This window comes from Bos mutus, chromosome 4 (genome assembly GCF_027580195.1).
Source record: "Bos mutus isolate GX-2022 chromosome 4, NWIPB_WYAK_1.1, whole genome shotgun sequence".
In the NCBI taxonomy this organism is placed as follows: domain Eukaryota; kingdom Metazoa; phylum Chordata; class Mammalia; order Artiodactyla; family Bovidae; genus Bos; species Bos mutus.
Window position 1 is genome coordinate 78,058,190 of NC_091620.1, and position 127,232 is coordinate 78,185,421.

The 127,232-nt window shown below is 39.4% G+C and overlaps 1 protein-coding gene across 1 annotated transcript; it reads left to right on the forward strand.

Annotated features, from left to right (window-relative positions):
• The first annotated feature begins 15,813 nt into the window (after window positions 1-15,813).
• Window positions 15,814-121,047, forward strand: GNAI1 (G protein subunit alpha i1). Its single transcript, XM_005900849.3, has 8 exons — window positions 15,814-16,258; window positions 86,409-86,451; window positions 86,548-86,689; window positions 97,217-97,374; window positions 100,752-100,880; window positions 108,415-108,544; window positions 109,584-109,737; window positions 118,933-121,047. Exons 1-8 carry the CDS (start codon window positions 16,141-16,143, stop codon window positions 119,121-119,123), a joined length of 1,065 nt encoding a protein of 354 aa, XP_005900911.1. The 5' UTR covers window positions 15,814-16,140; the 3' UTR covers window positions 119,124-121,047.
• Window positions 121,048-127,232: the final 6,185 nt, after the last annotated feature.

The following is a 127,232-nucleotide window of genomic DNA, read 5'->3' on the forward strand; positions in this document are numbered from 1 at the left end:
ATTTCACTATGTGGAATATTAGATATATTTTTTTATTACTAAACATTTAGATGATTTCTAAATTTTCACTCTTATATACAATGCTGCTGCTGCTAAGTCACTTCAGTCGTGTCCGACTCTGTGCGACCCCAGAGACGGCAGCCCACCAGGCTCCCCCATCCCTGGGATTCTCCAGGCAAGAACACTGGAGTGGGCTGCCATTTCCTTCTTCAATGCTAGGGGCATAATTTAAGCAATGTTTATACATGAGACATGGTTATAAAGACCAAATACCTTCAATGCTAAATTTTAAAGCAATTAAAGAAGGCAAGGAGAAATTTTTAGAAAAATCATTGAAGTAATGAAAATAACAGAAAGCAAAAGTAATAGTGGATTATTATACCTAAGGGTGAAAGAATGGATTGAGAATCAGTCACAAGGGGTTCCAGGAGGAACACAAGTAGTGACAAGAAGTGTTTTCAGGACAATGAGAACAGGAACAAAGACAAGACAGAAGCGACTAGAAGCTGGGCCATCAGGGCTGTCTGAAGACATCTGGTCCAAATGACCTTACCCAACTCCTCCACATATTGTTCTAATAGAAGATGCTCCTAAGAATAATAAAAGAGAGTTTAAGTTTCATACCTTCTGTTTATTAAGGCAGAAAGTAAATAACATATTGTGAAGATTGATATCAATAATAAATTATGTTTTAAAATTCTATTTAAGATGGTTCTAATTTTCTCGGAAAATATGTTATATGATGATTTCGTGTCTCTGAGAACACTTTAAAAATAATTTTAGATAAATGAAGCACTGTCTTTTTATTTTTTTGAGTAATGATAATTATTTTTCTAGTTTTTTAAAAAATTTATTTTGGCTACACTGGGTCTTAGTTGTAGCATGTGGGGTCTTTTTAGTTGCATGCCAAATCTTTAGTTGTGGCATGTGGGATCCAGTTCCCTGACCAAGGATTGAACCTGGGCCCCCTGCATTGGAAGTTTGGAGTCTTTAACTGGAGAACCCCCAGGAAAGCCCCTTCTATTTTTAAAAATAGAATACAAGTTCATGGATTTAAGAGGCTAAAAGCTGTGGCCTACATATGTTATTTTTGCCTCACTCTAGAAGATGCTATGAGCACGTAAGAAGACAAAGAGCCTGCATGGACAGGTATACTGAACCAGCCCTCTGGAGAAAGTGTGTGTTATCTCTTTTCTGATAACACATCAGAATTTACCCACCTAGGGCAGCCTCAGGGGTTTGCCCAGGGAAGGATGTGGAATGGAATGGTTCTCAGACCAGTTCAAGGAGGTCTTTATCCTTTGTGTTCCAACTTGTTAGATCTGCTCCAGGTGTCCAGAATCAGTAACAACATTGTCTCCAGAGAACTTCTAATACACTTCACATTAGAGAAGATAAATGGAGTAGGACTGTCTTGTTTTCCAAGAGCTTTGAGTCCACTCAACCCATATATATGTTCAGTGATTCAGTATTGTATGAATTACAAATTCCAGAGTTCTTAGGCCACTGACAGGTTCCTAGACAACAAAAGATTAAAACCTAATATAGAGAAAATTATAGACTTTTATGGTATTATATGGGAATAAATTATAATACCATATTTAGCATTGCTAGAAAAAGTCTTTTAAAATTTGAATCCATTATGCTACTTACTCCATAAATAAAAACATAAGACTATTAGTAAAGAGCAGTACAGTTACATTTTTTCAATCAGCTTATTTCAGGAAGGGTTTTGTGTCCTGTGTCCCACATTGGAATTTTATTGCAATCTCATTTGACTTAAATAGATAATAAGTGGTATCTAGGCATTGTTAGGGGCTTTCCAGGTGGCTCAGTGGGTAAAGAATCCGCCTGCAATGCAGGAGACAAGAAGACACAGGAGACGTGGGTTCAATCCCTGAGTCAGGAAGATGCCCTGGAGGAGAGCATGGCATCCCACTCCAGTATTCTTGCCGGGAGAATCCCATGGACAGAGCAGCCTAGCGGGCTACAGGGTCGCAAAGAGTTGGAAACTACTGAAGTGTCTGAGCACAGCTCAGGCATTGTTAAATTTCCAACAGTTACAACTTTTATATAAACACACTGTAATTCAATTAGAAGCCCCTCCTCTCTGTATCATTTCTACAGTGTCACAGAAGCACCAGGAGGTCTGTCATCTCTTTCTGGCTCTGTCAGTTACTGATTATTTTACAAGGGTATGTAAGTTAAACTCTGAAAGTTAATTTCCTCGTATGTGATATGAGGACAGTAAATCTTGTGCTACCTGCTTCATAGGGTTATCATAGGAATCAAATGAGGCAAAACATACAAATAACATTTTGAAAACAAAACGAGAGATGATTCCTGGAAGCTTAGAAAAATTTCAATAGTAACAAGTCCTCATTTTGTAAATATTTCTTTTCTTAGGAATCTTTTGATTGCAAGCAATAAAAATCAACTCAAAGAAGCTTAAGTAGGGGGCAAAACATGGAGAAAGGGTTATAAGGATGCAAAATCATCTCTTGGTATATGAAACCAGGAGCATATCAAGATCTTAGGAGAAAAACAGAAGCCAGTTAACTTCTCTCTTCTCTGTTTGCCTGAAGCTTTTTTTTTTTTTTTAATTTTAATCTAAAGATAGATTTCTTCTGCTTTCCCATGAATGAAAATGTTAACTACCCACAGATCCAGAGTATATATTTTACAGATTGAGCCACCTGAAGACACTGGTCTCTCTTTCATATCCAACTACAAATTCACAGGGAATCTGGTTATGCTTGAATGACGTGCCCACCCATGCCTATATTTCCATGAATGATGAAGAACAAGATAGACAAAATGGCTATTGGGTGAATCGTTCTCACTAGACTGGAAAGAGAAACCCTTTTTCCTTCCCAAGGAAAGGGATCCTCAGACAGATCCCTTGGTAGCCACTAATCCCCTTAACTTTTCAAAGCATTTTCACGTGTGAGCGAGGTGAAAAAATGTATTAAGATAATATACAACAGACAGAATTTCTCTGAGGGATGAAACTGTTTTTGTTGAGGAGAAAAAATTCTTTGGAGAACTATTTGAAAGAGATGTGAGATCTTGAGGGCATGGATGCCTCCTGAGTCCCAAGAACAAAGGAGTGCTTGAGGGAACTCTGTTCCAGAAAATGAAAGGTGTCAGATTTGGCTCCTAAGAGACTAGGGCAGAGAAAGAAGAGAGGAGACAGGGAGGCCAAGAGACCAAGACATGCTGTGCATCAAAGCTGCATGGAGTAAAGAACTTGTAAAAATCTCCTGGGTGGTAGGATAAGCCTCAGCCTCCATCTAACCCAAAAAAGTCCTTTAAGAAAAAAAAAATAACCTAATGTGGTTTTTAATTGACTCTGTGTAATTTGGTTTCTATGTCTGTTCTGTAGACATTATGTAAATGATGTAAGAGTGTGTGTATGTGTGTGTGTGTCGGGGGGGGGTGGTGTAAATTAAATATGTCTGGATGGAATCAGTAAGAAACAGAAGAAATGTATGCAGAAGCAGAGGCAGAGCACACACTGCCTCGGATCTCCAGAGCAGGGAGGCAGCAGCTGAGTCAGGGTTATAAGTGTGTTATTTCCTGTGACCTGCCCAACAACTTGTTGAGTAATTAAAACATATCATTACTGTAACTGATGAGGAAGCTAAAAATCATTTATCCAGTGTCTTATAGCAAATTAGTCTCAAGGCAGGATTGAAGCCTGTATGTTTCTTCACTCCTAGGCTCATATTACTGCATTGAACTTAACTGTTATGACACCAACAGAACAGGGGTGAGTATACTTTAGTGGCAAGAATCAAGAAGACACTGCTTTTCATGTTTTTTAATGCTTTTAATGAAATCACCAAGATTACTTCTTATTCATTTGTCTACTCGTTTATATATACTGGTTGAATTCCTAATCTGTGACCAGCACTACAGTAGGTGATAGGATGGCCCTTTGCCTATAAGTAAGAATAGTTTGACAAAGCGAATCTTAAAATCATGACAGGAAAAGACTAAATAGTAATGGAAGACCATGCAGTTCACAATGTTCTCAATTTCTACCCCCCCCTTTTTTTTAAGTTCTCTTTGAAATTGCAGTGTCACACAAAGCCTGATTTGGTGTCAGCAGCAGAACTGGATAGTTAAAATTTCAAAACTAACCACATCAACCGTCACGCACTGCTGGCAGGAATATAATGGTACAAGCCCTCTGGAAAACAGCTTGGCAGGTGCTCAACAAGTTAAACATAGAATTATCATATGAAGTGTTAGCTGCTCAGTCATATCTGACTCTTTGCAACCCCATGGACTGTAGCCCATCAGGCTCCTCTATCCATGGAATTCTCTAGGCAAGAATACTGGAGTGGGTAGCCATTCCCTTCTCCAGGGATCTTCCTGACCCAGGGATCAGACCCTGGTCTCCTGCATTGCAGACAGATTCTTTACTGTCTGAGCCACCAGGGAAGTCCAGAGTTATCATATGACCCAGCAGTTCCACTCCTAGGTGAAGTGGAATGCTGAAGATAGATGAAAACATGTATTCAAACAAATACTTATGAACAAATATTCATAGCAACAATATTCACAATAACCCCAAAGTGGAAACAACCCAAATGTCTACCAACTGATGAATGGAAACATGATAAATGATGAAAACTGATGAATGGAAACATGACATACCCATACAATGGAATAATATTATCAACAAAAAAGGAAATGAAGATTAATACAGGCTATACCATGGGTGAAACTTAAAAACATTATACTAAATTAAAAAACCAGCCACAAAGGATCATATGTTTATGATTCCATTTTTATGAAATGTCTAAAATAGGCAAATACAGAGTCAGAAATTAGATTAGTAGTTGCCAAGAGCTGGGGTTTCCCTGGTGGCTCAGTGGTAAAGAATCCACTTTCCAATGGAGGAGACACAGGAGATAAGGGTTTGATCCCTGGCAACACCCTCCAGTATTCTTACCTGGAAAATCCCATGGACAGAGGAGCCTGGTGGACTAGAGTCCATGGAGTGGCAAAAGAGTCAGACACAACTTAACAACTAAATAACAACAACAAGGGCTGGGGTGGGTAGGGAATTGGGAATGACTACTAACGGGTGTGAGGACTCTTTTTTTTGGCATCATAAAAGTGTATTGAAATTAGTGGTAATGGGTGTACAATTTTATAAATTAAAAACTATTGAATGGTACACTTTAAAATGCTGATTTTTATATGTAGATTATATCCCAACCACATCACATTTCTAGTTGTGTGTAATAAATCATGTGATAATAAAATCACTCTCAAAATGAACACTAACCGCTGCAGTCACTGCTTCCATTGCTACATTGTCCTTCTCGGTGTTTTCCTATGCTCTCCAAAATTTCCTGTCAGCTACTTTATGTTAAGTAAAAGGATTCTTAATAATCTGATGAACTTCTGAAAAAAAAATTTTTTTAAGATTTATTATATTTTTTTACTTTTTTAAATTAATTTAATTAATTTATTTTACTTTACAATATTGTATTGGTTTTGCTATACATTGACTTGAATCCACCATGAGTGTACATGTGTTCCCCATCCTGAACCCCCCTTCCACTTCCCTCCCCATCCCATCCCTCTGGGTCATCCCAATGCACCAGCCCCGAGCACCCTGTCATGCATCAAACCTGGACTGGCGATTCATTTCACATGTGATATTATACATGTTTCAATGCCATTCTCACATATCATCGTGCCCTTGCCCTCTCCCACAGAGTCCAAAAGATGTTCAATACGTCTGTGTCTCTTTTGCTGTCTCGCATACAGGGTTACCGTTACCTTCTTTCTAAATTCCATATATATGCGTTAGTATACTGTACTGGTGTTTTTCTTTCTGGCTTACTTCACTCTGTATAACAGGCTCCAGTTTCATCCACCTCATTAGAACTGATTCAAATGTATTCTTTTTAATGGCTGAGTAATACTCCATTGTGTATATGTACCACAGCTTTCTTATCCATTCGTCTGCTGATGGACATCTAGGTTGCTTCCATGTCCTGGCTATTATAAACAGTGCTGCAATGAACATTGGGGTACATGTGTCTCTTTCAATTCTTGTTTCCTCAGTGTGTATGCCCAGCAGTGGGATTGCCGGGTCATATGGCAGTTCTATTTTCAGTTTTTTAAGGAATCTCCACACTGTTCTCCATAGTGGCTGTATTAGTTTGCATTCCCACCAACAGTGTAAGAGGGCTCCCTTTTCTCCACACCCTCTCCAGCATTTATTGCTTGTAGACTTTTGGATTGCAGCCATTCTGACTGGCGTGAGATGGTACCTCATTGTGGTTTTGATTTGCATTTCTCTGATAATGAGTGATGTTGAGCATCTTTTCATGTGTTTGTTAGCCATCTGTATGTCTTCTTTGGAGAATTGTCTATTTAGTTCTTTGGCCCATTTTTTGATTGGGTCTTTTATTTTTCTGGAATTGAGCTGCAGGAGTTGCTTGTATATTTTTGAGATTAATTCTTTGTCCATTGCTTCGTTTGCTATTATTTTCTCCCATTCTGAAGGCTGTCATTTCACCTTGCTTATAGTTTCCTCTGTTGTGCAGAAGCTTTTGGTTTAGTGGTCTTCGTTGCTTCACGCAGGCTTTTTCCAGTTGCAGTGGGTGGGAGCTACTCTGTTGCTATGTGCAGGCTTCTCATTGTGGTGGCTTCTCTGGCTGCAGTTGCAGCTCATGGGCTCTAGAGCACAGGCTTCATAGTTGTGGTGCACGGACTTAGCTGCTCTGCAGCATGTGAGATCCTCCCAGACCAGGGATCCAAGCGGTGTCCCCTGCATTTATTGCAAGGCAGAATCTTAACCACTGGACCACCAGGAAAGCCCTGAAAAAGAAGTTTTGAATTTTACTTTCAAGGACTAAGAAATGCTTTGAAGGTGTTCCACCAACATAAACACTCTTCCTCAGCCAGGTGTCCAGAAGGAGCTGTTTAGGAAAAGAACACAAGCATTTTGTGAATCAAAGCGCCACTCTGCAAGCAGCTGTGTAGCCCTGGGTGACCCAAGGAGAGCTTTGGTTAAAGGATGAGGGTGAACTTGTGGTGGAAGCCTGAGAACTAAGCAGCACTTCTCCGTCAACAGATATTAAATATTTGTGGGCCAACACACTTAGCTTGCTTGGGCAAAACGGTGTACCCCAGGCAGACCTTGAGCCCACGTACCCACCCAGAGTGCATCAAAGGACAGAGAAAAGCTTTGCTGAGGCCAGGACTGCATCTGCCCACCCCACGAGGATTAGAAACAGGTCATGCAAGGGGAGCATGAGTCCCTAGGAGGAAACCAGTGTACCAGCCCTCATGCTGTGTTCCTGAGTGATTGAATTTTTCTTCCTGGATGTTAGGGTTATAGCAACAGTGAGCTGGGAATAAAGGGGGTAAGGATAGGCCAGGCGCAGGAAACAGTGACCAGAGATTTTCTGCCAATACATATATTTTATACCAGTCACTATTCAGACAGGAGACAAAGTCTGATCTTTAGCACTAACTAATTGACTCTGTTTTACTGTGGTTGTATGTATGGAAAACCTTGAAAATTTCATGCCTTAAAGTTCTTCATACATGTTTTTTTTCCTGCCCCCTCCCCCATTCAGTGACCCTGAACTCTTACAAAGAACTCATTTCTTAATATGTTAATATAAATCATATTTTGTCCTTTTTAGCCCCTAATCCATATATAGCCTAATAACATGTTGGTATATTCAACAAATGTTTGCTAACCTCTTTATTACCATGATTTGAAATAATATTGCTGTTACCAGTAATTGGGACAGAAAAGCACTCAGTGCTTCCCTGAATCCCCTTGGCCTGGCTCCTAATTCCAGTCCTGATCAACCCTTCTGTTGCAGTTCCTGCTGAGCTGAATAAGACACACACATGCGGGTTTCACAGTTTAAAGAGAGAGCTACCGGGAAGAAAAACAGCTGAGCAAGCAGGAAGCAAATGCTGCAGGGGAGGTATCAAAACAACTGTTTTTTTAATGTAATGTAGTAAATAAACACGTAGACTTTAATAAAGCCAGGTAGCTTTCTTTAAGAAGAAGCTCGCTTATGCTTCAAGCTTGGCCCAAGGTTTGCTCGATCCTTTTTTAGAATAGCATGTTGAAATTTTGGTCAGGTCAAACAAATAAATGTGAGGGGAAAAAACAAAAAAAGACATGACCTCATTCTTAGGCTTATTCTCACGAACAGAAGCATGCAATTTAAGAAGCAGGAGAAGACAAGGCAAATAGGAAGCACAAAAACCAAATCATTTAGCATTGTCCACCAAAATACAAATAGACACTGTATCATGAATTTTACTATTCTGTAATTTCTTCTCTCTAGATCTTACTCAAACCCTCATCTTGGCCCTCAGCATCCTCAATTGTTCTCTCCACCTAATCTTTTGTTTCATATAAGAGTGAAATACTTAAACTCTTGGGTCTGACAAAGCAGAAAGAAAAAGTACAATAATTAGGAGCATATGATGTGCCAGGAACTGTGTTATCCTTGATGTTATTTAATCATCAAGACACATCTGCTGATATATCCAGTTTAGCAGAGGCTCACAAATTCCAATTTAGAATAAAGTTAGAGTAAATTCTAACCACCTAAGCATGGTCTGCCCCACTCTGCAGGATCTGACCCCATCTCCCTCTCAGCCCCCATCTCTCTCACCCCTGCCCCCCGCCTTCACTCTTATGGTTCAATCAAACCAGTCTTTGGGTTCCTTGATTAGGCCAACCTCAGTTCTATCCTGGGGACTTAGTACTGGCACTTTACAATGAGACTGGAATCCTCTTCCCCCAAATCGGGTTCCCTCTTCGCCTCCAGTTCTCTGTTCAAAAGGGTCACCTCCTCAGATTGATATCCCTGAACCCTCAGTTGAAAGTAATTCCCGAACCCTTGGTTGGAGGAACAATTACTTTCTGGTTGCTAGTTACAATAGTCAGAGTAACTCCCTATTATGGCCGTGAGAGCATTACACTTGGATCCCACTTTAGGGGAGTGTAGTTGGCTGGCCACCTCCAACTGCCCCATCTTTAGGTCCACTGCAGTATTCCCATCTGAGGCTGCCCAAAGTCCATGACAGAGCAAGGTGGGGGTCCTAGACCTGGCTGTTTCTGCCCAAGGCAGGATTTGTCTAATGAGCAGTATTTACTGGGGAGTAGGGAAAGGGAGCCCCGTAGGCCTGGTTAAGACTTTCTCAGAGTCACACCATAGTCTGAGACTCTTCCTACACAATTCTCTCTCCTTCCCCAGGTGTCAGAGTTGCATCCCCTTTGAAAGTTCACCCCATCTCTTCCTGTTCCCATCTCACCTTTATCCTTCACAGGCATTTCCCCCAATAAATCTCTTGTGCCTAACCCTGTTTTGGAGTTTGCTTCTCAGAAGACCTGAACTGGTGTATTCTCTTGTAAAACACTTTGTTTCTTTATCTTCAGAGCACTTACAACTATTTTTAATTGTATCATGTTTAATTGCTCCGCTTACCTACTTATTTAACATCTCTCTTCTACCACTGCCCCTAACCCAACATAGTAAATCTTGTTTACCACTTCACTCCCAGTGCTAAGAGCATTATCTGGTTCATGACAGGTCTTTAATAGTTGAGTGAAAGAATCAGTGGTTCAGAAGGTTAGATTTATACTCTAAATCCAGCTCTTCCTCTTTATTTGTTTACTATGGGCATTTATGTGCTAGTGATTGGAGATAAAACAGTAAACTAAAGAGATAAATTCTCTGCTCTTTTGAATTTATGTGCTAGTGAGAGAAGGCAGGGAGTAAACAAGTCACAAAAATATGCGTGTGATGTGATAAGTTATAAAGAAATGGCAGTGCATAGTCAAGGAATGAAGAGTGACAGGTGGGTGGGTAAGCAATATATCTCCCTTTTAAGATGCCACTTAACTGAGACTGGACTGATGTATGAGCCAAGCAGATATCTAGAGGAAGAGTGTTCCAGGCAGGGTGAACAGAAGTACAAAAGTCCCATGACAAGTGTGTTTGGCAAGTTCAAAGAGTAGCCTGCATGTTAGTGAGGCTGAATCACTGAAGGCAAGGAGAATGGTAGGAAGTAATATTGAGTGTAAAAAAGTGAGCCTGATAAACCAGCAAATCTTTGTCGTCATAAGAACTTGAGGTGGGAGTTTTCTCTAAGTAAGGTGGAAAGTGAATGGATGGCTAGTTCCATGTAAAGAATGATCATTCTGAAAGGATGACTGTTTGCTGGGTAGAGAATAGGCGGGGATAAGGGGCAGAGACAGAGGGACAAGAAAGCAGGCTATTGTGAAATTGTATCGATCTCTCAAACTGGGATATATCAGTGGATGGTGATATTTGGCCAAATTCTGAATGTATATGAAGGCAGAGTATACAGGATTTCCTCAGGGGGCTGAGAGGAAGGGAGGAATCAAAGATGGTACCAGCTTTGTGGCCTGAGTAAATGGAAAGGCAGAATTGCTGATCACTCTGTTTTCCTCCAGTCAAGCTGCTGTGCAGGTACAGACACAGATAAGCTAGGAGTTGATTTAACGAAATTTGAGGTTTTTCTGTTGAATTCAATGGTGTGGTTTTCTGGGAGGTATCTGCAAAGCAATGATTATCCTGGTACAAGTTGCATAAGTTGCTTAAGGAGAGGAATGATCACACGACAAGACATAAGGGACAGGGATAAGGCATATGGGCAATGGATGGAAGGTGGGTGGATTGAAGAATTGATGGTGATGACATTTCAGAGAGCATAAGATGGAAAAATCAGAGGTAGAGATCAGAAAGTGGGACAGCCACGTTCCTTCCTTGCGGTGGTAACAATTTCCTTTTCTATCCCTGCCTAATATTTGGGAAGAAGAGTCATGGCTTAAAGGAAACAATAGCATATCCCAAACCTACCTCTCCGTCTACTATCCCATGTGTCTACCATTCTTCGTGGTTAAACATTCTGGAAAATGTCCTCATTAATCTCTGCATTCTCAGTATTTTCCTCCTTGTTGATTTTACATGGTATGGCTTACTCACTGCAGTACATCAAAGTGCTTTAGTTCATTTGCCAACCATCTCCTGTTGAAATGATAGGCTCATAGGAACCCAGGATTATTGGGATCTTGCTGATGATCAGATTCAACATACTCACTTTTATAGGTAGGGATATTTTAAAGCATATTAGTTAAGGGACTTTCAAAGACAGATACCCAGTTGATAATAGAGCTTTGAATTGCTCCAAGGTTATTTGATTACCTGCTTAGAGAGTCTTCTAGCATAATACTATTTCCAATTCTCTTTTCTTTATTCTTGTCCCTGGGAGTATTTTCGATGCATTTGAAATACTCTATTACCTCTGTCTTTTTTTTTCTTAAACATCTTCCACCTTTACTTATGTACTGTTATATTCCTCAATGCCCTTGGCCTCATGGACAATGACTCAAGATGTACCCTCTTCAGTAAGAAATTAAGTGTCCTAATTGGCATCATGTTCACATGTGCTCACAAATGAGTCTGTTGGTTGAAGTCACTGCCTCTTTTCTCTCATGTTTTCCCTCTTCTTTTCCCGTTCCTTTCTGTCATGGCCACTGTCTGTGAAGCTAAGCGGGGGAGCCTGAGTGTTGCCAGTAGCGCAGTGCCCATTGGCAGCATGTGAACATCCATACCCAAGTGCTGTCTCTATAAGCTTTCAGTTCATCAGCGCGCTGGTGCCTGAGCAGCGGTATGTTCTACGCAGACGACGGCCTTATCATTTTCTCTGCCCCACGGTGCTGTAAGTTGCAAACCAAAGGGTGCTGCTTGTCTTTTAGAGTCTTTCAGTAATTATTCCATGAGCTCTTCATATTTCAATATTTGCCCAGATTCTCACATCTCTAATAAAAATGGTTTTGTTTTGGGGTTTTTCTATCTCTAACTATAGACAGGTATGGATGCCATGCTAACCCCTCTATTCTGTGTGTATAACCTGTCCCCAAACCAGACTCTTCTTAGCAGAACTCTCAATGTAAACAATGGAAATGTGTCCACATGTCACATCTGCTTCCAACTTAGTTAGACAAAGATACACACTGCCTTTTCTATTGTCTCTTTTTGTCTCCTCTTACCCTGGTGCCGTGTGTGTGTGTGTGTGTGTGTGTGTGTGTGTGTGTGTGTGTATACACATCAGATTGTCCTGACTCTCTCCTTCTTTGGTTCCTCCATATCCTCACACTAATCCATCCACACACTAAGCCAACATGTCTCACACAAACTCTCCTTTCCCACTTTTGCTTGTGTATTGATGGCAGGATGAGTAAGAAAGGAAGTTGGAGGCCAGAAGGAGTTTCTGAATTTTAATATCAGTTCTCACACTAATTCAACTTCTGAATGATATGGAATCACAAGGCTGTAAGGGATTTCAAAGGCATCACTCTCTAGATCTTCTAGATCACCCAGTCTAGATTTTTACATTTTGCTGCTGCTGCTGCTAAGTCGCTTCAGTCGTGTCTGACTCTGTGCGACCCCATAGATGGCAGCCCACCTGGCTCCCCCGTCCCTGGGATTCTCCAGGCAAGAACACTGGAGTGGGTTGCCATTTCCTTCTCCAATGCAGGAAAGTGAAAAGTGAAAGTGAAGTCGCTTTTACATCTTAGTTGAATATAAATGAATTTCTGAGGTTCCTTATTTCCTTTTGGGGAAATTATCCACTTTTTTTTTTTTTTCACTTCAAGGTACAATTTATTGGCTTTCTTCCAATAGTTCTTAAATCTACCACCTTGAATCCAGACAGAAAATGTCTGTTGCCTCTGGTTTATGACATTTCTTCAGTCATTCATAAAGAACTATCATGCCATTTTGTATCTTCTCATTGCTGCATTAAATATCCCCAGTTTCTTTGATTATTCCTTATGACACAGTTTGGAGTTACTTTAAGACCTAGATGCTCTCAGCTGAATGTATCCCATTTCGTCTTTTAACATTGTCTCTAATTCTCTTAACATGTGATCATAAGTTGTTATTCAGCAGTAAAAAAAAGTATGAAGTATGAAACATGCTACAACATGGATGATCCTTGAAAATTTTATACTAAGTGAAAGAAGGCAGTGACAAAAGACCATGTATATGATTCCTTTTATATAAAATGTCCTGAATGGGTAATCTATAGGGACAGAAAGTAGATTATTGATTGCCTAGGACTGGGGGTAGGAGGGACAGTGGAAAGATTGGGGGAATAATGGCTTTAGGGCATGGGGTTTCTTTTGGGGGTTATGAAAATGTTCTATTAGAATTGATTGTTGTGATGGCCACACAACTCTGCAAGAATACTAGAGCCATTGAATTATATACTTTTAGCGGATAAAATAAATGCAGTGTGAATTATATCTTAGTATAGTTGTTTAAAACATGATGGCCAGAAGGTAAAACAGTACTCTGAAGTAGATTGCTTTAACCTCTGTATTTCAGTTTCACTCTCTATAAAATAAATGAGTTGATACTATCTGTCCCACCTGCTTGATGAGGTTGTTGAATCATGTTTTTCAATGTCATAATTATGTAAATTATTAATTTGAATGATTTTTATCACCTTATATCTGGACTACTAACAAAATCCTCTTGCTGGTAACACGGTTTGTTAGGTGAAATGAAGTGAAGTAGCTCAGTCGTGTCCAACTCTTTGCCACCCCATGGACTGTAGCCCACCAAGCTCCTCTGTCCATAGAATTCTCCAGGCAAGAGTACTGGAGTGGGCTGCCATTTCTTCCTCCAGGGGATATTCCCACCCCAGGGATTGAACCCGGGTCTCCCGCATTGCAGTCAGACACTTTACCCTCTGAGCTACCAGGGAAGCCCATTTGTTTTGTTAAGTAAAATCCTTTATTTCCATCATATACTTTGCACTTAACTCTTTTAGCTGGTTATTCCTCTTAAACAAAACATACCCTGTTATGAAGTGAAAGTTTGTGTCCCTGCCCCTGCCATTCACATGTTGAAGCCCTCACTCCAGTATGACAGAATTTGGAGGCGGGGCCTTTGGCAGGTTATGGGTGAGGGGGTCCCATGATGGGATTAATGTCCTTATAAGAAGAGTTAGAGAGATTAGAGCTCTTACTCTCTACAGGTGAGAGCACAGCAAGAAGGTAGCCATCTGAAATCTAGAAGCAGAGTCCTCAACAGGAAACTAAATTGGCTGGTACTTTGATCCTGGACTTCCCAGCCTCCAGAGCTGTGAGAAATAAATTCCTATTGTTAGCACACACTGATGTGTGCTAAGATGCTTCAATCGAAAGACTCACAGATAATACAAAATGGAAATATGCAAACACTATGTTGAAAACTCACTCTGTCAACTTTAATTCCAGAGTTTCTGATGAACATCAACATTTAGACTGCCAAGAAATACAAAGAGGGTAAAGATGATTCATTATAATTCAAAGCTTGCTCCTTTTTGCTGATATCTTACAAAAGACCATAGGAAAAGTTGAGGCAGTTCTTGAAATGGCAGTTCTTGAGCCTGGCATGTTTGACTACTGCAGAACAGGAAAGGGCATGTCCAATTAGGAGGAAACTGGCAATCTCTCCCAGGCCCCAGGCCCCAGGCCCCAGGCCTTCCTTAGGAGACCCACTCTAAGGCTATCCTTCCTGTAGCATCAGCTCAGCCTTACCTTCTTGGAAAATTCAAGCCCAGTTTTTTTAACAAACTTTTTATTTTTAGAAAACAAGACTTATAGATGGTTGCTCTTTGGTTTCTGTTAGAGCAATTTCCTAATATAACACATCAAAGAAGACGTTTTTCTTTGCTACCAACCCAATCTTATAATCAACCAACATTTCCTGTGATATCTGTAAGGAAAAGTGTAGTAGTGCAAGTGACAGAGACCAGATCTTAAACCTATGCTCATTGATGACATGGAATTCATCAATGGGTGAGATGCCTCCAATGGCCACAGATTCCCCCAGACCAGGTAAAGCTGGAAGGATGGAGGATAGTGTGGATCAATTCCATCTCATTTTATGGGTGAGGAAGCCAAAGCCTGCAATAAGGAATGACATGCCCACTGGCTTCTGATTTACTAACATGGTCATGAATATTGGTGCAGAACTTGGCTTGGAAGCTTCTATGTAGTCCCAGAGGAGGTCAGTTACGGTGAGGAGCAGGTTTGTGTGGGTGTGTTGGTTCTTATTTTTAAAATATACTCTTTGATTCTTTGTCTCACATTTTCTCAGGTTTGAGGAAATCCTTCAAAATGTTTTCTGCTTGTGGAAAGGAACGTGAAAATGGATGGTAGGAGGGAGGAGAGAAGAAAAAAAAAAGGAAGAAAGTTGACCTCTTGTCCTCCCCGGACTTTTCTGTTCCGCACTTGACCTGTTCTGCTTTCTCCATGGCTCCATTCCCGAACCAGCTCGCTCTATCTCCCACCGCCATGAAGGCCAGCTGACACGGGTTTGCATTTTGAAAACCCTCGCGCGCCCGCCCGAGCTGGGCATGCTCAAACGCCCAGGACTGGTTTTTTTTCGGTTTCCAACTTTGGCAGCTCTCCCACCCGCACCCCAAGGGGCAGGTCCGCACACATCCCTGGGTGTGAGTAAACGGGAAGAAATTATCACACTCTCGAGTAGAAAGCCAGGTAGGGGAATTTCCCGAGAGGTTTGGGGCTCCGGGGGCGCTTCCCAGGGGCGCGCGCGCGGGTGGCCGGCCCTCGCGGGCTGTGCGGCGCCGGGGTCCGCGGCAGCGCGGGCGCGCGCGCTCATCCGAGGGCGAGGTCCGAGGGCTCGTGCGCGGGCGCGCGCTCTGGGAGTGGTCGCGGGGCGGCGGGCGGGGCGGGCAGGGGCGGGGACGCGGCGGCGCGCGGACGCCTCGCCGAGCTGGGCTTCTTAGAGGCTGCAGCGCGGCCACCAGTAGGAGGCCGCTGGTAGCTGTTCCCAGAGCCTAGGAACCTGGTCTTAGGGGGCGCCTAGGGAGGCGAGGAGTAGAGCCTGACTGTAGAAAAGAGCTGCGCGCTGCTGCTCGCCCTTCGGCAGAGAGCGCTGCCCTCGCTCAGTTTCGGAAGGAGGTAGGGGTGGCGTGGCCGGCGTCAGGAGGAATTCGAACGCCTGCATCCAGAAAGAAAGAATTCACCTGTGTTTCGAGGCAGCGCGCCGGACTTCGAGGGAGCGGCAGCCAGCTTTCGCTCCTGGCACAATGGGCTGTACGCTGAGCGCCGAGGACAAGGCGGCGGTGGAGCGGAGTAAGATGATCGACCGGAACCTCCGCGAGGATGGCGAGAAGGCGGCGCGCGAGGTCAAGCTGCTGCTGCTCGGTAAGAGCGGCCGGGCCCGGTTGGGAGCCTGGTGGGCCTGGAACCCGGGGGTCGGGCGGCAGAGCCGTGCGCGGCTGTGCTGGGCTCTTTGGGGTTGGGAAACCCGGAGGGGAAGTGCCAAAGCGGCGGAGGGCGCATCGTGTAGCGTCCGAGGATGGTTTCGGAGCGCGAGCTTGTGCGGCGCAGAGCTGAGGCGGGGGCCCCTCTCCTCCCTTTCTCTTTGCTCCCTTGGCCGCGGAGAACTCGCCGGTGGCGCGGCAAGACTTCACTCGCGTGCCTGGTGTGAAATTTCACCAGGAGCCCAGGAGCGGTTCGCAGGGAAGCCCCCTTCTTTTAAGTTAGCTCAGCTTTATGAAAATGAAAGGGCATTCACGAAAAATAAAGAAAAGCACCCCCCCGCGCTAAAACCCTGCGTACAAGGCATCGTATCGCGGTTGTGGTTTCCTCGAGGATGTCAAGAGTGCCACGTTTTGTGAAATCAGTGCACCTTTTGTGGGGCCTCCTTAGGGTTGAATTGTGTCTTTTTGGTGAACTTCCTATGGCGACTCAGTAAGGGTTAAAGAAGCACTGATTACAGGGGAAGTAGGCTATGCTGGATGCTGGATTTTTTTAATACTGTGGGGACATGGGAACCACCAAAGTTGGGTAACATTGGCTTCAGTAAAACCGATGTGAAAGGTGTGAATGGGTCACACGGGACAACAGGATTCTCCTCTGCTGCCAGGGCTTCTGATGAATGAGATTTGCCAGGTCGACGCAAGGCTTTTATTTGTTCTTAGTATTGTTCTGGTGGTGAAACGCTCTGCGGAGGTCTTTTCCAGTTGTTTGAAGGAAGGGAACGTGAAAAGAGTAATCCAGGATTTTGATTGAGGGATACATTTGGAAAATATTCACAGTTTAAGATTTTTGATGTGTGAGTTAGGATTTTCTTTTGTTTGCCCCGCCCCGCAAACACACCACACCACCCTACCTATAGGTAGCGAAGTAGGTGAAAGATTTCTTAGAATCTTTATTTGCACTGCAGCGACTGCTTTTATTTTTGTAACAGTTATAATAAAATAAATACTATTGCACAAGCCTATTTTCAGTAAGCTTCTGTTTCATTGGTTTAATGACTGCAGGAAAAATGGTGGGGTTTTTTCTCCATTACTAGTAGGCTTAGAAGCTGCAAACTTGGCATGACTAAAAGTAATAATGATCCGAGTCATTCTACAAGTAAACTGTGAAATAACTTTGCATTTTAGAGACCTGGTGGTTTTTCCACACCTCCCCCTACCCAAAGTAAATCTTTCTCAGTTCATACTGTTTACCTAAGTTTTTACATTAAAAAGAAATAGTCTTTTGAGGAAGGCAATATATTTTTAGTATCTTGAACACAGAAGGAACATACCTTGGTATGGAAACATATAGGTGCTCCTCTTTCAAATGGAATGTGCTTGAGACAAAAATGGAAAAAGGATTGAAAAGTTCTCTTCCAGCAGTTTGTGCACTCCTGCTCTGATGTATTATTTCAGTGTATTGTGTGACGCTCAGTTTGAGTCAGCCATCCACCATGTTTGTTTAAAGGCTTGAAAAATGAGTCCTCTGGTATGGTAATATGCTTTAAATAGATGTCTATTAGAAATGGACAAGGATAAGGGCCCAAGGAGTTGGTGTTTGCTTATATTCAGAAGAGATCAGTATTTCTCAAACTTAGCACTATTGGCATTTTGGATGGAGTATCTCTTTGTTGTGCAAGCTGTGTTGTGCCTTACAGGAAGCTTAGCAGAATCTTTGGCCTCCAACTAATGTCTCAGGTATCTCCCAGACATGCCCTAGGGACAAGTTTAATCTCAGCTGAGAGTGGCTCTTCTAGACTGAAAAATATATACTGAATTTGTAGGGTAGAACCTGAATTTGGATCTCTACCATGAACTGTAGTGAGAGCTCTGAGGGAGGTGTAGCAGAGTTATGATTTTCAGAAGAAATTAAGGAGTTTTGTTTCTCCATACCAATAACATTAGAAAGCTTTCAGAATGACTTAAAATCTTTAGGTAGCTAAATTTTTTCAGCTCTCTTTTCTAGCTTTAGTCTTGTGCTGTTCCCACACCCTTTCTCTGTAGAAATCCCATCACAGCATCATATTATTGGCCCAACATTCCTCCTTGTCTGTCTTACTCCCATCCTACCCTCTACCCTTTTGCCCAGAATTCCAACATTCTAGTTCCTTTAAACAGAATGTTGGCTTATTCTTGGAATGTTTGAAAAAATATTTCTTTTTCCTAGTTTGACTTTAGCAGTAAAGTGTTGACCTTTGGTTCTTTTGGGGATTTTTTTTTTTTTTTAGTTCTTAGTGTGTAAAGAGCTCAATTAAATCATTCCATGTAAAACGCAGCAACTGAATCATCTAGAAATGTAAAATGGTGTCTAGATAACCTATAACCAATGTCAATTCCATTTACATCAGGCTTTCTTTCTGTTTATTTCTTTTTCTCATCAAATGATTTTTTTTTTTTAAGGCATAAAGCACCTAAGGTACCTTTAAGATGGTGTAGTAAATAGTCCATTATATTTCATTTTTTGTTAAGGCAAGAATTATATTTTAGACATGTGGTTGAGAGATTCAGGTATAAGACACATCAGTAAAAAGTTTTTGGTACTGGATGTCTATGTTATTGGGAACAAATGTATGTATTTTAAACTCAGAGGTATTTCACTGTCCTTACTAGGAGCAGTGAATTAGGCCTTACAAAACGGAGGACCTAGTCTAATTGACCTAAAGAAAATTAGGTCAGGGTTTAAGTGGTTCGACCTTTTAGATTTAGCTTTCAGGCTTTAGTATTAGAGTGGTAATCCTAAAGAAACTTATTTTAATAATGAAAGTTTTCTTTCCATTATATGTGACTGTCTCAAGGGAAAATCTTATTGTTATATCTTTGAGGATGTTATGACTTACCATCATCATTAAACCTGTTTCAGTGAGACTATATTGTACATATGGGTACTTATTACATATTTTATGATAATTTTCAATGATATATGAGGGTAGAAAATATGCCAATAAAATTTGTACAAATTGTTTTAAAATTATTTGATTCTGAAACTTTGAGCTGTTATTCTCACTCCACCCATTATCCTTCCCTCCACCAGAGTCATCCCCACAAACAAACAAATACAAATCCACACCTTTTATCTCCTTTAGCTTCTTAAAATGAGGTGAGGAACTGCATTTCTTCTACTTGGTGAATATTTTTCCATTCCTGCCACCCACGAGCTATTTGAGAAACTATACTGTTCATCGCTTTGCTTTCTTTAAACTTTCCCGTGACTCCTCTAGTTGAGAAATTATGGCATTGCAGGACTTCTGATTTTGCATTGCTTTAGCTATTTCCTTAGAGTTGGCTCAGGATCTCAGATGTCAGAAAGTTCCTTGAGTGAGTGAGTGGATCTGGTATTTCAACAGAGGTTGTTTCTCTCTTCCTCACCTGCTTTATATTAGCAGTTACTGTAATAGAAGCCACAGGTGGTGGTGATGTGTGTTTTGAAAGTGCTGATGTTTCTGTAATCTTCTCTTTTTCATTCTCATTTTTTATAGTTCAGGTTCTGCTCTGCCTCTGGCAGCCCAGTTGCAGTAGACTTTCCTGCCTTTGCTCTTCATTCACCTCTAGCCTACAGTAGGTATCATGCTAACTCCAGAAAACCATTCTTGACGTCTCCTTTGCCTGTAAAATAGAAGCTTTCTTGTAGACCTAGCTTCCCCCTGTCCTTGCGCTCTTTTCCTCAGGGCACCATTCTTCTCCAAAGAGGAATGCTTGGCATATGGTGAAGCATATTTGCACTCTGGCTTCCAGCATGATTTCGCTTTATGCCCTGTCCGCTTCCCAAACTATTGTGAGACTTCAGGAACAGGATCTTTGTAAGTCTTCCTGACAACCCTTTTATTTTGTCAAGTCCATATTTAGTTCTTAATTATGTTAATATCTTGTGTAGGACTAGAATTCACCTGGAATATAAACCTTATACTTTGCCATTTTTAGTATTGATGGGAATGTAAACAGAAAGGAAACAGTAAAAGTAAATGACAACCAAATAAGTGCATGGTATCTAAAAGCAAGTTGATTGGTTTAATAATTTTTTTTTTAATAAGAACTTTTCACAGTCATTATGTTTATTTGACACGTTAGGTAAATTCAAGAAAATGACAATGGATACCTGAGGAGGGTCTTTTATGTTGTTATAGTGTAGTATTATTCCTTAAAGAATTTTCTTTTATTAAACCTAGATCTCATTTTTTTACTCTTTATTTTTGGACTCTTAGCTATAAAGAACATGAAATTAATTTATCAGTGATAGAAAATTAGTTCAGTTCAGTCACTCAGTCGTGTCTGACTCTGCGACCCCATGGACTGCAGCATGCCAGGCCTCCCTGTCCATAACCAACTCCCGGAGCCTCCTCAAACTCGTGTCCATTGAGTTGGCAAAACCATCCAACCGTCTGGTCCTCTGTCATCCCCTTCTCCTCCCGCCCTCAATCTTTCTCAGCATCAGGGTCTTTTCAGAGAGTCAGTTCTTTGCATCAGGTGGCCAAAGTATTGGAGCTTCAGCATCAGTCCTTCCAGTGAATATTCAGGACTGATTTCCTTTAGCATTGACTGGTTGGATCTCCATGCAGTTGGATCTCCATGCAGTCCTTCCAGTGCATATTCAGGACTGATTTCCTTTAGCATTGACTGGTTGGATCTCCAAGGAACTCTCAAGGGTCTTCTCCAACACCACAGTTCAAAAGCATCAATTCTTTGGCACTCAGCTGTCTTCACAGTCCAACTGTCACATCCATACATAACTACTGGAAAAACCATAGCTTTGACTAGACAGACCTTTGTTGGCAAAGTAAAGTCTCTGCTTTTTAATATGCTGTCCAGGTTGGTCATAGCTTTGCTTCCAAGGAGCAAGCTGCTTTTAATTTCATGGCTGCAGTCACCATCTGCAGTGATTTTGGAGCCCCCCAAAATAAAGTCTGTCACTGTTTCCATTGTTTCCCCAATTATTTACCATGAAGTGATGGGAACAGATGCCATGATCTTAATTTTCTGAATGTTCAGTTTTAAGCCAACTATTTCATTCTCCTCTTTCACTTTTCATCATGAGGCCATTTAGTTCCTCTTTGCTTTCTGTCATAAGGGTGGCATCATCTGCATATCTGAGGTTATTGGTATTTCTCCCAGCAATCTTGATTCCAGCTTGTGCTTCATCTACCCTGGCATTTCACATGATGTACTCTGCATATAAGTTGAATAAGCAGGGTGACAATATACAGCCTTGACACACTCCTCTCCCTATTTGGAACCAGTCTGTTCTATGTCCAGTTCCAACTGTTGCTTCCTGACCTGCATACAGATTTCTCAGGAGGCAGGTCTGGTATTCCCATCTCTAGAAGAATTTTTCACAGTTTGTTGTGATCCACACAGTCAAAGGCTTTGGCATAGTCAATAAAGCAGAAGTAGATGTTTTTCTGGACCTCTCTTGCTTTTTCCATGATCCAGCAGATGTTGGCAATTTGATCTCTTGTTCCTCTACCTTTTCTAAATCCAGCTTGAACATCTGGACATTCACAGTTCACATACTGTTGAAGCCTATCTAGAAGAATTGTGAGGATTAGTTTGCTAGTGTGTGAGATGAGTGCAATTGTGTAGTAGTTTGAGCATTCTTTGGCATTGCCTTTCTTTGGAATTGGAATGAAAACTGACTTTTTCCAGTCCTGTGGCCACTGCTGAGTTTTCCAAATTTGCTGGCATATTGAGTGCAGCACTTTCACAGCATCATCTTTCAGGATTTGAAATAGCTCAACTGGAATTCCATCACCTCCACTAGCTTTGTTCATAATGATGCTTCCTAAGGCCCACTTGTCTTCACATTCCAGAATGTCTGGCTCTAGGTGAATGATCACACCATCATGGTTATCTGGGTCATGAAGATCTTTTTTGTATAGTTCTGTGTATTTTTGCCACCTCTTCTTAATATCTTCTGCTTCTGTTAGGTCCATACCATTTCTGTCCTTTATTGAGCCCATGTTTGCATGAAATGTTCCCTTAGTATCTCTCATTTTCTTGAAGAGATCTCTGTAGTATTTCCCATTCTATTATTTTTCTCTATTTCTTTGCACTGATCACTGAAGAAGGCCTTCTTATCTCTCCTTGCTATTCTTTGGAACTCTATATTCAAATATGATACCCAAATTATAGGATGTGGTGGAAGATGTTATTTAAACCTTGAAAAGAGTGCTATGATTTTTAAGACAACAATTGAGTGTCCAACCACAATCTTAATTTGTATTTTGTTATGCACTTCTCTCTGCCTTGGAAAATTCAGTATACCACAAATTTACATGGGAGGACCTGATGTATTTGTCATATTTCTAAGTCATGTATTTTTTGGTCACATGTTCTGGCTTGTAGTGACCCAGTGTCTGACATCCTAGAGTGTGACACTGGTGAAACTGGACCCCAGATGGCATTTGAGTTCAATAAGCTAAAGTCAACAGCACCTGATTTTGTAATGCTTAGGCTGCATTCTGTTATAATTTGTTAAATGCTACTTTAAAACTTTGACAGAAGTGGGGCTAAAAATCCTAACAGAAATGAGACAAAAATAATTTTAAAATGAACGTTCATTACCACAAAATTAGTGGCTTAAAACAATGCACAGTTTGTTACCTTTACATTTCTGTAGGTCAGAGCCTTATACCAAACTCAAGTCAAGATGTTGTTAGGGCTGCTTTTTTTTGGAGGTTGTGGGAGAGAATCCAACCTCTGTCTAGAGACTACCTGCTTTCTTTGGCTCATGGCCTCGTCTTCATCTTCAAAGCCAGCAGTGGCTAGTGGAGGCTTTCTCATGTAGCGTGACTCTCTTGTCTCCCTCCTTCACCTGTAAGGACCTTTGTGATCACTTTGGGCCCACCCCAATAATCCAGGATAACAGACTTATCTGAAGCTGAGTCTTGAATCACATCTGCAAAGTTCCTTGTTTTGCAGGATAACATGCTAATAGATTCCAGGGACTGGGGGCATGGGCATCTTTGGGGACTGTTATTCTGTCTACTGTAATCTGCCCTCTGGCTCCCAAAGATTCATGTCCGTCCCACGTGCAAAAACAGTTGTTGCTATTCAGTTACCAAGTCGTGTCCAACTCTACACCCTCGTGAACCGCAACACGCCAGGCTTTGGTGTCCTCCAGTGTCTCCCGGAGTTTGCTCAAACTCATGTCCATTGAGGTGGTGATGCCATCCAACCATCTTATCCTCTGTTGCCCTCTTCTTCTCTTGCCCTCAATCTTTCCCAGCATGAAGGAAGGTCTTTTCCAATGAGTCAGCTCTTCGCATCAGGTGACCAAAGTATTGGAGCTTCAGCTTCAGCATCAGTCCTTCCAGTGAATATTCAGGTTTGGTTTCCTTAGGAAATCAAATCAGACTGGTTTGATCTCCTTAAAGTCTCAGCGCCTTATGGCATCAACTGAACACCTGAAATCTCATCCAGATCTCAGAATCTACTTCTGGTATGGGTGAGAATCTTCATATAATTTATACTGGAACCAAATTTCTTTTTATCTGTGAAACTATAAAACACATTATCTGCTCCCAGAATATAGTAAGAATGCACAGCTTATAAAACAGGCATCAGTTCAGTTCAGTCACTCAGTCGTGTCTGACTATTTGCAATCCCATCAACTACAACACGGCAGGCTCCCCTGTCCATCACCAACTCCCAGAGCTTTCTCAAACTCATGTGCATCGCGTAGGTGATGCCATCCAACTATCTCATCCTCTGTCGTCCCCTTCTCCTCCTGCCCTCAGTCTTTCCCAGCATCAGGGTCTTTTCCAGTAAGTCAGTTCTTCTTATCAGGTGGCCAAAGTATTGGAGCTTCAGCTTCAACATCAGTCCTTTCAGTGAGTATTCAGGACTGATTTGCTTTAGGATTGACTGGTTTGATCTCTCTGCAGTCCAAGGGCCTCTTAAGAGTCTTCTCCAACACCACAGTTCAGAAATATCAGGATATCAGTAATAGTCATTCTCATTCAAAAAGGGATAAAGTGGAAAGAAAAAGGCCTGCGTATTCGGTCCCATACACTTTGCAAACTACGTTAGGTTTCAAGGCCTACGAACACTCTTGGTGACTATGCTTCACTTTGTGGCCTCTGGACTCCGCCCTTCAATTTTCATCCTTTCTTTTCAAGGAAAGGCAGCACCTTTTTATCAGCCTGTTTCTTGTCTGTATGATGGTGATCTGACAGCATTCTTTCATTTGGTACTTTTTTCCTCTCCCATTTTCCTATAACCAGTAAAAGAAAAACAGGTTGCACCTTCAACAGTTTGCTTGCCAATCTCCTTGTCTAAATATCCAAGTTTATAGTTCACAAGTTCTGCTTTCCACATAACTGCAGGACATAATTCACTTATGCTTTGCCATGAAATAACAAGGGTTCCCTTTCCTCTAGTTTCTAATAATACGTTCCTCCTTTCCATCCAAATCCTCAGCAGCAGCACATGTTAAGTTCACCTGTTTATTGACAGTCTGTTCGTGATGGTATTTAGTTTTCTCTACCATCTTCCTCACTTTCTTCTGAGTCTCACCAGGGGAGCCATTAATATCTGTATTTTAAAAAGCATGTCCAGGCAAATCTTGGCTTTTTTTCCCTGCTTCTCAGAATTCTTTCAGCTTCTACCCATTGCTTAATTCTAAAGCCATTTCCACATTTTTAGTATTTGTTGTAGCAACGCTCTACTTGCAGATACCCTCACTGATATCTCGTGTTTAACTTGGGGAATGCATAATGTTGGTAATTTTATATCCTTTGCTGCTGCTAAGTCACTTCAGTCGTGTCCGACTCTGTGCGACCCATAGACGGCAGCCACCAGGCTCCCCCGTCCCTGGGACTATATCCTTTGGTCCCTTGTAAGTTACTTAACTGTTAGGATAACAGCGAAACCAGCAATTTCTGGTGCTTCATATTGAACTTGCGGTATTTCACTTGAGACGTAGTGTGAATGAATAAGACTTTTCCTTTGTTTGCCGCCTCTTCAGTGAAGTTTTTCCGGACCATTCAGTCTAAATTAGTCTTCTTTCCTCTCCCTTCCAAGGTTACACCACTTTGAAATCATCTTGTCCTTTTGCTTTTGTGTTTGCTGCATCTCTACGTGCGGAGCGGTTTCATCAGAGCCCGAACCCTGTACGACTTATCACCTACTGAGGTGACACATCCTAGTCTTTTCATAAGCATTAATTAAATGAGTAACTAGTTAAATGATTCATTTTGAGTAATAGTCTTTTAAAGGGAAAAAGTCAATATATTATCCTTGTACTTTGGGTAAATTAGTGAATTTTGGCCCATTGTGTGCCTATTTATGTTTAATACCTTGCTGCTGCTGCTGCTGCGTTGCTTCAGTTGTGTCTGACTCTGTGCGACCCCATAGATGGCAGCCCTCTGGGCTCCTCTGTCCCTGGGATTCTCCAGGCAAGAACACTGGAGTGGGTTGCCGTTTCCTTCTCCCATGCATGAAAGTGAAAAGTGAAAGTGAAATTTGCTCAGTTGTGCCTGACTGTCTGCGACCCCATGGACTGCAGCCTACCAGGCTCCTCCGTCCATGGGATTTTCCAGGCAAGAGTACTGGAGTGGGTTGCCATTGCCTTCTCCAATACCTTGCTGCTGCTGCTGCTAAGTCACTTCAGTCGTGTCCGACTCTGTGCGACCCCATAAACGACAGCCCACCAGGCTCCCCCGTTCCTGGGATTCTCCAGGCAAGAACACTGGAGTGGGTTGCCATTTCCTTCTCCAATGCATGAAAGTGAAAAGTGAAAGTGAATTCGTTCAGTTGTGTCTGACTCTTAGCGACCCCATGGACTGCAGCCCACCAGGCTCCTCTGCCCATGGAATTTTCCAGGCAAGAGTACTGGAGTGGGGTGCCATTGCCTTCTCCGAATACATTGCTAGTTAGGAGTAACTAGATAGAACCTACTATGTTATATCTAACAGAGTTCTAAAAAATAACAGAGGACCAAATTCTTGTTACATGATCAGAAGAATATTTTGACTCTTGCTAAGTGGTTGGAGTGAAATGTGATTTTTTATTTGTATATTCTGAATACATTTTTTTAACTGTGTATTTTATATTGAAGTATAACCAATTTACAGTGTTGTGATAGTTTTAGGTGGGCAGCACAGGGACTCAGCCATACATATACATGTATCCATTCTCCCCAAAGTCCCCTCAGGTCCAGGCTGTCACATAACAATGAGCAGAGCTCCCTGTGCTACACAGTAGGTCCTTGTTGTAAACACATTGTTTTTAACAGGATTCTTCACATACTATTTGAATGCTTTCTCAAAATGCATACAGTCATGCAACAAGACATTAAATATACTCTCACAACCATATCTGTCCTACAGGATGATGCGACTCTGGGTAACTCTGGCTTGCAGGAGCCAGCAGGGGTGCTCAGAAGCTCATCAGTGTGTTCTTTATGCCTTGCTGACCTTCGTCTGGTGAGAATTGTTATTGGTGGCATTTGTTAAGTGTGGTTCATATTTTTGGTATTTTTCCTTAGGTTTGCTAAATCCTTGGGAGAATTTACAGTCTACTTAGGGAAAGAAGATGTATATGTAAAGGTAACGCCTCACAATGGAAAATGGGGGAGAAGTGGCAGAAGAGACACCGGGGGCGGGGACTGCTTGTTGATCTTGTGAGATGAGGGTGGATGCGGCATGCATCTCAGAAATCAAGTGGTTACAAGTCTGCCCGTTGCCTTCATGTACTTCTGAGGGACTTGTGGATTCTGTCAGCGGTAAGCTTTGTATTGAACCTAAACCTACAATCTAGAAGAGACTTTGCCATCTGTGGTTTACAGTCCTTTTTCCATGTACAAGGACTTCTGTTCCTCCAAGGCTTTGTTGTTGTTGTTCTTGTTCTGTAGGGAGACTCTCCACTGGGGAAAGGTGGTTGACCCAGAACTTGGGCAGTAAAATGTTTTCTTTAAGACCTTGGGCAAGTTAACCAGTTCTTTAAGCCTCAGTTTTCTATAAATTCCAGACGATAAGTATTGCTATCCTATAGTGCTGGGAGACAAAGTCAGGTAATGTATGTGCAGTACTTAGACCAGTTGTTCATGGCACACACATCTTAATAAGTATTGATATAAACTGTTATTATAAATACTTCAGAGACTCCGTGGAATCAGCCCTCCCTCCCTGCCTCCTTGCAGTTTGATCCATTTATGGTCACAAATATTAAATCTTTTTGTTGACTCTTCTTAGCAAAGGGTGTGTACATAGCTGAAGAAGTATAAAATCAGTTGTAATTACTAGTTTCCAGTGCTACCTCAGCTTTCTTCTGGGACTTGGATTTCTGTTAACAGACTCCCCACTGGGAATAGACCAGCTAAATACCTGTGCTAGGGTAAGAATTCTGTAGAGAGTGAGTTTTGAGTAAATAGAAAATTTTACAAATGATTTAGAGGTAATTTTCTCACCATTTTATTACCCATTCATAGAATAAATGCAGCAGTTTCCTGCAAACTTTCCTTTTATCTTTCTTAAAAATAAAACATACCTGTTAATATAAATTATGAAACATAATTTGAGTTGATTCAAATGAATATGCCATTTATTACAGAAGTTTATGATTATTTCCCACAAATTTTAGAACTTCTGAAACTTCCTGTATTGCTAACTCAAATAGATTCCTAATAAAACTCCAGAATTAAAATGAATTTACTTTTAAGAGAGAAGCAGCATCTCTTGAAAAGTGGTCATAACCTTGACATAAAAACAATGAAGCATTGAATTTGTTACAGTACTTACGCATTTTAATAATTTTTCAAAGAAGTCCCTTAAGACTTAACCTTGAATTACCTGGAATTGTTCTGTTTACCATGCCTATTTAACCTATTTAAGGTTTCTACCAGATTTTTTTTTTAATCCTGTACTTATCTAATCTACAATATATTTTTTCTTGTTTGGGCACATGCCTTTTATTTATTTAAAGCGGAACCTGTAAGTAAACCATACAAGATCAATATAATGTAGTGGGAGAAGAAAACTGCCTTCTGATTAGTAGTGTTGAAGTTAATCTTTTGAAGAATAACAGATTTCTATGAAAAATTTGATCCCCTGAGTTTTTACAAACTGAGCACATCAGTGTCCCTAACAACCAGATCAAGGCATACCTGCCAGAGATGTGTTGTGACAGTACAAAGTGCTGATGCTGGTCAGTGGAGTTGCTGGAAATGATGAGATGGTGCTCCCCAACTCAAGGCCAGTGCTCTGCACGGGCTTCAACTCCTTCATCCTCTCTTGGCATACAGGACGGTCCCATCCTCTCTGATTCTGTCATCTTCACACTTCCTTAAAGTCTCCTGTGTCTTGTTCCATAAATAATCTCTAGTCATGCCTGGCATTAAAAGTAATAAAATCCAGATAAAAATTAAAAGTAATAAAATCATATACTCCTTTATAATGTTTCATTCCATATTTTATCATTAAACTTTTCAAAATACTAGGCTATATTCCCATCATTTCCACTTTTAATTCAGTATTTAAGCTGCTTTATGTTTTAAAATTGTGGACTTTTCTAGTGATACCAAATTATTGAAAACTATACAAATGCTCATGGAATGCACACCAATATCTTTTTTAAAGAGATAATGTCGTGTGACTTTGCTTTGTTCACTGAAGTTTCTTTTATAATTAGTTTGGGCGTCTCATTCTAACTTCCACATCTCTTAACCTCTCTCCTGTTTTTTGGGTTTTTTTTTTTTCATCCTTTGTTGTGTGCTACTTAGATAATCTTCTAGTTTACTTTCTCAATTCAGTAATAAATTAATGTGCCTTGTAACATAAGTGTTATTTTTTTACTTCTAATGGTGACAATTTTATTTCTAGAAACTTTTTAATCTTTTAAAAAATAGTTTATTACTGTATTTTTTGTCTTAAAAAATCACTTTTATTAATACTAACTTCATAGTCTCTTTGCAGCTACTTGTAGTGTCTTGACTGTATCTCATGGTAAGTAGATTGTACTCTCTTGCAGTTTTTTTTGTGTGAGTGTATATTAACCAATACATGGCCTGTGTGAATCCTGGGCACCCTGTATTGCTGCAGTTTTCCTCTCAGTCTTGCGAACTGAGGGCAGAGGACAGGTTTATTTCTCACTTACCTAACATGGTGTTCTAAAACTGGAAGCATCATCGCTCCTCCACTCACTAAACCACTTTCTTCTTCTTCCTGTTTCCTTCTTCTTACTTCCTGTCATCACCAATCCTTCACTTTTTATTTGTTCTCTCACCTAATTAGTCAAAATCACCATTGACTTTATTTTCTAAGTATTTTCCTGCCTTACTTTTTTTTTTTACCATCCAGCAACCTTGAATTTGAATGTTTATGGTTCCTTTCATTCCTGTGCTCTCTTTTTTTTTTCTTTTGCTTCCCTCTACCCTTCACTTACGAGATCTCTGCTTAGGTTGAGAGGTGTGGGTGTGTGTGGGGTATGTGTGTGTGTGTGTTCACGTGCGCCTGTGTGTGTGAGCCCCGTGGGGAGGGTCTTCTGGGGATCCTCATTCACTTCCACTGTGCCCATGAGCCTGGCAGACAGCTGGTTCCCCATCTACTGGCACCCACTGCTGAAGTGGGATATCGGTGCTGGTCCATTGTGTCTCGTTTTATTCACAGCCAGGACCATCTGCCTCACTGCCGTGGCTGTCCTCTGTCTCTACTGGTGCTGTGGGCCTCCTGGTCTCCCCCTTTCCAGACAGCCCTTTCTTGCAGAGCCAGAATGTGGTAGCCAAGCTGTGAGCCCCCTGAGAGCTCTGCCTTGTCTAGTCACCTCAAGCCTGTGGAAGGTTCTGTGTGGCATCGATGCTGTGGTGATGCCAAGGTGCTGGAGGGAGACGAACTTGCGTGTTCTCTCTGCAGAGTCACACCACCAGGCTGCCTGAAGGTATTGCTGCCTTAGGCGACTTTCTTCCCCCAGGATCCCAAATAAGCCCTTCTTTCTTTAGCAGGCTCTTCTCTGACATCCCATTCATGCCTGAAACGTGGGCTCAAAAAGATGAGCCTAGAGATGACTCCGTACCTCCCTTGTCCCCGTGTGCCTTTTGAGGTTGCTCTCAGACCACTGAGTGCCCTGTGGCTGCCAGGGTTGCAGTCTCTGCCGTGTGATACCTGGAAAGTACGCCATGTGTCTTCACCCATTTCTGTCTTGATGACACTGATGAACCCTTTTCTGCCTCTTTCCCATTATTCATGTAAATGTGAAAGAGAAAAAAAACCAAAAAAATTTTAAAAGATTTCTCACATTACATTCTCTATTGTCCTTTACCTTCCTGCTCTGAAGCTGGTTTTTTTCCGCTACTGTCCTAATTGTGAGTTCTTGCTGCTCCATGTGTGCTCACCTTTATTTTCCTAAAGCAGTTCTTCTTAAACACAAAAAGGTAAGTCGTAATCTTTTAAAATGCAGGTTCTCATTCAGTAGGTCTGGGATGGGATCTGAGTTTCTGCATTTCTCACAAGCTCAGAGGGGATCCCTTGGCTGCTGATCCACAGCCCAGGCCATACTTGGAGAAGCAAATTCCTTGAGTAGGTGATCCTCCTGGATTGTTCCCATTTATCCATTTGTACACATTTTGCAAGACTTATCCTGTCTTTGCCACATTCTTGAAGCCTCCCATAACCTTCTCAATAAAGTATTTAAAAGAGTACTTTGTTCAGAGTAAGCACTCATTATGTTTTATGCATTCACATATATGTGCATGCATGTATAATGCTTGTTGTTGTTTTATTGCTAAGTCATGTCTGACTCTTTTGCAGCCCCATGGACTGTAGCCCACTAGGCTTCTCTATCCATGGGATTTCCCAGGCACGAACACTGGACTGGGTTGCCATTTCCTTCTTCAGGGAATCTTTCCGACCCAGGGATTGAACCCATGTCTCTTGTGTCTCCTTCATTGGCAGGTGAATTCTTTATCTATGAGCCACTAAGGGAGTTCTGTATAATTCTTACCACTTACCATTTTGTTGTCAACTTTTAATGTTAATCTGGAGTCTTGTTTTAGTAGTGCATTTTGAAAGAAACTACTTGATACTATCTTGCATGGAAGCATGCACTTCCTGGAAAGTGATCAAAAACTATAATTAGTGATAATGAATCTTCTGTGTGTTTAGCAAGAATTTTTAAGTGGATTTCTTCTTTTGATGATATAATTGTTCAGGTCAGGTTGCATGTGACCTTATAATTTTTTATGAACATTTTCATCTGGTAAAGTTCATGATGAAATTCCTTTGTTAGAAGTAAAGAAAAGATGGTTATAAAGTCTGAGGAAGTTTATAGCCATTGCCACTTTTATAACCTCAGCTTTCCTAATCTATGTGCACATATAACACATTTCCCCTGCCCTTAAAGGGAGTTCTGGTCTTAGAAAACTTATCTGTCACATTAATGTTTACTGACTTGCACTTACAAAATGTGATTAAATATAGCATAAATGTTCAATGACTTGTGTTTTCATTATAGTATCATTAGCTGGCCGGGCTTACTTTAAGTTAGCTATGACATCTGGTTCTTATGAAACATATGTAAATTCATTCAACGAATATTTATAGAATGCCAACCCTATGGCCTGCATTTAGGTATCTGGGAATGGAAAAATCTCTGGGAAGCTGGTATTAATTAAAGTAGAGAAAGCATTCTTTAAGCATTTTACCATTAGATAAGAACAATATGGTTATTTTTGGCATGTTACAAGTTTAAGTATTAAAAACTGGATTCTGGGTTTCTTCCACTCTGACATTTGTCTTACCCTTTGTAGTAGAGATCATTTTAACTTTGCTCTGGATGATTGCACTTTATACGTCAAGTTGAATTTTACTGCTTTTTGCCAAAAGCTGTTCAAAAACTTTCAGAGCAGAAAATATGTAATGAGCTCCACAGTGACTTATACTGTGCACGTGGTATTTCAGAACTAATTTCCAGGAAGGTTGTCAGTCTACAAACATAGCCCATTGTAGTTCTTGCAGTCACATCCAAAGTAACTGAAGCTCTAATCTAAGAAGTAAGCAGTATATAAAGAATGATTCTGAAAAATATGAAACTCTTAACAGATTCTTCATGCTGCTGCTGCTGCTGCTAACTTGCTTCAGTCATGTCCGACTCTGTGCAACCCCATAGATGGCAGCCCATCAGGCTCCATCGTCCCTGAGATTCTCCTGGCAAGAACACTGGAGTGGGTTGCCATTTCCTTCTCCAATGCATGAAAGTGAAAAGTGAAAGTGAGGTCATTCAGTCATGTCTGACTCTTAGCGACCCCATGGACTGCAGCCTTCAAGGCTCCTCCGCCCATGGGATTTTCCAGGCAAGAGTACTGGAGTGGGGTGCCATTGCCTTCTCCAACAGACTCTTCATAGTGGCTAGCTTTTGACAGTCAGTCAGCAGGACTTAAGCTTTGTGTGATTTATAGACTTGTGTAGAGTTTGAATTACGTTTGGGTGTGTGTGGATGTTTTTGTTCATTAGTGGGCAAATGTTATTTTAAAAAACAAAAATGTTAGAAAATTCAAACATCAGAATGAGTCTGTCAGGTACGCAACTTATTTTTTCTGAATAAACATAGCCATGAAGAATTTCTAGAATGAGTTCCTATACATGGGGGAATAAGTTGAGAGTTGAACTTTATTAATTTAAGAATTATATTCTTAAAACATAATTTGTCATAATGATTTTGTCTGGATTCTGAAAGTTAAGATTGTGTGTGTGTGTGATGACTCAGTTGTGTCCAACTCTTTGTGACCCCATTGACTGTAGCCCACCAGGCTCCTCTGTCTGTGGAATTCTCCAGGCAAGAATACTGGAGTGGATTGCCATTTTCTTCTCTAGGGGAATCTTCCCGACCCAGGATTTGAACACAGGTCTCCCGCATTGCAGGCAGACTCTTTACCAGCTGAGCCACCCGGGAAGACATCTTAAATTAAGAAAATCTAAGTTAAGATTAGGTGTTTAGATTTTTTGATATTTCTAACTATTAAATATTATGTGGGTAAGGTTGCAATCAATATAATCAGCTTATTTGCTAGAACATTTCAAGTGCATATATAGGGGAGTAATTGTTTGTCACGTGTTTCCCATATAGATAGTATGATTGAAGAGAAGTTGGTTTTTAATTATGTATAAGTATCATTTACATTTGTTGTCATTTCAAGCTTTAGTTTACTATAATTAACTTTCTAAAACTTGATGTGTGGCCTTAAGGAAGCATTTAGCCAGAGCCTTTGTGTTATTAGTCTTTTGAATGTATTTCTTCTATTAATAATGGATTATATGATATAGATCCATGGTAGTTTCATACTTTAATGCAGTCTGCTGTTACAGCATCAGTAAAGAGACTTTATAAAAGACACATTGTTCAACTTTCTTGGACATAACATATTCACAAAGTTTTTTCTTCCTTTCTAGCTCTCTACTTCTCTTAATTTTATATTTAATGATAGATCTCATTCTCTTAAATGTAAACTGGCATCTGTGCTGATAGATACAGTAAATATCTGACAGGATAAGTGTGTGAAGAACATTTCTGTTGTTAGGTGGGGCTCTTTATTGGCTAGGAAGAGATGCTCCTCAAGCTGGCTCTGACACAGAGGGCGTCATTACAAGAGGCTCAGAGGAAGCCCAAGGCTGAAACTCTTTAAATTGGCAGGTGAGGAATCAGGGCTGGGACCTTTGGTTCTGGCTTGTGTACAGCACTGCCTCCATGATTTCCATCCAGCCGCTGGTTTCCACATTCCATGAACTTAAAGTTCACCTTGCACCACTCACAGCCTCAAACCCTTAATTCAGTTCAGTTCAGTTCAGTTGCTCAGTTGTGTCTGACTCTTTGCAACCCCATGAATCGCAGCAAGCCAGGCCTCCCTGTCCATCACCAACTCCCGGAGTTCACTCAGACTCATGTCCATCAAGTCGGTGATGCCATCCAGCCATCTCATCCTTTGTCGTCCCCATCTCCTCCCGCCCCCAATCCCTCCCAGCATCAGGATCTTTTCCGATGAGTCAACTCTTCGCTTGAGGTGGCCAAAGTATTGGAGTTTCAGCTTCAGAATCAGTCCTTCCAAAGAACACCCAGGCCTGATTTTTAGAATGGACTGTTTGGATCTCCTTGCAGTCGAAGGGACTCTCAAGAGTCTTCTCCAGCACCACAGTTCAAAAGCATCAATTTTTCCAGGCTTAGCGTTCGTCACAGTCCAGCTCTCACATCCATACATGACCACTGGAAAAACCATAGCCTTGACTAGACAAACCTTTGTTGGCAAAGTAATGTCTCTGCTTTTTAATATGCTATCTAGGTTGGTCATAACTTTCCTTCCAAGGAGTAAGCGTCTTTTAATTTCATGGCTGCAGTCACCATCTGCAGTGATTTTGGAGCCCCCCAAAATAAAGTCATCCACTGTTTCCACTGTTTCCTCATCTATTTGCCATGAAGTGATGGGACCAGATGCCATGATCTTCGTTTTCTGAATGTTGAGCTTTAAGCCAACTTCTTCACTCTCCTCTTTCACTTTCATCAAGAGGCTTTTTAGTTCCTCTTCACTTTCTGCCATAAGAGTGGTGTCATCTGCATATCTGAGGTTATTGATATTTTTCCCGGCAATCTTGATTCCAGCTTATGCTTCTTCCAGCCCAGCGTTTCTCATGATGTACTCTGCATATAAGTTAAATAAGCAGGGTGACAATATATAGCTTTGATGTACTCCTTTTTCTATTTGGAACTAGTCTGTTGTTCCATGTCCAGTTCTAACTGTTGCTTCCTGACCTGCATACAGGTTTCTCAAGAGGCAGGTCAGTGGTCTGGTATTCCCATCTCTTTCAGAATTCTCCACAGTTTATTGTGATCCACACAGTCAAAGGCTTTGGCATAGTCAATAAAGCAGAAATAGATGTTTTTCTGGAACTCTCTTGTTTTTTCGATGATCTAGCGGACGTTGGCAATTTGATCTCTGGTTCCTCTGCCTTTTCTAAAACCAGCTTGAACATCTGGAAGTTCACAGTTCACATATTGCTGAAGCCTGGCTTGGAGAATTTTGAGCATTACTTTACTAGCGTGTGAGATGAGTGCAATTGTGGGGTAGTTTGAGCATTCCTCAGCATTGCCTTTCTTTGGGATTGGAATGAAAACTGACCTTTTCCAGTCCTGTGGCCACTGCTGAGTTTTCCAAATTTGCTGGCCTATTGAGTGCAGCAGCACTTTCACAACATCATCTTTCAGGATTTGAAATAGCTCACCTGGAATTCCATCACCTCCACTAACTTTGTTCATAGTGATGCTTTCTAAGGCCCACTTGACTTCACCTTCCAGGATGTCTGGCTCTAGGTGAGTGATCACACCATTGTGATTATCTGGGTCATGAAGATCTTTTTTGTACAGTTCTTCTTTGTATTCTTGCCACCTCTTCTTAGTATCTTCTACTTCTGTTAGGTCCGTACCATTTCTGTCCTTTATCGAGCTCATCTTTGCATGAAATGTTCCCTTGGTATCTCTGATTTTCTTGAAGAGATTTCTAGTCTTCCTTTCTGTTGTTTTCCTCTATTTCTTTGCATTGATCGCTGAGGAAGGCCTTCTTATCTCTCCTTGCTATTCTTTGGAACTCTGCATTCAGATGCTTATGTATTTTCCTTTCTCCTTTGCTTTTTGCTTCTCTTCTTTTCACAGCTATTTGTAAGACCTCCCCAGACAGCCATTTTGCTTTTTTGCATTTCTTTTCCATGGGGATGGTCTTGATCCCTGTCTCCTGTACAGTATCTCGAAACTCGGTCCATAGCTCATCAGGCACTCTATCAGATCTAGCCCCTTAAATCTATTTCTCACTTCCACTGTATAATCATAAGGGATTTGATTTAGGTCATACCTGAATGATCTAGTGGTTTTCCCTACTTTCTTCAATTTAAGTCTGAAGTTGGCAATAAGGAATTCATGATCTGAGCCACAGTCATCTCCCGGTCATGTTTTTGCTGACTGTATAGAGCTTCTTCATCTTTGGCTGCAAAGAATATAATCAATCTGATTTCAGTGTTGACCATCTCGTGATGTCCATGTGTAGAGTCCTCTCTTGTGTTGTTAGAAGAGGGTGTTTGCTATGACCAGTGTGTTCTCTTGGCAAAACTCTATATTAGCCTTTGCCCCGCTTCATTATGTGCCCCAAGGCCCAAATTGCCTGTTACTCCAGGTGTTTCTTGACTTCCTACTTTTGCATTCCAGTCCCCTATAATGAAAAGGACATCTTTTTTGGGTGTTAGTTCTAAAAGGTCTTGTAGGTCTTCATAGAACCATTCATATCAGGTTCTTCAGCATTCCTGGTTGGGGCATAGGCTTGGATTACTATGATATTGAATGGTTTGTGTTGGAAACGAACTGAGATCATTCTGTTGTTTTTGAGATTGCATCCAAGTACTGAATTTCAGACTTTTGTTAACCATGATGGCTACTCCATTTCTTCTAAGGGATTCTTGCCCACAGTAGTAGATATAATGGTCATCTGATTTAAATTAACCCATTCCAGTCCATTTTAGTTCGCTGATTCCTAGAATGTCGACGTTCACTCTTGCCATCTGTTTGACCACTTCCAATTTGCCTTGATTCATGGACCTGACATTCCAAGTTCCTATGCAATATTGCTCTTTACAGCATCGGACCTTGCTTCTATCACCAGTCACATCCACAACTGGGTATTGTTTTTGCTTTAGCTCCATCCCTTCATTCTTTCTGGAGTTATTTCTCTACTGATCTCCAGTAGCATACTGGGCACCTACCGACCTGGGGAATTTCTCTTTCAGTATCCTGTCATTTGCCTTTTCATACTGTTCATGTGGTTCTCAGGGCAAGAATACTGAAGTGGTTTGCCATTCCCTTCTCCAGTGGACCACATTCTGTCAAACTCTTAATTAGTTTTCTAAAATTAGACAGATCTGATCTGCCTATCACAGCTTTTACCCCAAGCTCTGAAGTCACAGGTCTTTGGAAGGTGAAGAATGGGCCTCCTGTTGATCCAGTGCTCACTCTTTTCTGGTCCAGGCAGCTGTGGTGTGAGAGGAGTGCAGGGTCACTGAGCCTGCTTCTCAGTAAAGCCAAGAGAAGGGCTGTCAGACTGTTTAAAAAATATATGGCATTGCTTCTGAATCCTTTATATATATCCAGTATAAGAAAATAATTTATTTGTTGTGTTTCAGACAACAAAATTGCTTTCTGTTAAGCTTTTCTATCAGTCCTATTCATTGTCTCCTATGTTCTGAGCTGTTCAGTCTTGAGGTTGATACAGTTCAGTTCAGTCGCTCAGTCGTGTCCGACTGTTTGCGACCCCCATGAACTGCAGCACGCCAGGCCTCCCTTTCCTGCACCATCTCTCAGAACTTGCTCTTACCTTGTGGCTCAGCTAGTAAAGAATCCTCCTGCAGTCTGGGAGACCTGGCTTTGATCCCTGGGTTGAGAAGATCCCCTGGGGAAGGGAAGGGCTACCCACTCCAGTATTGTGGCCTAGAGAATTCCATGGACTGTATAGTCCATGGTTTCTCAAAGAGCTGGACACGACTGAGCCACTTGCGCTTTCAGCCTTCGTTATGGTTTAGAATCGTTTAAATTGTTAGACCATGTAACTATGACTTGATATTTTTGTATTCACTTAGTTATATGTGCCTTTAGGATACACAACTTAAGAACTTTTAACAGAAGTAGAGAAGACTTTCTTATACAAGAAGAAAAAACATTGCAAATTGTAGTAGGCAAGATTGATTAATTCATTTGTATTAACATTGATGACATATGCACTCTAAACAAAGTGGGGGGGAAATGTAGCATATGTTTCGTGGAAGTGCAAATTAAAACGAGATGCCATTTCACACTTATTAGAATCAGACAACACCAAATACTGATCTGGACAACTTTCGTACACTGTTGGTGGGAGCATCAGGGCAGAACCATTTGGGGTAATGTTTTGTCCATATCTAGTAAAGATGTATATCCTTCAGACCAAGGAATCCTACTCCTAGGTATGGACTCCAGAGAAAGTGTTAACACTTATACCAAGAAAAATATTTCCTGCAATATTGTTAGTAGTAAAAGCAAAATTTGGAAATACTAGAATTATTCATATTCAGGAGTAAATGAGCAGGAATAAATAAGAGTTTATATTAAAAATGGAGTACTATAAACAACTCTATGAATGAAATACTCAAAGAGAAAGTGCATATATGATAAATTTCACTGACAATGTTAAGTTACGTATGCATTTTGTAAATGTAAATGCTCTATGGCACATCAGGGCTCCCCTGGTGGCTCAACTGGTAAAGAATCCACCTGCAATGCGGGAGACCTGGGTTCGATCCCTGGGTTGGGAAGATCCCCTGGAGAATGGAACGGCTACCCACTCTAGTATCCTGGCCTGGAGGGTTCTGTGGACTGTATAGTCCATGGAGTCGCAAAGAGTCGGACACGACTGAGCAACTTTCTAGTCTATGGCACAATCAAGTAAAGTTAAAAAAAAATCTTAAGAACTATACCATATGTTTATAGGTACAAATGTATATAGCAAAAGTATAAAGAAATGCATGGAGAGGATAAACATCAAATTCAAAGTGCAGGTGATTCCTGAGGGGAGAGAGGGGATGAATGAGGGAGGGCTATCCAGGGTGCTAGTGCTTTATGTCTCAAGCAGTGTGCTGGATACACCACACAGGTGTGATTCTCTTATTTTCCAGATATTTCTGTTTGACTGAAATATTACATAAGAACACTGAAGTATTATTACTCTTCACTAATTCTTGTCAGTTTTTGCACCCTCTTTTTGTGTGTGTGTTTCACATCTGTTACTTCCCAAGACTTGTTTGCTAATAATTTCCATTGTCTTGTTCATCATCCTTTTTTTTTGTTTTCATCTTAGGTCGAACTGTAGTAATTTCTTCCTACCAGGACTTCCTACCTACACACTTTCTGCCCTTCATTCTAACTTAATGCTTCTGAGTGACAGCCTTGATCTTAGCAGTAACTACTCAGAAGTATGTAGTAGTTGTGATTACTTACAGAAAATTACCATGTTTATTACTTTTGTAATCAACAACCTCTGTGGTTTGGCATCTGCCCTGCCTTTCTGTGTTTCCCGTGATGATCCCTTGTCTCTCTCTGCACACTGCACATGCTTCCCCCATGGATACCCTTCCTCATGCTGTTCCTCTTTCTAGGAACACCCTTCCATCCTTCCCGATTTCCAGTCCTGCCCATATATGTTCATGAGTACAGAGAGTTTGGAACAGCCTTCGTCCAAATTGAATAATATCTGGATCCTTAATAAAGAGAAAACAATTCTTACAGATTTCTAATACTGTTTTAAATGTATTGCAGTATCACAATTATATACAGTTGTGCAAACATGTAATTAGGTTTAAAAAAGTCATACATTTCTTACTCCTAATCAGCTACAAAGCCAAAAAAAATTACAAACAAAACTACATATACAATTCCCACTAACATTTATTCTGTGCTGGTTGTGGTATGAGTCAGGTATACATTGCCTTTGCTTTTGGCATGCCTATACTATTAGGCAAAATGCCCCAATTCTCTCCCCCCTTTCTCTAATTGAGTTATTCAAACCCCTCACTCCTATGGTCTCACTATCATTGGAATAAATGCCCATTGAGGCATCATCTGTGATAACATGAATCATAAGGCTCAGTACTATACCCACCAAGTAACCTGATTTTGTATATGGGGGAAACAAGGTATATTTGGAGGTAAATGCAGATTCACTAATAAATATTAAATTGACTTCCATAGCAGATGCCAACACATATCAAACATGGGTGTTACTCTCAAGGAGTTTCAATTCAGTTGCTCAGTCATGTCCGACTCTTTGCAGCCCCATGGACTGCAGCATGCCAGACTTCCCTGTCCATCACCAACTCCCAGATCTTGTCCAAACTCATGTCCGTTGAGTCGATGATGCCATCTGGCCATCTCATCCTCTGTTGCCCACTTCTCTTCCTGCCTTCAATCTTTCCCAGCATCAGGGTCTTTTCCAGTGACTCAGTTCTTCACATCAGATGGCTAAAGTATTGGAGCTTCAGCATCATTCCTTCCAATGAATATTCAGGACTGATTTGCTTTAGGATTGACTGGTTGGGTCTCCTTGCAGTCCAAGGGACTCTCAATAGTCTTCTCCAACACCACAGTTCAAAAGCATCAAAATTCAAGGAGTTTAGTGGTAACATAAAGCAAAAGGAAACATTATAGGAGGAGTAAATGCTGGAGGTGGTATTTGAACATATACAGGGAGGCACCAGGATTTCAAATTCGGAGCTGTTCACTATTCAGTCCTTAAGCTATTAAAGGATACAAGCAAAAAAATTCGGTCAATGTGATTCATTTTGAATTGATGTCTCTAGTTTCATATTTATTTTCTTCATTCTATTTCCATTGCTGCTGCTGCTAAGTTGCTTCAGTCGTGTCTGACTCTGTGCGACCCCATAGACGGCAGCCTACCAGGCTCCTCTGTCCCTGGGATTTTCCAAGCAAGAATACTGGAGTGGGTTGCCATTTCCTTCTTCAGTGCATACATGCATGCTAAGTTGCTTCAGTCATGTCCAACTCTGTGCGACCCTATGGACAGCAGTCCTCCAGGCTCCTCTGTCCACAGGTTTTTCCTGGCAAGAATACTGGAGTGGGTTGCCATTTCCTTCTCCCATTGGAAGGTTTAAGAGTATCTAAAATTTAAATATTAAATCTTTCACAGGAACTTTTTTTTTTTTTTACATGAAAGGTACTTCCATTGCCTCTCTTCTTTTTCACAGACTTATTCCCTTCAGTTTTCTAGAACTAAGGAAGGTGATGATAATGTCATGTTACAAAGTAGGAAATGGAGGCTTAGACTTGGATGTAATTTGCCCAAGGATATACAGCTGCTGAGTGGCCAGGCTGGGTCTTTTATGTACATCTCTTGATTAAATTCCAGGTTCTTAACTCTCTTGGTATACTGCCTGATCAGTACTTTCTTAAGCTTAAATCTGAAGTAATCTACTTTTCTGTTGTTTCATGTAGGTTTTTTCTTGCATTTGTGAAATTAAAGGGTGTATTAGGGTGAAAGGGTTTGGTAAAGAATAGACATTTCCTAAATATTGATTGAATAAATTAACAGTTGTGTCTTCTGTTGAAAGAGCAATAATTTAAAATACCAATATTAACTGATATACATAATGAGATGTTTTAGCTAGATGTTTTTTAAAGGGAATACTGAATGATACATGTACATTAAAATAGTTCAATGTTAGGTTTGAGAAATCAACCTCAGAATCAAATCTGAGGTTAGTATAAATTTAATACCATCTCTTCCATCTCCAGATCTAGGGCTGAAGTATTTCAAATGAGACATGAAATTTATTGTTTAAAAAAATAGTAAAATTGAATATCCTGAATCTTTGAAGAAAGAGTTAATTATACTTACTACACTATATTTGGCCCTCAGTGTGGCTCAGATGGTAAAGCGTCTACCCACAATGAGGGACACCTGGGTTCGATTCCTGGGTTGGGAAGATCCCCTGGAGAAGGAAATGGCAACCCCTCCAGTATTCTTGCCTGGAAAATCCCATGGATGAGAAGCCTGGTAGGATACAGTCCATGGGGTCACAAAGAGTCGGACACAATTGAGCGACTTCACTTTACACTATATTTACCATAGGAAAAAATTATGGACTATGTGATTTTAGAACAGCTGCTTTCTATATCAGTGACTTTCCCATTAGCCAAGGTAACTAAAATACTAAATTTTAAAGATAATGCCACAGTGTAAAAATAACCCTCTCAATGACAAACTGATAATGATGGAAACTGAGGACAGATTAAATTAATCAAGCTTGTCAGGTCTAATATACACTTCAAGAAAAATCAAAACATTTTCTTTAACTTTGAATTATTTTTTTCTTTGGCATAGGCATAATAACAGAGTTTTACATTTTTGGTTTAAGGGTTTGGTTATAAAATGTATGTGTTAAAATTGGTAAACATAATTAATGCTTATATTTTTCTAACTTTGTAAATATATTTGAACACTGGTATGTCTAATTATCAAATTGGAATTAAAACATTTCCATTTCTACAGGTTAATAAGGAATATATTGGGGGTGTTTTTGCTCTGATTCACCATAGGAAAAATGTGAGATTAATAAGTCAGAGATTAGAAAGTTATCCTATTAATAAGATAGGGTGCTTATTCCTTCAGGAATGCTAAAATACTATAAATATATAAAGAAGTGTTTCTGGTGAGCTGCTTTGAGGGGTCATTTTAATTGTCTGAAATATGGCCATAGATACTTTACTCAGTTCAGTTCAGTTCAGTCGCTCAGTTGTGTCTGACTCTTTATGACCCCATGAACCGCAGCACACCAGGCCTCCCTGTTCATCACCAACTCCCGGAGTTTACCCAAACTCATGTCCATTGAGTCGATGATGCCATCCAACCATCTCATTCCCTGTTATCCCCTTCACCTGCCCTCAGTCTTTCCCAGCATCAGGGTCTTTTCCAATGAGTCAGCTCTTCGCATCAGGTGGCCAAAGGATTGGAGTTTTAGCTTCAGAATCAGTCTATCCAATGAACACCCAGGACTGATCTCCTTTAGGATGGACTGGTTGGATCTCCTTGCAGTCCAAGGGACTCTCAAGAGTCTTATCCAACACCACAGTTCAAAAGCATCAATTCTTTGGCACTCAGCTTTCTTTATAGTCCAATTCTCACATCCATACATGACCACAGGAAGAACCATAGCCTTGACTAGATGGGCCTTTGTTGGCAAAGTAATGTTTCTGCTTTTTAATATGCTATCTAGATTGGATATAACTTTCCTTCCAAGGAGTAAGCGTCTTTTAATTTCATGGCTGCAATCACCATCTGCAGTGGTTTTGGAGCCCCCCAAAATAAAGTCTGACACTGTTTCCACTGTTTCCCCATCTATTTCCCAAGAAGTGATGGGACCAGATGCCATCATCTTCATTTTCTGAATGTTGAGCTTTAAGCCAACTTTTTCACTCTCCTCTTTCACTTTCATCAAGGGACTTTTTAGTTCCTCTTCACTTTCTGCCATAAGGGTGGTGTTATCTGCATATCTGAGGTTATTGATGTTTTTCCCAGCAATCTTGATTCCAGCTTGTGCTTCTTCCAGCCCAGCATTTCTCATGATGTACTCTGCAGAGAAGTTAAATAAGCAGGGTGACAATATATAGCCTTGATGTACTCCTTTTCCTGTTTGGAACCAGTCTGTTGTTCCATGTCCAGTTCTTACCGTTGCTTCCTGACCTGCATACAGGTTTCTCAAGAGGCAGGTCAGGTGGTCTGGTATTCCCATCTCTTTCAGAATTCTCCACAGTTTATTGTGATCCACTTAGTCAAAGGCTTTGGCATAGTCAGTAAAGCAAAAGTAGATGTTTTTCTGGAACTCACTTGCTTTTTCGATGATCCAGTGGATGTTGGCAATTTGATCTCTGGTTCCTCTGCCTTTTCTAAAACCAGCTTGAACATCTGGAAATTCACAGTTCATGTATTGCTGAAGCCTGGCTTGGAGAATTTTAAGCATTCCTTTACTAGTGTGTGAGATGAATGCAATTGTGCGGTAGTTTGAGCATTCTTTGGCATTGCCTTTCTTTGGGATTGGAATGAAAACTGACCTTTTCCAGTCCTGTGGCCACTGCTGAGTTTTCCAAATTTGCTGGCATATTGAGTGCAGCACTTTCATGGTTGACAACACATTTCAGTTATATAATTTTTAAGGTTATTTTCTTTGTTATAGTAAAGCAAATCGTTGGTACATTTTATATTTAAGATAAAACTGTAAAATATCTCTTGAAAATGGTGTTTTCTGCAAGTTGGAAGAACTTAGAAAGATTTCAGTTATTGTAACTAGAACTTTGGCTTTCAGAATAGCTTTCTAGGCCGTGTTCCAAAATTATACATGGAGTCTAAATGTGAACAACTTGGACTTGTTTATTAGGTTATAGATATAATATTTTTAAAATAGATTATTTTGATAAAGTATTATTTCATCTTTAATTAGATATACTGCTACAGAAGAAATACCTCTTATATATTATGGGGAAAATTAAATAATATGCTGGTTATTCTTTATTTTGTCTTAGCCTGCATTTCAATTCATTTTTAAGTGCATTGTCTATAAATATTGTATTTCTAACTAAGTGTAGAGATTTTTTAAAATTACTGACTCAGTCAGTGGGATTATACAACTTTGGTTTTATTGAGGTTTTCTTAGTACAAGGAAAAGTTTAATGTTTTTAGTAGAATCTCATTAACTTGAATAAGGACAAATGATTCTGAGAGTTGATATTAAACAAATACATGGATTGTTTTGTGTTTTTAATATTAAAATCATAATTGAATTGCTTTCTCCTGCATAAAAAAGGAAATAAAATTTTCTTTGCTAGTATTGTGAATTTCAGATAATTTCTAAGTCTATATTTCTAACAGATAATACATGTATACAGCATAAGAATGATGTTCTTTTGGTATATACCAGATCTATAATAGTTAGACTTCATTGATTTCAGAATGTATTTTTTGGTGTGTTTTTTTTGTTCTGAAACAAAATGATTTTGTCAGGGTTAAACAAAAACTCATATGTGCTTACCTTCCTTAAATATATTTTATGTAGTCTAGTGTTCAAGACTTTGCACTCTTAGTCATTAAGGTGTCAAAGTCAGTGAGTAGGCTGGTGTCTTTATTATTAAAGATCAGTGATTATAATTGAGGTTTTGAAATTTTAAGTAGCAATGGCATTCCAGAAAGAATGATAACAGAGCTATTCAGCTAGATGTTTAAGAGAATGAAATCCAGTGTGTCACTGAGCAGACTATTAGAAAGTGAATGTACAGATGAGCAGGCAAGTTTGCCTGTCTTCCAGATGACATTAAGATCAGCGCTGTTGGAGCAGGCCTGAGTTGTGGAGGGCACCATGCTTCTTTGCATAATTCTTCCGAACACTTTCCCCCTGTCTTAAATATGCTGTAATTACTAAGCACTTACTGTGGGCTTACCATGCATCCTGTTGGATGCATGTTAGAAGAAGTAAAAGAAAATAAGGCAAGAGAAGGCTCATGTTCCCTGGATTTAGTGGTAAGAGATTTAAGACTGGATCTAGAGGTGAGAGATTTAAGATACCCTTTTAGGTGAAACAAGCCCCCGAGTATAAGTATACTTTTTTAAAAGGAGGGCTTTTGAGTACAGAAATGAAATCATTTCTTTCAAATGGCAAAGCTTTTAATGAGGTTCACATGCTGAATAAGCATACTAATACTTAACAGTGTTTCTAGACATTTCATTAAACTTTTCTTTCCCAAAAAGCGACCTTCAGATAAAAAGTCACAGTGCAAAGGGCAAAGCACTGTATTCTCAGGAGGTTCCAAGCTACTCTTGCCAGCCTCAGGATATCCATCCTTTTCAAATTTCTCCAAGTCCACCCTGAGATTTGTGCTGCTGCTGCTGCTAAGTCGCTTCAGTCGTGTCCGACTCTGTGTGACCCCATAGATGGCAGCCCACCAGGCTCCCCCATCCCTGGGATTCTCCAGGCAAGAACACTGGAGTGGGTTGGCATTTCCTGCTCCAATGCATGAAAGTGAAAAGTGAAAGTGAAGTCGCTCAGTCATGTCCAACTCTTCGCGACCCCATGGACTGCAGCCCACCAGGCTCCTCCGTCCATGGGATTTTCCAGGCAAGAGTACTGGAGTGGGGTGCCATTGCTTTCTCTGTGAGATTTGTGAAGGAGACTCAAATCCCTCGTGTCTTTTTTCTTGGCTTCCTCATGAACTCTCTTGTTTTCCAGTGCTCTGGCTACAGCTCACAGTGGTGATGTCTTCTAAGGCTGTTGAGATCAGAGGTATCCTAGCTTTTGCCGTGTCTCATTGCCCATGCAGACACACTGGGACTCTTGGTGCCCCAGCTTGAGCTTGCTGTGTCTGTCTCGTGGTCTCTCCAGGTCTCTTGTGGTGGTTCCCATGCCAGGTTTTGAGCACTGTCCTTGGCCCCAGCTGCTGGCACAGGTTCCGGAGCCTTGTGTTCTCACAGTCCCATGGAGAGTTTTGTGAAACAGTTCTGTTTAGGTTGGACTTGCTTGTTGATTGCAGTGCCCTTGTCCAGGCATAGCCGTCTGACATCATGCTAAGAACCATAGCTCTGAGGCTCCATCCTTCTTTGTTCTTGAGCTAGTGTGTGTGGACTGACTCCTCACCACTCCCAGCCCCCAATTTCTTTCGATATAGTGTCTTCTAGTGTCTAGAAAAGCCTTAAATCCTAAGTGACCGCAGCTCAAGTTCAAGAAATACACAAGGTGGGTGGTTCTTAGCAGACACTTGAGACGTTTCTATTTACTGTCTTCTTTTTCAGCAAACTGTTTTCACGTTTTGAATTACGCTTTGCTTCCCGTTTGGGTGGCGGAGAATCTTTAGCCATAGTTGTCTCCAGGTTGATTTTTTCCACTTCACTTTTCTATGCTGAAAGATCCTAGTTTTCAAGCAGGCAGAATTCAGTTTCCATCTTAACATCAACACTTTAACTGGTGGGGGTGACCATGATGCATTTCTACATTTCTGGGAACCTTCATCTCATCATCTGTGAATTTATAAGAAAATATCTGTCTTACAGGGTTTGTTGTGAAGTTTAGATATATATCAGGGGCTGTGCACATGCTGAATGCTTATTACGTGGTAGGTAATGTTGACCTTCCTGGCTTGGTTGGATCACTCATTAACCATCAGTAAATAAATGAATCTTTCCTGTTACTTTGCTTCATAGATCTGTGCTTAACAGGCAGCTCTACTGCAAATCAGTTCTCTACAGCTTCTCTGGAAAATGACTGCTTCTTTTTAAAATGATCCCACCAGTCACCCCAGAAGTGACTTATACGTTGTTTATTGGTAGCTCACTGCAGACAGTTTTCCTTTAAAATGTGAGGGGAAATATTGGAATTGTTTGCACATGATGTAAGCATGTGACAGTCAGCAGAGTCTAGATTAAAACGCAACAGCTCTCAGAGCCTGGTATTTCTGCAGTTCCCTGGACCACAGTCTGGTTATTTTTACAGATGGGAGGAAGCAACCAGGTGACCTTTGAAGAGCTGCTCCATGTTAAAAAAATCTGTTACTCTCTAAGACAAGATCTGTTATGCTCAACTTTGTATTTTAGGCTAGAGGTTTCCACATAAGTAAGATGTATTCTGATGTTCCTATCCTGGAATAAGTAGATATCCAGGATAAACCTAATACAAGTCAGAGTTTGGAAATAGATCCAATAGCTTCCAGCCCTTTTGGTTGTGGCCTTTGATGATTTTCATTAAGTTTTAAAAATGGTGCTTATGATATCCATTTGCAAATCAGAGACTTAATTTCAAGTTATTTGCCAATATATTATTTGGAGTGATTTTACCAGTTAAAGAATATTACCTTGAATTGTTATAGCATATTATATTCTTGAGAGCAAAAATATAATTTTAACAGTGAAAATCTGTTAAAGAGGATATTTTGATAAAACAACTTGAGTGTTTTCTAAAGAAGGCAGTAATTAATATTTTTTATATTCCTTCCGTTTTGTTGTTGTTTAGTCGCCAAGTCATGTCCAGCTCTTTGCCACCCATGGACTGTAGCACACCAGGCTTCCCTGCCCCTCACCATCTCCTGGAGTTCGCTCAAGTTCATATCTCCTTCCGTTTAGTAATACTGTTTTTCAGGAAAAAAAATTTGATAGCTAACATCATAGTTGATATTGTATGGTTTATTTTGTAACAGTTTTCTGAATTTCCATAAATCAAGTAGAATGGTTTCTTAGTTCTCATTACCTCTAAGAAGTACTGAGTTAAAGTTAAAAGTAGGACACTTCTTAGTCTTTAATATGCTTATGTTCACTGTGTATATCCTTAAAGTAGGGATGGTAAGCACCTTATTATACTGTACAGCTTGGTATTCACAGAACACCTATTGGCATATCTTCATATTAGTGTTCCAAGGATAGTTTGTGAGAAATTCAGTCATATATAATTCTTAGCAGTTTATGAAGTACTGTTACATTATTATCTCCTTTGATTTTCATGACTCTGTTAGGTATTGTTTTACTAGTCAGATGTATGAGTATTGAAGAAACTATGGCTATGTTACAAAGGCACATGTTTACTTAGCTGGAGATTTTATATTGAGAAGGAAATTTGATCTTAACTCAGCAATGGTGTGTTGTTTTAAGAAGTATTTGAGAAGTTAATTCAGTACAGCTTTGGTGATTAAAGGGAAATATACTAGAAGACATTGATTTAGGGAATGAGAGTTTGGGAATGTCAACTATTTACCACTGGGCGTGCGAGTGAAATTTTCCACTCCTTAATTATGTTTGTGTCAATAAGAAAGAATTTCTTTGAATGTTGTATGTTTTTAAAAGTACATTATCCCTGATGCTGGAAAAGATTAAAGGCAAGAGGAGAAGGGGATGGCAGAGGATGAGATGGTTGGATGGCATAACCAATTCAATGGGTGTGAACTTGGGCAAATTCTGAGAGATGGCGAAGGTCAGGAAAGCCTGGTGTGCTGCAGACCATGTGATCGCAAAGCATCAGACATGACTGAGCAACAGAACAGCAGTGGCTCTGTAATATAAACTCCTTGGATTCTTATTAACTTAAAATTTAAAGTACATGTTCATCTGTAATGTTATTGTTCGCTAAGGCAGCCTGTGTTTGTTTCTAAAGTGGGAGCCCCACAATCGAAACCATTGGATCATAGACTGATAGGAAGTTGTGTTGAAAGATTTTCTGTGTCCCTTAATCCATTCTTCTCTTCTAAAAGCTAAAATTATCCCTGCAACATTCCTACTGGATCATGGAATTGTATAGCATGATTGATAATCGCTGGAAAGATGCTTAGTTGTTTTATTTATTAGCAGATGCTTATATATTGCTTAGCATTTTTCAGACAGTGTCCCAAGGGATCTGTAAATATCCGCTTATTTCATTAATTGTTACCGAGTGTCTGCTAATATCCCAGGTAGTTTGCTTGGTTTTTTGAGTTATTTTATTAAATCCTACAGCAGCTGACTGTGAAAATTTGTATTATTATATACATTTTATAGATGAGACAGATACTCTTCTCATGCATCTCAAATTGAGACTACACACCTGAATACCAAGGTTAATACCAAAGACAGGAAAAGAACTCTGCTACCTCTTCTGAAATTGGCTTTTTTGATACCCAAGCAGAATCAGCAGAATTCTCATTAGTTTCATGTTTTCCAGGAGGATTTGCTCTTGGATCTCCCATGTCAGTAGCAACAGCAAATCTCTCCTCTTGAAAAGAAACCCTTCTTGGGTTGAAGGGGTGCTTTGAACAGTTCCTTGAGTTTAGGGGGGAGATGTTTAAGATGCCTGGGAGAAATAATAAATGGTCCTCGTTCAGCCACAGACATTACATGTGGCTGTGCATGATGGCTGGGTTTTGAGAAAGCATGTGAGAGGAGAATGGAAGAGGTCGGGGTGACTTCCAGTGAGGAGAAACAGGGGAAGGAAGAATGGGTGTGTGGGGGCAATATTGTTAGGTTCTGGAATGCATTGTGTGATACAAATTTTATCCCTAGTCTCCCCACAGAATCTTTATTGAAAGGGGTTAAAAATAATGTGTTGACCTGGGTTTGTTTTTTAGTCCAAGTACTAACTGCAGTTTCGTGGGGAGACTCAGAGCTGACTTGCTGAGATGACCCAAGGGAGGCTGACACATCTAAGTTCCATGCTTGTCTGAGGTCCCTGTATATACTTCCCTCTGGCAGTATATGTGTCACTTCTCTTTTATGTAGCATCTGAAAGGGTTTTAGATGATTAAAGGAGAGAATGGCCCCTTCCCTGAAACCTCCCACTCTTTTGTATAAGTTCTGTAATTATTCTGTAAGCATTATTCTCAGACACCTTAGCATCAGTAGCCCTGCTGTAGGTGGGCCCACACCTGTTTGCAAACTCCACATATGTTTATACAATAGCAAGGACTTAGACTCTGCTTGATCTCTGCACGTCCTCTAGTAGTATGCTCTGTTGAGAGTATTCTCCGTCACTCTGTTCGGTGTTTAGCAAACTGCTCTTTACTCTTGGCATGTTAATTATATCCCACTGAAATTCATTACGTAACTGCTTAGCTCAAACCAGTAACATACATTTGAAAAATTGAAATTTTGAATCTGCGTTCTGTTTCCTACATCCATTTTAACATATGTGAAGACAATTTGTCCTTGCCCTTTATTACTGAATTTTGAGATACTAAGAGATGCTGGTATTCCTTCTACTTTTTTCCTCCTACTTCATGATTAAAGAATAAGTTTTATAACTAATTATTCACAAATAGTAATTCATTAATCCCATTATTTAAATAGGTACCAGATGCACACCCACCTAAACTAGAGCTTAGCATTGTTTTCTTGTATTGAGCACAAGGATATTCTGGGATATCTGTTAAAGCCTTTCTGAAACTAAGCTACTTTTGGGCTTGTGTAGTCATGCCTTTTTCTCTGTCTAATAATCTCATCAAAATAGTACTGACCTTTTTTAGTGAACCTGTAGCTACTTCCTCATGCCAGGGATTTCTGTTCTAAATGCTTAGAATTTACTTTTTGTAAGTTGTCTTCAAAGTTGTCCGCAGTTTGTTCTAGGCTTACCTAATTTCTCCACTCCTCTTTGTCTGTTTCTCTTCTCTAGCCTTCACGATGTCTCAACTTTCATTTGATGACTTTACAAAGACACTAGCAATTGGAGAAGCAAGAATGATGGCTTAATAACAGTGGGTTGACGTTTTAGAGCATGAGAAACCACCTACTTCCTCCCTTGGCCTTTTAAGAGGAACGGAGAGAGATCAGAGAGAAGGATTTATAACAGATTAGAAAATAAAGTCTAATGAGAAAAAGCTAAAGATGGCATATTTGTGTCCCCACCCCGGCCCCGCCCCAAAAGAGAAAGCTAAAGACTTTACATGTAGTGTGATGGCCAGCTGTTTTGCACATTCCACGAAGACCATACGAAAGGAAATGGACTTAAGCAGGATTATTCAAGGATTTATATTGAGTATAAATAGAGGTTTGACTCTAAATATTGTTCATCTCTGGGTGACTTTTTAAAGGAAGTAGGATATTTTCCCTCCCTTCTAATGTCTAAAAATAACAGATTTTCGTCTCTCAGTAATGGTGTAGCCTTGTAGTGCTCCCCAAGGCTAACAGAGATACTAGGTGACCTTTACAAATCCTTTCTGGTCCAGTGATTCTGTCTTTTCACAAATCTCACCTCACATCTACAGATCTGATGCCTTAGAGTCACTCCAGTTCTTTCTCTTTCTGTCATTTAAAATGCTGTGAACATTCCTTCATGAAGCTGCTAATGGAAAAGTGACTGGGCAGTTTAGTGTGCTCTTCTGTATAAAAATAAAAGTCAATATGTTTATGTAAAATATAAATGCTTCCTATAATGTTTTGGTAATTTAAATGGCAGGTGATATGCTTAATTGTTTTTAATGATGGTCTTTACTTTTCAGTTCACCCTAAGAGTTTTGGCTGAAGATGTTTTCTGTCTGTTGTGAAACTGAATATTCTAGCATTTATTTTTACTTGATATTTCAGATATTTCATTACTAGGTAGTTCTTTTAGCTAAACTATTTTATAACTGGGGGTGTTTTTCACTGTAGTACTTCTTAGAAACTAGATTACTCTTAAGCTGGTCGTGTTATCTATCTCAGAAGAACAAATGCTGTTTGGGAACATCAGTTCTTAATTTTCTCTGTTTTGGAAATAAAGTTAATTATAGATATAATCAAAATAACAAAGTTCAATCTGTAAGGTATTTCCATAACAGTTACTGCATCCTATTTACAGGAGGTGTCATCCTATTTGACCTTCATTACTTTGTCCTTCACTGAGAATTAAAGGCAGAGAAGGTTGTTGTTCAGTCACTTAGTCATGTCAGAGCCTTTGTGACCCCATGAACTGCAGCATGCTAGGCTTCCCTGTCCTTCACCATCTCCTGGAGCTTGCTCAGGCTCAGTGTCCATTGAGTCGGTGATGCCATCTAACCATCTCATCCTCTGTCGTCCCCTTCTCCTCCCACCTTCAGTCTTTTCCAGCCTCAGGGTCTTTTCCAATGAGTCAGTTCTTTGCATCAGGTGACCCAAGTATTGCACCTTCAACCTCAGCATCAGTCCTTCCAGTGAATATTCAGAGTTGATTTCCTTTAGGATGGACTGGTTTGATCTTGCTGTCCAAGGGACCCTCAAGAGTCTTTTCCAACCAGTTTGAAAGCATCAGTTCTTTAGTGCTCAGCCTTCTTTATGGTCCAACTCTCACCTCCACATGACTACTGGAAAAACCATAGCTTTGACCATATAGACCTTTGTCGGCAGAGTGATGTCCCTGCTTTTTAATATTCTGTCTTGGTTTATCATATCAGAGAAGGTAGATAAACATAGAACCTTTGACTTTTGGATCTCTACTTGCAAGGAGTGTAACCTTGGGCAGTTAGTGTAATCCAGGTTAAGCTTCAGTTTTAGCATTTATAATATAATATAGTTATGACTTAGTAATGGCAGTGCTTATTAGGACTGAGGAAAAATTAATGTGAAATGCTTAGTATAGTGCTTATCACATAGTAACAATTATAAAGGTAGCTATTTTCATACATTAACAGAAACAAATGCAGTTTGCTTACTTCTTTTCATTAGGCATTATGCTGGGTACTGAACAGGTAAGAATGAAAATATTTTTTAAAAGGGTGCTATTTAGATCATTTTCCTGTGTGCAAAATAAGATCAATACATTGCTCTTATAAATAATCATAAAGTTAGTAGTAGTAATACATTTGGCATTTGCTTGACTCTAAGTGATTGCTTGTAGAGCACTGTTGAAGGAAGTGAAGTCTCACAGTTAATTCTATTGTGAATATTTGCATATTGATATTAATTTAGTACTCTGAGTTGTCTTTACGATTACTCTGATTGAGTGCCCATTTTAATATTGTTGCTTTACCTATTATAATTTAGTTTTAGTCTTTTCAAACTATATGGGAGTTTTGAATGATGATATATATATATATATTTATATAATTATTTTCAGTCTCATTTTTCCTCCCCCTATTTTTAATGTCAGTGGTTGGGGATATAAATGGATCTTCTTCTACACATAGTGCTCTGTAAAGTATATACCTGTGGTTTTTAAAAGTGATTTGGTACAGTTGTCATCATTGAGGTCTATCACCTGGGGCATTGTGTTGCCTGTGAAAGCCTTTCTAGGACATTTGGTCCTGTTTAAAACATCCATGAGCATATTTGGCCCATGCCAAGTAGTTTTGGACAGAGCCAAATATCAAGGACGTTTTGGTGTGGGTAAAATGTCTCATGGACCTTTTAGACAGGACCAGATGTCTGCTAGTCCTGAGAGCTTGATGAGGTGGTTGGTTAACATCATTATAAACAACAACCATGAGAATGAGTGGGTTAATGACTTGCTGTTTCCTGGGGTTTGGTAATTTAAACTCACCTTAGAACTATTGATAGTATCATAGACTTTTTGAAGTTAGAAAGAAACTTGGGGCTAACTCTTGTCCAGCCTTCAGCTAATGTAAGAATGACCTGTATCATTCTACATCCCTGACTGATGGGCATCCCTCGTTTGAGCACTGCTCCTGGATGGAGGGAACAAAAGAAGAAGGTCTTTCTTGCAGTGCTTGGTGTTCTGTGGAAAACAGACATTTACAATGTCAATAATGGACAGCAAGACTCATGTGGACTTAGCTTTTCTTTTCTGTACTTCAGAGTGGAGGTTAGTGTTCTGAACTGAAGTGAAAGTGTCTAAGAAAGGAAAAGTGGTCCATATTTTACTTGTTCTAGATCAACACTTCTCATCCGTATGAGGCCCACTGCCCCCTTTTGTAGAAGAAAAATTTTTAATGTGCCCTGTAATATTTCAAAACAAGATTGGTAGATAAAAATAACCTATAATTATAGACATATTAAAAAGCAATCAGTATAACACTTTGGGCTTCCCTTGTGATTCAGCTGGTAAAGAATCCACCTGCAGTGCAGGAGACCTGGGTTCAATCCCTGGTTGGGAAGATCCCCTGGAGAAGGGAAAGGCTACCCACTCCAGTATTCTGGCCTGGAGAATTCCATGGACTATATAGTCCATGATGCCTTGAAGACTCAGACATGACTGAGTGACTTTCACACTGTAACAATTTAACTACAATGTATTATAAGAAATAAAGTAATTTATATTTTTCCATTTATGACTCAGCCACAACTATACTGCTAAGTCACTTCAGTCGTGTCCGACTCTGTGCAACCCCATAGACAGCGGCCCACCAGGCTCCCCCATCCCTGGGATTCTCCAGGCAAGAACACTGGAGTGGGTTGCCATTTCCTTCTCCAATGCATGAAAGTGAAAAGTCAAAGTGAAGTTGCTCAGTCGTGTCCGAGTCCTAGCGACCCAATGGACTGCAGCCTACCAGGCTCCTTCCTGCTACTGCTACTGCTGAGTCGCTCAGTCATGTCTGACTCTTTGCAACCCCATGGACCACAGCCTACCAGGCTCTTCTGTCCACGGGATTTTCCAGGCAAGAGTACTGGAGTGGGGTGCCAGTGCCTTCTCCGGCCATAACTATAGGTCATTATAAAACTCAGATGCTTGTTCTGTGTATGGAATCTATGTAGTTTGCTACACATGCAGACTACAGTATGTGTGCTACTGAGAATATGATTGTCAGAAATGGAGCTCAGCTTTCCTAAAATTTCTAAATGATAAGAACGTATTTTCCCCATTTATGCAGCAGTTGCATTCCTGGAAAAATCCAGCATATACTAAAACTGTGCAAAAAGATCTTTGTGTTTATATGAGAAATGGGGTTAGGTTCTAGACTCAGATCATGAACATTTTTTTTTTTTTTTGAATGATAGGGATGTCCAAAGGATCATTTGAAAATTCTACAGAACACAAGACCAGTGCCTCATTGATAAGATTGTTTTGTATATTGCAGTAAACCACCCAACCACTCCAACAACCAAAAATGATCTCATAAATGTCCTTTACCCTGCCCATGATGCTGTACCATCCCTTTTGAGAATCACTGCCCTGTGCTGATTCCAGTAGAACTTTACCAGCACCTTGAAGCCCAGGGAACTTCCTTAGGTCAAAAAGTTATATAAACCTGTGCATGTGAAATGTCTTATAGAAATCTTTAGTCATATATTTAACCCCTTTTCACTAACTTGCTAGATTTTATTTTTAAATTACTGTGAAATTTATTATAAACAAGCCCCCGCACCCCATGCATACTAAAGCCATACCTAGAACATCATCAGTTCAGTTCAGTTGCTCAGTCATGTCCAAATCGTTGCGACAGCATGGACTGCAGCACGCCAGGCCTCCCTGTCCATCACCAACTCCCGGAGTCCACCCAAACTCATGTCCATTGAGTCAGTGATGCCATCCAACCATCTCATCCTTTGTCATCCCCTCTCCTCCTGCCCTCAATCTTTCCCAGCACCAGGGTCTTTTCAAATGAGTCAGCTCTTCGCATCAGGTGGCCAAAGTATTGGAGTTTCAGCTTCAACATTAGTCCTTCCAGTGAATATTCAGGACTGATTTCCTTTAGGATGGACTGGTTGGATCTCCTTGCTGTCCAAGGGACTCTCAAGAGTCTTCTCCAACACCAGATTTCAAAAGCGTCAATTCTTCAGCTCTTAGCCTTTTCTTTTTTTACATCATCCCAAGCTGACACTCTGTGCTTATTAAACAATAGCTCCACATTCTTAGCCCTTAGCAATAATTGTTCTGCTTTCCATCTCTATGAGTTTTGACTATTCTGTATACCTTGTATAATGGAATCATGGAATAGTTGTATTCTCTTTCTGGCTTATTTCTGGCTTAGCATAATGTCTTCAAGGTCCACCTACTTCGTTGCACGCACAAAATTTCCTTCCTTTTTAAGACTGAATAATATTCCATTGTTTGTATATACTACAGTTTATTCATTCATTAATACACATTTCAACTGTTGATACCTTTGAACTATTATAAATAATACTGCTGTGAACATGGCTGTATAAATATCTCTTTGAGTTGCTACTTATAATTCTTTTGGGTGTATACCCAGAAGTGGAATTGCTGGATCATATGGTAATTATGGTTTTTTTAATTTTCATTTTTTAGAATAAAAATTCTGTTTTTAAAGTTTCAACTACCATACGATTTTCCATAGTGGGTACACCATTTCACATGACCATCGACTGTGTTCAAGGGTTCTGATTTCCCCACATCCTTCCCAAAACTTGTTATTTATAGGTTTTTGTTTTTGTTTTATGACAAGTAGTCTCCTAATGGGTGGTATCTTATAGCTGTTTTGATTTGCCTTTTCCTAAAGATTAGTGAGGTTGAGTGTGTTTTCATGTGCTTTTTGGCCATTTGTATATCTTCTTTGGAGAAAAGTCTATTCAATTCCTTTTTCCATTTTTTAATTGGGTTAATAACAAGATAAATATCTTGTTAAGTCATAGGAGTTTTCTGTATGTATTCTGGATGTTCATCATTTATCGGATATTTAATTTGAAAATATTTTTTCTCCTATTCTGTGAGTTGCCTTTTCATTTTCTTTTTAGTGTCTTTTAATGCACAAATTTTAAAGTTTGATGAAGTCCCATTTAGCTGTTTCTTCTTTTGTTACTTGAACTTTTGGTGTCATATCCAAGAAATCATTGTCAAATTCAATATCATAAAGTTTTCTCCTATGTTTTCTTCTAAGAGCTTTATGGTTTTATCACTTATGTTTAGACCTTTTATCTATTTTGAGTTAATTTTTTTGGTATGGTGCAAGGTAAGGGTCCAACTTCATTCTTTTATGTGCGGATTTCTAATTTACTAGATTTTCAACTTTTTACTTTCAAAATTGTTGTTTATAGTCTTAGCTGTCTTACCATTATACAATCTTTATCTTCTTTCACATAAAACTTTTTTGCATTTTTTAAAACAATCTTTATTTTCCAATTTATGTTATACAGTTATTTTTATTCTTAAATATGAGCATGTTTTGTTTCTTCAGTTATTGAAATTATTTAGCTTTGTCCTCTTTTCAGTCTTTATTATTTTTACTCCTGATATGCCTTAGTCTCTTTTTGCACTTGCCTGCTTAATACATTACTTATATGGTTTAAATGCTATTTTTCCATTTTTATTATAAAGTGATATTTGATTATTAGAAAGTAATTTAGAAAAATATATAAATTATAAAATGAAAAAGCATTTCATTTCATAATCCTAGCCTCAAGGGTTAATAACAATTCCATGTATATTCTTCTAGATACTGATTGTATATGTATATATTCCAACACACATATTTAATCTATTTATACACTCTTATAGCCTGTTTTTTCCCACATAACATATCCTGAACATTTTTCTATGTTGACTCACATAAAGCTATCACATTTTAATGCTTTTATAAAAATACTTTTGTATGTCTATCATGATTTGTTAAATCAACTTCCTATTACTGGACGCTTAGATTGACTATACTCTTCATATTGTTTAAAAATGTACAAATATGCTTAAGACAGATCTCTAAAAAGGATTGTCTGGTTTGGACTAGGGTATTTATTAAGGTTTTTGAAATGTGTTATCTGTTGCCCTCCGAAAGGTGGTAACTGTTCTACTTTCAGGAGTAGTATAAGAGTGTATTCACTTGCACACCATTTCTTATACCATATTGATTTAGCTAAAAATATTTCATTACTTTTCTTTTTAGTGATCAGTGAGGTTGGCTGTCTCTTTATGTTTATAGGGCTTGTATATTTCCTTTGTTGCCAGTTCTTGTGCTTTATTTTTTGTTTATTGTTGCTTACTTTGTATTAGTTTATTGGTTTCATCTTATCTAGTTTAAGTATTTTAAATAGTAGTTTTCTCATTACCCTTTTTCTGTAGTCCTTTTCCTGATTCTTATAGTTTTGACTATTTTGTTGTCTGTCAGAATTTTTAAAATTATGATTTTCCTCTTTTTAAGTATTCCTGGATTTAAAAGGAGGAGCAAGAATAATGACTTAACAATGGTAATTTTAGGACGATTCCACATCCTGCCCTACATCTGGCACTAGGAGTGGCTTTTTCCATCCCCTTGCCCCTGTAGGAGCTCTCTGAAGAGCTCTCCTTAACGAAGTTCTAAAATGACTGTTTGAGTGGCCTAAAAGCTTTTAACTTTTCCAAATCTGGAGACCTAAAGGTTAAATTTTCTTCCTCGGAATATTTTGCTAGTTCTACATTAAGACTAAAGTCGTAGAAATACGTCATTCTCTCATAACAAACACCACTAGTCTGCTAGGTATGAAATCTTTGGACTTCTCCTTTAGGTAAAATCATTAGTCTTTCAGCAAATTGTGTAGTTGGAAAGTCTACATGACAGAAGAGGAGGTATAACAGAGGTGCCATTTAGAAAAAGTTTGGTGTTCTGGGAGCAAAGAAGCAAGTGTTAGTCGAGGTTCAAGACAGTTTCATAGGAAGGAGGTAAATGGAATGTTTGTAATCTACTTTTTAAATAATCTATTTAAAAAATCTTTATTGGACTATAGTTTATTTACAGCATTGTTAGTTACTGCTGTGCAGTAACTAGCACAGTCAGTCATACATATACACACATTCACTGTTTTTTAGATTCTTTCCCATATAGACTATAACAGAGTATTGAGTAGAGTTCCCTGTGCTATACAGTAGGTCCTTATTAGTTATCTATTTTATAGTAGTGTGTATGTCAATCAGTCTTCCAATTTACCTCCTTCTTTGCTTTCCCCTGAGTAGCCATAAGTTGCTACTAAAATATTCTTAAAACTATCTTTTTAATTATAGTCTATCAAATTTTCACTAACTTTTAAAACACCTTTGTTGAGATATAATTCCCCAACCATACAATTTGCCCTTAAAGGGTACAATTCAGTGTTTTTAGTATATTCACATTGTAGTGCAGCCATTACTGTAATGAATTTTAGAACATTTTCATAACCTCCAAAAAAACCCTGTATCCTTGACCAGTTACCTCCTATTTCCTCTAAACCCCATGCCCCCATCCCTGGCCTTAAACAACCACTAATCTACTTCTGTCTCTATAGATTTGACATTTCTGGCCATTTAATATGAGTAGAATCAAACACTGTGTGGTCTTTTTGTTGACCTCTATCACTTCACATGATGTTTGTAGCATCTATCAGTACTTCATTGCTTAAATGGCCAAATAATATTCCATTGTATTCGTATGCCACATTTTGTTGATCTCTTCAGTAGTTGATGGATACTTGGGTTGTTTCCATTTGGGGGCTATTATGAATAATGCAGCTTTGGCCACTGATTACAACTTTTTGCATGGACGTGTTTCATTTCTCTTGGTTAAGTACTTAGGAGTGGAAATATTGAATCAAATGGTAACTTCCATTTAACTTTTTGAACTTCTGAGGATTCCAATTTATTCACACACTTAGCAACACTTGTTACTATCTGACCTTTTGGTTCTAGCCCTCCTGGTATATGTGAAGTAGTATCATCTTATGGTTTTGATTTGCATTTCCCAGATGACTAACTGATGTTGAGTATCTTTACATGTTTATTAACTCCTATTTAACTTTTAAAATTTAAATATACTAAACCCCTAATGGAAACTCTAATCTGGCATTTACTCCATTAGAGAGAATGAATCAAGACATGTATTTCATTAATTGTCCGATACACATATTTTGGAAGATTGCTGGAGAAGGGAGAGGTGACCCACTCCAGTATCCTTGGACTTCCCTTGTGGCTCAGCTGGTAAAGAATCTGCCTGCAATGCGGGAGACCTGGGTTCGATCCCTGGGTTGGGGAGATCCCCTGGAGAAGGGAAAGGCTACCCACTCCAGTATTCTGGCCTGGAGAATTCCATGGACTGTATAGTTCATGGGGTCACAAAGAGTTGGACATGACCGAGCGACTTTCACTTCACACATTTTTCACATTTAACATACTGAAATCAGCACATGCACATCTTACAGTAAATATAATATGGCTTATAGTAAAGGCAACTTGAAAAAGAAAGCCCAGTTGGCATTTAAGAAGTTTACTGTTTCTGGTACCATAGTCCTAGAGCAACCGATTCATCTAAAAATTAAAGGGTTCTCAGATTAGGACTTAGTACTAATAATTCCTTCTCTTACAGATCACCAGACTAAATTTTTAAGTAACTCAGGATGTGAGGTCTCTTTGCCTCCACAGTTCTTTTCTGGTTAGTGTACTGATACTTGCCAACCTATTTTATCATGTCCCTGCCAGTCATGAGGGATTTCATGCATTATTTATCCTCATTTTTAATAGATTGTTTCCCTTATTTCCCTATAAAATTATTGGCTATTTACTGAAGAATTTTTGTTTATTACTTATAAATTTAAGTCTCTGTGTTTCAGTTTGCATGGAGTATAGGAATTTAGTTAAAGCTGTTTCATCACTGGTCAGTTTTAGATTCACTTTGGTTTGGTGAAGAGAGCTGATGAAAAAAAGCAAAGGCTTGTGTTTCATTGATCCCTATAGGACTTTGACCCTGTACAGAAACTGGCTATGGCCAGAATGTATGAATTCAGCAGAGTCTTTTTTTATTATTGTTTGTATGAAACCTACAGTTTAACATGACTGTATAAACCAAGGTAGTACAAGTAGTTTTGATGATTTTGAGTAGTGTTGTCTAGAGTTCTGTACTGCCCCATTCCTTCCACCACCCCTTTTATTGTGGTAAGAGTACCTAAAATGAGATCTGCTGTCTTAACAAAATGTTAAGTGTACAGTATTGTTAACCATGGAAAATCAGAAGGTTGCCTCATTTCTTTTTAATGTATCTTAATGATGTAAAATGACGTCTAACAAAACTATGACTCCTGCTAAAATGAACTCTGTCATAGCTCAGTCAATAAAGAATCTGCCTGCAATGCAGGAGACGCAGGTTGGATCTCTGGGTCAGGAAGATCCCCTGGAGAAGGAAATGGCAACCCACTCTAGTATTCTTGCCTGGAAAATCCCATGAAGAGAGGAGCCTGGAGGGCTACAATCCATGGGGTCCCAAGAGTCAGACACAACTTAGTGACTAAACCATAGCCTAAAGAACTGAGGAGAATAACAATCTTATTGACAGGTTCTGGCATCAGTTTGTTAATAGCTTATTCCTTTTACTGAGGTTTGCTTCTGTGTAATTTCAGTTATTGATCCCAATTCAGCCTTCCTGAGTGTCACACAGTGTAACTTCCCTTCCTATGTAGGGCCTCAAGCCGTTTACCATACACCCTGCTTTCTCCTAGTCTTTTTTCTAAACATTCCTCCATCCCTCAGCCATTCCTCAAATGAAGTAGTTTAGAGTCCTCTAGACCTCCTCTCTGGACATAATTGTGTTTTATCCGTGTTCTTCCTAGAGCTGTGGCTAGAAAGGATATTTTAGACAGTATTGGACCAGTGAAAAGTAGATTAGGGTTGTACTTCTTAGGAATTATATACTTGTACATGTTTTGTTTTATAGTAACTGTAAGTTTCTACTATCGTTTTCTTCCTCTTATTAATTTTGTTCTTCCACTGACGTACTAGGTACATTAGCTTGTTAAGATCCATTAGTAGCAGTTATATTTTAAGTAAACCATCTGCATGTATTTATTAATCAGGCCTCTAAGTAGCCCTTCCTCCCCACACGATCTGAAGTGTTTCCTGCCGCCTGTTCCTCCCCCTCATGAGATGAGGACATACAACTGTTATTCCCAACCATTCTGTTCTCAATACCCAGAGTTGTACCTGCCAGACAGCAACTACTTCATACTTTTGAATGAAAGAAAGTATGCTGAAATTGTTCATTTTCTTGACTGTCTCCTTTGATTCTAGATACAACTTTTATAGAGTCAGGACCTCTGATTTATTCAACTTTGACTTGGTTGTGTAATGTGATCCTTGACACACAGATGCTGGAATTCTGGCTGAATAGATTAGATAGATTATTTTGAAGACTTCCATGGCTAGAGAATGCTTGGAGGTATATGAAGGAAGTGAGGCTGGAATACTTGTGGGTTGAAATTCTAGTATCCTTGGAATGTCATGCTCAGAAGTTTGTGTTAAAGAACTGATACACTTTTAAACATTTTAGAAAAATGGTTGTGGGAGGATTATAAAAATTAGAAGATAAAGGTAATTACGTTCTGAATTTGTTGACACGCAGGGGAAATTTTCCTTTGTAGAAGTTCTCTGTACTGACAGGATCAAAATTTACCGATCTTAAGGGTAAAAAAAAATATTACTTTTGTAAATATAACTTGAATATTCTATTTTAGTTGAAAACATAAGTATAGTTCTGTTTAGCAATCTTTTGGTATACAGTTTTGATCCCTTTTTGGGGGGAGTATGATTCACTGATTATATAGTTTATAGTTGTCTTTTTTGCATAGTTAAAATCAACCCCTTATTTCCAGTTTCTTTTTTTTTCCAACTAAAGATACTTGCAAAGGAATCTGAGTGAAGAATCCTCTTAGATTTTTTTTTTCCTCCTCTCTGTTGAAGAGTTTCTCACATTGATCTAATTCAGTGGCCATTTTTAGCAGCTTGCTTTATTGCATTTTTCCAAGGCACCCAACTTAGTTTTTAAAGGAAATCAAAGCAGATAAAAAACAAAACACAAACCCTTTTATTTTGTATATTAATATATTGACTGGCATAATGTTTCATTAAAAATTTTTTTTTAATTCAAATATGAAATAAACAGCACGGGAAAGAAAAGAGTAGGCCTATGGGATAAGCAAAGATTTCTGGTTATTCTCCATTAGCCACTATCCTTTGATAGGACACATTGCCACACAGATAGTGACTATATTTCCCAGCTTTACTAGCATGAAACTAGAAAGATAAATTCTGCTCGTGGGGATATGAAGGAAAATAAGCTACAGCTTTGGGGTTGTCCCCTTAGAGGGAAAGCACATTCCCTCCACTTCCTCTACTTGTTGTCACCCCCAGTGACTGCAAGTTCGTGTACCAGTGAGTTCCTAAACAGATCCCTGTACCTGAGTAGGAAGCCTTGTCATGAAGGTGGCAGAGCAGTAAGGCAGAAGGTGCTTGGGCCTCTCAGTTCAGGGCCTGGATGACTCACATATGGACTGCCGAGTGAAAGAGTGATGGAATTCTTTCTGTCTTGTTTAAACCACTTCCATTGCCTGAACCAGAATCCTCATCAAAACTTTAAGGTACGTGTGTACATGCCAAATGCTTGGTGCCCCACGGAATTGATTTAATCTGAATCAATAAAAGTAGAAAAGGTAGTGTGTGCGTTGGATTATGTACTGAAGGGAAGTGTTTGAAGTGGTGAAAGGATGGAGTCAGTCCACATCAGGTATGAGACATGTCATCCTAGTCAGATTTATGATTCCTCTGAAGGCTGTGAAGATACTATATAAAATTTGGGATGTTTGATAGGGGAAAGTATAATATCCATGTCTTTTAAAAAATATGCTTAAAGATTATTGCCTATAAATTGAGTAACAAAATTCACAGTAGTTTATTTTAATCTAAAATCAACTTACTTCCTGCTGATTAGTAGAGAAAATGATAAACTGTTCAATGTTGCTTAAGCTTTAGTCCAATATGGTTATTTGAACAATCATTTATGTAGTGTTCAGATAAAAATGTTTCATCCTTTGCCGTCCTTCCTTCCTGCTGTTCTCCCTAATTGGTAGCGGGGCAGTGAGTGGGCTGGGAGGGAAGAGTGACTTCCTTGGACTCACTGAAGTGCAGACAGGGTTCTGGTCCCTTAGATTTAATATACTCTGCTTTACTTCCTCTGGTCATGGAGGTGATAGTTTTCACCTTGGTGCTCCTGGCATCATAATTGAAGTCTCTGGTGTTATAACTCAGCCTGTTTAGACCCTGCCTGCTCTAGACGCCTCTTCGTGCAGCCCTCAGAGTCTCTGTCCTGGGTCTTTGTAGAGCCGTGGTCTTGGTCGTTTTGTCGCCTGCCATATTGGGCCATGGAGCATATCTCTGCTTAGTTTCACACTCCCTGGGAATCAGCTGTGTTTTGGTTGGAAAAGTTCAACCCCAGTTGCTCCCTGCCTAAATATGGTGTGGTCCTTTTTATTGCCGATGTTAATAAAGGGCTCCACTTGGGAGAAAGTCTGGGGGAGGAACGGAGCAGACATGATCATGAAACTTTTGGAAGTAAAAGTGATTTGCTGTGATTAGAATGTGAGATTTATGTGCATGAGTGATGAGATTGGAACGTGGGTTGAAGCAAAGGAGATTAAAGAAGATGATGTTATTCAGCTTTAATCATAGAGATATGACCAAATTTTTCTAAATAAATTGATTCATTTTGATTCTTACAGTGTAAAAAATTTGGAATTATACAGATATTTGAGGGATAAAATTGCATTATTCAGATACAAACACTTTTCAGTATATTTCTTTCAAGGTACTTTTTTTGGTGTGCATGCTCAGTTGTGTCTGACTTTTTGCAACCCCATGGACTGTAGCCCACCAGTCTTCTCTATCAGTGAAATTTTCCAGGCAAGAATACTGAAGTGGGTTGCCTTTTCCTTCTTTGTTTGGTATGAATGTATATATATCTGGAGTTTAAAACTATTACATATGTTTGTTTTTTCTCTGTAAGTTGTGTTTGTGTCCTTTGTTTTTAGAATATTGGTATTTTTCTTGTCATTTAATGTTAATCTATTATGAATTTTAAAAATATACAGTTTCTTTTTCTCTGATGTCTTTGTCTGGTTTTACTATCACGGTGATAGTGGCCTCATAGAATGAGTTCGGAAATGCTCCTTCATCTGCAATTTTTGGAATAGTTTCAGAAGGATAGCTGTTAACTCTTCACTAAATATTTGGTAGAATTCACCTGTTAAGCCATCAGGTCCTGGATTTTTGTTTATTGGGAGTTTTAAAATTACTGATTCCATTTCAGTTATGGTAATTGTCTTGTTCATATTTTCTGTTTCTTCCTGGTTCAGTTTTCAATTTCAGAGAAATTGAACCTTTCTAAGAATTTTTCCGCTTCTGTTGTCCATGTTATTAGCATATAGTTGCCCACATGGTGGTATTAGTCACTAAGTTGTGTACAACTCTCTGTGACCCCACAGATTGTAGCCCACCAGGCTCCTCTGTCCATGGGATTCTCCAGGCAAGAACACTGAAGTGGGTTTCCATTCCCGTCTCCAGAAGATGTTCCTGACCCAGGGATTGAACCCAGGTCTCCTTCATTGCAGGCAGATTCTTTACTGTTTTTGCTGAAGGGAAGTCGTCTCTTCTGTGTGTCATTTGTAACTTTTCCTTTTTCGTTTCTTATTTCATTTGGGCCCTCTCTCTTTTTTCTTGATGATTCTAGCTAAAGGTTTATTGATTTTGTTAATTTTTTTAAAGGACCAACTGTTAGCTTCATTGACCTTTTCTACTGTTTTTGTGGTCTCTGTTTCGTTTATTTTTGTTCTGATCTTTATGATTTATCTCCTATTAACTTTGGATTTTTGTTTGTAGTTCTTTCCTTGGCAGTTTTAGGTGTAAGGTTAGGTTGCTTATTTGAGATTTTTCTTGTTGTCTGAGGGCAAGCTTGTATGGTGTAAATTTCTTAGAACTGCTTTTCCTACATCCTATAGGTTTTGGATGATTGTGATTTCATTTTCATATGTCTGTAGGTATTTTTTGATTTTCTCTTTGAGTTTTTCAGTGGTTCATTGCTTGTTTAGTAACATATTGTTTAATCTCCATATGTTTGTACTTGTGCAGTTTTTTTTTTTTTTTGTATTTGGTTTTCAGCCTCATAGTATTAGGCTCATAAAAGATACTTCATATGATTCTAGTATTCTTATATTGGGTTGGCCAAAAAGTTTGTTCAGGTTTTTTTGTAAAATGTTTCCCAGATGAACTCTTTGGCCAACCCAGTATTTGCCAAGGTTTGCTTTGTGGCCCAGCATATGGTCTGTCCTGCAGAATGTTCCATGTGCACGTGAAAGGAATGTGGATGAGATACTCTATAAATATCAATTAAGTCCATCTGATGTAATTTGTCATTTAAGGTATGTGTTTTTCCTTATTGATTTTCTATCTGGGTATCTGTCCATTAATGTAAGTGGAGAGTGTTGAAGACCCCTACTATTATTTTATTACTGTTAATTTCTCATTTTATGTCTATTAACATTTACCTTATATATTGAGGTTTCTCCTTTGTTGGATTGGAGATACACACACAAACACTCAATTGTTATATCTGCCTTTTGGTTGATCCTTTGATTATTAAGTAGTGTCCTTCTTTGTCTCTTTTTTAAAATTATTTTAATGGAGGCTAATTACAATATTGTGGTAGTTTTGCCATCCATTGACATGAATCAGCCATAGGTGTACATGTGTCCCCCATCCTGAACCACCCTGCCACCTCCCTCCCCATCCCATCCCTCTGGGTTCTTACAGCGCACCAGCTTTGAGTGCCCTGTTTCATGCATCAAACTTGGATTGGCAAGCTATTTCACATACGGTAATATACATGTTTCAATGCTGTTCTCTCAAATCATGCCACCCTCGCCTTCTCCCATAGGTCCAAAAGTCTGTTCTTTATATCTGTGTCTCTTTTGTTGTCTCGCATATAGGGTCATCATTACCATCTTTCTAAATTTCATATATATGTGTTAATATACTGTATTGGTGTTTTTTCTTTCTGACTTGCTTCACTCTGTATAATAGGCTCCAGTTTCATTCACCTCATTAGAACTGATTCACATGCATTCTTTTTAATAGCTGAGTAATATTCCATCATGTATATGTACTATAACTTTCTTTGTTTCTTTTGACAGTCTTTTATTTTAAAGTCTGTTTTGTCTGATATTAAATACTACTATTCTGACTTTTGATTTTCATGTGTGTGGAATACCTTTTTCTACACCTGATTTCAGTTTGCATGTGTCTCTAGATCTGAAGTGGATTGCTTGTAAGCAGCAGGTATACAGGTCCTGTTTTTCTGTATCAGGTTGTACTACAAAGTTACAGTAATTAAAGCAGTGTGGTGCTGGCACAAAAACAGATATATACATCAGTGGAATAGGATAGAAAGCCCAGAAATAAACCCATGCATTTATGATCAGTTAATCTATGATAAATTAGGCAAGAATTTGTCAACACAGTGGAGGAAAGAGAGTCTTCTCAGTAAGTTGTGCTGGACAAGCTACACGCTAGTCATAATGGGCATCAGCCTACAAACAGTAGAGGCTTGAGAAGGTGGGGAGAAAAAGGAGCTGTCCTACACTGTTGGTAGGAATGTAAATTGGTATAACCGCCATGGAAAACAGAACTCAAAAGGATACATGTACCCCAGTGTTCATAGTAACACTACGGGTAATAGCCAAAAAATGAAAGCAGCATAAATGTCCATTGATAGGTGAATAAAAGACATGGTGTTATAACTCAGTCATAAAAAAGAATGAAATGATGCCATTTGCAGCAACATGGATGGGCCCAGAGATTATCATGTTAAGTAAAGTAAGTCAGAGGAATACAGATATCATATGATATCACTTATATGTGAAATCTAAAAGAATACATATGAACCTATTAGCAAAGTAGTAATAGACTCAGATATAGAAAACAAACTTATGGTTACCAAATACTAACCAAAGAGGGGATAGTGTGGGGAGAGGGAGAGAAGGAGCTAAATTAGTAGTTGGAGTTAACATATATAAACTACTGTATAGATAACAGATAAACAGCCAGGACCTACTTATTGTATAGCATAGGGAACTATATTCAATATCCATAATAACCTATAATGGAAAAGACTCTGAAAAAGAATGTGTGTTCGGACTTCCCTTGTGTTCCATTGATTAAGACTCTAAGCTCTCAATGCAGGGGATATGGGTTCAATCCTTGACTGGGGACTAAGATCCAGTATGCCAAATGATGTGGTCAAAAAAAGTTCAATTAAAAAAATTTTGTGTGTGTGTTTGTGTAACTGAGTCATGTTGCTGTGTGTCTGGGGGGAAAAGAAATAAATCTACATTTGATATTCATTAACTACTGATAGTTTTCCCTATTCTATAGTTTGCCTTTTGACTTAATTTATGGTAATTTAAGAAAAGCAATGCCAAAGAATGCTCAAACTAATGCACAATTGCACTCATCTCACACGCTAGTAAAGTAATGCTCAAAATTCTCCAAGCCAGGCTTCAGCAATATGTGAACTGTGAACTTCCAAATGTTCAAGCTGGTTTTAGAAAAGGCAGAAGAATCAGAGATCAAATTGCCAGCATCTGCTGGATCATCAAAAAAGCAAGAGAATTCCAGAAAAACATCTATTTCTGCTTTATTGGCTATGCCAAAGCCTTTGACTTTGTGGATCACAAAAACTGTGGAAAATTCTGAAAGAGATGGAAATACCAGACTACCTGACCTGCTTCTTGAGAAACTATATGCAGATCAGGAAGCAACGGTTAGAACTGGACATGGAACAACAGACTGGTTCCAGATAGGAAAAGGAGTACGTCAAGTCAGTATATTGTCACCCTGCTTATTGAAGTTATATGCAGAGTCCATCATGAGAAACGCTGGGCTGGAAGAAACACAAGCTGGAATCAAGATTGCTGGGAGAAGTATCATAACCTCAGATATGCAGATGACACCACCCTGAAAGAGGAACTAAAAAGCCTCTTGATGAAAGTGAAAGTGGAGAGTGAAAAAGGTGGCTTAAAGCTCAACATTCAGAAAACGAAGATCATGGCATCCAGTCCCATCACTTCATGGGAAATAGATGGGGAAACAGTGGAAGCAGTGTCAGACTTTATTTTTCTGGGCTCCAAAATCACTGCAGATGGTGACTGCAGCCATGAAATTAAAAGACACTTACTCCTTGGAAGGAAAGTTATGACCAACCTAGATAGCATATTCAAAAGCAGAGACGTTACTTTGCCAACAAAGGTCCGTCTAGTCAAGGCTATGGTTTTTCCAGTGGTCATGTATGGATGTGAGAGTTGGACTGTGAAGAAAACTGAGCGCCGAAGAATTGATGCTTTTGAACTGTGGTGTTGGAGAAGACTCTTGAGAGTCCCTTGGACTGCAAGGAGCTCCAACCAGTCCATCCTAAAGGAGACCAGTCCTGGATGTTCATTGGAGGGACTGATGCTGAAGCTGAAACTCCAGTACTTTGGCCACCTCATGAGAAGAGTTGACTCACTGGAAAAGACTCTGATGCTGGGAGGGGTTGGAGGCAGGAGGAGAAGGGGACGACAGAGGATGAGATGGCTGGATGGCATCACCAACTCGATGGACATGAGTTTGGGTGAACTCTGGGAGTTGGTGATGGACTAGGAGGCCTGGCGTGCTGTGATTCATGGGGTTGCAAAGAGTCAGACGTGACTGACCAACTGACTGACTGAACTGATGGTAATTTTTTAAAACATTTATAGATTTGGGGACTTTTTAGTTTTTTTATTTATCTATATATTAATATATATCAGTCAGTTCAGCCGCTCAGTCATGTCCGGTTCTTTGTGACCTCATGATTCGCAGCACTCCAGGCCTCCCTGTCCATCAACTCCCGGAGTTCACTCAGACTCACCTCCATCGAGTCAGTGATGCCATCCAAGCATCTCATCCTCTGTCGTCCCCTTCTCCTCCTGCCCCCAATCCCTCCCAGCATCAGAGTCTTTTCCAGTGAGTCAACTCTTGGAATGAGGTGGCCAAAGTACTGGAGTTTCAGCTTTAGCATCATTCCTTCCAAAGAAACCCCAGGGCTGATCTCCTTCAGGATGGACTGGTTGGATCTCCTTGCAGTCCAAGGGACTCTCAAGAGTCTTCAACACCACAGTTCAAAAGCATCAGTTTTTCACAGTCCAACTCTCACATCCATACATGACCACTGGAAAAACCATAGCCTTGACTAGACGGACTTTTGTGGGCATTATTTGCTCATATATTTACCCCTAGACAGCTTTTAGAAGACAGTGGCAACCCACTCTAGTATTCTTGCCTGGAAGATCCCATGGATGGAGCAGCCTGGTAGGCTGCAGTCCGTGGGGTCTCAAAGGGTCAAACACAACTGAGTGACTTCACTTCATTTTCACTTCCATACATTGGGGAAGGAAATGGCAACACACTCCTGTGTCCTTGCCTGGAGAGTCCCAGGGATGGAGGAGCCTGGTCGGCTGCTGTCTATGGGGTCGCACAGAGTTGGACACGACTGAAGTGACTTAGCAGCAGCAGCAGCAGACAGCTTTTAAGAATTAGTATAGAAGGCTGTTTCAGAATCAGAGAAACCTAACCTGAAAATGGCCTAAAGAAGATAGGTGTTTAGTTCTCTCATATAATGGGATTTAAGGTTAAGTAGTGCTGGGGTGCTCTGCCTCGCATGACGATTCATCACCCACATTCCTGCCTTCTTACTGCCCTACTGTCCTTGGACATTGTCTTAATTCACCCAGTTGGAACAAGACCACAGGGAAGCCTATTTTCTGGCTTATACGTAGGAACCTAAATGATAGAATCAAAGCCTGCATTTTCCTTTTAGATACATAGTGATTTGATGAGAAATGTGGGGATATGGCTACACCCAGCAGCAAGTAAGGATGAGCAAGATAGTTTCTGGCTGCCGTGCTCTCAGCCACTACTCTTATTGTAATAGAAGAAGAGAACCTGCTTTTTTCCCCTTTATGAACCTGTTATTAATGGTCAGTCACAGGCTTCCCATTCATTTATTTTGTCTTCCAACAGAATTCTGTTCTCCCTTTCCATGGTTCATATAAATATTCAGTTACATTCTCTTATGCTGCTTCGTGTTGTGTATTCTTCCCTTCTCTCTACTCGCTCCCTTTCTGTCATCCAGCCAGTGAATAAATGTTTTCCTGTTATTAGGGATGTCATGATGACAAAAACCAAGTGCTCTCTTCCCTCATAGCTCACAGTCTAAGGGGTGAGAAAGACATTAAATCTGTGGTTTTAGGAGGGATCAGTGGACTCTGGAGGCCCCTGAGACCATTTTCATAATACTAAGATATTATTTGCCTTTTCTATTGTGTCATTTGCTCTGATGGTACCAAAGTAATAATCGGTCAAACTGCTGAATCATGTCAGTAGCACTGGGTTGTACCAACGGTCATTGTATTCTTCACTACTATGCACTTGTGATTTTAAAATGTTGAAGTCATAAACATTATTTTTATTAAATCTTGACCATTGAGTAAATACCTCTTTACTATTCTGTGTGACCAGACTGCTGTTGCACGTGGTGTCTTGAGAAAGAGCAGTTGTGTGGTGAATTGTGAATTGAACTAGATACAGTTTTCCTGGAATACCATTCCATTTTCACTTGAAAGACAGAAAAATTATGGTTAATCTGACTTGGGATTTGGCAGTTAGTCAGTTTTCACTTCTAGGAAAACAGCAAACAGTATTTGTTGGCAATAATAAAATGTGAGCTTTCAAACAAAAATAAATAAATAAATAAATTGAAATTTTATAACCTTGTCCCTACCACTGGGAGCTTGATACCATTTCACCTAAAGCTTTTTCTGGTGAAATTATGTGTAATATTACAGTAAAGGCAATACAAACATAAAAGCTTTTTTAAAAAATATTGAAAATATGTCAACATTCAGTTCTCTGTAAGTTAGTGAACTAATTTCCACATCAGACATAGAAGATCCATTCCAAGTACAAGATAGACCAATGGACTTTAAGCTACCAAAGTATAAAAAGTCCAGAGAAATACATTATAATCAAACTTTAAGCTACCCTTTTCAAATTTTGCTATAGAATCGATGAAAACTATCCAGTTATCTGCAAATGTTATTAAAATGCTCTTTCATTTTCTAACTTCATTATTATGTGAAAATGGGTTTTCTTCACTTAACCAAAGTAATATATTGTATCACATTAAATGCAGACATAGATATAACAATCTAGAACTTGCAGAAAAGTAAAAGAATATTACTTGTTTCACTTATAGGAGGAGAAGGGAAATAGAAATATTTCATAAAAATAATAAGCTTTTTATAACTGATCAGCAACTTAATCACTATAATGACTCTGATCACAAGAAAAAAGAGGTGACCTTTCTACCTAACTGGTTCTCAGTCCCTAGCTTGTATTAGAATCACTTGGAGAGGTTGTTAAAACATAGATTCCTGGGCCCCACTCCCGGAGTTTGAATCACTAAGTTCTGGGTGGGACCTGAGAATGCATACTTCTTTCTTTTTTTTAACTTTTTATTTTACATTGCAGCATTGCTGATTAAAAATGTTGTGATAGTTTCAGGTGGACAGCAGAGGGACTCAGCTGTGCGTAACAGGAGTATCCATTCTCTCCTAAACTCCCCTCCCACCCAGGCTACCACAGGACGTTCCTGTCAGTGGGCATTTAGGTTGCTTCCATGTCTCGGCTATTGTAAGCAGAGAATGGATATCTCCTAAGTGTTGCTGATACTGCTGGTCTTTAGATTGTAGTTTTAGAACCACTGTTCTAGCTCTTTATTGGACAAAGCTGATTGAGCTGCCATTTGAGGAAAGGAAAAAAAAGATAAGTAGTACAGGTGTAAAGATAATGGTCAGAAGTGTCCTTAGTTGTCAGAAATTTGGGAATTAACTAAAAATTAAGCAAAGAGCATGTCCAGAATGATTCAGTACCTGAGACTTTACCCTACTAACACACTAATTAGCTTACCCCAGTTTTGTTTTTCTTTGTTTTTTGGCCAACCTTGATGCTTGTAGGATCTTAGTTCCCTGACCAAGGATGGAATACAGGCTCATGGCAGCCCTAACCACTGGACCACCAGAAAATTCCCACCTCAGCTTCATACTGGCAGAAGACATAAGAGTCTTGGTTCAGAGACAAAAATGACTATATTGCAGCAATTGCAGTTGCCATTATGGCAATTTACCAAGCCCTGATTCCCTAAGGCAACAGGAAGAGAGCCATGGCTACACAGTCTGAGTTATGTTGCAATAGAGGAGCCTTGAAATTAGGGATCCTCAGTATTTTTTTTCATAATGTGCAGTTCCTGGGAATTTATCCCAGAGAATATGTTATCTTTATTATACTGGACAGCAAAGAGACGTGCTTTTGGTTCCAGAGGACAGCCTTATCTCTGACTTCAAAGACTGTTCTCTACATAAACATCCTTGAAAAAATGTTTGAGGACAGAGGCTCATGTGCGTTCAGAAATGTGAGGGAGACCCATGGAGAGTTGCATGGCAACATAGGAAGAGTTGCAAGTTTGTGTGTTATATTACTCAATGGTCCTTACTAGTAAACAGCTAAGCAAAAACCTGAGAGCACTTAGACTTGAGTTTTAGAAAATGCGGTCTCTGACTCCCTAATAAAGGAAGCCTTCCCCTTCTGTGTGGTACCAAATCATTTTCACAAATGTGTGTAATTGTCATTGGGAACAAAGTTCTCATGCTTTACAGGTCTTCTATGAACTATAAAGTCAAACAGTTTTATGAAGTGTATATGAACATTTAAAAGGTAAATATGAATTTAGTCAGACAAATAGTGATACATTAGTCACAGTAAATTGCACTTACAGTGTGACTCTTGGATTAAGGCATACCTCTTCGACATGGGCTCTATGATGACTAATTTTCCCACATCTTTGCTCTCTCTAAACTTCTGTAACTTTTCTTTTTTAAAGGATCCAGTAATTATCATTTGACCTTTACTTGCTGCAAATGCATCATTAACCTCCTTTGTTTTCCCCTCATTAGCTAAAGATAATTAAAGTAATATTGTTTGGCACAGGGTTAGTCTAAAACTCTTTTCAGGTCCTTGTGACAGAACACAAACTCATAACTGACTCATAGCTTGGAAATTGAGTTGAAATTGTCTTCAGTTCTGACTAGAGTGGTGTCTTTTCTCCTTCTCCCAGGTCATCCTGGTTTGTGCTTCTGCCCCCTTTAACTCTCAGCAGTGCCCCACTTCCTATGGTCATTTGTAATGTGATTCCCTAAATGTGACTAAAGGCTCAGGGATGCTTCAGGCTTTTCTCATCCTAGCTCTCTCTTAGTGCTGCTTCCCTCTGTTCTGACCCCATTCTTTCCTAGTGTTTTCCATGATATGATCATCGGAAATGACTTCTATGGACCAGATTTCATATTCTCCTTTCCTGTGATTTCTTTCTTTAACTTTAACGTAAAAGGCCAGGGAAGATCTCTGGCACCTAGATCTCATTCCTTCCTTGGAGCAGGGGGAAAAAAAATCACCGCATCCAAACTGATTCTTTGTTAAGCTTTTAGTATATATTATGTATATCATAATATATATATTGTGGTCAGGTCAGGTCAGGAAGCAGCAGTTAGAACTGGACATGGAACAACAGACTGGTTCCAAATAGGAAAAGGAGTACATCAAAGCTGTATATTGTCACCCTGCTTATTTAACTTATATGCAGAGTACATGATGAGAAACGCTGGACTGGAAGAAGCACAAGCTGGAATCAAGATTGCTGGAAAAAATATCAATAACCTCAGATATGCCGATGACACCACCGTTATGGCAGCAAGTGAAGAGGAACTAAAAAGCCTCTTGATGAAAGTGAAAGAGGAGAGTGAAAAAGTTGGCTTAAAGCTCAACATTCAGAAAACGAAGATCATGGCATCCAGTCCCATCACTTCATGGGAAATAGATGGGGAAACAGTGGAAACAGTGTCCGACTTTATTTTTCTGGGCTCCAAAATCACTGCAGTTGGTGATTTCAGCCATGAAATTAAAAGACACTTACTCCTTGGAAGGAAAGTTATGACCAACCTAGAGAGCATATTGAAAAGCAGAGACATTACTTTGCCAACAAAGGTTTGTCTAGTTAAGGCTATGGTTTTTCCAGTGGTCATGTATGGATGTGAGAGTTGGACTGTGAAGAAGGCTGAGCACCAAAGAATTGATGCTTTTGAACTGTGGTGTTGGAGAAGACTCTTGAGAGTCCCTTGGACTGCAAGGAGCTCCAACCAGTCCATTCTGAAGGAGATCAGCCCTGGGATTTCTTTGGAAGGAATGATGCTAAAGCTGAAACTGCAATACTTTGGCCACCTCATGTGAAGAGTTGACTCATTGGAAAAGACTCTGATGCTGGGAGGGATTGGGGGCAGGAGGAGAAGGGGACGACAGAGGATGAGATGGATGGATGGCATCACTGACTCAATGGATGTGAGTCTGGGTGAACTCCGGGAGTTGGTGATGACAGGGGGCCTGGCGTGCTGCGATTCATGGGGTCGCAAAGAGTCAGACACGACTGAGTGACTGATCTGATCTGATCTGATCTGATGTATATCATATATGGATATATTTACATATATTTCTAAGATTTTTTTGATGGTTTGTAAAAGATCTATAAGAATAGGGAGTTTTACCCTCAGACACAGCTGTGATTAGCCTGCTGGAAACACGTGGTCCTTTCTTTGCATAAGGGGGTCTAGTGATTGACAGCCAAACCGGATAGAGTCATGCTTAGACACCTTCTCAAGCAAGGTACAGTGTTTGGCACTTGCTTGAGTATCTTAGGACCTATAAACACAAGCTCAAATACAGATCCTGAAATTCAGCCATATAGAGGCATTCAAATGACTCAGGATTTCTAAAAATACTCTTGTTACACAAAAACAAAACAAAATGCTGCATTAATTTTTGCAGAAAACTTGTAAACTCTCAGGAGCTTGCTTGCAGCACCAGGCCTTTATCCTTCCTCACCTTGGACTCTGCAGACTTGACTCTCCGAAACATTGATCCCTCAGTTCAGTTAGCTACTTTGTGGTGTCTCTGACTAGGCTGCCAGGAAAAAGTTTCCTGTGTTGCCCACAATTCTCCTTTCTCTTGTCCTCCCTTTCTAGGGTAGCCTTGCATGTGTAATCATTCTTGCTCAGTGTTACAGTGTGATCCCTATTTCAGTCATGAATGGCTTGGGTAGTGATTTTATGGGGTATTAATATTTAGAGAAGAGGATCATTTGGGGGGAATCTATAGATTCTGATGTTTACAGTCACTATTTTTATTTCCCAGAATGTCAGGTAATCTCATAAAATGTATGTATTCATATAAATGTAAGTCCAGCTTACAGCTAAATAAGAAAGGTTTCTAGATTATTACCTATGTTGGGGACTTATAATTAAAAACAAAGTCTTCTCTCAACCTAGAAATCATCTTCACAACAGTAGTGGAGAAAGAAAACTTTTCTTTTTTTAATTGAATGGATTGCTTCACAGGCATTCCATTAAGAGACTGCAGAGACAGAAAGGTATCTCACCCACTTACGTAGACAAGCTGATACAACCTATTACGTATATGTTTTCAAGATAAACAACTAGTTCCTAAATGACAGGCTTTACAACACCTTATATAATACACAGTTCATCATAACTTTACTGGGTAATTGAAATAATCATCATTTAGCTAATTAGCCTTGTCCAGAAGAGAAACAAGCTTATCTTGTGATGAGGTAATTTTGCAACTTGGAGCAAGATATTCAACCAAGTTAGACTTCTGCCCACCTGCAGAAACGGGCAGTTAGGGGTGCTATCTCCCTGATGTTTACCTTTCAAAGAGATGAATCTCAGGTCCTTGAGAAAGACATTCTCCCTCAAAAGCTGACCAAAAATGTCTATTTAGTTTTCCAAAGGGAATACAGTTGTTCCTGGGTATCTGCAGGTGATTGGTTCCAAGACCTGGCCACAGATTCAACCAACCTGACAGTCTGTGTGTAGTACTATGTGAATTTACTGGAAAAAAACAAAACAAAACAAAACATGTATAAGTGAACCCATTCAGTTCAAGCCCAGGTTGTTCAAGGGTCAACTGTACATACATTTCAAGGAGAGGGGAAAGTTTTACTTACATGTAAAACTATTCTATGTAAATGTCCTAAAAAGAAGGGAGAGAAATTTTTCTTTACTCCCATCAGGGATAATTAAAGCCTCTTTAATTTATATTTACCCTTTGCTGTTGTTCAGTTGCTAAGTCATGTCCACCTCTTTGCAACCCTGTGGACTGAAGTGTGGCAGGCTTCCCTGTCCTTCATGATCTCCCAGAGTTTGCACAAACTCATGTCCATTGAGTCAACGATGCCATCCACCCATCTCATCCGTTGTCACTCCCTTCTCCTTCAGTCTTTCCAGGCATCAGGATCTTTTCCAGTGAGTCAGTTCTTCGCATCAGGTGGCCAAAGTATTGGGGCTTTAGCTTCTGCATCAGTCCTTCCAGTGAATATACTGGGTTGATTTCCTTTAGGTTTGACTGGTTTGACTTCCGCATCAGTCCTTCCAGTGAATATACTGGGTTGATTTCCTTTAGGTTTGAATGGTTTGATCTCCTTGCAGTCCAAGGGACTCTGAAGAGTCTTCTCCAACACGACAGTTTGAAAGCATCAGTTCTTCAGCGCTCAGTCTTCTTTATGGTCCACCTCTGACATCCGTACATGACTACTGGAAAAACCGTAGCTTTAACTGTGTGGACCTTTGTTGGCAAAGTAATGTCTGCTTTTTAATATATTGTCTAGATTTGCATATTTGCCCTTGCATCCTCTTTATTTGCTTCTATCTTAAAAATAAGGACCTTGATCTTATTCATCTTACAGTAGCTTTATGATTAAACAGAAGTGACTTTAAATGCATTTGTAAATTTGGTTTTATTACAGGTTAAATTATTATTTCATCTTATTCAGTATAAAATGGTTTAATTGGGATTTTTTTTGAGTGGAGTAGTATTGTCATCATAGTCAACAAAAGAGTCCAAAATGCAGTACTTGGATGTAGTCTCAAAAACAACAGAATGATCTCTGTTCATTTCCAAGGCAAACCAGTATCACAGTAATCCAAGTCTATGCCTTGACCAGTAATACTGAAGAAGCTGAAGTTGAACGGTTTTATGAAAACCTACAAGACCTTCTACAACTAATACCCCCAAAAGATGTCCTTTTCATTATAGGGGAGTGGAATGCAAAAGTAGGAAGTCAAGAAATACCTGGAGTAACAGGCAGATTTGGCCTTGGAATACGGAATGAAGCAGGGCAGAGGCTAATACAGTTTTACCAGGAGACACACAGGTCATAGCAAACACCGTCTTCCAACAACACAAGACAAGACTACACATGGGCGTCACCAGATGGTCAATACTGAAATCAGATTGATTACATTCCTGGCAGCCAAAGATGGAGAAGCTCTATACAGTCAGCAAATCAAGACTGGGAGCTGACTATGGCACAGGCCATGAACTCCTTATTGCCAAATTCAGACTGAAATTGAAGAAAGTAGGGAAAACCACTAGACCATTCAGGTATGACCTAAATCAAATGCCTTACAATTATACAGTGGAAGTGACAAATAGATTCAGGGGATTAGATCTGATAGACAGAGTGCCTGAAGAACTATGGACGGAGGTTTGTGACATTGTACAGGAGGCAGGAATTAAGACCATCCCCAAGAAAAAGAAAAGCAGAAAGGCAAAATGGTTGTCTGAGGAGGCCTTAACAATAGCTGTAAATAGAAGAGAAGCAAAAGGCAAAGGAGAAAAGGAAAGATAAGAATAGTAAGGGGAGATAAGAAAGCCTTCCTCAGTGATCAGTGCAAAGAAATAGAGCAAAACAATAGAAAGGGAAAGACTAGAGATCCCTTCAAGAAAATCATAGATACCAAGGGACCATTTCATGCAAAGATGGGCTCGATAAAGGACAGAAATGGTATGGACCTAACAGAAGCAGAAGATATTAAGAGGTGGCAAAAATACACAAAAGAACTATACCAAAAAAATCTTCATTACCCAGATAATCACGATGGTATGATCACTGACCTACAGCTAGACATTCTGGAATGCAAAGTCAAGTGGGCCTTAGGAAGCATCATCACCACGAACAAAGCTAGTGGAGGTGATGGAATTCCAGTTGAGCTATTTCAAATCATAAAAGATGATGCTGTGAGAATGTTGCACTCAATATGCCAGCAAATTTGGAAAACTCAGCAGTGGCCACAGGACTGGAAAAGGTCAGTTTTCATTCCAATCCCAAAGAAAGGCAATGCTGAGGAATGCTCAAACTACCCGCCCAATTGCACTCATCTCACACGCTAGTAAAGTAATGCTCAAAATTCTCCAAGCCAGGCTTCAACAGTACATGAACTGTGAACTTCCAGATGTTCAAGCTGAATTTAGAAAAGGTAGAGGAACCAGAGATCAAATTGCCAACATCCGTTGGATCATCAAAAAGGCAAGAAAGTTCTAGGAAAACATCTACTCCTGCTTTCTTGCCTATGCCAAAGCCTTTGACTGTGTGGACCCCAAATTGTGGAAAATTCTGAAAGAGATGGGAATACCAGACCACCCGACCTGCCTCTTGAGAAATATGTACGCAGGTCATGAAGCAGCAGTTAGAACTGGACATGGAACAACAGACTGGTTCCAAATAGGAAAAGGAATACGTCAAGGCTGTATATTGTCACCCTGCTTATTTAACTTATATGCAGAGTACATCATGAGAAATGCTGGGCTGGATGAAGCACAAACTGGAATCAAGATTGCTGGGAGAAATATCAATAACCTAAGATATGCAAATGACACCACCCTTGTGGCAGAAAATGAAGAGGAACTAAAGAGCCTCTTGATGAAAGTGAAAAAGGAGAGTGAAAAAGCTGGCTTAAAACTCAACATTCAGAAAACTAAGGTCATGGCATCTGGTCCCATCACTTCATGGCAAATAAATGGGGAAACAATGGAAACAGTGACAGACTTTATTTTTTGGGCTCCATATCACTGCAGATGGTGACTGCTGCCATGAAATTAAAAGATGCTTGCTCCTTGGAAGAAAAGTTATGACCAACCTAGACAGCATATTAAAAAGCAGAGACATTACTTTGTCAACATAGGTCCGTCTAGTCAAAGCTATGGTTTTTCCAATAGTCATGTATGGATGTGAGAGTTGGACTATAAAGAAAGCTGAGTGCCGAAGAATTGATGATTTTGAACTATGGTGTTGAAGAACACTCTTGAGAGTCCCTTGGACTGCAAAGAGAACCAACCAGTCCATCCTAAAGGAAATCAGTCCTGAATATTCATTGGAAGGACTGATTCTGAAGCTGAAACTCCAGTCCTTTGGCCACGTGATGCAAGAACTGACTCATTTGAAAAGACCCTGGTGCTGGGAAGGATTGAAGCCGGGAGGAGAAGGTGACGACAGAGGATGAGATGGTTGGATGGCATCACCGACTCAATGGACATGAGTTTGAGTAAATTTCAGGAGTTGGCGATGGACAGGGACGCCTGGCATGCTGCAGTCCATGGGGTCACAAAGAGTTGGACATGACTGAGCTACTGAACTGAATTGAGTTTGTCAGGAGCTCAGCATAAGATGACCTTGGTAAATCACTATTTTCATGCTGAACAGCCTGTGATGTTGGGTACCTGAAACTGGTAACTTGTATAAATGTGCACCTAAGCAGAGAATCGGACAAAGAACTGTTGGTTAGTTGCTAAGTGTGTCCGCTTCTTTTGCGATCCCAGGGACTGTAGCCTGTCAGGATCCTCTGTCCATGGGATTTCCTGGGTAAAAATATGGAGTGGCTTGCCATTTCCTTCTCCAGGGGATCTTCCCAACCCAGGGACAGAACCCGCATCTTTTCATGGACAGGCAGTTCTTTACCACTCAGGCACCAGGGATGTCCTGGACAAAGAATATTGCAAAAAAGACAAGTTTGTGTTCTGAAGTTGGAGGTCTTTTTTCTTTTACACTTCACTACAGTTAAGATTCCGAGTTTCCCTAGACAGCCCCTCAACAAACATCGGGAGTAGGCACTATTTGCTTATCATTTTTATAGCTGTAACTTACATAATTCTATTCATGGACTTAGAATCTTTTATATGATTTTAGCCTTTCCCCTCCTCCTGCCTCTCCTTGTCAGCACTTGATGCGCTGTTAATGAGCAGGCGTGCACTTGTGGCCGAGCCCGCAGGTGAGTCCCTGTCCGCGTCACTGTGGTGGCGTGCCCTTTTTCTCCCATCATCTGTGTGGTGTGTTATCACATGCCGAGCTCCACTTCACGCAACTGCTGGGCGCAGTGTTTGCTCGCAGACTTGCAGTTTTCCATCTGCCACTTCCTCTTGAAAGAGGGGCCTGGGGGATCCCCTTCAGTGGCCTTATGGTTCCTGTGGCCACATTGCACACACTCTTGCCCACTGTCCTGAAGTCTCTCATTTCACACCGACCAGCTTGTCGAGAGTTACTTCAGAGGCCACCTAGTCACCTTGGCTGGGTCAGTTTGTGACTGCAGGGGTCTGTGACTAGGAGCTCTCCTGACGATTGGTGCTACATATTCCTTGTTTCTTCTCTCACTCTTAATCTCACCTATGGATTGAATTGAAAAGTGATAGCTGCCGAGCTGAGTCTTGCTAGGAAAATTTACCTTTTCTCCTTTATCCTGCCTCCATGAGCTCTGAGGTTTGTTTTTGTTTTGTTTGTTTTTTTAATATATAAACAATTGCTTCTTGTCCATCTCTCAAACAAGCCTGTGCTGAGATTTATAGAGAGCTAGTCTCCTATATGCTGTATGGAAAGAATAGCAGTGTTTAGAATTTTGGAACCGTAACAAGGCAGCATTTCTAAGTTTCCTATTAAGAGTCTGTGTGGAACTAAGAATTGAAAACTAATTACACAAATCTTTAAATTTTGAAAGATCCCCCGCCCCCAAGTGTTTCTGCCTCTGGGATATCTATTCCACAGAGGGTACCTTGTATCTAGCAAAACAATCAGTTAAACATTCAACCAATAACACTGCCACCACTCACTCTTAAATGTTAAACATGTTTCAGGATTTTTTTGAACTGCAAACCATTGACTAAATTCTCTATTGCTCATACAACAATTGATGACGTGGGAAGTGAATTTGAGTGTAAAAATAATATCTAACATTAGGAAAACTTGCTTTTTTCTCATTAAGATTTTAAAATTTTCATCCCTACACACATAGTTTAGCTAGTAACTTTTCTGTTCTTTACTGTTTCATCTTATTCTGACTGTTTCTGATTTTTTCACCTTGTGTGGTTCTCAGACCTCATGGACTTGTGTCATATAAGCCTTTCTCTGAGCCTCTGAGTTGTTTCACTAACAGAATGGGGGTGTCACCACAGCATGCCTGCTGCTGAGTCAACGTGCAGGGCCCTGGAAGCTCAGAGGTCCCTTGGAGATAGCTCTGCTGAAAACTGTTGATGGTGTGTGACTTGGGCAGACCTCGCCTGAGTTGGAGAAATGTGTGAGCCATGATGCCTACAATTGTGCTTTTCATAGGGCCAAGTATGCTGTTGCTGATTAATAAATAATGGGTTGTTTATCTTGGAGTTGTTTGTATTGGCAGATGCCCTCTAAGATTCAAAGGCTGTCTGTAAACGAATAGTGCCCTCATTGTTTATTCAGCGCCTGCTTTTCTATTTAATATGCAGCTATCTTGGAGAAATTTCTTGAATATCAAATCACAAGTAAAATGTAAGCAGTTTTTTTCCCCCAGATTTCCAAATAGGCCATTTAACTGTGACTTATTCTCAGATGCTCTGATGATCTGGTTGTGTGCATGTGGCTGAGGGGGAAGGGCAAGGGAATGAGGCCCAGAAGTTTGCCATCTACCAGATCCATCACAGATAGCTTAAATCAATTCACGTGCATTTCTGGTTGATGGTGTGTCTAGCACAGGTTAGCTGCTGAGCTTTCAAGTGGAAAATGTGCAAAGGGACAGGCAGCAGGGATCACAGTGGGAGTGGGTTGGGAAAGGCTGATGAAGGAGGTGGGTTTGATGGTTGATACAGCATCACTGGTGTGGCACGAGGAACAGAGCAAATTACATTCGGCAGGAGAAACAGTATGTTTGAAGACTTGTGGCGTCATCAGCAGTAGGCGTTCTGGGAACTGTAAGTTCAGTGATACTGGAGCATAAAGCACTGTAGGAATGGCCCTGGGAAAATGGGAGTATGAGGCCCAGATAATGAAAATCCTGAGCCCCGTCTCTCTAACAGGAGTGACAGCTCCATGACGTGTAGCTCTGGCTGAAGACAGCATGAAGCTCTCACACCTTCCTTGTTCTGTGTGCTATGCTCACATGTTCTCAGTATGTAGAGGGCTCTAGTTTTGTAAAGGGCCATTTTGTGATTAATATTTTCATGTTGTGATGGCATAATTCTAGAGACTCAAATGGTGAGATCGTGCATGAGTATAGAGGGTCAGGGAGAGTTGTTTTTTTTTTTTTAAAGGGATAGTTTTGAGACTGGGTTTATGACTCGGGTGATAGGGAATATAGAAAAACATGGGCGGAGATACTTCCTTCTGCATACCTTTGCATCCTCACTGCTGGCAAAGTGTGTTGGCCCTATGTTGCTTGTTTAATAATGGTGGTCGACTATATATAATGCATGAGACATTGTTATTTTAACGTAATATTTAAAAATAATTTTCATGGTTTCTTGGTACTGCTGGCTATCTGTTTCACAAGAGGCAAAGGTTAAAATTATGATAATTGGCCAAACAGTTAAATGTCTTCCAATGAGGGGCAAAATCTTGAGTAAAATTAATTTATACTGCTTCAGTATAAGTCATAGAAGAAGAAGTTTTTTTAAGTGCTTTAGGGAATACATAAAAACAATGATGAAAGCATTTTTTTTCAGTTGAGTTTTAAGTATTATGATGTAATAAATATTTGGACTTATTTTTAAGAAATTTTTGGTATTTTGGAAACCAGTAAAGATCATTTTGATATAAAATAAAATTTAGTCACAGATGTTAAAAAAATGGTTACCAGGGTAAAAGGGGTAGACTGGGATTGATATATATATATATATATATATATATATACACACACACACACACACACACACACACACACACTACTATATATATAATTGATAACTGATAAGAGCCTACTATATAGCACAGGAAACTATACTCAATACTGTGCAATGATCCTATATGGGAAAGTACATTTTTCATATATGTGTGTGTATAACTGATTTACTTTGCTGTATAGTAATACAGCTGTATAGAAAGTAATACAGCAAGGTAAATTGAACTATCAGATCAGTTCATTTCAGTCGTTCAGTCGTGTCCAACTCTTTGCGACCCCGTGAATCGTAGCACGCCAGGCCTCCCTGTCCATCACCAACTCCCGGAGTTCACCCAGACTCATGTGCATCGAGTCGGTGATTCCTTCCAGCCATCTCATCCTCTGTCGTCCCCTTCTCCTCCTGCCCTCAATCCCTCCCAGCATCAGGGTCTTTTCCAATGAGTCAACTCTTCGCATGAGGTGGCCAAGCATCAGGGTCTTTTCCAGTGAGTCAGCTCTTCACATGAGGTGGCCAGAGTACTGGAGTTTCAGGTTTAGCATCATTCCTTTCAAAGAACACCCAGGACTGATCTCCTTTAGGATGGATTGGTTGGATCTCCTTGCAGTCCAAGGGACTCGAAAGAGTCTTCTCCAGCACCACAGTTCAAAAGCATCAGTTCTTCGGCACTTAGCTTTCTTCACAGTGAAACTCTCACATCCATACATGACCACCGGAAAAACCATAGCCTTGAGAAGATGGACTTTTGTTGGCAAAGCAATATCTCTGCTTTTTAATATGCTATCTAGGTTGGTCATCAGAGAAGGCAATGGCACCCCAATTTCTTGCCTGGAAAATCCCATGGACAGAGGAGCCTGGAAAGCTGCAGTCCATGGGGTCGCTAAGGGTCGGGTACGACCGAGTGACTTCACTTTCACTTTTCACTTTCCTGCATTGGAGAAGGAAATGGCAACCCACTCCAGTGTTCTTGCCTGGAGAATCCCAGGGATGGGGGAGCCTGGGGGGCTGCCGTCTATGGGGTTGCACAGAGTCGAACACGACTCAAGTGACTTAGCAGCAGCAGCAGGTTGGTCATAACTTTCCTTCCAAGGAGTAAGCATCTTTTAATTTCATGGCTGCAGTCACCATCTGCAGTGATTTTGGAGCTCAAAAAAACAAAGTCTGACACTTTCCACTGTTTCCCCATCTATTTCCCATGAAGTGATGGGACCAGATGCCATGATCTTCGTTTTCTGAATGTTGAGCTTTAAGCCAACTTTTTCACTCTCCTCTTTCACTTTTATCAAGAGGCTTTTTTGTTCCTCTTCACTTTCTGCCATAAGGGTGGTGTCATCTGCATATTTGAGGTTATTGATATTTCTCCCGGCAATCTTGATTCCAGCTTGTGCTTCCTCTAGCCCAGCGTTTCTCATGATGTACTCTGCATATAAGTTAAATAAACAGGGTGACAATATACAGCCTTGACGGACTCCTTTTCCTATTTGAAACCAGTCTGTTGTTCCATGTTCAGTTCTAACTGTTGCTTCCTGACCTGCATACAGGTTTCTCAAGAGGCAGGTCAGGTGGTCTGGTATTCCCATCTCTTTCAGAATTTTCCACAGTTTATTGTGATCCACACAGTCAAAGGCTTTGGCATAGTCAATAAAGCAGAAATAGATGTTTTTCTGGAACTTCTTGCCTTTTTGATGATCCAGCGGATGTTGGCAATTTGATCTCTGGTTCCTCTGCCTTTTGTAAAACCAGCTTGAACATCTGGAAGTTCATGGTTCACGTATTGCTGAAGCCTGGCTTGGAGATTTTGAGCATTACTTTACTAGCGTGTGAGATGAGTGCAATTGTGCAGTAGTTTGCACTATGCTGCTGCTGCTGCTAAGTTGCTTCAGTCGTGTCCAACTCTGTGCGACCCCATACACGGCAGCCCACCAGGCTCCCCTGTCCTTGGGATTCTCCAGGCAAGAACACTGGAGTGGGTTGCCATTTCCTTCTCCAATGCAGGAAAGTGAAAAGTGAAAGTGAAGTCGCTCAGTTGTGTCCGACTCCTAGTGACCCCATGGACTGCAGCCCACCAGGCCCTTCCATCCATGGGATTTTCCAGGCAAGAGTACTGGAGTGGGTTGCCATTGCCTTCTCCCAGTTTGCACTATACTCCAATTTAAAAAAAATGTTAAAAAAAAATTCAACTGTGAGAGAGAATGTGTGTGTTTGGGAGTTGGATATACATGTGATAAAATTAGAAATCCCTTAATTATTTTATTTCACATTTTTTAGGTGCTGGTGAATCTGGGAAAAGTACAATTGTGAAGCAAATGAAGTAAGTAGATTTAAAACATAATTTTTTTTTGATGTTGTTTAAGTGTACCATTCCCTCAAAGGAAGTAAGTATTCTTTTTTTCCTTTGTCTCCTTAGAATTATCCATGAAGCTGGTTATTCAGAAGAGGAATGTAAGCAGTACAAAGCAGTGGTCTACAGTAACACCATCCAGTCAATTATCGCTATCATTAGGGCCATGGGGAGATTGAAGATTGACTTTGGTGACTCAGCCCGGGCGGTAAGTTACTAAAGTCCTTGGAGCAGACCAGAAGAGTTTAAAAAAAAAAAAATTAAAAAAAAAAAAACCTTACATGATAACACCATACTGTATTTATCAACTGTCTCAGCACCAGAAGAATAGTAGTGAGTGAAGTGGGTCAGAAGCTTTAGAAGTGAGTAGAGTAAGAATACACAGATTTGCATAATCTTCCCATTAGAGCCAGAATGCTTTCCTTATCCATCAGATGGTTTGGACCGCTCAGTAACCATTACCGTGTTTTCTATATAACATAGTATACTGACTACCTCTGAATCTCCATCATGGTTTTGAGTAGTTACTACCGAGTTCAGTAAACTGCCTACACTGGCATTCTTCAGAATTTGTTTATATGATTTGGAATGCTGAAATGATCTAAATATTTGTGTTCATGCCCAGACTACAAAGCAGTCTGGTCTCAGATGATGAAAACAAGTATAAAGTTTGCTTATCTTTGGAATCAGAAAATACTTGCTATTAGAAAACATCTTTCAGAATTTCAGAGCTAGAAGGACAAGGACCTTAGGAGACAGGCTAGTTCCACCCCTTCGTTTTAGCAGTAAAGGAACTGGAACCCAGGACGTCACGTGATAGGGAAGATTGCCACACGGTGGTGACAAGGCAGTGGGCCTGTGCTTCCTTATGTGACCCGGTATGGAACTTGTTTGCAGTTTGATTGGAAACAGCCCCAGCCTGGCCCATATATTATGTTTTCCTCTTTTCTCCCCGGTCCTGGGTTGCTTGCTTAATCTCTTTCAAGTTTTTTTTTATTTGTGTATGGTTTATTCTTCACTGATTCTTTTTTTAAAATAACGTGGTAAAACTTGATGTTTCCAGAAACCTTTAAGTGAGTCTCTAGATTAGTTTTTAATATTTTGGTACAAAGTAGATGTATATTATTACTACTCTTATTACTACTACCCCCTTTTATATAGTTCCTTTTTATTTTTATGTGTTCAATATGTGTGTTATCTCCCTAATAATACTATAAAGACTTTTCTGTTTAGAGACCATAACTTTTAGTCTTCTTAGGTCTGCCAGGTTTTTAATTTTATATACAGGCTCAATTTGTACTTAATAGGAAAAAAAATGAATGAAAGCTGCATTAGAAAACATATATTGAGGAAATCTGTAAAAATTTGTTTATTTTGTATAATAAGTCACTAAAATTTCTTTATAAGCTGTGAGGCATATTAATTTACTAAACTTTTCTTTTTAAATAAAGAATATTTTCAAAGACTTCAAGATCATTTTTAATAATAATTCATAGCATTCTTCTAACTTATCTTTTCTGAAACAGCATCTGATCATATCCAGACAATTTTTGCCTTATCTCCTATCCATTCAGGCTGTAACTTATTCATTTATCGTTATTCATTCAGGAAATGTTTTTGAGCTCTTAGTCATACACAAGAGAGCTACCCTAAGATAAGGGATTGAATAAATTGTACTTTACATTAATTCCAATTCACGTGTACAGTATTATGCATTCAGATCTTACATGCGATTATTAAAGAGAAAGGTTTTGTAGCCTCCATTGTGTGAGGTAATGAAGGGTCAATGCAAGCTGCTTTTTTATGAGGTCTTTTTATTTTCATATTTTTCTCAAGAAATATTTTCATTTTCTGTCCTTTGGGGGCAGATTTGGGCTTAATTTCAGGACTGACTGGGCTTCCCTGGTGACTCAGCTGATAAAAAAAATCGGCCTGTAGTGCGGGAGACCTGGGTTCGATCCCTGGGTTGGGAAGATCCGGGAAGGGCTACCCACTCCAGTATTCTGGCCTGGACGATTCAATGGACTATATATATAGTCCATGGGATGGCAAAGGTCCGTCTAGTCAAGGCTGTGGTTTTTCCTGTGGTCATGTATGGATGTGAGCGTTGGACTGTGAAGAAGGCTGAGCACCAAAGAATTGATGCTTTTGAACTGTGGTATTGGAGAAGACTCTTGAGAGTCCCTTGGACTGCAAGGACATCCAACCAGTCCATTCTGAAGGAGATCAGCCCTGGGATTTCTTTGGAGGGAATGATGCTAAAGCTGAAACTCCAGTCCTTTGGCCACCTCATGTGAAGAGTTGACTCATTGGAAAAGACTCTGATCCTGGGAGGGATTGGGGGCGGGAGGAGAAGGGGACGACAGAGGATGAGATGGCTGGATGGCATCACTGACTCGACGGACGTGAGTCTGAGTGAACTCCGGGAGTTGGTAATGGACAGGGAGGCCTGGCGTGCTGCGATTCATTGGGTCTTGAAGAGTCAGACACGACTGAGCAACTGAACTGAACTGAGCAACTTTCAGAGACTTTGTTTCAGGACTGACTGGGAATAACTGCTCCCTCACACAAGGTTTTTTTTTTGTTTTTTTTTTTTAACTGTTTTTCTGGTGCTTTGGTGGAGAAGGCAATTGCACCCCACTCCAGTACTCTTGCCTGGCAAATCCCATGGATGGAGGAGCCTGGTGGGCTGTAGTTCATGGGGTCGCTAGGAGTCGGACACGACTGAGCGACTTCCCTTTCACTTTTCACTTTCATGCATTGGAGAAGGAAATGGCAACCCACTCCAGTGTTCTTGCCTGAAGAATCTCAGAGACAGGGGAGCCTGGTGAGCTGACGTCTATGGGGTCGCACAGAGTCAGACATGACTGAGGTGACTTAGCAACTTAGCAGCTGATGCTTTGGAATCTACATGGAGGCCTGCAGTGGTCAGTTTTGTTTCATCGTTGCTAGTTTGACCCACTCTTTCTAGACTCTCTAGCTGTATCCTAGTAACTTATTTTCTTCCTTCCTTCTGACTGTTACCTCTGCTAATGTTAGCCATTGTTACTCTTTCACACAAATGTCTTCAGGCTGTCTCATTGGTTTTGATTGGTCTACTCCGTGTCTTTGCAGCCTTGCCTCTATGCAAATTTTAAAATACTATGAGGCTCTGGAAGTTGTAATCAGGAATACACAGATGAATTAAAGACGGCTTGGACTTTGAGCTTGATAATTGGAGCATGTGTTAAGAGTTTTCTAGACCTAAAGAAGGGAAAAAAGCATTCTAGAAAGAAGAAACTGTATAGTGAAAGGCTGAATATATTTCTTTTTCTAAGGTATCAATTCTTGGAAGTCAGCCTTAAATTGAAGGATAACCAGATACTTAAGTGTGAAGGTACTATAGTTTTTTCTGTTTTGGGGGAAAAAAAAAGTGAATAATCTCTTGTAGCAACTGTGCATCAGTGTGAACTCAGTCTCATTAACTTAGATACGTCAACATTGAATTATTTAATACCTCTTTTGGTAAGTTTATTTGGCTTTACTGGGTTGTTAGTTGTAGCATGTGGGATCTAGCTCCCTGACTAGGGATCAAACGCAAGCCCCCTGCTTTAGGAGCCAAGGAATCTTAGCCACTGGACTGACCACCAGGGATTGTCCCGAATTTGCTAATATCTTAGTGAAAAATTACTCTTTTTTTCTTTACTAGCTTTTATTTTCTTGATTTTTACTGAGGTTGAGAATCTTTCTTTTTGTATCTCTTCTTAGTATTGAACCTAGTATTTGGACTCATCTTAGTAGTCTTTACTCAGTTCTGTTTAATACCTTGTCCTTTTTCACATTGAGTCTCTTAGAATATTAGGGATGTTACTTCTTTATGCTTTGCAAATAGTTTTATCCAGGAGATTTCTTTTATTGTTTTAAAACAGTATTTTTCTTACGTTAGAAGTCCTTGTTTTCTTCAGTCAATTCTGACTTCTGAGTTTTGTACCTTTAGATGTTCTTCATCTTAAAATTATTTTTAAAAACATATCTTTTTCTAGAATAACATGTCCGTTTACCTGGAAACGTTATTTGTGTCTCCTGCTAGGTGGAATCTAAGTATGTTTTATAATTTGATCATTTCTTGCCTTACAAACCATGTTTAAGTACTCCATTCCTGAGTGACTTGAAAATGCTACCCTTAGCATTATACTGAGTGTTTTTAGACTCCAGTTTTTTTTCTTACCGATGTATTCTTTTTTCCCCAGCTCAGCCACTTATTTTCATCATAAGATGGAAATAATAATAACATCTACCTTTTAGGGTTGTAAGGAATAATGACAAGACTTTACCACATGCCTTGCTCGTAAGAGATTTCAATACGTGTTTATTGCTGCTACTGTCATTTATAATGACTATACTACTATTATAATTTTTGTCAGAGTAACATTTAGTTTCTCTTGATTTATAGAACATTGGTATCTGCTAGGGTGAGTGCATCCATTCCACTATTTTTTAACCAAAATATCAAGGCTACTATCCATTTCTCTTCCCTATGAACTCAGGAATCATTGTAATTCCCCACATCCCTATTGAAACGAAACAAACGAAAAAGCCTATCAGTATCTTAACTGGAATTATATTTTAATATGTCGGGTAACTGAGTGAGTGAGAACTGATGACAAAATGTATTTTAAATTTTAAGAGATGGTGACTCATTTGCTGTGGTTTGCTTCATATTTGGCAGCTAGTGAATTTGCAAAGCAGATTACATATTAGTTATTTAAAATGAGAGGAAGCAAAATTGTTTTCAAGGCTGGCATAGAGCAATCAAATTTTGTGCCTAATATACTTTCAGAACTCTCATAATGAGTGTAGTTAATCTGTGGGTGACAATACTGATAAATTAGATTATTTTGTTTTTAATAATGTGCAGTTAAGGAAGCCTTGAATAAGGGCCTGTAAACATGTCTTAGGCACTGCACACAAGCATGTACACAGGTGAGCACAGAGGTAGGGGAAGTAATTAGACAGACTTGCAGCAATTGACATAGTAATTTATATGTTAACTCTTATAGTTAATAAAAATGTATTATGTCATTTAATTAATTTCCAATAGTATTAGTATTAAAAGATTAGAAACAAAAGAAGATAAAACACAGGGTGATCTTTCATCCAAGAAAGCTTGAGAAGTACTTCCTTAGAGTAAGCTGGGCTGTAAGGAACAGAAAACCTTGCCTTGAATGGACTTAAGCTCCCTTTCTCCCCCAAACCTCAGTTTGCTCCTGCGCTGCTGGTGCTGCTGCTAAGTTGCTTCAGTCGTGTCCAACTCTGTGCAACCCCATAGACAGCAGCCCGCCAGGCTTCTCTGTCCCTGGGGTTTTCCAACAAGAATACTGGAGTGGGCTCCTGCACTATGGCCACTTTCCTCTTCCTCTGATTTTTAAATTTATTTCATTAGTTAGTTAAATTATATCTGTCTGCCAAATTTGCCAGATTGCTTCTGAGAAAGGCTGTATCAATGTACTTTCCTAGCAGTAGTGCTGTTTCTTAGCAGTCTCAGTAGCCAAAATCTTGCAATCTTAAATTTTAAAAATATTGGCTAATTTAAGTCTTATTTCAATTTACATTTTCAATTTTTTAATACAACTATGCATTTTTCCATGTCTTCATTGACTCTCTTTCTCTACGTTTGTCACCTATTTTATCCTGTATTCATTTATTGATTAGAGTCTTGGTGTTTTAATTAATCTCTTTGCTTGTTTGTATATATATGTGCTTCCCAGGTGGCTCTTTGGTAAAGACTCTGCCCTTCCCAAGCAGAAGATGTAGGTTCAGACCCTGGGTCTGGAAGGTTCCATGGAGAAGGAAATGGCAACCTACTCCAGTATTCTTGCCTGGGAAATCCCATGAACAGAGGGGCCTGGTGGGCTACAGTCCATGGGGTCACAAAAGAATGGACACAACTTAGCCAGTAAACAACAACAAATGTACATATATAGTAACTCTTTGTGCCCTAATGCATACTTCTCTCACATTTGGCTTACTGCCTTTCATCTTAGGTTTTCATTAAAAAAAAGAATCCCCTATTATTTATTCCATTATGTTTAAATTTAGATAGTCTTCTCTCAACCAAAGATTTACTGAATATTTATGATATTTTAAGAGTTTTTTTAGGGAGTGAATTTCAGCATTGTTTCTATGCTAGATCCTCAAATCCCTCTGAAACTTTGCTGTATGCATGGAATAAGGATCTACACTATTTTTTTTTCCTCTTCAGATGGCTATCTAAATATTCACAAGTGTTTTTTAAGTAATTGCATTCTTTCCTGATTTATCTTGCCACCTTTACCATATAAGTTCAGATTTGGGGCTCCCCACCCCCATTGATCTTAATACCAGATGTTCTACATATTGTAGACTTTTAATATCTGATAATTTCAGCCCTCTGTCCCCAGTATTCTTTTTCAAAATGTTTCTAGTTATTTCTACTTGTTATTTTCCCAGATCAGTATTTGAATTATTTATAGTAGTAGTCTGGTTTATATTTGAGAACTAAGATGAAGAAGTTACATTGTTTTTGATTCTGAGAAATAATGATTTATATATGTGAAAAGTGATACTTACCTTAATTTGAAATATATTATGTCCCTCCAGCACAGTATGTTTCTGCTTTACTCAATTCATGTATCATTCATTACATATTTAACTGTCTTTTGACAATAGGTTCTATTGTCCATACAAAGAACACTTAAATATTTTTTTATTGATTTGATATTTTAAAACATACATTTATAAGATTAATAAACACATGTTATATTTGTGTAATATATTGTAATTTCTTTTTTTGACATAATGAAGCTCACGCTTACTGCAATTTAGTCAAGTTTTGCCATCTGCAATTTAAAATTAGATTATTTTATTTTTAGCACACCCCCATTTCCTTGTCTCAGTCACTTTTACTTTAGTTATAGTTCTGTTTTTAGAGGGAAAAAAAAGTTTTATGTTTATTTTTTAATCAAAGCAATTCTTTAATGTCTCGGATTAGCACCAGGAGCTGTGGAGAGGTGACTTCACTAATGTTCTCAGTATTTCCTATTGAGTACACTAACTTTGATAAAAGCTGTATAGTCGTTTAAATTTATAGGAGTGATTGTATGCTATAGAAATGTGGTAGATTAAATACAGGAGCATTTCTCATTGTATATGGTGTTCAGTATTGTCAACTAATATTATTAATGAAAATAATTATTCAAAACCATTGAAACAAAGGATTTCTATGTGTATATCCATCATGACATCAATATATTGATACTTTCCCTGCAGCCAAAAATTTGAAGGTGTCACAATTTTTTAACACTCCTTGAGCGTATTATTTAGCCTCTATTAATGTAAAGGACTTTCTGATGATTTCTGTTTAAACTCTTCATCTGATTCATAAATTCTGTCTGCTAGATCACGATAAATAATCATGTAGCCTTTGCTTAAAATTGAAGTCTCTCACTCTCCCTCCATTTTTTGTTTTTTAGGCAGCTTTGGTTGTTAAAAAGTGTTTTTATTGAATTGAAATCTGCTCTCTTTTACCCTAAGAATTCTTTTTCTGCTCTGTGTCTAAGCACAAAGTCTACTCCTTCTTCCCTTTAATGAACCTTGATATATCAGAAATCAGAAGACAGCCGTATATATTGTCACTGAGTAATAGGTGCTCACTCATCGTCAGTGTGGGAAAAGAGGCTATTATGTGTCTCTTGACATGATAGCAGATAGCATTTCTTATGTCTTCTGAGTTCCCCAAACACCCAGTTTGTATGAACTAGAACTTCCATTCTTCAAACCATCTTATTTTCATTTAGTTCTTAGTCATTTAAAAACATACTAACTTGGCTACATTCACAGATTTTTTTCTTGATACTTGGAAGTAATTGCCTGATAAGTACATTTCTTCTTAACGTCACAAACAAGAGTCCTTATCAGCTGTTTCACTTCCCTGTAGCCCTTTAGTAATACCTGTCAGTTTTCTACACTGCATCACACTGTTTTGGTGCACTTGAGTTTTTCTTTCTTAAATGTTCTTAGTCATCGTAGTGTCACTACCTTAGTCGTGTCCGACTCTTTGCAACACCGTGGACTGTAGCCCACCAGGCTCCTCTGTCCATGGAATTCTCCAGGCAAGAATGCTGGAGTGGGTTGCCAAGGCTTTCTCCAGGGGATCTTCCCTACCTGGGGCTTGAACCTGGTCTCCTGCATTGCAGGCAGATTCTTTACCATCTGAGCTACAGGGAAGCCCTAAATGTTCTTAAATAACATTTTACATGAATCTTGAAAAGACTACAGTTGATGATAAGATAGGACTCTTGTCATCATTCTGCAATTTTCAAATGTGTCTTAGGCAGTGGCTACTTAGTAACTGTTGACTAATATGTGTGATTGGGTGAGGTGACTAATTACCTGTGGAACTCCAAATAAATTTCACAATCTTTCTGTGCATCAGATTCTTCTTATATAAAACCTAAAGTTAGGTAGAATAATTTTAAAAGTACCTTCCAGCTTATATTTATTCCTTAAAGCTCATTTATAGACATCTGAATATCCTGCTAATGACGTGGGAGTATTCCAATGTATTTATTAAGGAAAAGAGACTTAACACTTTTGTGAAGAAGAGACATTTTTGAATGCTACAGAGAGAATACAGTTTATAAATAGAGTTTCCACAGTTTCCCAAGTCTTTTCTTCAGGCTTCTTGCCTGCTAAGTTTGAAGAGAATGTGATCTTATGACCCATACCATTGGGCATTAGTCTTTTCTATAAAAAAATTTTATGGAAATTGAATAAATACATCATAATGAAATCTCACTTGTAAGTGAAAAGCACTTTTCTAAAATGGATAGAGAAAAGTATGTTTGGTACTTAGTTAAAAATAAAAGTATGTTTGATGATACTTAGTTAAAAGTAAAAATGACCAAGTTTAGAATTTCTTATATGTAAGTCATTATTTGGAAAACTGAGTAACTGTTTACTGGAATAAGGCAAATGGTGCTAAGAACGACTTGAAATCATGTTTTGTTGGAGTTTATTATGGATCTTGTACACGTGTTACTTGCTTGCATGCATTTCTCTTGTGATTTACTAAAAAGGGAAACATAAGCTTGAATAATATGTTCCCATGCTGAGTGACTTAATTATTTCTCATGATGGGTTCCATCTGAAAAGAAAATGTTTCACAAATTGGCAGTAGAATGAATTTATGTTGTCAGCTGGTACCCGCTGCTAGCCTGTGTCACCAAATGCTTCCCTTCTGTACACCGTATCCTGAAATGTGCCATCACTTTGTAAAGAGCTACTACACCAGGCTGGAAAGATGCCCCTAGAGAAAAGTTAGGAACGGTCTACCCAGTTAACATAAGCTGCAAATCCCAGCCCAAGAATCTGTGTGACGATGGTATCCTCACATCTCCCTTATTTTGTATTAACCATGTTATTACCCGAAGACTAGAGTTGTGTGGTAGAGCGCTGTTGCTACTACCTGTATGTGGCTATTGAATATGTGAAATGTGCCTGATCCGAATTGGGATGTGCTGTCTGTATAAAAGAAATACCAAGTTTCAAAGAGTAAATATCTAAGTTTATATTGGTTAAATGTTGAAATATATTTTATATACAGGTGATAGAAAATATTATGGAAATGAATTTTACTTTTTTTTGATTACACTTTTTAAAATGTGCTGTTAGAAAATTTAGAATTCCGTCAGTGGCTTAAATCTCTTGGACAATACTGTCTTAGTGGGTTTTATTACCTATAGATCAGAATAACTGTAACTGTTGTAGACGCTGGGCTTCCCAGGTGGCACTAGGGGTAGAGAACCCGCCTGTCAATGTAGAACAGATAAGAGATGGGGGTTTGATCCTTGGGTTGGGCAGATCCCCTGGAGGAGGGCATGGCCACCCACTCCAGTATTCTTGCCTGGAGAATCTCATGGACAGAGGAGCCTTGTGGGCCACAGTCCATGGTGTCGCAGAATTGGACATGACTGAAGTGACTTAGAACACATGCATTGTAGGCTCAACACTTAAGCAGAATTTAATTTTATGTGCAGTATTCCTCCTTTTAAAAACTTTTGCATGCTATCTTTTATATGCATCCTGAGTTATTTCTACTTCAGAGCTGTGTTTGTTTCCTATGCTTGGATTAGCAAACACCTATTCCCACTTCTGGACCCACTGATGTTAATGGATACACACTTTAAGGTATTCTGAAACCTCAGACTATTCTGTGGAACTATTCTTGCTTTATTCCACATTGACTTCTTCCTTATTTGAGTTTATTATGCCTCTACAAAGTATATCACAGAGCTGACAATTCAATTCTGAAAATAACTGCTAATGGTGTCAATGTGTTTTTTTAGATTAGAAAACATTTTGGTGATGGGAGGCAAAGAATACAATCTTCTGTTTGGTCACAAGTGATCATCTTCCATGCACAGCTGACTGTCAGTGGGTAGTTGGTTAATATATTCCCTCATGAGCTGTCTCGTCATTGTTTCAGCTTTCTGGTGCCTTGATAGCTGTTACTAATATCACCAAACATGGACACATGACTTAAGATTGTGCTTTTTTGATTAAGCCAATTTTTAAAGTGGTATTTTAGGGAAATCCAAGTTATGACACCAGTAGACAGCATAAAGGAAACTCACGATTGTACCTTTTGTAATCAACAATGTATTTTATCTGTAGTGTCTTTTTACTTTTTAAATAAAAATGGCCTTTGAATGTTCAGGATGATGCCCGCCAACTCTTTGTGCTTGCTGGCGCTGCAGAGGAAGGTTTTATGACTGCAGAACTTGCTGGAGTTATAAAGAGACTGTGGAAAGACAGTGGTGTACAAGCCTGCTTCAACAGATCCCGGGAGTACCAGCTTAATGATTCTGCAGCATAGTAAGTAATCATAACTTCATGATCATGAATAGTTACTTGCAAGTCAAATATACCTCCAAGTCAGTTTTAATGCAGAATTGGCTGACACATTCTTGTACAACTCAAGGTATTCAGGATGACAGTATTTGAATACTTTTTCTGTCTGTGTGTGTGTGTGTTTGCAGGTAGCAAGGCTCATATTCCTTTTGTGTTCAAAAATTGTCTCAGGGGACTCATGCTTATGCAACTCTAATCATGCAGCATGGAACTGTTTCCAGTATACTTCCAAGAAAGTATTTGGGATTTCCCAAAGCTTACTGTTAACTTGGGTGGACCTCTAGTTTGGACCAGCCAAAGGGGAGGGTAACTAATGTGAGTGCTCCTCATTTACTAACGTGCCTGAGAAGTCACTTGTCCAGTGACAGGCACCTTGAGTCACAGGCACCCTGTTTGAAGGGGTGTACGATGATAACATCAAGATATTCTTACTGATGAAAATAAAGGATTTATAAACTTGACAGTTGTCAAGTATATATGCTGTGTTGCATTAGACATTGTTTATATTAATAGATATCGAACTGCAGTTTTTAGAAGAATAATTTGTCCCAGTTTTCTAGGTGGTGGCCTCAGAAAGTCTATAAAGTAAGTTTTGATAAAACCTAGTCAGGGAGTTTTCTGTTTGGTAATCTGCATAGGGAAAAAAATATCAAGAATTTATTTCCATTATTTGGCACACATACTCAGCAATGTCAGAGATGATACTCTGAGTAGAAACAAGTGCCTTAGGCTTATTTTATTTTCCAAAGTTAGTTTTCTTGACAGAGCTCTTGGCTCTCAGGGATACAAGTGAGGATTAAATAGAAACTGCCAAGTATTAGAAGGTCTAGGTAAACACGTATACTTTGCCACAGTGAAAAACAAATGGGTGTGGCTGCTGAGAACCTAATTATAGAATTGTCATGTGTTGCACGTCAGTGTACTCGGCATTACGTTAATGATTTAGTGTGAATGAAGAAGTAATACAAGATATTGTATAACCTGTCATAATTTTTATAGCGCTATATTTTTTAACATATATTTTTAGTGTTTTACAAGTATATAAGCCATATGTATTATTACAAGGGTATAACATCTTATTGACATGTAGCTTCATCTTTCCATCTGGTGTCCTTACTTTTTACAAGGAGATATTCTTTGACTCAGTGGGTAGGCCTTTGTCTTCGTGTTGTGTACTCATGATCTGAGAGTTCGTTGTTTTTTTTTTTCCCTAGCACTTACAGATTTACATGTATTTTGAGGTAATATTATTTATACTTAACATTGAGGACTATTTGATTTTCTTTTTTAAATCTCTGCCACTAAACTGTAAACTCAGTAAGGTCTGTTTTTGCCCACTATTCTATCTCCATTACCTGATACATGGTCATCACACAATATGCCCTTATATTAATAAACCAAACTCCAGAAGCTAGAGGAAAAAATTAGAAAAAATTTTTCTTATTGCAAAATACAACTCTTGGTCCACAATACTTGCTTTGGCACCACCAGAACCTGCAGAAAGATCAAAGCGGAAATTACTTATGGTGAGTAAGTTGCTCTGAGCTGAGCCCAGCAAGAGGAGCTATTTGAATAATTAAGGGGTGCTTGTCAGGGACAGTAGATTAAAGTTCATTTCCCCGTATCCTCCTGGATGGACGTCCCACTTCCCACCAAGTATATTTGCCCAGACCCCTTGTCCTGTGCACAGTACTTGGAGTCACTTTGGCTCTCTGTTATTTCATTACTAATAGTTCTGATCTTAAGATGGCAAAAATGGAGCCACTTTGAAGAATGAAGGAAGTCATGAAACTCATTTTTCTCCTTGGTAGTTACAAGGCATCTTGATTTCTGAATTCTTGACTGGAGATAGAGGGTGCTGCCAAGCTGCCCAGTAAGACCATCTAACCATCAATCTATGAAAAATTTGTGATCTTTTAAAACAACCGGAGTTTTTCACAGTGCCCATTTTTCTTTTTTGTCTTGTCGAAATATAAATGTGCATTATTTTTACAGGCTAATAGAACTATAGCAGTTTTATGCTATAAATGTTAATATGAGTAATCAGAACACATCTTAAATAAGAACAGCTCATTATTTCAAAGCGACAGTTAGTAAACTCTTGTCATGGCCTGTTTTAAGTCAGATTTTATTATAGTAAATTGAGCTTTAATATATGTGGAACTAAAAACATAAAATAGTAGGAGATTATCAACAATACAGGAATACATTATTTTAAAATACAGATAAACTATCATCTCTGTGTATTCTAGTATCAACATCACATACATATACTTGTCTATAACATTTTGATTACTAATTCAGCGAATGGCTTTCCAATTCCATCTCCACAAATCATATACTTACTGAGCTCCCTTTGTGGGTAAGACCCCATTCTAAATGGCTAAAGAACACTTTGAGAGGACACATCAATTAAAGTTGCAAAAGTTGGTGCTTCTGTAATGAACCCCAATGTATTTGCTAAATTATCTTGAACTGTGTCACTCTAGTATTAGAAAACACTGCAGTCATGCTCCCCACATTCAGGCGACCTTAGAATTTATGCATAGCCTACTAGTGGACTTATGTTCTAAGATACAAGATGTGACTGTTCCTACCTCCTTACTGTGCTTTTTCTGATGTGAATAACATTCGCTTCATCCATACACCTTTCAGATTTCTGTTACACTCCTCACCTCACTCTCCAGTAAGCCCTCCTCTTAACGACTCAGGTTCACCTTAATCCTTCTGTACCTGCACTATATGTAACAGTATTGATTCTACTGCACAATTAGACACAAAAGAATTGCATAGTATGATACCACTACATTTTTATAACACAACATATTTTGCATTATTGGCAGAGAGAGTTGAATGAGTGGCTGAAACCAGAAATAAAATATGAATGTTGATTCATAGAGCCAGTAAAATGTAGAGTACAGGAGCATGTGTAGTGATTTTCTGTGTATAACTTAAGGCGAGTTGAAAAGGAACAATACTGAATTCAGCCTTTGGCCAGCCAAAAGGAAGGCTTTCTACAATAACTCCTCAACAAAAAAGAAATGTCTAGAAAATAAACACAGTGGTACATCAAAAAAATGTAATAAAGAGTTTTTAGAGACAAATTCGTGGCTTGCAGTGAGTTTGGGTGCTTATGGAATTTTGTGGCTGGAGAAGTATAAACATTTTCATTTCAGAGAGTTGTGTAAGATTCAGATTTAAATTGGTCAAATTACATCATTACACAGAAATGTAAAAACTTGCAGTAATCTGTAGTACTTCATGCATCAAAATGTTTTGCTCTTTGATTTAGATGATCTTTATTGATAATGTTAACTATTAGCATATTGTTTATTTTTCAGCTATTTGAATGATTTGGACAGAATTGCACAACCAAATTATATTCCAACTCAACAAGATGTTCTCAGAACTCGAGTGAAAACCACAGGAATTGTTGAGACCCATTTTACTTTCAAAGATCTTCATTTTAAGTGAGTAGCTTCAAGGCAGATAATATATGAATTCAGATATATAATACAAAATAAAATGTTTAAGGGAAAAGGTATAAAAAAGTTTAAAATTTTTTAGAGTTGGAAATTACAGAAAATGTTTTTCAGATCCAAAGGGGGATATTTTTATTTAAGAAAAAGTAACCATTCAGATTTCTTTTGCCTGTATTTTTCACAGTGGCTTAAATAAAAATAGATTTTGGTTTTTATTTTTAAATAGAAACTACTGCTCTAATAATGTATATTTTGGAAAAGTGTTGCCATCTATTTCTAGGTTTTACTGATAGAATATATGCTGATTTATGGAAATGTTTTTAAAAGCTACCTTTTTAAAATTTTTCACCAAGATTTTTACACACACTTACATTTCTACTATTTCATGATTAAAAATGTTCATTTAACTTACAGTGTACTATAACTTATTGAAGTCTGAACAGAGAAGCATTGATTGGTAGCCTATAGAATGAAAGGGATCCTGAAGTTCATTTTGTCTTGTTTGCTCATTTTATAATGAACCAATTTCAGGGAACTTCAGTTAAACATTGAAAATTGTTACTTATTGAAAAGAGAAAAAATGTGAGAAAAACTGCTGAATTTTGCTCCAGTTAATTCCAGTGCTCTGAAACAGTATGATAACAAATCAGAATTTCTGAAACTATCTTAAAAAGAGGTTTCTAGTCAGAGATTAAAAACAAATATTTGTCAGCTCACCTCAAAGAAGCTCAGTATTACACATTGTGGGGAGCACAGCTAGATATGCACCTATACCCCTGAGTCTCTCCATAAGTATTTTAAATATAATACATCTGTTACTAGCATTCATCACTACATTATCCCACATTCAGGGATTCATGTAATTGAGTTTTCCAAGAAATTAAAATTTAATTTCAGTTTTCCATGGCAGCTTCCCTCTCAGAAACAAACACTGCCTTGCTTTCTTAAACAGAGATACAGATCATAATGAGTTTATCTGAGCATGTAACTTTTGGTACTATAATATGGTACTGTTTTGTATTTGCTTGTAAGTTTTTCCTCCTCTCCCTGCTGGTATTATCTTTTATGTACTGAAATCATTTGCCTTCCTTTAGTTTGCTTACTCTTCTGTAGAATATTACATAACCAAACTCAGGAATATTAAAATAGCATTATTTTAAATCATCTGATTTGCCTTACTTGATTACTACTGCTGGATTTATTTAAAAATTATGAAATGATTTTAAATATAAAGAAATTCAGTGCTTGACTTGTAAGGTTTATTGCGTTTTTTTTTTTAAATCCTAGTTCACCTTAAATTCTGATTTAAAAAAAAATTTTTTTAACCTTGCTTTACGATCATATTTGGTAGCAATCTTAAATTATGTTCAGATCATCACTTTATTCTAACCATGAAATTTGAGGAAAAAGTACATGGGGCTTAGGTTACCAAATAAGGATTCTGGACTTGCCCTTGCTAGGTAAAGGCAAACGTGTTTAAGATTCTTAGTAGATTGTTCCAATCTTGCCCAGTGTCAGAGGTTTATACATAAAATGGGTTATTATCTGTGAAAGGAAAACATAGAGGCCTCAGCTCTGTAAATGATGGGAAATGGCAAAGGTAAATATTACGCCAGTTGTTTGGTGCTTCAGGCAATCTGTGTCAAATTCAGTCACGTTCTTGGGTCGATGCACTATAAACATTTACTTCCAGACCATACTCATCACTGCCAGCCTAGATTTCCCGAAGTTGTCATTTCAGCATCAGGTAGGTTGTCTGTTATCATGATCCTTCCAGGAAGTCCACTTTCCTTGCTCTGTTTAGTCTTCTTGGGTGATGTAAAGTTTCACAGGATGTTTTTAGTTACTGTTTTCACTTGCTGACTTAAACATAGGTCTGTCAGGAACCTCAAATAAACTTTGTCTTATTTTGGATTTGAATTGTTAAATTACTATCATTGCTAACATATGGTTCCAAGTATGCTTTTTATATATTTGAGAGTCTCAGAAAGATGAAGACAAAAATGTGCTTAGAACAATTCTACTGGAAACTCCTGAGTGTGTTTTATTATTTTGTGTGTTGTGTGGTATAAATTCATTGTCCAGGTTTTTAACTGCTGATAAAAAATTTTAGTTTCACTTGTTTTGTGGTATGGGAATTACCAAATTTAGAATGAGGCAACAAAGCATTATAATTTAGGAATGTATACTATCACCTCTGTGACCAGGCATTTATGGACAGTGTCTATGAGGATTATTTTGCTTTAAAGAATCAACAGTCTTATTGGTATTTTGTTATATTTTTGTTGAAAATCGAATTTTCCAATAGAAGGGATACTTTATGATTGTAATGTTTCTGTTCCTTTTCTTTAGTAATGTAAATGTGCAGTTGGTTTTGGGGTGGAAAGTCATTTATGGGGTAGTATTCATGTATAGTCAATTAGCATTGCCCCAGTCTTGGTCACAGTGATAGCAGGTAACAGTCTTGAGAGTAAGTCAGCACAGTTCAGGATCTTCAGTACATTCCCTTCCCTGCCTCCCCCCTGCTCCTCTAAAGAAAGAAATCTAAGAAAGCTCAATTGCACTCCCTGTTTAATACTAGTCAACAGTCTCTTCATATGAAGGAGAACATATTATAATCATTTTTTGTTTGGGGTTAAATAGAAATTCAGAATTTGAAGATAATTTTAATATACATGTGAAACAATGAATAATGCTCTGTGTACAGTCTGATCCTTCGTTGTATTGGTTCTTAGTCATTTTTGCTCGAGTTAGGCCAGTGATTCTCAAAGTCTAGTCTGCAAATCAGCACCATCAACATCACACATAACGTTTGAGAAGCACTGGCTTAAAGGTTCTTTGTTTATGCTAGGCTTCACTGGTGGCTCAGATGGTAAAGAATCCACCTGCAATGCAGGGAATCCAGGTTTGATCCCTGGGTTGGGAAGATCCTCCGAGGAACGGAATGTCTACCCACTTCAGTATTCTTGCCTGGAGAATCCCATGGACAGAGAAGCCTGACAGGCTATAGTCCATAGAGTCACTTATGATCAATAATGAATGACCCTCATTCATTCATAAGTTAAATTGAAGAGATTGTTTCTGTATTCATACTACTTATCAACTTAAAGCTCTTTTATATTTAACATTCCCAGAACATAACTGGAAGGCCTGTATCTTTAACATGGTAAAATTAGTCTATTATTGATCCATTTTGAGTTTAATTTTGTATATGATATTAGAGAATGCTCTAATTTCACTCTTTTTACATGTAGCTGTCCAGTTTTCCCAGCACCACTTTCTCCATTGTATTTTCTTGCCTCCCTTGTCTTAGATTAACTGACTGTAGGTGTGTGTTTATTGCTGGGCTTTCTGACCTAGTCCCTTGATCTGCATTTCTGTTCTTATCCCAGTATCATGCTATCATGGTATTTTGATTACTGAAGCTTTGTAGTATCGTCTGAAGTCAGGGAGTCTGACTCCTCCAGCCTCATTTTTATTTCTCAAGATTACTTTGGCTATTTGGGGTCTTTTGTGTTTCCAAATAAATTTTAGTTTTTTTAGCTCTAGTTCTGTGAAAAATAGCATTGGTAAAAACTAGTCTATTACTGCTTAAAAGTGTTTTAAAATACTCTGTAGACACAGTCCATTATTTCATTCAAGAAATACTTATGCAGTACATTTGTTTGTCCAGTGGAGGCCAAAACAAAGTCTTTGTCTTTACATCATTGTAGGGTTGGGGTACGAGAGGAAATGAAATACATATTTAGTATTGTGGGGGTGGTAACTGGTATGATGAGAAAAGCAAGATGGCATATACTAGCTAGCTCCCTAAAGCTTCTGTAACAAATTACCACAAATTTGGGGCATAAAACAACAGAAACTTATTCTCTGATAGCACTTGAAGTTAGAAATTAGTTTGTTAGCAGGATTATCCTCTTCCTGAAGGCTAAAAAAAAATCTAATTTTCATCAAAATCATTTTTAATATCTGTATTTCTAACCAACCGTATTTCAAGGTATTTTGGACTTTTTCTATCAAATTATTCAAAATTCTTCCAACCTTTCTCTACTACCCACATCCAAAGCCACATCCAGAGGAGTATTTAATTTACTGCATTACCCAAATCTGGGTACTAAACATGTGTCACTTAGGGTTCTCGGAGGAAACAACCTGTTCAGTTCTGCTCAACTGTTCGACTCTTTGCAACCCCATGAACCGCAGCATGCCAGGCCTCCCTGTCCATCACCAACTCCCAGAGTCCACCCGAAACCATGTCCATCAAGTCGATCATGCAAACCAACCATCTCATCGTCTGTCGTTCCCTTCTCCTCCCACCCTCAATCTTTCCCAGCATGAGGGTTTCTTCCAGTGAGTCAGCTCTTCCCATCAGGTGGCCAAAGGATTGGAGCTTTAGCTTCAACATCAGTCCTTCCAATGAACACCCAGGACTGGTCTCCTTTAGGATGGACTGTTTGGATCTCCTTGCAGTCCAAGGGACTCAAGAGTCTTCTCCAACACCACAGTTCAAAAGCATCAATTCTTAGTGGCACTCAGCTTTGTTTATAGTCCAACTCTCACATCCATACATGACTACTGGAAAAACCATAGCCTTGACTAGATGGACCTTTGTTGACAAAATAATGTCACTGCTTTTTAATATGTCATCTAGGTTAGTCATAACGTTCCTTCTAAGGAGTAAGTGTCTTTTAATTTCATGGCTGCAGTCACCATCTGCAGTGATTTTGGAGCCCAGAAAAATAAAGTCAGCCACTGTTTCCACTGTTTCCCCATCTATCTGCCATGAAGTGATGGGACCGAATGCCATGATCTTAGTTTTCTGAATGTTGAGCTTTAAGCCAACTTTTTCACTCTCCTTTTTCACTTTCATCAAGAGGCTCTTTAGTTCCTCTTCACTTTCTGCCATAAGGGTGGTGTCATCTGCATATCTGAGGTTATTGATATTTCTCCTGGCAATCTTGATTCCAGCTTGTGCTGCCTCCAGCCCAGCATTTCTCATGATGTACTCTGCATATAAGTTAAATAAGCAGAGTGACAATATACAGCCTTGACGTACTCCTTTTCCTATTTGGAACCAGTCTGTTGTTCCATGTCCAGTTCTAACTGTTGCTTCCTGACCTGCATACAGGTTTCTCAAGAGGCAGGTCAGGTGGTCTGGTATGCCTATCTCTTTCAGAATTTTCCTCAGTTTATTGTGATCCACACAGTCAAAGGCTTTAGCATAGTCAGTAAAGCTGGAAAGGATGTTTTCCTGGAACTCTCTTGCTTTTTCGATGATCCCGTGGATGTTGGCAATTGGGTCTCTGGTTCCTCTGCCTTTTCTAAAACCAGCTTGAACATCTGGAAGTTCATGGTTCATGTATTGCTGAAGCCTGGCTTGGACAATTTAAGCATTACTTTACTAGCATGTGAGATGAGTGCAATTGTGCGGTAGTTTGAGCATTCTTTGGCATTGCCTTTCTTTGGGATTGGAATGAAAACTGACCTTCTCCAGTCCTGTGGCCACTGCTGACTTTTCCATATTTGCTGGCATATTGAGTGCATCACTTTCACAGCGTCATCTTTCAGGGTAGAAATAGCTCAACTGGAATTCCATCACCTCCACCAGCTTTGTTTGTAGTGATACTTCCTAAGGCCCACTTGACTTCACCTTCCAGGATGTCTGGCTCTAGGTGAGTGATCACATCATTGTGATTATTTGGGTCATGAAGATCTTTTTTGTACAGTTCTTCTGTGTATTCTTGCCACCTCTTCTTAGTATCTTCTGCTTTTGTTAGGTCCCTACCATTTCTGTCCTTTATTGAGCCCATCTTTGCATGAAATGTTCTCTTGGTATCTCTAATTTTCTTGAAGACATCTCTAGTCTTTCCTATTCTGTTGTTTTCCTCTGTTTGTTTACATTGATGGCTGAGGAGGGCTTTCTTACCTCTCCTTGCTGTCAAGGACCTGGCTTACCTGACAGGGGTGTTGGTTTGCAGTGCAGGACAGCAGGCTCAGGTAGATACTCATTTTGCAGTATTGAGGCAGAATTTTTTTCTTCTGAGAAACTTCAGCTTTTGCCCTTAAGGCCTTTCAACTCAATAGATGAGGTCTGCCCACATTATCAAGGATAAAGTCCTTTAGTGAAAATCAACTGATTATAGATACTAACGATAACAATAAAATACCTTCACAGCAGCACCCAAATTAGTGCTTGATTAAGTGACTGCATATGATAGCCTAGCCAAATTGATAGATAAACCAACCATCAACAGAGGGAAAATGTGGGAGAGGGAGGGTTCAGTTGTTATTTTACATGGAGTGATATATGACCTATGATCAGAGAAGTTAGCTAAAATATATTATTTTTTTGGTAACGTAGTCTTCAAATTGTGTTCGTTGGCAGTTTAGCAGATGGGTAATCATTTTAATTTCTTTTATTTTGTTTGATCTTCATTACCAGCTGTCCTTTTTGCATCTTACCCATTTTAATTTAGTGTGTAGTAGAATCATTTTGTTATATAGCATACTTAAACTTAATGAACAATTTACTAGGTAGACTAATAGAATACCACTTAAATGATGATAAAACTAACTACTATTGTTACTTTTATATTGAGTACAAATCTGATGCACTTGGATTTGGTTTATAGGCCAATGCTACTCTACTGGGAAAATTCGTTTTGCCTGAGAATTAAATAGGGACTATTTTAATTAGTGCAGTATCTAGATAAATGGAGTCTTTTAAAATGTACCAGTTTGCATAGTGTTTCCATTATGTAAGCGGCTATTTCTAGATTGCATAACAATCTATGTGAATTTCAACTTTTGCTTAACTTATGCTCTTAGAGGAGAAAGCAGAAAGCATCATCATCTTTCTATTGTTTGTGTTACCACCTTGTACAGCAACTTAGAATGGTCTCCTATTGCATATCATGGAAAAACGTAGTTTTTTCACTCCTAGTATTCACACTATTCAGTAGGCCACCCATTTATCTCATCTGTCTTTTTTTCTGTACCTTGGTTTTATTTTTTGACTTAGGCAAGCTGTTTGCCCCTGTTTAAATATGACACTTTTCTTACCTCTAATGCTTTCTCCTTTACATTTAAGTCCTGCTATATTGCTTCAGAGAGAAACATTTTGTAGTTGGACGAGGGGACCGTGTTCTCTGCCTCTAATGTTCTGTGACTGGTGAATTGAATATATTCTATTCTCTCTGCATTCTCTAGATGTTCCCTGTGACTTCTCGGTTTACACATAGTTCAGCCCCTTCATTTGTGTGTTTTAATGTTCTTGTTCTAATGTGGTCTCATATGTTAATGAATTTGGGTATTTTTTTTTTAAGGTATTTTGGGTTTTTTGTGTTTTATTGTGAGAGACCGTCCCTTCTAGCAGACTTTTTCTCCCTTAAAGTCCTTTTCTCCTTACCTTCCATCCCACATTCTCCATGCGATTTGGAGCTTTTTTGTTGATTTTTTTTATAGAACTCCTTGGTGTGTCTGAGCATTCAGGGTGATGTCAAACTCATTTCTCCTCTTACAGAATGTTTGATGTGGGAGGACAGAGATCTGAGCGGAAGAAATGGATTCATTGCTTCGAAGGAGTGACCGCCATCATCTTCTGTGTGGCGCTGAGTGACTATGACCTGGTTCTAGCTGAAGATGAAGAAATGGCAAGTAGAGCCTCTTTTAAAGATTGAACATGGAATAGGAAGAGTTGGAGTTGTTGCCAAGAATTTTTCTAAGAAAAAGTCTTGAGAAATTCTTGCTAATGCCTGAATAATGTGAAAGTTCAGGCACTTTCTCTAACTTTTCTATTTAGTACATTTCCCTCTTAGTATGCAAAGAAGCATACTTTTTATGATGGATCCTCATAAAAAGGAGAAGACAAAGAGTTGAACCCTAGATGCTTAACTAGGCATTTCTGAGATCTGGTATCTACATACTGAATAAAAATAAAGTTAGCTCCATTATAGTCCAAGGCTTATATATCCTACTTCTGCCAGCTTAGTAATCCCTGAGCTATATTGTACTTCGCTGCTGTCATATAATTGTCACATGTGTTTCACTGTACCGTTAATCTAGGGGAAATATTTTTAAATAGAGCTATAAATGTCAGTTTCTTTTTTTTTAGGATAGGGTATATACAGTTACCATTCAGTAGGTGTAACATACAACATTCATTTCTGTCCTTCTGGCGCTCTATAATATATCAGTGCCCTTTTTGAAACCACAAATACCAGAAGGGCAGGAAACAGGAATTGGAGGTTTCCTTCCCTCATACACTATGATATAGGGTATTGGTCTAATTGTATTTCAGCTTTTTCAGTTTATTAATCTTTAAAAACCTCTACTTACCTTTTAATGGAAACTTCAGTTCACTCTGTAATGATGAGGTCTCCTCTGAGATGTCTGCTCTTGGCATTTATAGATCACAAGCTCCTGCAGTAGAGTGACACACCACGGGCACTCAGCAAGTGCTGGATGGACGCAGAAGGGTGATCAGTGATGCAGATATTCATCTCGCCTAAAATCATCACGTGTGCTTGTTCTTAAATGGCAGGTGTATTTTTCTGATAGGTTATGTATTTTTCAGCTGGCTAAGCTCTATTGTACTGCCACACTTTTTTCCCAGACACTCATTATTTTTTAAAAGTAATATTTCTCAGAATCTTTGCCCTTATGACACACTGGCTGTGTTTTCTATTACAGAACCGAATGCATGAAAGCATGAAGTTATTCGACAGCATATGTAACAACAAATGGTTTACAGATACATCTATTATACTTTTTCTGAACAAGAAGGATCTCTTTGAAGAAAAAATCAAGAAGAGCCCTCTCACTATATGCTATCCAGAATATGCAGGTATTTTACTTTCTCTGTCAACTCATACATTTTTAAGTGAAAGTTCCCCTAAGCCAAGATTTCAGTTGTTGATTTGAATCTCTTGGCTTAGTAGTTCTTAACCTGTAAAAGCAAAATTATTTAGCAAACTGCATTCAAGCCCAGCTTGCTTGGGCTAGCTCCTTGAGGTGTGGAGGATTAAAAATAACATTCATTTTATGGGAAAGCTGTTAGATAATTTTCTGTGGTGACCCCAAGTCTTTGTAAACGTAAGATCCTGATTTGTTCATGCAGTGAACAGATCTTAGCTATTGTGTGATGTACAATAAATAAGATGTGTCTCTGTTCACTGACTAATCTCTAAGACAGAGGTACTCCTAAGGAAGCAGATAAAACACCACCAGTGCAGCGTGTGACCACAGAGGAAAACGAACAGTAAGTAATTGTAAGGGGGAAAGATTAGAAAGGAGTCCTAGGTAGCTAACTGCTCAGGGGAATGGGGGAAGGGTTCACAAGAAACCCAGGCTTTGGTAATGAGACCTTAAAGCTACTTCAGTTTTACTGCTGTGGAAAACGGTCTGCTTTGAGAAAAGGAAAGCTGAGTTGCAGTCCTGGCTTTCCCATAATTTGCTCTTTGATCTTGAATGAGGCAGTTAATTTCCCTGTCTCAGTACTCCATCTGTGAAATCAAAAGTTAGGCAAAAACACTGCTTTAGTTCTTTGGAACACTTGCCTGGCTCCTACTGGAAGTGGGCACAAGGAACACAGATATCCCACCCTCGCCCCCCAGGTCCCCTCCGCAAAGAGTCGAACATGACGTAAAAATAACCCTTGCTCCATCCTAATTATTTTAAGAATTTTTTTCTTATAAACAAAATTTTAGTTTTGTATTGAGTAAATTATACAAATATTTACTTCCTTTCCATGGGCAGTGTTAAAACAACCGTGTGCTATGGATGCTTTTATATCCCACTAACACAGGTGAGAGCACTGGGAGGAATGAAGCAAGAGAGTCCCAGTCCAGACCCAAGTCCACTGCACCCGCTGCATCCAGAACATCAGCAGTCAGAATACATTTCATTATATTCGCACTGGAGGCAAAGCAGAGGCTTCTTCAATCAGTGTGACCCTACTGCTCTTTACTACAGCCCTTTTTGTAAATCACAGAGTTATCAGTTCAGTTCAGTTCAGTTGCTCAGTCGTGTCCGACTCTTTGCACCCATGGACTGCAGCATGCCAAGTCTCCCTATCCATCACCAACTCCCGGATTTTACTTAAACTTATGTCCATTGAGTCGGTGAAGGCATCCAACCACCATTAGGGTCTTTTCAAATGAGTCAGTTCTTTGCATCAGGTGGCCAAAGTATGGGAGCTTCAGCTTCAACAACAGTCCTTCCAAGGCATATTCAGGACTGATTTCCTTTAGGATGGACTGGTTGGATCTTCTTGCAGTTTAGGGGACTCTCAAAAGTCTTCTCCAACACCACAGTCCAAAAGCATCAATTCTTCAGCACTCAGCTTTCTTTAGAGTCCAACTTTCACATCCATACATGACCACTGAAAAAACCATAGCCTTGACTAGATGGACCTTTGTTGACAAAGTAATGTCCCTGCTTTTTAATATGCTGTCTAGGTTGGTCATAACTTTTCTTCCAAGGAGTAAGCATCTTTTAATTTCATGGCTGCAGTCACTATCTGCAGTGATTTTGAAGCCCCAAAAAATAAAGTCAGCCACTATTTCCCCATCTATTTCCCATGAAGTGATGGGACCAGATGCTATGATCTTAGTTTTCTGAATGTTGAGCTTTAAGCCAACTTTTTCACTCTCCTCTTTCACTTTCATCAAGAGGCTCTTTAGTTCCTCTTCACTTTCTGCCATAAGGGTGGTGTCATCTGCATATCTGAGGTTATTGATATTTCTCCCGGCAATCTTGATTCCAGCTTGTGTTTCTTCCAGCCCAGCGTTTCTCATGATGTACTCTGCATACAGGTTAAATAAGCAGGGTGACAATATACAGCCTTGACGTACTCCTTTTCCTATTTGGAACCAGTCTGTTGTTCCATGTCCAGTTCTAACTGTTGCTTCCTGACCTGCATACGGATTTCTCAAGAGGCAGGGTAGCCTTTCCCTTCTCCAGGGAATCTTCCCAACCCAGGGATCAAACCCCAGGATTCCCACCTTGCAGGTGGATTCTTTACCAGCTAAGCCACAAGAGAAGCCCACAGAGTTATACTTCAGTTCAAACTAATTTCACAGAATTAACTTGTTTTTAGTTTAATTTTTGAAAGTCTTAGTATCCTAAGTCACCTTACTCAGATATTTTTAGTGCTTTATTGGGGATAGAATTATTAATAGTTCTGATTCCAAGATTGAAGATATCTAGAATCAAGGCAATTCAGTTTTGCCTTTACTTTATCTTTAAGGTCATATTCATTTTCTATAATGAAATAAAGGCTTCCCTGCTGGCTCAGCAGTAAAGAATCTGCCTGCAAATCCAGGAGATGTGGGTTTGATCCCTGGGTTGGGAAGATCACCTGGAGAAGAAAGTGGCAAGCCACTCCAGTATTCTCACCTGGGAAATCCCATGGACAGAGGAGCCTGGCAGAATACAGTCCGTGGGGTTGGGAGAGTCAGACAGGACTATGGACTAAACAACAACATTGTAAAGTAGCCCTTTTGTGTTAATGTCAGAGGACCCAAGTAAAAAAGTAAGTGTCAGTCACTCAGCTGTGTCTCTTTTGTGATCCCATGGACTATAGCCCACCAGGCTTCTCTGTCCATGGGATTCTCCAGACAAGAATACTGGAGTGGAGAGCCAGTCCGTTCTCCAGGGGATCTTCCTGACCCAGAGGTTGAACCAGGTCTTCTGCATCACAAGCAGATTCTTTACTGTCTTAGCCACCAGGGAAAGTCCCAGAGAACCCAAATCACTCCTCAAATATTACATACCTGCAGAGATTTTAGAGCCACCAAGAGCATACTTGTTAGCTCTCTTTTTTTTTTTTTTTGCCAGGCCAGGTATACATTTTTTAAAGTTAGTAATAATCACTGATCTAAGATTCTTTTAGCAAAGAGTATTATAGAATTCTTGATTCACCTGATTCAGATTCTCTGATGCACCTTCAATTCTTAATTCCTGTTCTATACTGTTTGCTATAGAAGAAGACATGTAGCCTGCAAACTCCTCACTTGGTTTATCTCCTACCTCTCTCTGCTCCTGTCTTCTCTTCTTTTTATCTGTATGGTGGCATTTCACCAAATTGTCTGCAGTCTTATAATCTCCCAGCATTCTATTCTTTCATAGGCGTATTTATTCTCAGCATGATACATTCTGTTGTCAACTCTTATTTCTCTGTGGAGACTCAGGCTTGCATTTCCAACTGCTTGCTGAGCATATCTGTGTTTTTTAGCACCTGAGACTCAAATTGAACTCACGCTATTTTTTTTCTTTTCAAATCACCTTTATCTCCCTTTGAATTATATCACCAGCCTCCCATTCTCCAGTCTTGAGCCAGGCTATATCATCTGTAATAAACCTTTAGTCAAGACAGTTCTATTATGTTAGAAACTAATGTCATCTTCCACCACCCCTGCCCTCAGTCATTCTTTGCCAAAACTTAAAATCAGGTTTAATACAGTACTTACTAGTTCATTCATGTATCTTGTAGTTCTGGGGATTAAGTAATGTAACTAGGTACCTGGAATATATATAGCAGATTGAGGAATGCACACAGGGCAAGCTGTTTTCTCAAAACATATTTTTAATTTAGAGGTTGCATTAGCTTCTGTGAGTCAACAGGACGTTATTTATTCCTTTATATTTCAGTGTACCAACCTTATTATGATTTAATAAACTAAAACTTAATTTGTAGAGTATATGGCTCTCTGCTATTGATGAGATAAAATGTTAACTTATTTTGACAACCTGGAGAAAATTTCCTAGAAACAATCAACCAAGTTTGAATCATTAAGAAATAGAAAATCTGAATAGACTGATTAGTAAAGAGTTCAATCAAAAACCTTCCAGTCAACGAAAGTTCATAACCAGATGGCCTTACTGGTGAATTCTGCAAAACACTCTGAGAAACACTGCCAGTAATTCTTCTCTAACTCTTCCATCACTCGTTTTACCAGGCCAGCATTACCTGTTACCTAAACCAGGCAAATATGTCACAAGAAAATTCAGTTCAGTCACTCAGTCATGTGCGACTCTTCGTGACCCCATGGACCACAGCACACAAGGCCTCCCTGTCCATCACCAACTCCTGGAGTCTGCTCAGACTCACCTCCATTGAGTCAGTGATGCCATCCAACCATCTCATCCTCTGTCGTCCCCTTCTCCTCCTGCCTTCAATCTCTCCCAGCATCAGGGTCTTTTCCAGTGAGTCAGCTCTTCACATTGTTCTTTCCAATGAACACCCAGGACTGATCTCCTTTAGGATGGACTGGTTGGATCTCCTTGCAGTCCAAGGGACTCTCAAGAGTCTTATCCAACACCATAGTTCAACAGCATCAGTACTTCAGTGCTCAGCTTTCTTTACAATCCAACTCTCACATCCATACATGACTACTGGAAAAACCATAGCCTTGACTAGATGGGCCTTTGTTGACAAAGTAATGTCTCTGCTTTTTAACATGCTGTCTAGGTTGGTCATAATTTTCCTTCCAAGGAGTAAGCACTTTTAATTTCATGGCTGCAGTCACTATCTGCAGTGATTTTGGAGCCCAATAAAATAAAGTCAGCCACTGTTTCCACTGTTTCTCCCATCTCTTTGCCATGAAGTAACGGGACCAGATGCCATAATCTTTGTTTTCTGAATGTTGAGCTTTAAGCCCACTTTTTCACTCTCCTCTTTCACTTTCATCAAGAGGCTCTTTAGTTCCTCTTCACTTTCTGCCATAAGGATAGTGTCATCTGCATATATGAGGTTATTGATATTTCTCCCGGCAATCTTGATTCCAGCTTGTGCTTCTTCCAGCCCAGCGTTTCTCATGATGTACTCTGCATACAGGTTAAATAAGCAGGGTGACAATATACAGCCTTGACGTACTCCTTTTCCTATTTGGAACCAGTCTGTTGTTCCATGTGCAGTTTTAAGTGTTGCTTCCTGACCTGCATACAAATTTCTCAAGAGGCAGGTCAGGTGGTCTGGTATTCCACACCCGATTAGAAGAATACTGTTAGAACGGTCCATGCTACCTACAGTTGTCTAAAAGACTCAGTGTAATCCATATCAAAATTCTAATTGCAGTTTTCACAGAAAGAATAAATAATCCTAACAATTTTAAGTCATAAGAGAGTCCAAAAACTAAAGCAGTCTTTAAAAGGAACAACAAGGGTGGAAGCGCCGTGCTCCCTGGTTTCCAACAGCTAGAGCAATCAAAACGAGTGTGGTGTTGGCATAGAAACAGAACTGAGGAACAGAAGAGAGAGCCCAGAAGTAAACCATGCGCACATGATCAAGTAATTTATGACAGAGGACTCAAGAATACACAATGGGGAAAGAGCAGTCTCGTTAATAAATGTTAGGAAAACTGGACAGCCACATGCTAAAATAAAACTGGACTGCTGTCTCCACCATACACAAAAATAAACCCAAATAAAGATTTGAGTGTAAGAAATGAGAGAACTCCTAGAAGAAAACATAGGCACTAAGCTGGAAATCCGTCTTGACTGTAAATTTTTAGGTTTGACACCAAAAGCAAAAATAGACAAATGGGACTACATCAAACTAAAAAGCTTCTGCATGGTCAAGGATATCATCAACAAAATAAAACTGTAGCCAAAGGAATGGGAGAAAATATTTGCAAACTATTTATCTGCTTAGGGGTTAACATTCAAAATGTCCTTTATTGAGCCCATCTTTGCATGAAATAGTCCATTGGTATCTCTAGTTTTCTTGAAGAGATCTCTAGTCTTTCCCATTCTATTGTTTTCCTCTATTTCTTTGCACTGATCACTGAGGAGGGCTTTCTTATCTCTCCTTGCTGTTCTTTGGAACTCTGCATTCAAATGAGTATATTTTTCCTTTTCTCCTTTGCTTTTCAGTTCTCTTCTTTTCACAGCTGTTTGTAAGGCCTCCTCAGACAGCCATTTTGCTTTTTTGCATTTCTTTTTCTTGGGGGTGGTTTTGATCTCTGTCTCCTGTACAGTGTCACGAACCTCCGTCCATAGTTCATCAGGCACTCTATCAGATCTAGTCCTTTAAATCTATCTCTCACTTTCACTGTATAATCATAAGGGATTTGATTTAGGTCATACTTGAATGGTCTAGTGGTTTTCCCTACTTTCTTCAATTTTAGTCTGAATTTGGCAATAAGGAGTTCATGATCTGAACCACAGTTAGCTCCTGGTCTTGTTTTTGCTGACTGTATAGAGCTTCTCCATCTTTGGCTGCAAAGAATATAATCAGTCGAATTTCAGTGTTGCCCATCTGGTGATGTCTATGGTAGAGTCTTCTTTTGTGTTGGAAGAGGGTGTTTGCTAGACCAATGCATTCTCTTGGCAGAACTCTATTAGCCTTTTCCCTGCTTCATTCCATACTCCAAGGCCCAAATTGTCTGTTACTCCAGGTGTTTCTTGACTTCCTACTTTTGCATTCCAGTCCCCTGTAATGAAAAGGACATCTTTTTTGGGTGTTAGCTCTAAAAGGTCTTGTAGATCTTCATAAAACTGTTCAACTTCTTCAGCATTACTGGTTGGGGCATATTGGATTACTGTGATATTGAATGGTTTGCCTTGGAAACGAACAGAGATCATTCTGTCGTTTTAGAGATTGCATCCAAGTACTGCATTTCGGACTCTTCTGTTAACTATGATGGCTACTCCATTTCTTCTAAGGGTTTCTTGCCCACAGTAGTAGATATAATGGTCATCTGAGTTAAATTCACCCATTCCAGTCCATTTTAGTTCACTTATTCCTAAAATGTTGACGTTCAGTCTTGCCCTCTCCTGTTTGACCGCTTCCAATTTGCCTTGATTCATGGACCTGACATTCCACGTTCCTATGCAGTATTGCTCTTTACAGCATTAATCTTGCTTACATCACCAGGCAAACCCACAACTGGGTTTTTGCTTTGGCTCCATTGTCTTCATTCTTTCTGGAGTTATTTCTCCCCTGATCTCCAGTAGCATACTGGGCACCTACTGACCTGGGGAGTTCATCTTTCAGTGTCCTGTCTTTTTGCCTTTTCATACTGTTCATGAGGTTCTCAAGGCAAGAAAACTGAAGTGGTTTGCCATTCCCTTCTCCAGTGGACCACATTCTGTCAGATTTCTCCACCATGACTTGTCCGTCTTGGGTGGCCCTACAGGGCATGGCTCATAGTTTCACTGAGTTAGACAAGGCTCTGGTCTATGTGATTAGAGTGGTTAATTTTCTGTGATTGTGATTTTCAGTCTGTCTGTCCTCTGATGGAGAAGGATAAGAGGCTTATGGAAACTTCATAATGGGAGAGACTGACTGAGGGGGAAACTGGGTCTTGTTCTGATGGGCGGGGCCACGCTCAGTAAATCTTTAATCCAATTTTCTATTGATGCCTGGTGCTGTGTTCCCTCCCTGCTATTTACCTGGGGCCGAACTTGGTGGAGATAATGAAGATAACGGTGACCCCCTTCAAAAGGTCCCATGCATGCACTGCTGCACTCAGTGCCCCTAGCCCTGCAGCAGGCCACCACCAACCCATGCTTCCTCTGGAGACTCCTGGACACTCACAGGCAATTCTGGGTCTGCCCACACTCTCTTGTGGAGTCACTGCTCCTTTCTCCTGGGTCCTGGTGCACAAGGTTCTGTTTGTGCCCTCCAAGAGTCTGTTTCCCAGTCCTGTGTAAGTTCTGGCAGCTCTATGGTGACCTCCTCCAAGAGGGCTTATGCCATACCCAAGTCTGCTGTTCCCAGAGCCCCTGTCCCTGTGGCAGTCCACTGCTGACCCGTACCTCCACAGGAGATGCTCAAACACAGTTCTGTCTCAGTCTGTGGGGTCCCTGGGTCCTGGTGTCCACAAAGTTTGAGCCCTCTTAGCATCTCTGGTGGGAATGGGGTTTAATTCTAAATGCAAATTTACTCCCTCTACTTGTTGCTGGGTCTTCTACTTTGCCCTTGGATATGGGGTGTCTCCTCACAGCCGCTCCAGCGCCTACCATCTTACTGGGGTTTTTCTGACCTTGGACGTGGGATATCTCCTCATGGCCTCTCGCCACTCCAGCGCCGCACAGCTGTTTCTGTAGCGCAGTGCGCTCATTTCTATAAAGGACAGAAGTGGTGTGGACCTAACAGAAGCAGAAGATACTAAGAAGGGGTGGCAAAAGTACACAGAAGAAGTATACAAAAAAGATCGTCACGACCCAGATAATCACAGTGGTGTGATCACTGACCTAGAGCCAGACAGCCTGGAATGTGAAGTCACGTGGGCCTTAGGAAGCATCAGTATGAACAAAGCCAGTGGAGGTGATAGTCTTCAGTCATCTGATGAAAGTAGCAGTCATTCTGTCATTCACTTTTTGTAACCTCATAGCCATATACCACATTGTAGAGCACTGTACAGTTTTTGAATAAAAAACAGAGATAAATGCTAGTTAATGTATTGAATATATATAGGAAGTTGAATAAAAATGGCTTCCTTTTTGGCTCAGACAGTAAAGAATCCACCTGCAATGTGGGAGGCCTGGGTTCAGTCCCTGGGATGGGAAAAATCCCCTGGAGAATTCCATGAACAGAGAGGAGCCTGGCAGGCTACAGTCCATGGAGTTGCAAGGAGTCAGACAAGACTGAGGAACTAACACAACACTTTGAATAAAAATATACCAGTCAGTACTCAGTCAGCATTTCCTGATCAGCCACTATAGGCTAGAAGTGTTATAGCAAGCCACATCCGTTATTTGTGTAAGTTGTTTCCATGTTAGGATGTAGAGTGTAAGGGGTAAAAGCAAAAAGAGGCTCTGACACTTGGAGTTTGAGGCAGGAACAAAGATCATGGGGAACATGGAATACCATGTTTTTTTTTCTTTAAGGGTAACTTACAGTCATTAAAGGGTGATTAACATTGGGTATTTTTCACTTAAAGTTTATCTTATTCTCAAATGGCATAAAGACAATTATGATGGAATCTACATATTTTATACATATGAAACCTATTTCTGTATTTTAAGGTCCATGTTGCTTAGCAGTATACCCCTTTTAACTTCACCTTACATTTCTTTCCATTTCCCTTCTCAGGCTCAAACACATATGAAGAGGCAGCTGCGTACATTCAGTGTCAGTTTGAAGACCTCAATAAGAGAAAGGACACAAAGGAAATATACACCCACTTCACGTGCGCCACGGACACCAAGAACGTGCAGTTCGTCTTTGATGCCGTAACAGACGTCATCATAAAAAATAACCTAAAAGACTGTGGTCTCTTCTGAGTGTTGGCGGCAAATGGTAAAATGCATTTTCAAACCAAATGAGTACTTACATGTGGATCTCTCTAGACTAGAGTCTTGCAGCAACACAGAATGTAGTATATGGCGAGTGCATCTGGGACCTGACCAAAGCTGTTCTATTTGTTTTTTTTTAACTGAAAGTAATGGAAGGACCTTTCGTAAATGTGAGAGGTGGTCCTACAGTGTGAAACTAAGGGCAGTGTTAAAGCTGGGCTCTAGTGTACGGATGACTTCTACATACATGTAAATATGCAAATGTATGTATACATGTATTTATGACTTTAGTTTTCCACATTACTTTTAGACATTCAGTAAGCGGCAACTTATAATTTTAGCGTGGTGGCTTTGGAAATAACAGAAATATTAAGTACTTTGTACTGAATGACAGACTATTGTCATGTTTGCCAGTTCTAAACAGCTTTATTTATGTTCCTGTCCTGTAAATTTTTAAGTACAATGATTAATATTAGGACACATTGCAGCTCTTGTCTTGATTATATGTAGTATACTTGTAATCATAAATGTTATTTGTACAAACATTGCACAGACTATTTTAATAACATGATTTGTTCTTTAAATTTATGTGTTTTATTGAAATGTTCTTGAAGAAGATGACTATACCTGCCTTTGGATCAGTTAAACACTGTATGCATTTCAGTTTTTCTTTTAAGGGTGCATGCTAATCTGATTCTACATTAGATTTGGTTTAAAAACTGTAAAATGCAGGTTTCTGAGGATATACATATAGACTTATAAACACTTAATTTTTATTCAGTTGGTTTGTTTTCACTTTGAATTTTAATATTTGGATGGTATTCATGCATTGCCTTAAAGGTGATGCCAAGTTAATTTTTATACACTTCAAATAACTACATTTTTATTTATAAGTAAGTTTAGGTGGGTGCAAGAGCATTTTTGTGGGTAAAAAATAAGTTAGCATAATGAATTTTGAGACATTCATTTGTGTATTTCCTTTGGGAAATCCCTTGTACGTACCATACATGACAGCTCTTTGTTCGGAAGGTAACAGGAAAGACCTCGAAGATTCTGCTACGGATAAAATGCAGCCTTTAAACTCACATATGTAAGTAACTAGTTTCAAATTTAATTATCACACTATATTAAAATTACTTTTTTCCCTGAGATTATTCAAATTTCCTCCACTTGCTTGAGTTTGTATTATTTCTTTAAACTGTGCTATTATCTCTGAGAATGAAATGGGCAATTACACTTAGGAAAATGAGTAATTGTATTTAATTAAGTCAGCAATTGTATGTATTCTCAAGTAAGTATTACATTTTTGCTAGATATTAAAATTTTGATAGTCACTTTTGTTTTAATTATTCACAGTATCTCTCTATGACCTTGTTTTCAGCAAAGTGAACAGCATTCCATACCTTACTTCTCTTTTTTTACTCATCTTAAAAACATTATGTAGTGTTTCAATAAACTTTGTGGGTAAGTAGTTTCTAAATTTAGTTGTGTGTTATCATTTTGTTGAGGTCTATTTGTTGCAGTGTGTGTGTGTTTGTGTGTGTGTGTATGTAACCAGAAACTACATTTACATCTGTTTCATTTGGGGGATTTTTCTTTTTTGTAATGTAAAGAAGTTCAAAGTTATCAGAATTCTTTAAATAAATGTGTTAGTTTAGATTCTTTATGTGCCTTTCATGAAAGAAATGTTTTCATTAATTTTATGGATAGAAGATCTGTTGTATTCATCTTATGAAGCTATGTATGAAATTCAACTGTCCTGTGAATCGATTTGAATCATGAGAAATAACAGCTTAAAAAGCCACAAAGAAGCACATATTGGTGACCACCATTGATGAATTCCTGAACTTTACTCTGTGTAATTGTGTTACTAATAAAATCTAATAAATTCGGATTTTTAAAATTTTACAAACCTCTTGGCTAATACACGTTTTTGTATTCGCATTTATCAGTCTGTAGTTCATTTCTTCTTTACTTTTGTGTTTGCAATTTCATCTATTCCCGAAGCTTGAGTTTTCCCTGCCCTAAATTTTCTCACAAGATGTGGTGCCACATTTGGAATTTCCTGCTCCAATTCCGCACGCCCAAACCAAATTCATCATCATCTTCCTCGTCAACCACTTCTCACCCTGTCTTGGCCACTGAACTGCCATTCACGTAATCCCTCAGTGGGGAATTTGTCAGCCATTGGGAACTCTTCTTAGCCCTCATCTCCATCTCTAATAAGCCACTGTTTGCACACAGGTCTCCTTCCCAGTGCCTTACATGTGGTTTTTGTTTTATTTCTCTTTCCCATTCCCACTACCATCTACTGAATTCAGGTCTTTGTTTAACTTCCAATTAAAATGGATTAGTAATTAAATTCCCCACTTCCAGTTTCTCCTTTCTTCCATGCAGCTTACTTACCCTAATCTAGAACTGTGCCTGTGTTACTTTCTGTGCATTAGCTCTGACTTGTCAGTAAAATGAAATCTACTTAGCCTTTCATTCATGCTCTTCATCATATGAGCCCACTTCACTACGTCCCCTCCCCCTGCCACCTTCCACACATTCTAACAGCGCTTTGTGCATAGCCCGGGCTTTCCTTCAAGCACTATACTACCTGCAAATGCTTAAAACAATCTCTGGGACAAGGGAAGTGTTCCTTTATCTCTGTTAATGTTATTTTTATTTATTAGCGCTTTTTTTGGTGGTCTCTTTTTTAGATCAGCTGGCATCTTGTCTTCCATCTGCCCTACGTGAAACTGCATGGTTCTCATAGGGCTGCCAATCACAGTTCTCACCTCCCTGGCCAGAGGCTCAGGTCTGATCAGCCCTCATCCCCCTCACTGGGAAGCAGCTCAGCTAAGCCAGTCATAGTGCCAGTTCTCATTTCTCAATTTCCTAAAGCTCTTCTGGCTGCTAAAGTCCCTGTCATTTATTTCAGTATCCTTTTAAAAAATAACACTTCATGTCATTCATTCAGGTTCAGACTTCTACCAAAAAAAAAAAAAAAATGCTGACTAAAATGCACAAGTTCTTACTAAATGCCAGCAGCAACTGTGAGATAGATCAAAAAAGTCTCAGGTTAATCAACAACCAAGATCAACATTTCAAACCTGTGACTTCTGACTTCATATCTGTTTAATGCTACCTTATTTCCAGAAAATGTCTTAAGTATTCTTTTAACCACCCCCATTGTCACCTTCTGAGTTTATCAGAATCATATTTTTAGAATAAAAATACATAAGATAGAAATTATGGAGCATGTGTCCCGCTTTGTACGAACTATACTAGAAAACTATAGTAGAGTAGTGTTCTCTTGGCATAAAAACGTGCACATAGATCTGAGAAAAAGAATAGAGAGCCTAAAAATAAACCCAGACATATAGGGTCAACTTAAGAGACAGAGCCAAGTATATACAACAGGGAAAGAAGAGTGTCTTCAATAAATGATATTGGGAGAACTGGACAATATGCAAGAGAATGGACCTGGATCATTATCTTATACCACACACAAAAATAAACCCAAAATGGATTGAGGGCCTGAATGGATTAAGACCTGGAACCATGAAACTCCCAGAAGATAGAGGCAGTAATAAGCTCCTCTACACTGGTCTTGGTGATAATCTTTTAGATTTGACAGAAAAAGTGGGACTATATCAAACTAAGAAGCTGCTTCTGCACAGCAAAGGAATCCATCAACAAACTGAAACAGCAACCCTGTGGGATGGGAGAAAAAACTGCAAATCATATCTTATAATCCAAATATAATCCAATAGTTAAAATCCAAAATATACAACTCAAAAAAAAACAAAACAAAAAAAAACTGATTTTAAAATGGCCTGAGAATATACTTTTTTTTTTTTCCAAAAAAAGACATGGATAGCCAATAGGTTCACAGTAAGTTGCCCAGCATTATTAAGTTATCAGGGAATTACAAATCAAAATCACAGTGAGCTATCACTTCACTTGTTAGGATGACTATTATTAAAAGACAAGAAGTAACAAACGTTGTAAGGATGTGCTGAACCAGGAACCCTTGTGCCCTGTTGGTCAGGATGTACACTGGGGCTGTCACTATGGCAAAAAGGATGAAGGTTCCCCAAGACATAAAAGTGGAATGACCATATGATTCAGAAATTCTACTTGCAGGGTATTTATCCAAAAGAGAGTGAAAACACTGACTCAAAAAGACATGCACCCTCATTTTCATGGCAGCACTATTTACAATAGCCAAGACAGGGAAACACCCTAAGTGTCTATGCACAGATGATAAATAAAATGCAACAGACACACACGCATGAACATCAGCCATAAAACAAATAAGATCTTGCCATTTTTAACAGCATGGATGGACCCTGAGGAGGACTTTATGCTAGATGAAGTAAGTCTGAGACTGCCAAATATGGGGTATCACCTATATGTACAATCAAGAAAATTCAGCTCATAGATGCAGAGAGCAGATTGGTGGTTGCCAGAGGTGGTGTGTGGGTGTGGGTGCAATGGGTGGAGAGAGTCAATAATAAAAAATTCCAGCTTGAAATAAGTCATGGGGATATAATGTACACCATGGTGAGTATAGTTAATAACAGTGTAGCATATTTGGGAGTTACAAAGCGTAAGTTTTTAAAGTTCTCATTACAAGAAAAATGTAACTGTGTGGTGATGGATGTTAACTAGACTTATTTTGACTATATATATAAACTCATTAGTGTACACACAAAATGTTAAATGTCAAATATATCTCAAAAATGCATAAAAGCTTAAAAATACATATATCAAAGCTATTTATGATAATACCCATTAGATGTGAAGATTCTTAAGGACACAAACAGTTATGGACATTTTTACATCATTTATTGTTAACACACTCACCCATGGTGCCTTGTGTAAAGGACTTTAATAATGTAATCTGTATTATAGATGTTAGCATTGTCATTGCTCAGTGTGTGATTTTAGAGAAAAGTTGAAAGTGGTGGGGGTGGCCTAGGCACTGATGTTATCTGAGTTCAGATCCTGACTGTCCCTTATTAATTGGGTAAACTGGGGCAAGTTATTTAATTTTACTCGGTCTCCTTTTTACCTGGAAAAAAAATAGAGATTAAATAATCAGGCCATTAAATTCACAATGCATGTTACACACTTGGAAGTGCGTCTGGCCTGTGGTGAGCACTTGATAAGTTGTACTGCTACTTGACTATAAATACTTTAATTTGCGGGTGCCTTTAAAACCCTACTCAGTGCTTAAATAATAGTTGTTGATACAAAACAAGTATCATAGTTCATCTTTATAGATGAAACTTCTGAGTGTCTCACATTGATGATGATATTGGGAAATGTCAGAAGAAAATGCATTTCCTCATTTTCAGGGCACTTCTGTTATTTTTATTCTTTATTATTACATTATTTAATGTAACCAAAAATATGGACATTTATGTTATTTTAAACTTTGGGAAATTTTCTCTTGTAATTGCTTCTGGAAACCTACATCTTAATCATTAAAATGTCTTTGTATCAAGAGTTTTATATTTTACCACTCCATTGGCCTGTTTCCTGGGCATTTTTCCCTCAACCAGTAACTGCTTTGCTTTGGTGTCTGTTGTGATGTGTTCTATTATTTACTTGTATTTTTCAGTTACTTTAAAAGTTATGAAACACAGTTCATCAAGTCCAGAAACAGCCAAATATGCACAGGCAGGAATCTGTTGTAATCATGCAGACCAGGGCTGAGGAGGCCTGACCTAGGACAGTCCTCTGCTCTGTGTGCTCAGTCGTTCAGTTGTGTCTGACTCTGTGACCCCACGGACTGAATCCCGCCTGGCTCTTCTGTCCATGGAGATTCTCCAGGCAAGAATACTGGAGTGAGTTGCTATGCCCTCCCTCCAGGGAATCTTCCCAAACCAGGGATCGAAACCAGGTCTCCCACATTGCACGCAAATTCTTTACCACCTACGTCACTAGGGAAGCCCAAGAATACTGGAGTGGATATCCTATCCCTTCCTACCACATTATAACTCTCGAGCACCATATCCAAGTTCAAATCTCTCTAACTTTGATTTACTGGCCGTCTTCCTGGGGTTCCATACTGAATGAAAACATTGCCATTGCCAAAGGATAGTTGTTCAAAGTAAGAATGCATTGCAAATGATTAAAAACTAGACACTGGTATTAGCAAACCATGCAGAGACGATAAAGCAGATTTTAATTACTAAATACTACTTTAGAAAGTAGTGCCACTTTTAGCAAAAGAAGGTACCGTATCCTTCTGAATTGCACAGTGCCTCACCAAAAACACATGGGGACTCTTGAGAACCTAAGGACCCAAATTCCTTTTCCAAGAGAGATGTACAATTTTGCATTTTTAACTTAACTGATATATTTGTACAATTTCTTTGTAAAGCTGGTCTTACAAATAAGCCAAGTGAAGATTGGATATTACCTGGAATTTTCTGTTATGTCTTCTTGACTTTTCATTATTTTCTTTGAAAATAATTTCAGCTTTGATCCTTTCCTTACTTTTAAAAATAAAAAAAATGAGTAAAGTCAAAGCTACTTCTAAACAATTCTGTCTTTCATTTTCATCGAATGAAATCATAGTGGGTTGTGGTTCAAAAGGGTGATATAGAAAAAGACCCTAAATTCACCTCCTCCCAGACACACTGCATTTACAGCTATAGGTGGAACAACTGCTTCTGAAGAAAGACCAAAAACTAGCTGAGCAACTCCTCTGCACTGGGCAAATGAGAAAAGCCACATCGAAGCAGGTAAGAGACTGAACACAATCTCATCATAAAACCCACCACCCGCACAGCAACTCAAAATCACGCGAGAACTCAAAACGCCCACTTCTCCTTGGGGAGGAAAGAGTTTGAACCCCACCTTGGACACCCCAGCTCTTAAGGCCTGCACCTAAGGGATGAGCACCCCAAACATTTGGCTTTGAAAGCTAGCAGGCTCATGTCCAGGAGACTCTCAAGATTACAGCAAACAGAACCACTTCTCAGAGGAATGAAGCCAGCCATGCCAGGGACCAGCAAAGAGGCAGCCAACTGAAAAGCACCCAACTCTGTGAAAGAGGCTTACCTGTTTATCCCATAGCACGGGCCCGAGAGGCGGGCATCTCATATAACACATCCAGGGCCCACTGAACACTCTCCAGAGACAGAGGACAGTAGGCCCCTCCGCCTTGCTCCAGGTCATATGTATCTCCTGGAAAGGACTTTCATCTGGTGCCCCAACTTTTGCAGCTGCTGCCCAAGGACACCTCTAGAAGGCCTGGCTCTGGTGCCAGTGGGGCTGAAACAGTTCCCCCAGGACTGTCACCAACAGAAAGAGTTCTTAACAAACTCCAGCCCCTGGGCTCAGTGAGAGACAGGAGACTGTGGTGCCCAGTCTTTCTGTGAAAGCCATGCATCAGCTCATCTTCACAGCTGCAGCCTGAGGGGCAGGCTGCTTATTAAACACACATCGAAGGACCACCCCAATCCTCTCCAGGGACGTCAGAGGCTGACACTATCTTCCCACACTCCCTCTGCTGCGCTCTTGAGTGACAGTACCCGCCAGAGGGGAGCCTTGTACCTGTGTCTCGTGGCTCATTTTTTCTCTGTCAACCAGAGGACATCCCTTCATCTCCTGTCCCTGGTGGCCAATGGGGCTTTCACTGATGTGTGTCATGGGACTGTAGCAAATGGAGAGACAGTTCTGAGCTGGTTACCACCCATAGGGAACAGTGTAGACGGTAGACTGAAGTACATACACCCTGATGTGTATGGGGAAAAGAGGCCTATTTGCTTGTCCTGGAACTGCAGCCTAAGGGGTGGGCTTCTGACATAAAACAGGTCTAGAGGTCAACTGAGCTGTTCTCTGGGGAGTGTGGCCAGGCGGACACCATCTGTGCGCTCCCCACTCCTCGCTCCAGGTTGCTAGTACCTCCTGGGAAAGGGCTCGGGTGCTCATCTGATGCCCTAATGTTCGCAACCGCTGCCTAGAAGATGCCTCCAGATCACCTGGCTCCGAGGCCAGTAGGACTTATGCTTGTGATCCCATGGGACTATATGTATTTTTATACTTTAAAAGCTGTTGGCTACTAGAACTAATAGGCAAATTCAGTAAAGT

Bases quoted from the DNA above. Each gene is read 5' to 3' on its own strand.
- GNAI1 (XM_005900849.3), top strand. From the start codon at position 16,141: ATGGGCTGTACGCTGAGCGCCGAGGACAAGGCGGCGGTGGAGCGGAGT. The intron at 100,881-108,414 runs GTGAGTAGCTTC...CTCCTCTTACAG, and splicing joins TTCAAAGATCTTCATTTTAA to AATGTTTGATGTGGGAGGAC. The intron at 108,545-109,583 runs GCAAGTAGAGCC...TTTCTATTACAG, and splicing joins TAGCTGAAGATGAAGAAATG to AACCGAATGCATGAAAGCAT.